A 143,858-nucleotide genomic window follows, 5' to 3' on the forward strand; every position below is an offset into this window, starting at 1 on the left:
CCACCCCCCGACCCACATCTTCACCTCCATATGCATCGTGTGTAGCGGTCAGATGCTTGCTTTGATCATTCTAGGACTGAAAACTCAGGCCCTTGGCTACATATTAGGACCGTTCTCTGTCCTTCCAAGGTTCAGTAATGCATGCTGCTAGAGCAGAGCCATCATAAAGGAAGGCTACCTCTCTGGACCAAACTGGGCAAAACTCCAGGGGCTGGGCGTGATGGCTCACACCTGTAATCCCTACACTTTGGAAGGCCAAGGTGGGTGGATCAACTTGAGGCCGAGTGTTGGAGACCAGCCTGGCCAACATGGTGAAACCCCATCTCTACTGAAAATACAAAAATTAGCCGGGCATGGTGGTGCACACCTGTAATCCCAACTACTCAGGAGGCTGAGGCAGGAGAATTGCTTGAACCTGGGAGGCGGAGGTTGCAGTGAGCTGAGATCACGCCACTGCCTGGGTGAGAGTGAGACTCCGTCTCAAAAAAAAAAATAAAAAGCTCCCATGGAGGCTGATGAGATGATGTATTGCATAGAGGAGATGAATTCTTTTGAAGGGAGCTGCATCCCAGGGCAGCTAACCTTGTTTCCAAGGTGAAGAGCTTAAGAGTCTGAAGGGCCAGGAAGGCAGAGTGGCCATGAAAAAATCATGAAGGCCCTATGGCACAATCTCAGCTCACTGCAACCTCCACCTACCAGATTCAACCAGTTCTCCTCCCTCAGTCTCCTGAGTAGCTGGGATTACAGGCATGCGCCACCATGCTGGGCTAATTTTTGTATTTTTAGTAGAGACCGGGTTTCACTATGTTGCCCACGCTGGTCTTGTACTCCTGGCCTCAAGTGATCCACCGGCCCCGGCCTCCCAAAGTGCTGAAATTACAGGCATAAGCCATCATGCCTGGCCTTAAAAAAACAACAACAACAACAAAAAAAAAAAAACAAAGACGGTTGCCTCTGTGTTGTCCAAGCTGCAGTGCAGTGGCCGTTCACAGCTGTGGTCATAGCACACTATAGCCTTAACCTCCTGGGCTCTAGCAATTCTCCCACCTCAGCCTCCAGAATATCTGGGACTACAGGTGTGAGCCATGGTGCCCAGCCTGCATTTCCTTTTGATGCCTCTGCAGCATTGTCCATTTCTCACTGCAGTTAGATCAAGTGACTCGTAATAAATGTCATTTTACTGTTTTCCTGATAGTCCTATCTGAGCTGAATGTGCTCAGCAGTTAATAGTGGCCTTTTTACATGGAGTTGCTATTTTTGGTTTTAAATATGTTTGATCCAGAAACCCTTGAAACAAAGTATAGAAACAATAACAGCTGATTCTAATGATTCATACTTACTGGGTCTATATGTACCAGTCCTCTTCAAAGCACTTATTTATTTATTTTGAGACCATTACAGTGCTGGGATTACAGGGGTGAGCCACCATGCCCAGCCTGTTCAAAGCACTTTAGATTGATTATCTCATTCTTCACAACATCCCAATGAGGTTGGCACCATCATAATAAGCACTTTATGAAGTCACAACCCAGATTTAACAGATGTTCACTTTTTGTCATATTTACCCTAGATCATTTTTTTTTTTTTTTTTGAGACAGAGTCTCACTCTGTCGCCCAGGCTGGAGTGCAGTAGTGTGATCTCAGCTCACTGCAACCTCCACCTCCCAGGTTCAAGCAATTATCTGCCTCAGCCGCCGGGGTAGCTGGGATTACAGGCACCCGCCACCACGCATGGCTAGTTTTTTGTTTTTGTTTTTTTGTGTGTGTGTGTATTTTTAGAGACGAGGTTTCATCATCTTGGCCAGGCTGGTCTTGACCTAGATCCTTTTTTTTAAAAAAGAAGGAAGAAAACATTGCAAACACGATTAGCATTCTCCCTATCCATTCCCCTTCTACCCTCCCCATTGGCAACCATTATCCTCAAGTTGGTAGTTGGTGAGGGTCCTTCCTATGGTATGTTTTCATATCTTTACTACATTGTATATATCCATAAGTATAATATTGATTTCTGAGATTTTTTTGGCATCCGTTATTTCTATTTTTTTCTTTCTTTTTTTTTTTTTTTTTTGAGACAAGGTCTCACTCTCACTCAGGCTGGAGTGCAGTGATGTGATCTCAGCTCACTGCAACCTCCACTTCCTGGGTTCAAGCGATTCTTGTGCCTCAGCCTCCAGGGTAGCTGGGACTACAGGAGTGCACCACCATGCCCAGCTAATTGTTGTATTTTTACTAAAGATAGTTTGGCTATGTTGACCAGGCTAGTCTCAAACCCCTGGCCTTAAATGATCCACCCGCTTTGGCCTCCCAAAGTGCTGGGATTACAGGCGTGAGCCACCACTCCTGGCCCAATTTCTGAAGTTTTAAAAATTTTATACAAATGGTGTTATAATGTACATTTTTTTTTAATACAGGGTCTGTCACCCAAGCTGGAGTACAATGATGTTGGCAGCTTCGACTTCCTGGGCTCAAGCGATCTGCCCCCTCAGCCTCCCAAGTATCTGAGACTACAGGTGCATGCCACCATGCCCAGCTAATTTTTGTATTTTTTGTAGAGACAGGGTTTCGCCATGTTGCCTAAGCTGGTGTCGAGCTCCTGAGCTCAAGCAATCTGCCCACCTTGGCCTCCCAAAGTGCTGGGATTACAGGTGTGCACCACTATACCCAGCCCTACATTTTCTTTTAAAACTTGAGTGATTAATTTTGTGCCTTGATACAGTGATGACCTCATTCACACAATTGGATTCCAGATCATAAAGTGTCAATAATTAGGCCCCATTCAGACTCATCTTCACCATAAAGCTCTTAATTCCCTCACAGCCTTGGGTCTCAAAAAGTCTTCCCACCTGCCTTTCATGGACTAGCTTTATGTCTTTAGGATAGAATAAAGCTAACTAGCTCCTATCAGGTCATCAGCCAGGAATTTCCTCAACTTTTAACCTGCTCCACCCAATTCTCTGTATTTTTCTTTCTTTTTTTTTTTGCACTTCTCACTCTGTCACCCAAGCTGAAGTGCAGTAGTATGATCACGGCTCACTGTTCATTGACCTCCCAGGCCCAAGCAATCCTCTCACGTCAGCCTCCCAAGTAGCTGGGACTACAGGCATGCACCACCACGCCGGGCTAGATTTTTTATTTTTTATAGAGGTAGAGTTTCCCTATGTTTCCCAGGCTGGTCTGGAACTCTTTGCCTCAAGCGGTCCTCCAGCCTTGGCCTCAAAAGTGCTGGGATTACAGGAATGAGCCACTGCACTTGGCTGCGTATCTTTATTAACCACCATAACTGTCTTCCTTCCAACTCATCAGATCACAGAGCTTCAGTGATTACCTATTCAATGACTGACTTGCCAATCTGTATCTACAAAGCCCCTGTTTTTCTCCCGTGCTTCAGGGCTGTATATCTATCTGCCTAACTGGACACTCTGTCTGGACGTCTTATAGGTATCTCAGATTCAACCTGCCTCAAACTGAACTTATTTCCACCCTCCTAAAACAAGACACAACTGTTAAAATAATTGTCTACACACATGGCTTCAATGTTTCACTTCCAATTTACTTTTTTTTTTTTTTTTTGCCTCAGCCTCTTGTGTAGCTGGACCCAGGCATGAGCCACCACACCTGGCTAATTTTTATTTTTATTTTTTATAGAGACTGGGGGTCTCGCTATATTGCCCAGGTTGGTTTTGAACTCCTGGCCTCAAGTGATCCTCTCACCTTGGCCTCCCAAAGCACCGGGATTATAGACATAAGCCACCATACCTGGCCACTCTTCTTTTTTAATCTGTTCATTTTCAACCCATTCCAATCTAGCTTCCATCCCCATCATTTCACAAAAGCTGTTCTTGTCAAGGTCCCTGATTTCCTCCAGTTTATCAATCCCAATGGTCAATTGTCTGTCAACTTACTATGCTTCTTAGCACCATTTGTTCCACTGATCACTCAGTCCTTCTTGAAACTCTTTTCTCACTGGGCTTTTGGGACTCCTTCACACTTGCCTGGATTTCCTACCTCACTGGCTGCTGTTCCTCACTCTTCTTTGCCAAGCCCTTCTAATCATTTGGCTCTCTAAACGTTGCAATGTCCCAAGACTTAGTCCCCAGATTCCTTCTTCTTCTCTACCTGCACTCAGTCCTCAGGCAGCCTCATTCAGTTTCATTGCTGATGAATCCCGATTCCCAGAACCACTCTACACCTCCTCTCTCAACTCCAGACTCATACAGCCAACCACTTACATGACATTTCCACTTGGATGTCTCACTGATATCCCAAACAAATCTAGCCAAAACTGAACTCAAGTTTTGCCCAAATCAGACTTCCCCACCTTAGGAAATGACACTCAACAAGTGGCCTTAAGCAGTAAACCTAGAAGTCATCCTTGACATCTTCTCCTTACCTCCTGCACCCCAGTCCATCACTGCATCCTGCCAATTCTACTTCAACATAGGCTTATTCCCATACTTCTCACTTCCACAGCTTTCACCCCAGTCTAAGCCACCTCATTTTCTTTCCTGGACTTCTCATTGGTTTCTCTGCCTTCAATCATGCCCTCTTATAATTCATTCTCCATATAACAGTCAGATACATATTTAAGTCAAATATGTCAACTCCCCTACTCCAAATTCTTTAACATATGCCCATTGTCCACAATAGAAATTTTTAAAACGTGTGTGGGTGGTGATTTTTTGAAACAATGGGACTTTTTAAAAAGTTAAAAAAAAGGCTGGGTTCAGGCCGGGCGTGGTGGCTCACACCTGTAATCCCAGCACTTTGGGAGGCTGAGGCGGGCGGATCACGAGGTCAGGAGATCAAGACCATCCTGGCTAACACAGTGAAACCCCGTCTCTACTAAAAACACAAAAAAATTAGCTGGGCGTCGTGGCAGGCACCTGTATTCCCAGCTACTTGGGAGGCTGAGGCAAGAGAATGGCGTGAACCTGGGAGGTGGTGTTTGCAGTAAGCCGAGATCACGCCACTGCGCTCCAGCCTGGGCAACAGAGCGAGACTCCGTCTCAAAAAAAAAAATAATAATAAAATAAAAATAAATAAATAAAAAGGATGGGTTCAGTGGCTCATGCCTGTAATCCCAGCACTTTTGGAGGCTGAGGCAGGGGGGTCGCTTTGAGACCAGCGTGGGAAACATAGGGAGACTCCACCTGTAAAAAAAATGTTTTTAAAAAGTAGCCGGACATGGTGGTACATGCCTATAGTCCCAGCTACTCATGAGGCTGAGGTGGGAGGATTGCTTGGGTTCAGGAGGTCAAGGCTGCAGTGAGCCGTGATGGTGCCACTGCACTCCAGCTTGGGTGACAGAGCGAGATCTTGTCTCAAAGTTTAAAAAAAAAAAGAAAACCTTTTGACATAGGTAAAAGTGGAGCTATTCTGTTAGGCTGGTGCAAAAGTAATTGTGGTTTTTTTGGAGTGGAGTGTTGATCCTGTAGCCCCATCTGCCCACTGCCCTCCTCGCTCCTGCCTCCACTCTCACCACCAGCAGCTACTGGGGTAGTTCCACAAAGCTGCCTCTGTGAAACTTTAGTGCTCTGGGAAGCTCAGCTGGAAAATCTGCAGGACAAAGTCCAAACTCTCACAAAACAAAGAAAACAATAAGAACAATAGAAAAAGACTTCCCCAGCCAGGCATGGTGGCTCATGCCTGTAACCCCAGCACTTAGGGAGGCCGAAGCAGGCAGATCACTTCAGGTCAGGAGTTCGAGACAAGCCTGGCCAACATGGCGAAACCCCATCTCTACTAAAAATACAAAAATTAGATGGGCGTGGTGGCACATGCCTGTAATCCCAGCTACTCAGGAGAATTGCTTGAACCTGGGAAATGGAGGTTGCAGTGAACGGAGATTGCGCCACTGCACTCCAGCCTGGACTACAGAGACTCTGTCTCAAAAAAAAAAAAGAAAAGAAAAAGAAAAAGATTTCCCCATGCTCTGGGTCCTGCCTCCCTGGCCTTCTTGCATTATGCTACCCCTGCCTTGCTCCTTACGTAAAGAAAAAACAGCGTATCCCATTCCTTTAAAAGCCAGGGTAAATTTCTGTCTACCCAGCCAAGGCATATTCTATTTATGTGGATCTTCAACCCATATCTGCCTCTCAGACAGTTTACAAGAAATAACGAAATCTATTCTTACTTTACAATCCCAAATAGACTCTTTAGCAGCAGTGACTCTCCAAAACCGCCGAGGCCTGGACCTCCTCACTGCTGAGAAAGGAGGACTCTGCACCTTCTTAGGGGAAGAGTGTTGTTTTTACACTAACCAGTCAGGGATAGTACGAGATGCCGCCCAGCATTTACAGGAAAAGGCTCCTGAAATCAGACAACACCTTTCAAATTCTTATACCAACCTCTGGAGTTGGGCAACATGGCTTCTCCCCTTTCTAGGTCCCATGGCAGCCATCTTGCTGTTACTCGCCTTTGGGCCCTGTATTTTTAACCTTCTTGTCAAACTTGTTTCCTCTAGAATCGAGGCCATCAAGCTACAGATGGTCTTACAAATGGAACCCCAAATGAGTTCAACTAACAACTTCTACCGAGGACCCCTGGACCGACCCGCTGGCACTTCCCCTGGCCTAGAGAGTTCCCCTCTGAAGGACACTACAACTGCAGGGCCCCTTCTTTGCCCCTATCCAGCAGGAAGTAGCTAGAGCGGTCATCGGCCAAATCTCCAACAGCAGTTGGGGTGTCCTGTTTAGAGGGGGGATTGAGAGGTGATAGCATGCTGGCAGTCCTCACAGCCCTCAGTCACTCTCGGTGCCTCCTCTGCCTGGGCTCCCACTTTGGTGGCACTTGGGGAGCCCTTCAGCCCACCACTGCACTGTGGGGCCCCTTTCTGGGCTGGCCAAGGCGGGAGCCGGCTCCCTCAGCTTGCAGGGAGGTGTGGAGGGAGAGGCGCAAGCAGGAGCCGGGGCTGCGTGCGGCGCTTGCGGGCCGGCTGGAGTTCTGGGTGGGCATAGGCTCGGCGGGCCCTGCGCTCGGAGCACCCGGCCGGCCCTGCCAGCCCCAGGCAATAAGGGACTTAGCACCCGGGCCCGTGGCTGCAGAGGGTGTACTGGTCCCCCAGCAGTGCCAGCCCACTGGCACTGCACTGGATTTCTGGCCGGGCCTTGGCTGCCTTCCTGCGGGGCAGGGCTCAGGACCTGCAGCCCACCATGCCTGAGCCTCCCACCCCTCCATGGGCTCCTGTGCCGCCGGAGCCTCCCCGACGAGCACTGCCCCCTGCTCCACGGCACCCAGTCCCATCGACCACCCAAGGGCTGAGGAATGCGAGCACACGGCAAGGGACTGGCAGGCAGCTCCTCCGCCTGCAGCCCCGGTGCAGGATCCACTGGGTGAAGCCAGCTGGGCTCCTGAGTCTGGTGGAGATGAGGGGAACCTTTATGTCTAGCTCACGGATTGTAAACACGCCAATCAGCACCCTGTGTCTAGCTCGAGTGCACCAATCGACACTCTGTATCTAGCTGCTCTGGTGGAGATGTGGGGAACCATTATGTCTAGCTCACGGATTGTAAACACACCAATCGGCACTCTGTATCTAGCTCAAGGTGCGTGAACACACCAATCAGCGCCCTGTCAAAATAGACCACTCGGCTCTACCAATCAGCAGGACGTGGGTGGGGCTAGATAAGAGAATAAAAGCAGGCTGCCCGAGCCAGCAGCGGCAACCCGCTCGGGTCCCCTTCCACACTGTGGAAGCTTTGTTCTTTCGCTCTTTGCAATAAATCTTGCTACTGCTCACTCTTTGGGTCCACACTGCTTTTAAGAGCTGTAACACTCACCGCAAGGGTCCGTGGCTTCATTCTTGAAGTCAGTGAGACCAAGAACCCACCAATTCCGGACACACTTATGCTTTAGCTACAGCCAATCCTTGGCATCTCCCTCAGCACCCTAGAAGTTTTGACCCTCAGCACACAAGCTTCCTGTTCCCTGGGGGCGTGCCCTATCCTGTCTGCCAGGTGTTGGTCCGACAAACTACTCTTTCAAGAGTTAAGACAAAAGTCACCTCAGAACTGTCTCTGGGAAGTAGTATTCCCTGACTCCTCTTGGAAGAATTGGTGGTGTGGTGGGAGGCAGCTGCTCCTCCTCCTTCCTCCTTCCTCCTCCTCCCCAATCCCCCTTCCCCCTCCTCCTCCTCCTTTTATTTTTTGAGATGGCGTTTTGCTCTTGCCACCCAGGCTGGAGTGCAATGGCGCCATCTCTGCTCACTGCAACCTCTACCTCCCGGGTTCAAGCGATTCTCCTGCCTCAGCCTCCTGAGTAGCTGGGATTAAAGGTGCCAGCAACCACACCCAGCTAATTTTTGTATTTTAGTAGAGATGGGATTTCACCATGTTGCCCAGGCTGGTCATGAACTCCTAACCTCAAGTGATCCACCCACCTTGGCCTCCCAAAGTGCTGGGATTACAGGTGTGAGCCGCTGCGCCTGGCCAGTGGGAGGCTTTTTCAAACTCAGAGTGCTCAGAGAATTGCATTATTTTGGCCTGGGTGCCTCGAGGACAGCTATCTTATTTTGTTTATCTCTGTATGCCACAGTGCTTGGTTTGTAACAGGTGCCCAGTCAACGTTTGGAGAATGGCCCAGTAGACTGAAGTGATGGACTTGACCCTATTAATAGACCCTGTTAATACGGTACTTTAACCAACAGGACAAACTAGATATGGCTATCTTTACTGATAAGAATGAAATACACTGAGCCTGGCTGCTTCTTTCTCACCCTGAAAAATATAAACAATGTATCCCTTCTGAACTTAGCAAGTTCCTGAAGGGAAAGACAGGCTGCTCAAAGCCAGCTGGTGTTGACAGCCTTCTTGAACCATATTTGGCCTGAGTGGGAGCACAACAGGACCTCCAGGTAATGAGCACACGATCGCTACAATGTCTGGAGCTGCAGAGTGAAGAAGACAAACATTATATTCTTTATATTGTTTACACTAACTTCATAAAAGCATTTCACACAGGTGGAGGGGCAATGACCCAAGAAGACTATCAACAGGGAGAAGGGGGGTAGTGGGGAGGGAAGTCTGCAAATTCATCAGCAATCCTCCCTGAAAAACATGCTGAGGTGGCTCCCACTATCTACCTCATGTTTTTTGTCAAAGAGGCAGCAAGGGAAAGAGGACTTAACAAATAACATCTGCCATTTATTTAGGCTATTAATTTTTTGAGACAAGGTCACTCTGTCACCCAGGCTGGAGTGCAGTGGTGCAATCTCGGCTCACTGCAGTCTCCGCCTCCTGGGTTCAAGTGATTCTCCTGCCTCAGCCACCCGAGTAGCTGGGATTACAGGTGCGCAGCACCACGCCCGGCTAATTTTTGTATTTTTAGTAGACACAGGGTTTCACCATGTTGGCCAGGCTGGTCTCGAACTCCTGACCTCAAGTGATCCACCTGCCTCGGCCTCCCAAAGTGCTGGGATTACAGGAATGAGCCACTGTGCCTGTGTCTGGCTATTTAGCCATTACTATGTACCAGGTACTGCACTGATGGCTTTGTGTGTATCAGTTAATTCCTAATAACCACTTGAGATAAATATTATTATTATCCCCATTTTACGGATGGAGACACAGGCATGGCAAGGTCAAGTAGCTTGCCTGGTGTTAGACAAGGCAGCATTCAAACCCTTGCAGTCTGGCTCCAGAGCCCCTGCCCTTAACTGCTGTACCACACTGTCTCCCAGTTTTTTGTTTTTTTGAGATGGAGTCTTGCTTTGACACCCAGGCTGGAGTGCAGTGGCACGATCTTGGCTTAGTGCAGCCTCTGCCTCCCAGGTTCCAGTGATTCTCCTGCCTCAGCCTCCCAGGTAGCTGTGATTATAGGCACATGCCACCACGCCCAGCTAATTTTTGTATATTTAGTAGAGACGGAGTTTCACCATGTTGGCCAGGCTGGTCAGCTCGCCTCGGCCTCCCAAAGTGCTAGGATTACAGGTGTGAGCCACAGTGCCCGGCCCTGTCTCCCACTTTTAAAAGTCCATTGCGGCTGTGGTCCTGGCTCTTGGGGAGCTGAAAAGAGGGCAACCAGAGACTGACATGGTCAAGGGGAGGGAATGTGACCGTAAGTACACTGGGTAGAAAAATAGAAAAGGAAGCCCAGAGATGCTCACCAGTCACCAGTCAGTTGGTGCTGGGACTCATTGGTGATGGGGGCGGGGGGGTAGGGTGGGGTGAAAGAGGGTGCTTTTCCAAGAGGTGCTGTTGTGTGTACAGAGACAAAGCAGAGCTGGGGCAGAAAGCTGGGAAGGCAACTTTCTTCTGAGGGGGGCCAGACCACTAGGCTGCCTCGGGAATGGGCAAACGGCCCCAACATCCACTCCTAGGTATATACCCCAAAGAATTGAAAGCAGAGACTCGGACAGATACTTGTACACCGATGTGTTTACAGCAGCATTCTTCACAATAGTCCAAAGGTAGAAACAACCCTTGTCTATCACTGGATGAATGGATAAACAAAATGTGGTATATCCATACAGTAGACAATTACTCAGCCTTAAAAGGAATGAAACTCCGGCACATGCTACAACATGAAGATTATGCTAACTGAATAAGCCAGACACAAAAGGACAAACATTGTATGATTCCGCTTATATTACGGACCTAGAATAGTCAAATTCATAAGAGACAGAACATAGAATGGTGATTACTAGGGGCTAGAGGGAGGGGAGAATGGGTATATTCTCTATCCTCACTCTGGGGGCGGGTTTGTCGGGGGGATTATTGTTTAATGGGTACGGAGTTTTGCAACATGAAAAGAGTTCTGGAGGTGGAGAGTGGTAATTGTTGCAGAATAATGTAAATGTACTTATTGCCACTGAATTATGCACTTAAAAATGATTTAAATGGCAAAAATGTTTAGGCCAGGCGCGGTGGCTCATGCCTGTAATCCTAGCACTTTGGGAGGCTGAGGGGGGTGAGGATCATGAGGTCAGGAGATTGAGACCATCCTGGCTAACATGGTGAAACCCCATCTCTACTAAAAATACAAAAAAAAAAAAAATTAGCTGGGCGTGGTGGCGGGCGCCTGTATTCCCAGCTAGTTGGGAGGCTGAGGCAGGAGAATGGCATGAACCTGGGAGGGGGAGCTTGCAGTGAGCCGAAATCGTGCCACTGCACTCCAGCCTGGGCGACAGAGCGAGACTCTGTCTCAAAAAAAAAAAAAAAAAAGCTAGGTGTGGTGGCATGCAGCTGTAGTCCCAGCTGCTTGGGAGGCTGAGGCAGGAGAATCACTTGAACTCGGAAGGTGGAGGTTGCAGTGAGCCGAGATTGTGCCACTGCATTGCAGCCTGGTGACTGAGCAAGACTCCATCTCAAAAAAAAAAAAAAGATTCAAATGGTAAAAAATTTTAAAACACCACGAAAACAAAAACAAAACAGCCCGTGCAGCAGCCTGGTCCACTGAGCTTGTACCTCAGACATTGGTGGTGGGTTTTGAGGTCTAAAAAATAGGGCCTCCTGTGGCAAAAATTGGTCACCTGGACATGAACAGCAGTGAGAGCTTATTGCCTGAAGAGGGTGCAAGAGAGCTCTGGGACGGTGAGTTTCCTCACCCACCCCATCTCCCTTTCTCCCCTCACTCCGTGTGTGCGTACGTGCGTGCGTGTGTGTGTGTGTGTGTGTGGTGTGCACTGCACCACCCACCCCACTCCAGAGCAGACAGACCGCCAGCCCAGCAGAAGCAACTGGGTGTGGCCTGACTCCCAGGGAGTCCTGGGGAATCCCTGCAACTGAGCAAAGGTCGCTCCTGCCTCTTCCAGATTCTTCAGGGAGCTGTCCTCTCCTCTGAGGTCCAAGTTAGCTAGCCTATTCTCCAGTGAAAAAACTGATAGAAGGTGTCCAGTTTTCAGGATTGCCCTGGGAGAAATGGAGGCAGTCCAGCAGAAAGATCATCAATTCAAGTGTAGCGGACTTGGGTTCAAATTCTGATTCTCCCACTTAGTAGAGTATGACCTTGGCCACAGTGTTTAACTTCTCTGTGCCTCAGTTTCCTTGGCTGTAAAACAGTACAGGGACCCATCTCAAAATTGCTGAGGATTAAATGAGATGTGCAAAGCACTTCCAATAGTAAGTGTGAGATAAGCATCAGCTAGGATTACCTCATGAAGTGATTATTAAATGGTGAAAGGGTGGAAGCACCCAGTACCGTACAGGCCCTCAATCAGTGGTAGCTGATATAATGATGCTAATAATAACGATCAAAGTGCAGAGGCCCGAGAACCTAGCAGTCAGAGCAATGGCCAGAGGAATGTGGAGATGCCTAGTGCTGGCAGAGAAAGGAAAGCCCTGTTTCGGGGGCTCTAGGGAAGACAGTGGCAGCAAGTCCCTAGAGAGCACTGCTTGGCATCTCCTCTAGGTTGTTGTCTGTGGCTCAGGCAGCCATTCAGGAAGGCATGGGAAGGGAAGGAAAGAATCAGCAGTAGACATCCAGTGACACTGTTGGCCTTCCACCCATGGGAAACCTTCAGAGGAAGGGGAAGGGGCGGGGCCCCCTTGGAGTCTCCAGGGACCAGCTGTACAGTAACAGCCTTTTTTTTTTTTTTTTTTTTTTCTCAATTCCTCCCCTCTTGGTGTCAAGCTTGTTTTTGTGGCTGGAGAGGAAAGGCATGGGCGGGGCTCGGCTGCACAGCACTTGGAACCACAAACCCGCCCCCAGAGTGAGGGTACAGAATGTACCCAGACTGCAAACCACACCCTTGTGGCTTGGGGAGGCCCCTGAGGTGGGCTGCGGAACTGTCACACTACATTGTTTGAGCCCTGCACCTAGCAACCGGCCTGGGAGCCTGCAGTGCTCAGACAACGGGGTGTACTCAGGGGCCAGGACTGAGTTAAAGGACCTTCTGCCAAATGGTCCCCCAGGACTAAGGATCCCTCTGATCGGAAAAAGAGGTCCATGGACCCCCTGACACCCTCCTGGGACCAGATTAAGTCTGGAGCTGGCCTAGGAGAGGTTCTACCCAAAGGCTACTGGCCGGGGACACTCCCAGTCACATCCAGATCCTCCTCCACCCCCAACCAATTTAGGGGAGCAGATTCTGCTTCCCTTTACCTGTCCTCCCCACCCCACTCCCTCCCCCACTCAGGGAGGCCTATGTAGGGTTTCCAGAGCAGTGAAGGGAGGAAGCCAGATGGGACCTTTTGGGAGGGTGGAGACAGTTTTCCGAAGCCTGAAGTGACTTGAAAATGACAGAAGGTTGGGAGGGGGGCCAAACCCACAGCAGAGAGGGGAGGGACTTCCAGTTGGACGGGTTAGAGGAAGAAGGTCCTGTGAAACCCGGGTGAAATTCAGCAGGGATGAGTGCAAGGGGTTCATTAGTGACAAAACCTAACAACATAATTTGGCTCGACACAAATAAACAAGGAAAACACCAAGTGAAGGAGGGAGTTGACCACAAGCTGAGTAATATTCAGCGTCAAAATAGAGCACAGTTCACTTCTGTGGACCACATTTTCCAAACCAAAGATCAGGACACATATTTGACAAGGATGAATGTACTTATGGGGAAACAAGCCTGAGTGTTTGAAGCTGAGACTCTCCCCAGCAAACATGGGTCCTAAGCTTGTTGAGACCATGCTCTGTGACAGTCTACAGTCTTCATCAGACAGCCATGTCCATCATCTGGGGAAAAGGGAAAAGGCTCAGAATAGGAAGAAAGAGATGAAAGATGGGGCCTCGGGGCAGAGATTGGTGAAGCAGAGGCAGTGTAGTGAGGCGGAAAGAGTTCAGGCTTTGTCACTTAGTGGCTGTGCAACATCAGGAAAGTTACTTAACCTCTCTGAGTTCCAGTTTCTGCGTCTTTAAAACTTGGGTAATAATCTCTGCCATAAAGGTGGTTGTGAAGATTTAAGTGATTCACAAAATATATAAAGCACTAAGCACATAGTAGGTCCTCAAGAAATGCTTGGCTGTCCATTTGGAGAAGGGAGAAATAAGATGAGAAGATTTTATAAGGAGGCTACTAAGCAGTAATTTTCCCACACTCATGGAAACTGGAACAAAAAGAAAGACTATCGCTGGAGTAGAAAGGATTTGGGTGGGTGTGGGTAAGAACCTGGTGACTGTCAGAAGTTGCAAACTGGTGGCTAACAGACTGAATCCAGCCCTCGGGCAGGTTTTGTTTGGCCGGAACAGTGTTTTCCATAAATTTGAATTAGTTGCCAACCTTTTAAAAAGTGGAAGATGTCACATAAAAATCCACATATTGGCTTCTTTTGCAAAAAAGCAGAGAATCTAGCAACTCTGGACCCTCATGGCTGCATGGCAATGATTGTGGGAAGGGAGTAAGGGCCGTTTGTTTTAGAGGGCTTTTCATGCCAGTGCTTTGCAAACCGTAATGTGTGTAATTGCAACATCCAGACGGAGCAAATCCTTAGAGACAGAAAGTACAGCGGCGGTTGCTCATGGCTGTGGGGAGGAAAATGGGGACTGACTGCTAAAGGGTCCGGGGTTTCTTTTTGGAGTGATGAAAATGGAACCAGATAGAGGTGGTGGTTACACAACGTTCTGAATATACTAACAACTGCTGAACTGTACACATTAAAAGGGTGAATTTTATGGCATGTGAATGATACTTTAATTGGGCTGTCATTTTTAAAATGCAAATGCTGATTCAGTAGATCCCAGTTGGGGCTCAAGATTCTGCATTTCTGACAAGCTCCCAGTTGTGGGCCATGCTGCCGGGCTTGGGACGAGCTCTGAGCAGCGAGCTCTCGCACTGCTGGTTTTCAGTCAGCTGCACATTGGAACCACCTGGGGAGTTTAGAAAAACACTCCTGCCTAGGTCTCACCCCCTGGGATTCTGATAACAATGGTGTAAGGTGAGACCCGGGTGTCCGGATTTTTAAAAGCTCCCCAGGTGATTATAATTTGCAGCCAATTTTGAGAACCACCCTCTTGTACCCTGGCCACTTTCCCCTTTCCTGCCTAGGCAGGCTCTCAGGCATTTGACCCCTGCTCTCCTCCAAACCCCAAAGCTTGGCTTCCAAGACTGTGCCAGGGCGGCCAGCCCTGCCTGCCTCCCCACCTCCTCCCTGCCCACTCCTCATTCCACTGTAGTTCTGGGATTCTGAGGCCAAACATTCATTGCCTCCCCCACTTTTTCCCGCCTCCCTAGTTAGTGGGGCTTGTTTTGTTTTCTTGGGCAGCTTTGAGTGAGGACATGTGTCAGAGGCGTTTGGAAAATCTAAAGAACTCACGTCCTTCCCTGGTGCCTCTTGTCCCCACTCCAGTCACCCGGAACTCACCAGGAGCCCCAGGCAGGGCGAAGCGTCCCGGTCCCGCCCTCGGCTGGCGGCCGCATGGAGGCCCACATGCCTTACGCTCCCCAAGCCGGGGCCGCGTGGGGAGACATGTGCTGCCGGTCACAGGGGAGGGTGGCCAGAGGCAAGTGATGCTGATCAGCATGGGCTTGGAAGCCGCCTAAGAACCAACCACAGCGACTTTTCCAGTGGGATGAGGAGGACGGGGAGGAGAAAAAAGTGGGCGGGGGCGGGGGAGGAGATCTTACACCAAGGCTTACTGGGTAATTTGTTATTGCGTGAGAGCGTCTTAGAGCAGCAGCCCTGATCAACATCCAGACACAGCAAGTCATTCCAAGTGAAAAGAGGTTATAACCACAAAAAGACAGAACATTTCGTTCTGAGTGGGAGGGAGACAGCTGGGCAAGGCCAATGGAAAGGCCCCCCAGCCAGGCTTGCTTTTAAAGCACTGCTACCATTTCCCAGATGTTTTAAGCATGACATCGCCAATTTTTTCCCCCACTGACTACCTGTTTTCTCTGTGAAGGCGGCTTGAATGCAGCTGTGTGTGTCCTCTTTTTCTCAGGTGCTTGCTTTTTTCCTAGAGATTGGAAAGGAGTTAATGAGATTCTACCTAGAAGGTACAGAAGAAGCTGGGAAATAAAGCTGACAAATCAAGGGCTTGATTGCCAAGGCGATCCTAATTGATTTAGCACCACGGACGTTTTCACAATTGCTCTCCATAACTTATCTGAGGTGGAGGGGAAGTAAGTGCCTTTGGAGAGACCTGGTGGGCACTTTGGAGAGCAAAAAACGCTGCCTCCGGTGGTGGGTCAACCTCAGGAACCCCCTCTCTTTTCAAGAATAGCTTTCCCGGCTGGGCATGCTGGCTCACGCCTGTAATCCCTACACTTTGGGAGGCCGCGGCGGGTGGATCACTTGAGGTCAGGAGTTCGAGACCAGCCTGGCCAACATGCTTGAAACTCCGTCTCTACTAAAAATACAAAAAATTAGTGGTGCATAATGGTGCATGCCTGTAATCCCAGCTACTCAGAAGGCTGAGGCAGGAGAATCACTTGAGCCCGGGAGGCAGAGATTGCAGTGAGCCAAGACCCTGCCACTGTACTCCAGCCTGAGCAACGGAGCCAGACTCCGTCTCAAAAAACAAAACAAAACAAAACAAAAAGAAAAGATTAGCTTCCCCCCTTGGGTTTTCAGTGTGTGGTGTGGATTGGGGCATGTGGGTGCCTGCAAGAGAGCAATCGAAGGTGGCAGTGCTGGGTTGGACTGAGGGGGCTGCCAGGAGGGCTATGTAGGAGGTGATCTTTTGAGCTTTTTAAGCTTCTTGTTCCTTCCTTCTGCCCAAGAGATCAGAAACTCAGCTGGGGTGGAGGCTGTGGCCCCGGGGAAGCCCAGCTTTGGACAGGATGGGAGCTGGACATTCTCAGAAAGCACAGTCCCTCAGTGGCTGCTTCCCCTCATGGAAAAAGCATTGACGGGACAGACTCTCAGCATCTCTTCTGCCCAGCCTGGCCTAGCCAGCTTGCTCTCTGTCCCTGTCCTTTGTTCCCTGTCTCTGGCTCCTTCTCCTACGATAGCACAAGACAGAAAAGGCAAAGTGCTGAGGTATAGAGGGCAAGTGGCTCCGAATTAGGGTGAAAGTCCCAGGGAGAACTGCCATCTGTGGAGCAAGGACTGAGACTGTCTGAGAAGGATCCATGAGGAAGCTCTGTGGCCAGGCAATGGTGGCCCGAAGGGTATGGTCCTGAGCTGTGGCCTTGGGGAAAAAAGTCTGATGAGGGATGAGGGAACCCAGAGGGGACGATGGGCATAAAATTGAAGGGGGATAATCATAATAACTAATGCTTATTAAATCCTTACTATGTGCCAGATGCAAGGCTAAATGCTTACCTGAATAATCTCATTTAATCCTAGCATGTACCCTTATTATCACAATTTTGCACTTTGGTAGCGGACATTCTGGCTCAGAGAGGTTGAGTAATTTGTCCAAGGTCTGCAGCTAGTGAGGGGAGAGTGAAGCCTAGAACTCAGATGCATCTGAGTTTAGAGCCACTCCCCTTAACCACCATACTAGGCAGCCTCCCCACTAACTACATAATGGCCTCAGAGGTTACCAAGGAAGGTGCTGGCAACTCCATCCCAAGCCCCGAGGGACCACTGCTTCCCAGATCCTAGAGAAAGACAGCAAGGATCTTGGGCAAATTCTAACCCAACCTTTGCATCCTATGGGAAAGAGCCCTTTCCTGCTATCAGCCTCCTCCTGTCCCTGATGAAGCCATGTGCAGATCCATGTGCGGCCATGAGGTCACAGGATGGGGGCGGGACTTGAGGTTAGCTCAAGCATCTGGGCCAGGGTGGAGCAAATCAACACACAGAAGCAGGCTCTGCCTTCCTGACTCTTGCATCCCCAAGGGGTACTAGGCTTGAGCTTAGGAGAGTGTTCTAGATACTCCTGGCCAGCAGCAGGGCTGAGATGGGGCATCTTTTTCATCAGTTGTGCTGAAAGTCACCCCCCAAAAAGGCCAGCATTGTTTTGGCACCTGTGTGAAGCTTTCTGAAAGAGTTTGCACAGGAGGCTGTTTGGAGTGTTCTTTGGGGTTGCCTGGCCCCTCCCCCCGCAGGCAGGACCTTCTATTCAGGGACAGTGATTCACCCAGCCCAGAATGCTCACATCTGCATGGGAGAACACTGTTTGCTCTGGACAGGCGCCGGGGCCGAGAGGGAAAGGGGAGTGTGCAGGACTGACTGGGGGAAAGCCTGGGAGAGGTTTCAGCTATGGCAGCTGCTTGGGCTCTTCTACCTAAGCCTCGCCTCCTTCCCTTGGGCAGCAGGAGGTAGTGAGGAAAATCACAGGATGCTCGATGCTCGCCTAGCCCCTACTTGGAGGCTGCTCCTTCTGCAAGCAACATCCCCATGCCTCACTCCCCCAGTGAGCACTTGTCATTAAGGTAGCACCCTCTGATTTGGGCTGAGTTGCTCCTGTATCCCACCTTCCTCTTTATGCCTGCTCCTCTGCCATGGCTCAGGGCTTAATCCTCTGTCCCTTGAATTGCTGTGACAGCCTCCGAACTTGCTCCACCCAGCAACCCATTCTCCTTGTTCTATCCAAACCGTCTTTCTAAAAGGCATATCTGATCCGGTCAGTCCTCAAGTTAAAACCCTTCAGGGCCTTCCTTTCCCCCAGGGCACAAAGTAAACACTGTAGCATGGCATTCAAGATTTTCACAGTTTGGCCCAAACTTGCTGTCAGAAAATGCAGGATAGATGCCAGAAAATGCAGGGATGCCCACTTAAATTTGCATTTTAGAAACACAACAATGTTTTAGTTCAAGTATGTCCATTGCATTGTGTCCTGTATTTTTATTCATTACATCTGGAAATCCTACTCTAGCTGCATATCCATTTCCACTGGTAGAGCTCTAGTTCAGGTCTTATCATTGCTCTTTTGGATGAAGTCACTCACTTCTAAGCTGATTTCCTGGCTCTCTGTCTTCCAAACCATCCTGCCCTGTGCCCCAAGATGTAGCTCAAGTCACTCTCTCACTGCCATCCAAGGATGCTCTGTACATTGCCCACTCCTGCCCAAATCCTCCTGTCCTTCCCCACCCTCAGGTTCCTCCTCCATGAGACTTTCTCAAAGTGTCCCGACAACAGTCACTACCCTCTTTTCCCTGGACTCTTGACACACCCCACTGTTGCACCTAGCATTTGACTGCATAATGTTTTGCACTGCAATCCGTCTATCTATGGAGTGTATCTTCTTGACTCAATTGCAAGCTCCAAGAGGGAAAGCACCATGCCTCACTCATCCTTTTTACTCTCCTCTCCTCCCACCATCGCACAGTGGGGACCTCAGTAAATGTAGATTGGCTGATGAATGGGCTATTTTCTCCCTCACAAGACTGTGAACTCCTCGAGGGCAGTTTCTGGACAGAGTCTTATGCTGTTCTGTTTGGCTTAACGAACATTTTTTGACCAGGATCTGTTCCAGGTGTGGGATTGCGGAGATGAAAAGCATAGTCCCCGCCCTCAAGGAACTTACCATGTAGCTGGGAAACCAATGTGTGTGAATATTTACAATGCAGTGTGAGATGTACAATGAATAAAGCATAGACAAGGTGAAAAATGCCTGAAGAGGTGAAAGTGGTAAGCAGAATTTGGGGAACGGGATGTTGAAGACATAGCAGAGGCAGTGCCTGCTTAGAGGGAAGGTAAGGACATTCCCGTCAGAGGAGCTGGAAGCATAAAGGCTTGGAAGCAGGAAAGAGTACACGGTGTGTGTTAGGGAACAATGGAAGTTCAAGAGCAGGGTCAGGTATGAAGGACCTTGAACAGCAGCGGGAAGTGTTCAGATGGAGAATGATGGGAAACTGTTCAAGGGTAACTGAGCAGACTTCTATATTGAGAGGCACTCAAAGACAAACACAGAAGACCCCATATCATATGCTTCTATTTATATGAAATACCCAGAAAGTGTAACTCCATGGATACAGAAAGTAAATTAGTAGTTGTCTGAGGCTAGGGTTGGGAACAAGGGAGTGACTTCTAATGGGCACGAGGGACCTTTCTGGGGTGATGGAAATGTTTTAGCATTGGAGTGTGGTGATGGTTACACAGCTCTGTGAATACACTCAAAGTAATTGAATTGTACACTTAAGAGGTATGAATTTTGTTTTGTTTTGTTTTGTTTTGAGACAGAGTCTCGCTCCGTCACTCAGGCTGGAGTTCAGTGGCGCGATCTCAGCTAACTGCAACCTCTGCCTCCCGGGTTCAAGCGATTCTTCTGCCTCAGCCTCCCGAGTAGCTGGGACTACAGGCGTGCACCACCATGCCCAGCTAATTTTTGTATTTTTAGTAGAGATGGGGTTTCACCATGTTGGCCAGGCTGGTCTCGAGCTACTGACCTCAGGTGATCCACCTGCCTCAGCCTCCCGAAGTGTAGGGATTACAGGCCCTACACCATGCCCGGCCAAGAGGTATGAATTTGAATTGGACGGTATGTAAACTATACCTCAGTAAATCTATTTAAAATTAAGAGTCTGCCAGGTGTTGTGGCTCACGCTTGTAATCCTAGTACTTTGGGAGGCCGAGGTGGGAGGATTGCTTGAGGCCAGGAGTTGGAGACCAGCCTGAACAACATAGCAAGACCCCATCTTAAAAAAAATAAAATAAAAATAAGAGACCATCAAATCAGTCTGGCTGCAGTATGGGGAATGGATTGGAGTGAGGCTAACCTCGGTGTGGGGAGAGCAGTGAAATGGCTTCTGCAATGGCCCAGGCAAGAGTTAGTGAGCTCTGGCACTAAGGTAGTGGCAGAGGGGCTGGAGAGGAGGGTTGAAAGTCAGAGGACATTTAGGAGGTTGAATCAATGAGAATAGATAAACGGATTGAGGGGAGGGAACAAGTTAGACAGATGGAAGAGTCTAGGATGCCACTCTGGTTTCTGGCTTTGACAGGTGGGCAGATGGTGGTACTACCAAACCCCACAGGGCTCAGTACAGTGTCTAGCCCTCAGCACAAGTCTGTGGAATGAACACAGGATTGAATGATTGAATGAAGTGTATTCATGTCCTCCCCTCCCTCTCTGTGGCTCCTTATCACCCATAGGGTAGACCTTTGAACCTCAGCATACTTGATTCCACCACTGCCCATTTAGAGGCATGGAGCAGCCTGGAGATTCTGCTGTTCCTGGGTTCAGCCCCAGGATACCATTATCTTATTTCTTTCCTTCTGGTCCAGAAACTGCCTGGTCACCCAAGAGATTCTTGGCCTTGGCGGAGGGATGGGAGGGAACTTGGGAGTGGATAGCCACCAAGGTTCTGAGTACCCTTGTCATGAGCTCAGGACCCTCTCTTGTATCATTAACCTGCATCCTCACCCAGATTCTGCCACTCATCCACAAACCCGCCTCATCCTACCCAGCTATGCCTCCCATCAATTAGTGATGCGACTGGAATCCTCATTCCTAGATTTCCCACTGTGGGCCTACGTTTCCTTTGAAGTTCCCGCTGGAATCAGCCACCTGCCAATCCACCAGGCCGGCAGTGGGCCTCTCAGCATTCTCTTTGGACCACCTGCCTCAGAACCACATGGGTAGGGAGATTTATTAAACACGCAGATGGCCACACTCCATGTCTGCTCCACTAAATCAGATTCTACGGGGCTGGGTAGAAGGAATGCATCAGTCCCGCATGTTTCAGAGGTTCCCTGGGTGGTCCTGACACCCAGTAATATGGGAGCTGCTGTGGTGGAGAGTGTGAGTGTGGATTAAGGGTGCATGTGCTCCTGCCACCGTGCACACAACCCCTGGGGGCCACTCAATGGACCCTTCCTTAGAATGCTCTCCCAACATGGGCATGCTCCCTCAATGCTCATCTTTCCACCAGGAAACACACTCCTGCTCTGCCACTAATCAGATCTTGCACAATCTTCTGCCCCTCCTCCTTCCCCCACTAAATTTCCACAGGACAATCAGTACTCAATTGCTTTTTCCTCTGTCCTCCCAGGCACTTATCACAGTCTGACTCGTGTGAGAATTGGTTGTTTACATGTGAGCTCGTGAAGAGCCTGGGCCAAGTCTGGGAAGACTAATGCTTTTAGACTAGCAGCGTCTAGGACAGGGCCAGGCATACAGTAGGTGCCTGATAGATACTTAGGGAATTGAATCACTCATGAGAGGAGCAAGAGGCCTGAATAACATAAATCAAAGTCTTGTGCATTTGGCTTTAGGAGTGACTGCATTCCGGGTCTTTTCCAAGAACAGATTTGCCTGACAGTGAGGTTAATAGGTCATCACCACTGCTTTATAAGCCCCAGAGAGGTGGGAACAGAGTGACCTGCCAAGGCCATAGCGAGGTCAAGAGCTGTGGGGCTGGCACTGTGGACAGGCCAAGCTGGCAGGGAGCTTCATGCATTCATTCTTTCAACAAATTTTTAGTGAGTTCCTCCTATGTGCTAGGCACTGCACAAGGTACCAAAGATAAAGCCGTGAATAAAACAGACAAGGTTCCTGCCCTTACAGTGTTTACAGTTTAGAAGGGGAGATGGATGTTATTAATTTCAGAAAGAATTATTGCTATGATAAGTGCTGTAAAGGAAAAGAACAATGTGCACTGAATGTGCATATAACAGGAGGACTCGATTTAGCCTGACACGAGGGCAGTGGAGCTATTCAAGGAGGGTTTACCCAAGGAAGTGGCCATAAACTGAGATCATAAGCATGCCCAGGAGTTAAACACAAAAACCCTGGAGGAGAGCATCCAGGCAGAGGGTGCAGCTATGGGAAGACCCAAGTCAGTCGCAAGTTTGGCATGTGTGAGGAACATGCAAGAGGCTGATGCGGCTAGAACAGAGGGACTGAGGGAGTGAGAGGCAGGAGGCGAGACTACACAACTAGCTGGGGTCCAGGTCACTAGGGCTTTTGTGGGCCATGGTAAGGAGCTTGCATTTTACTAAAAGTGGAATGGGAAGGTTTTAAGCTGGGGAGTGGTACAATTTAACTCTGTGTGTGTGTGCGTGTGTGTGTGTGTGTGTGTAGGTGTGTGTGAATAGAGAGGGGAGTCTCACCATCTTGCCCAGGTTGGTCTTGAACCCCTGGGCTCAACCGATCCTCCCACCTTGGCCTCCCAAAATGTTGGGATTACAGGCAGCGTGACCCACCACACCCGACCTCATTTGTGTTTTAAAGAGAGTCCCTTGGCTGCTGTGTTGTTGGTCATGGATTGAGGTGGGGACAAGAGTGGAAGCACAAAGACAAGTTTGGAGGTTATGATGGTGACCTGGCAGTGGGTGGTGGCTGTGGAGGCCTCCTGTGAAAGTTGAGCCCACACATTTTACAAATGAAAAAATTGAGGCCAGAGAAGGGGAGTGACTTTCCCAAGGTCACTCTGCTTCCTGGTCCTATTCTCCCATAAAAGGGAATTTAACAGAGAACCAAGCAGATAATTCTAAGTGAATTCTGGTAGGATGAATTTGTCGGTGCACTGTGGCAAATTTGGGGTTCTGGAAGCTGATGCAGATGCTTAGAGTGGGAAGTAAATGAAGAATTCTGGTATTTGGGGTACTCTGTTGTTCCAGTGCCTGGGGCTGCGGTGAGGCTGGCATCAGCCCCCAGTTACATATCCCCACCCTTTTTAGTCTGGCTATTGCTCAGACAAGAGCTAAGTGCTTGCAGGCCAGTTCCTTCCTGCCTCCATAGTATAAGGAAGTGTGAGCTGGGCAGAACTCCCAGTGCTGTCTTGGTCTCAGAACAAGCAAGCAGAAACTTCATGCGGGGCCATGTGAGGTCAGGAGGGAGGGGTCCAAATACCTGAACTTGGTTGAGATTGGCTCCTCTTTGACACACCACTTCTGTGGACGGCCAATCACAAGAGCCACAGTATCCTTGCTCACTTCTTCCCCCCCCTTCACTTGTCCTTGCAAAAGCCACAGAACTTCCCGCCACAAAGTGAGCAGGGGAGAGAAGTTCCTTCCCTCCTCCACTCCATAACCAGTCCAAAAGGCCTTGGGGAGAGGCGCCTTGCTTACAGCCAAAGGATGAATGCCCTGCTTCCCAAAGCTTGGAGAGAAGCATTTGCTCTTTGTAGGGGACCAGGGTGAGCACCAATTAGGGAGAAATGACACCAAATGGATTTTCAACCAAGGCTTTGCCGAAATAGCCTAGAGTGTAAACAATCGTGAAAATAAGCCTAGACAGGAAAATTCCCCTTCTCCCAAGGCCTTATCTTCTTCTTCTTTGTTTTTTTTTTTTTTTTCTCTGTTGCCTGGGCTGGAGTACAGTGGCATGATCTCAGTTCACTGCAACCTCCTTCTCCTGGGTTCAAGTGATTCTTCTGCCTCAGCCTCCAGGTAGATGGGATTACAGGCATGTGCCACCACGCCTGGATAGTTTTTGTATTTTTAGTAGAGACAGGGTTTCACTATGTTGGCTAGGCTGGTCTCGAACTCCTGACCTCAGGTGATCCATCTGCCTTGGCCTCCCAAAGTGCTGGGATTACAGGCATGAGCCGCTGCGCCCGGCCGAGGCCTTACCTTCTAGGCAGCACTGGTGCCGTTACACTGCACCAGTCAAAGGGGCATTTGCCATCTCCCCAACCTGACCTCTAGCAGGCTGGGCCTCAGTTCACTACCTACCCATCTGCTTTGGACAAGAGAAATACCATAGTGGAGTGAAATGGGTCAGGAAACCGTTTCTAATCCTGGTTCTTTTGTTGGTGAGTTGGATAACCTCCCCTCTAGACCCATTTCTCCAACTAGAAACTGAGGGAGTTGGAGTAAACACTCTCCAAGGTCACTTCCAGTTGTGACATGCAAAGGGTAAAATAGCTGCTATGCATTAGATACCAGGCTAAGCATTTTACATTTCTTATTTAATTTCATTCCCACAACAGCTCCTGTGAGTCAGATACTATTATGCCCCTCACCTCACATATAGACGTCGCAGATGAGGAAATCACGGTTCAGGGAGATTGAGTGACTTACCCCAAAACACACAACTAGCAAAGGGCACAGCTAGGATGTGGATTCAGGTCTGTCTGATCCTGATTCCACACTCCACACTCATAACTGCTTCCCTAAGCAGTTATGAGTGTTCTATGCCATCCAAATTGCCCTTAAAGCCCTGATAAGCTGGGACTGCCAAGGAGCGAAAATGACCCTTCCTCCCTGTTTCACACTTTGAAGGTAGGACTGACATGTTGGTAGAAGCAGGTGGGCACTTGGATCCTATGAGCTGAATTGCCAAGAGCAATCGCCTGGCGATAATCTACTGCCATGCTGGGGTGCCCTGGGCATCCGGGGAGAAGCAGGAGGGCACTGCCAGCTGGGAACGTTGGCAGGAAGAATGTCTCACAATCCCCTAACTTATGTTCTGAAATGTCTGACAAATCCTGTACAGGTTCTCAGTGCTATACTCTAATGAGATTAATGAGGGCAGGGGAGCCTAGTGAAAATTTAATAGACCAGTATAAAAAGTTGCACAGACTCTGTCTGCAGAAGTTCTTTCGAAGGTCCACACAAAGCCACAGAGCTGCTTGGAACTCTCCATCCAAGGAAATTATTAACCTTCCTCATTTCTGGAGGACGATGCAATCTGTTTATTAAATGCTTAAATTAAAGGGAAAGAACACAGTGCAGTTGGGGGTTTTCCACCATAATTCATCTGAGGCTCTCGGTCAGGGAAATTTGAGCCTGGGGCCCACTCAGCTTCCTGACCACTTCCTGCTCCCAGGCTTCCTCCAACCCTGTGTCTTTAATAAGTTCAGGTTGTTTAGAGTTCAGCTCTAGTTAACCCTTTGAAGTCTGAGTGGATAAATCACAGCTCAAGTCCACGAACCACTTAATGTGCATCAAAGATTGACCAATGAAGCAATGGTTCCAGCATGGAAACTTCTATTGTAAGGATCAAATGAGATAATGTATGAGTGTGAAAGCACTGTGTGATCTCTGAAGCACAGTAAATTACTTTTATTATTATTTTTCTCAATAGGATGGCTTGCTTATCTACAAGATAGATACCTGTTCTCATTGGAGGCCTTCAAACAAATCAAATTGGTACTTGTTGAGCCTGGAAGTACTAGATTTTCCTTGTACTTCCTCCTGTGTTCTTCAAGCTACTTGACACCTGTTTATGTAGCTTCTGATGGGCCTGTAGCCTTGTGTACTTGGAGTCAGTATAATTTGCTTATTGTTTCTCTTCAACAAAGAATGTGAAAGACGGATGATGCAGGAGCTTTTCCAGCAACATAAGGCTTGGTTTTGTTCATTGCTCCCCATACCCCAACCCTGGGATGTGAGTGCTCAAGGGGCAGGGTTGTGTTCTGAGTGCCTGAGGGGCCTTCGTGTGCACTGGGATGAATCAGTCACAGACAAAGACAGGTCAGCTAGGAAAGAGAGCTAGTTAATGTTCTGAAAACACCCTCTTTCAGAAACACCTGAAGTGACTCTCATATGTGGCTGGAAGGAAATAAAATTGATACAGCATCTCACAAAATTATATATGCATTTATCTTTTGACTCACCAATCCCATTTTTAGGAATTTACCCTGAAGATACACCTCCAACAATATGGAAATGCATATGTGCAAGAATTTTCATTGCAGTGTCGTTTATGATTACAAAATATTACAAACTACCTAAATGTCCATACATAGAAAAGTGGTTGAATAGATTATGGCATAGCGACAGAGTGAAGTATTATCCAGCTATGAAAAATAATGCAGATGCTGTCTATGCACTGATATGGAGTGATTTCCAGGATATATTGTTAAGTAAAAGAAAAGCCACGTGCAAAAACAAAAAACAGACAAACAACAACAACAAAACAAACATGTCTGTAGTATGCTTCCTTTTGTGTAAGAAGGAAGGGGAAGTAAAAAAAAAACATAGAGCGGCATCTGCTCATTTGTACAAAAAGAGACACAAGAGGAATAAACCAGAAACTGATGGAATTGGTTACCTACAGGAGTGGACAGGAATGGCTCATAATAGGTGCTTAATAAGCATTTCCTGATGGTGAATTACAGGACATAACAAAGGGAATGATTGACTTAGCCTGGGAGCATCAGGAAAGCTTTCTATTGCTGTCTTGAAAGATGAGTGTGTGGTCATCAGGTTTGCTGACCATAATGGGGAGATTGTTTCAGGCAGATGGAACAGTTATGAGCAAAGATCCACACGGGGAGAAGTAGCCTGGTATGTAAAGTGGCTGGAGCATTGGGTGGGATGGGGACTATTGTGAGAGAAGGCTGGACAGAGCAGGCAGGAACCAGAAGGTGGACTTCCTTCTATGCAATGGTAAGGAGTTTGCATTTTCATCTCAGTAAGATGAGAACCCATTGGAATATTTTCAGCAGGAGAGTGATATGGGCCAGTTTATGCTCCATCAGTCCCTCTGCTGTAGAGTGGGGTGTGGACTTAAGGGGATGAGAGTGGAAGCAGGGAGACCAGTTAGGAAGCTATTGTAGCCAGGTAACAGAGGATGGTGGGTTGGACCAGGAAGGTAGTACAGGTTGAGCGTCCTAAATCCAAAAATCTGAAATCTGAAATGCTCCCAAATATAAAACTTGTTGACATGGCGCTCAAAGGAAGTTCTCATTGGAGCATTTCAGATTTAAGATTTTTGGATTTGGGATGCTCAACCGGAAAATATAATGCAAATATTCCCAAATCCAAAGTCTGAAGCATTTCTGGTCCCAAGCATTTCAGATAAGGGATACTCAACCTGTAGTAGAAGTGGAAGGAGGTGGCCATGTCCTGGGTATATTTTGAAGGTAGAGTCAGCAGGAAAAATTGATGGTTTGGATATGGGGGAGGGTAAAGGAGAAAAAGAAGTACTGGATAATTCCCAGATTTCTGGCTTAAGTGATGGGTGTCTCTGATGGAGCCACTTGGCAAGATGGGTAACAGGGAACAAGGAGCAAAATTCGTGGCGTAAGGTGATGAGTTCAGTCTTGGATCTGTTGCGTGTGAGATGTCAGTGGGACACCCAGCAGTTGGACATATGGATCTGGGGCTCAGGGGAGAAGGCCTGGATCAGGCCACAGATGTGGTAGCATATAGATGGAGCGGGGAAAGATGAGATTGGATGGGGCCAGAATGGGAGAGTGTATGTACTGGAGTGAGAAGAGGTCTGAGGACAGAGTCCTGGGAACCACTGACATGTAAAAGGGGCAGAGGAGGATGACTTAGTAAAGGGGGCTACAAAAGAGTGGTAATAGCACAGTAGGAGGTCTAGGAGAGAAGAGAGTCGGAGAAGGCTGAGGAGAAGAGAGTTTCCAGGGAAGCATGTTCGGTATGCTCAGGGCCCAGGGCTGAGAGGCCCTCTAATATAGGAGCAGAAAAATGTCCACTGGGTCTGGTGTTTACATTGGATCTTTGAGCAGGTCCAGGAGAGTGTCAGGGGCAGAAGCTAAACTGCAAGACTGAGGAATGAAGGGAAGGAGTGAGGTGGGATGGTAGCCAGGGGAGGAGTGGAGGGTGACGGGTTGGAGGAGAGTCCTTATTATAAGGATAAGCGACAAGTAAGCCTGTTTTAGCCACAGAGAAAGAGTCACTAGACAGGCTAGGCTGAAAACCTAAAAGACAAAGGAATTAACTAGTGGAGCCAGATAGGGAGTGGAAGGTGGGGGCTTACAGCCCAAGAAGAGGGGCTAGAGTTGAGTAGGAGAAGGGATACCTCTCTCTGAAGGGTTATTTCTCATGAAATCATTTTCTATGTGAAGGAAGCAGCAAAGATTAAATTATCAATGCATGAATTGGGGCTTTTCTTTTTTCAAACTTGGATAGTGTGGCCTAATCATGTGCTGGTTCAGATAGAACCCTGAGCCTTGGTCATAGGCATCTGGAGAGGACAGTGCTGACAGAGACACTGCTTCCCTGCTGGAAAGTGCAAACAATGCTGCTTCAAATGTGCTTATACAGATTCAAACACATTTTAATGTATGCATGGGAGCCTACAGTATTAATCGGGGTTTAAAAGTCTCCCTTAAAACAAATTATGAGCCTTTAGAGTGAATAAATAGGACCTAATGAATAGGTGTGCTAATGGTTCTATCCTGCTCTGGACTTGGGCCAGGAGCAGAAGCACTAAAAACAGAACAGGGAGAAAGGCCTTGGGCTCTTTTCAAGTTTCTCCCCTCTGAGGCCTCCCCTAGCCCTGAAGATTCAGCAGAACTCATGGCAGAAGTGAGGCCTGGGCTTGGCAACAGCACTGATCTCTTATGAAGCAGAAGCCCACCAATCGCAGTGTTTGCCTTCTAGGGAGAAGAGCTTAGGGCTAAGATGTTCTGTCCCTTTGCAGACAATAGAACCTGTAAGCTACTTCAGAAGAGCTCATGCTAGTCATTGTCTAACTGAAAAACAATGTTCTGACTCTTGCTACATGGCAGGGTGACATATATTGGACAGAGAAGCAAGACATCTGGTTTTGACCCAGGCTGTGCTACAAGCCTGCTCTGTGACTTTGCGTAGGTACCTTCCACTTGCTGGGGCTCAGCTGTTCCATCAACCAAATAAATGGTGTGGACAGATTGATCCCTTGGGGACCTGAGACCCCAACTTTCTTTTTTTTTTTTTTTTTTGAGATGGACTCTCTCTCTGTTGCCCAGGCTGGAGTGCAGTGGCAGGATCTTGGCTCACTGCAAGCTCCGCCTCCCAGGTTCATGCCATTCTCCTGCCTTAGCCTCCCAAGTCGCTGGGACTACAGGCGCTTGCCACCAGGCCGGGCTAATTTTTTTGTATTTTTAGTAGAGACGGGGTTTCACCATGTTAGCCAGGATGGTCTCGATCTCCTGACCTTGGGATCCACCAGCCTCGGCCTCCCAAAGTGCTGGGATTATAGGCATGAGCCACCACGCCTGTCCTCTATTTTTTTTTAAATACACTTTATTTATTTATTTAGTTTTGGGACAGGGCTTCACTTGTTCACCCAGGCTGGAGTGCAGTGGCGTGATTTTGGCTCACTGGAGCCTCCACTTCCCGGGCTCAAGCGATTCTCCAGCCTCAGCCTCCTGAGTAGCTGGGACTACAGGTGCGAGCCACCATCACCTGGCTATTTTTTTTTTATTTTTTCGTAGAGACAGATTTCACCATCTTGCTCAGGCTGGTCTCGAACTCCTGAGCTCAAAGTGATCCACCTGCCTCAGCCTCTCAAAGTGCTGGGATTACTGGCATGAGCCACTATGCCCGGCTTAAGCTTTATGTTTTAGGGAAGTTTCAGGTTCACAGCAAGGCTTAACAGCAAGTACAGAGAGTTCCCATGTAACTGCTTTCCCCACCCACACACATGCTGCTCCACTATCAATATTCCCTACTGCAGTGGTACATTGGTTATAACTGATGTCCCTACACTGACACATCATTATCACCCAAAGACCATAGTTTACATTAGGATTCATTCTTGCAGTCATACCTTCTATGGGTTTTGACAAGTGTATGGTGACATGCATCTACCAGTACAGTATCATACAGAATAGTTTCACTGCTCTAAAAATCCCATTTTCCACCTATTCATCCCTCCCTCTCCATTAACCCCTGGCAAGCCCTGATCTTTTTACTCTCTCCAAGATTTTGCTTTTTCCAAATTTCATCTAGTTAGAATCATATCGTATGTAGTGTTTTCACATTGGCTCCTTTCACTTAGTAATGTGCATTTAAAGTTCCTCCACATATTTTCATAGCTTGAACACTCATTTCTTTTTAGCACTAAACAATATTTCATCGTCTAGATGTACCACAGTTTATGCATTCATCTACTGAAGGACAAGTTGGTTGCTTCCAGGTTTGGGCAATTATGAAAAAAGCTGCTATAAACACCCATGTGCAGATTTTTGTGTGGACATAGGTTTTCAAATCATTTGGGTAAACACCCAGGAGTGTGATCAATGGATTATATGGTAAGAGGATGTTTACTCTCGGAAGAAAACTGTCAAACTGTCTTCCAAAGTGACTGTACCATTTTGCATTCTCAACAGAAGTGAATGAGAGTTCCTATTGCTTCATATTTGGTGTTGTCAGTGTTCCAAATGTTGGCCATTCTAATAGGCGTCTCATTGTTACTTAAATTTGTAATTCTCTAATGACATGATGTTGAGCATTTTTTCTTATGCTTATTTTCCATCTGTATATTTTCTTTGTTGAGCTTTCTATTCAGATATTTTGCCTATGATAAAATCAAGTTGTTTGTTTTCTTATTGTTGAGTTTTAAGAGTTCTTGTGGCTTACGCCTATAATCCCAGCACTTTGGGAGGCTGAGGGAGGGGGATCACTTGAGCCCAGGAGCTGGAGACCAACCTGGGCAACATAGGAAGACTCAGCCTCTACAAAAAACAAAATTAGCTGGGCATGGTGGCACACGCCTGTAGTCCCAGCTGCTTGGGGGGCTGAGGCGGGAGGATTGCTTGAGCCCAGGCGGTCAAAGCTGCAGTGAGCCGTAATCGTGCCACTATACTCCAGCCTGGGTGACAGAGACCCTGTCTCAAAAAAAAAAGAATTCTTTATATAATTTTGGTTAACAATTTTTTATCAGATGTATCTTTTTTTTTTTTTTTTTGAGATAGGGCCTTGTTCTGTCACCCAGGCTGGAGTGCAGTGGCATGATCACAGCTCACTGCAGCCTCAACCTCCCAGGCCCAAGCGATCCTCCCACCACAGCCTCCCAAGTAGCTGGGAGTACAAGTGTGCACCACCATGCCTGGCTAGTTTTTCTTGTGTTTTTCGTAGACATGGGGTTTCACCCTGTTGCCCAGGCTGGTTTGGAACTCCACAGCTAAAGTGATCCACCTGCCTCGGCCTCCCAAACTGCTGGGATTACAGGTGTGAGCCACCACGCCCAGCTCAGACGTGTATTTTGCAAATCTTTTCTCCCGGTCTATGGCTTGTCTCTCTCTCTCGACAGTGTCTTTCATAAAGCAGAAGTTTTTAGTTTTAATGAAGTCTAGTTTATAAGTTATTTATTTCTTGGATTGTACATTTGGTGTTGAATCTAAAAAGTCATCACCATACTCAATGTCATCTAGGTTTTCTCCTATGTTATCTTCTGGGAGTTTTATAGTTTTGAATTCTACATTTAGGTTTGCAATCCATTTTGAGTTAATTTTTGGGAAGGGTGTAAAGTCTCTGCCTTGATTCATTTTTATGAGAGTCTTATGATAAAAACTCTCCTGAATAATTTGAATTTATTAGTTGAATGAATAGGCCTATGCCATTTCTTTTTGTGTGACTTTTGGCGGATTTATCTTTTAAAGAATCAGTCAATTTCAACTAGGTTATCAAATTTGTGAGCATAGAGTTGTTCATAAGATTCTTTTATTATCCTTTTAATGTCCTTGGGAATTGTAGTAATATTCCTCTTTCATTTCTGATGTTAGTAATTTGTGTCTTTTCTCTTTTCTTCTTAGTTTGCCTGGCTAGAAGTTTATCAATTTTATTGATCTTTTCAAAGAACCAGCTTTTAGTTTTGTTGACTTTTCTCTATTCATTTTCTGATTTCAATTTCACTGATTTCTGCTCTATTTTTTACTATTTATTTTCATCTGCTTACTTTGGGTTTAACTGGCTCTTCTTCCAGTTTCCTCAGGTGGAAGCTTAGATTATTGATTTTTCGACCTTTCTTCTTTTCTAAATACACACTCAATACTATAAAACTTCCTTCTAAGTGCACTGCTTTTGCTGCATTACATAAATTTTAATAAGTTGTATTTTCATTTTCTTTTATTTCCCTTTTTTGGGGAGATAGGATCTCTCTCTCTGTTGCCCAGGCTGGAGTGCAGTGGTGCAATCATAGCTCACTGCAACCTTGAATGTCTGGGCTCAAGTGATCCTCCCTCCTCAGCCTCCCAAGAAGCTAGGACTACAGGCACTATAGGCACATAGCTAGTCCTGTTGGCTAGGACTATAGGTATCATACCCAGTTAATTTTTTATTTTTATTTTCTTGTAGAGATGGGGTCTTGCTATGTTGCCCAGGGTGGTCTTAAACTCCTGGCCTCAAGCAATCTTCCCACCTCAGCCTCCTAAAGTGCTGGGATTACAGACATGAGCCAACACACCTGGCCTATATTTTCATTTTCGTTTAGTTCAAAATATTTTAAAATTTCTGTTGGGACTTCTTTGATCCATGTGTTACTTGGAAGTGTGTTGTTCAATCTCCAAGTATTTTCAGGATTTTCAACTATCTTCCTGTTATTGATTTCCAGTTTAATTCCATTGTGGTCTGAGAACAGACATTGAATTATTTATGTTCTTTTACATTTGTTAAAGGTATGTTTTATATTCCAGAATGTGGTCTATCTTGGGGAATGCTCCACGTGATCTTGACAGGAGTGTGCGTTCTGCTGTTGTTGGATGAGGTAGTCTAAAGATTTCTATTATATCAGTTGATTGATGGTGTTGTTGAGTTCGACTATGTCTTCACTGATTATTTGCCTGCTGTATCTGTCCATTTCTGATAGAGGGGTGTTGAAGTCTCCAACTACAATGGCGAATTTATCTATTTCTCCTTTCAGTTCTCTCAATTTTTACCTCACATATTTTGACCCTCTTTTGTTAGACATGTACACATTAAGGATTGTTCTGTCTTCTTGGAAAATTGACCCCTTTATCATTATGTAATTCCTTTCTTTATCCCTAATAACTTTCCTTGCTATGAAGTTTGTTCTGTCTGAAAATAATATAGGTACTCCCACTTTCTTTTGACTAGTGTTAGCACGGTACATCTTTCTCCATCCCTTTACTTTTAATATATATGTGTCTTTATAAGGTAAAGCGGGTTTCTTGTAGACAATATATATTTGGGTCTTGGTTTGTGATATACTCCAACAATCTCTCTCTTTTAATTGGTGTATTTAGACCAATGATGTTTAAAGTGATTATTGATATAGTTGGATTAATATTTACCACATTTGTTACTGTTTTCTATTTGTTGCCCTTTATCGTTGTTCCTATTTTTGTCTTCCATGCTTTTTCTGACTTTTATGGTTTTAATTAAGCATTTTTATGATTCCATTTTCTCTCCTTTCTTGGCACATCAGTTATACTTTTTTAAAAAAGTTTTTAGTGGTTGCCTTAGAGTATGCAATATTGGGTTAACGACTAATCAAGTCCATTTTCAAATAACACTGTACCACTTCAAAGTACTGCAAATATCTTATAATAACCGCATAATCCCAATTCTTCCCTCCTATTCCTTGTATTATTGCTGTTATCCATTTAACTTCTTATATGTATAACAGAAGTGAATAATAGAATATGTATATTCTATTAATGTCTTCATATATATAATAGAAGTTAAGGAACTTCTTTATATATACAATAGAACTTCTATTATATATAAAATAAAATACATTGTTAGTATTATTATTTTTAACAAACTATTAGATCACTTAAGAATAAGAAAAATAAGAGTATCATGCTCTATGGACTGAGCTAGCCAGACACTATGGAATACTACACGGTCATAAAAGAGTATGAAATGATGTCCTTTGCGGCAACATGGATGCAGCTGGAGGCCATTATCCTAAGTTAATTAATGCAGAAGCAAAAAATCAAATGCCACGTGTTCTCACTTATTAGTGGGAGCTAAACATTGGGTACACACAGACATAAAGAGGGAAATAATAGACACTAGAAACTCCAAAAGCAGGTTGGGAAGAAGAGGGACAAGGATTGAAAAACAAATTATTGGGTACTTTGTTCATTACTGGGGTGATAGGTTCAACAGAAGCTGTACTCCCTGAATCTAAAATACAATTTATTAAAAATAATAAGAAAAATGATTTTTAAAAATTTTACCTTCACTTATTACATTTCTGATCTATATTATTTTCTTGTCTCTGAGGAACTTATTTTAACATTTCTTGCAAGGCAGGTCTACTGGCTACAAATTCCCTCAATGTTTGTTTAAATCTTTATTTTTCTTTTATTTTTGAAAAAAATATTTCACAGGGTACACAATTCTAGGTTAGTTTTTTTTTTTTTGGTCCTCTCAACACTTTAAATATTTCACTCCACTCTCTTTTTGCTAGCTTGGTTTTTGGAAAGCCAGATGTAATTCTTTTTCTTTTTTTTTTTGAGACAGAGTCTCACTCCGTCGCCCAGGCTGGAGTGCAGTGGCACATCTAGGCTCACTGCAAGCTCTGCCTCCCAGGTTCACGCCATTCTCCTGCCTCAGCCTCCCGAGTAGCTGGGACTACAGGCGCCCACCACCACACCCTGCTAATTTTTTGTATTTTTAATAGAGATGGGGTTTCACTGTGTTAGCCAGGAAGGCCTCAATCTCCTGACCTCATGATCTGCCTGCCTTAGCCTCCCAAAGTGCTGGGATTACAGGCGTGAGCCACCGCGCCTGGCCCAGATGTAATTTTTATCTTTGCTTCTCTGTAGGTAAGGTGTTTTTTCCGCATCTGGCTTCTTTCAGATTTTTTTTCTCTAACTTTGATTTTCTGAAGTTTGAATAAGATATGCTCAGGTGTAGGTTTTTTGTGGGGGTTGGGGGTATTTATCCTGCTTGTTATTCTCTGAGGTTCCTGGATCTGTGGTTTGGTATCTGACATTAATTTGGGGAAATTCTCAGTCACTCCTTTCTTTCTTCTCATTCAGGTAGTTGCATTACATGTATGTTATATTTTTTGTAGTTATTCAACAGTTCTTGCATATTCTGTTCTCTTTTTTTGTTTTCAGTCTTTTTCTCTGCTTTTCAGATTTGGAAGTTTCTTTCTTTCTTTCTTTCCTTCCTTTCTTTCTTTCTTTTTCTTTCTTTCTTTTCTTTCTCTTTCTTTCTTTCCTTCTTTCTTTCTTCTCTTTTTTTTTATGAGATGGAGTTTTGCTCTTGTTGCCCAGGCTGGAGTGCAATGCCCCAATCTCGGCTCACCACAACCTCTGCCTCCCAAGTTCAAGCGATTCTCCCGCCTCAGCCTCCCGAGTAGCTGGGATTACAGACATGCACCACCACGCCCGGCTGACTTTGTATTTTTAGTAGAGACGGGGTTTCACCATGTTGGTCAGGCTGGTCTCGAACTCCCGACCTCAGGTGATCCACCTGCCTTGGCCTCCCAAAGTGCTAGGATTACAGCCATGAGCCACCTGGCACCCGGCCCAGATTTGGACATTTCTAATGACAATCTTCAACTTCAGGGACCCTTCCTCAGTTGGTCTAGTGCAGTGGTTCATGCCTATAATCTCAGCACTTTGGGAGGCTGAGATGGGTGGATCACTTGAGGCCAGGAGTTTGAGACCAGCCTGGGCAACATAGCAAGACCCCATCTCTACAAAAAAAATATATATGTAAAATAGCTGGGCATGCTGGTGTGTGCCTGTGGTCCCAGGTACTCCCAGGAGGTCCAGGCTGCAGTGAACCATAATCAAACCACTGCACTCCATCCTGGGCGACAGAGTGAGACTCTGTCTAAAAAAAAAAGTGATTTTTCCACAGCCATGTCTAGTCTACTAATGAGCCAATCAAAGGCATTCTTTATTTCTGTTACCATGTTTTTGATTTTTAGCATTTTTAAATTCTTTCTTAGAATTTTCATCTCTCTGCTTATGTTATCCATCTTTTTAAAAATTTTTTCTTTTTTCTTTTTTTTTTCCTTACCAGCAGCTAAACCAATATCCATCTATCTTTGCATGTTGTCTCCTTTTTCCATGAAATCCTTTAGCATATTGGTCATAGTTTTTAAACATTCCTAGTCTGATAATTCCAACATCCCTGCCATATCAGACTCTTTTTTGTTGTTGTTGTTTGTTGTTTGTTTTTGTTTTTGATACAAAGTCTCACTCTGTCACCCAGGCTGGAGTGCAGTGGTGCAATCTCGGCTCACTGCAACCTTTGCCTCCCGGGTTCAAGTGATTCTCCTGCCTCAGCCTCCTGAGTAGCTGGGATTATAGGCCCGTGCCACCACACCTGGCTAATTTTTGTATTTTTTAGTAGAGACGAGATTCACCATATTGACCAGGCTGGTCTCGAACTCCTGACCTCAAATGATCCACCCACCTTGGCCTCTGAAAGTGCTGGGATTACAGGCGTGAGCCACCGCACCCGGTCCAGACTCCCAGACTCTAGTTGTTATGCTTTTCAATCTCTTCAAACTATATATTTTTTGTCTTTAAGTATAGCTTGTAATTTTTTTTTTTTTGAGACAGAGTCTCGCTCTGTTGCCCAGGTTGGAGTGCAGTGGCCACAATCTCAGCTCATTGCAACCTCTGCCTCCCAGGTTCAAACGACTCTCCTGCCTCAGCCTCCCGAGCAGCTGGGATTACAGGTACACACCAGCATGCTCAGCAAATTTTTGTATTTTTAGTTGAAATAGGGTTTTACCATGTTGGCCAGGCTAGTCTCAAGCTCCTGACCTCAAGTGATCTGCCCACCTCGGCCTCCCAAAGTGTTGGGATTACAGGCGTGAGCCACTGCACCCGGCCATAATTTTTTGTTGATGAGTGGAAATGACGTACTGGGTAAAAGGAACTGCTGTAAATATTTAGGTTGGTGCAAAAGTAATTGCGGTTTTGGCCATTACTTTTAATGGGAAGAAACCACAATTACTTTTGCACCAGTTTAATAGTTCTCTAGTGATGTGGTGGTAAGGTGTGTGGGGAGGGGAAGTGCTCTCTAGTCCTATGATTAGTTCTTAGTCTTTTAGTTAGCCTGTGCCCCTGGGCAGTGAACTTCACCAATGCTTCTCAATCTCTATCCTCAGGTGGGACAAGATGGCTAGAGAGGGCTGAATTTGTGTATTCCCTTTCCTAACATGGAAGGCTAGAGGAAGCTGCAGTTGGAGATTTCCTTCCCCTGGGTTGGTTAGGCTCTGAGAAAACCCCAAGTTAGGCTTAGTTTTTCCTAAGAGCAGGATTTTTTTTTTTTTTTTTTGAGACGGAGTCTCGCTCTGTCGCCCAGGCTGGAGTGCAGTGGCGCAATCTCGGCTCACTGCAAGCTCCGCCTCCCAGGTTCACGCCATTCTCCTGCCTCAGCCTCTCCGAGTAGCTGGGACTACAGGCGCCCGCCACCATGCCCGGCTAATTTTTTTTTTTTTGTATTTTTAGTAGAGACAGGGTTTCACCGTGGTCTCGATCTCCTGACCTCGTGATCCGCCCGCCTCGGCCTCCCAAAGTGCTGGGATTACAAGCGTGAGCCACCGCGCCCGGCCTTTTTTTTTTTTTTTTTTTTTTTTAGACAGAGTCTTACTCCGTTGCCCAGCATGGAGTGCAGTGGCACCATCATGGCTCACTGCAGCCTTGACCTCCTGTGCTCAAGTGATCCTCCCATTTCTCAGCCTCCTGGGTAGCTGGGACTACAGGTGCACATCACCACATCTGGCTAATTTTTATTTATGTATTTATTTATTTGTATTTTTTGCAGAGATGAGGTTTCGCCCTGTTGCCCGGGCTGGTCTCGAACTCCTGAGCTCAAACTATCTACCTGCCTTGGCCGCCAAAAGTGCTGGGGCTACAGGCGTGAGCCACTGTGCCCAGCCTGGGCAGGCCTTTTAAGAACAGAATGCTCTGGCATATTCAAAATAGTTCCCTTTCCCCTCCCTCTGCAGGTAGCATGATATTTCTACCTGATATTCACTGTAAGGACACGTAGAGCTTATGGAAGTAAAACTCACAAAAGTGTGGCACCTCCCTTCTCCCCACCATAACTGGTTCCCCCTGGAGTTTTTAACTCTCAGGCTTGTTCACACTGGGCCTCCAGGAATTTGTCAATTATAATTCAAATTTTCTCCCTGGCAGTGGTTCCCACAGAGATTTCTGTTCTTGAAAGTTGTGATTCTCTATATCAGCCTTTCTCTCTAATTTTTGAGGTAGCAGTTTGCCCTGTGATTCCACTTCTCTGACAGATCTAAGAAGAGTTGTTAATCTTTCAGTTTGTTCCGCTTTTTACTTGTTGTTGGGATGGAGTGGCAACTGCTAACCTCCTTACATGCTGGGCCTGAAACCAGAAGTCTCTCTGTTTTTGGTTTTGTTTTGTTTTGTTTATTCACTTTGTCTCCCTAACTATACTATAAACTCTGCAGGAACAGGAACCTTGTTTGTCTTACTCATCTTATAAACTCAATGTCTAGTGCTGTGCCTGGCACATGGTAGGTGCTTAATATACGTTCAGAGAAAAAAGGAAGATACTGAGAGTCAGAAGACCTGGACTGTGATCTCACGCGGGTTCCTTCCTCTCTCCCAGGCTCAGCTTCCTTAATATCTGGTGTTATTCTTGTTTGTTTCTCTATTGTCTGTCTGCCTCCCTCCACTAGAATGCAACCTCCATGAGATTGGGAACCTCATCTGTCAAAGACCCTGCCATATAATAGGTTCTCTATAAATATTTGTTGAATAAACAAATGAATGACTGAATGACTTAATCTGCAAAAGGAAGGGGTTGACTTTGATAATTTGATGGCAGGGATTTCTGGTAACTTTCCCCTTCCCTACTCAAATGGGTTACCTGTCTGGGCTAGTTTTAAGTACTCCTAAGAGAGATTAATGCCTTTCTAGGAGAGGAACTCAAATAGGTCACATGGATTAGCATGATCAGAAGTATATGGAAAAACAACTTGCCAAACTTTGGAACTCAGCAGCTTTTCTTCGTGTTATCCAGGAGAGCACAGGCTGTGCTCCAACATGTGTGTGTGACAACAATTTGAATCTTAGTGTTCAGCCCTTTGAAACCACATAGACTTATGTAATGTGACCCAATTCCTTGGTTTTGCAAAGAAGGGGGGTGTACAACTGGGAGAAGAGAATGCAGTTATTTACCAGTTTCTTCCTAAGAGCAAAAAACAGAATGTTCAGCATTTGTGGGAGGGGCAAGAGTTGTGTTCTGCCTGAGTAATTCTTGCTCACTGGATGGGCAGGGTCAGGTGACAAACGTCCATATCTCTGCCTGGCACCAGCATGAGCCCTGCCCAGAGGCAGGAAAAAAATGTTTTAAGTCCTAGTTTTCCCCAGCGGTTTGTAACAATGCCCTGATGTCCCATTTCACAGGCTCAATGGGGAAGATTGAAAGTAATGAAGTTATAGGACCTTCAAAAACAACTGGAGGTAGAAGAGTTCAACTGGGAGCCCCCAAGACCAAAGGAGTTCTAAAGGGCCCCTTGCCTTTTGCTAAAGGCAAACAACAACAACAGCACCACCACCAACAACAAAGCATATGCTTTGACCTTCTGCAGAGCAGACACTGCCAAGATGATATTGATGCCTTTGGAGGGAGAAGGAGAAAGAACTTAGGGGGAATGATCTGGCCCTCAGTGATACTCAGCTGTCTATGTCATTCTCTATAAGGTTAGCAACTGCTCTTCAGCAAGGTTGAAGACTGTTGAAATGGATCCTGTAATCCTGCATTTGAGGAAATGGGTGTTACTGAATAATTTTTAACCACAAAAAAAATCTTTTAGCTCTGCAAAAAGCTACATTCCCATAAAAAATAATTCCCTCAAATTAACATCTTGTCAACACAGCCTGTCTGTCCTGAATGTGAGACTGCAGGGTGGAAGACAGTGTGATTGGTGGGAAGTGGCTCACTCCCCACCCAGTTCCAGTTCCACCCGCCCTCTCCCAGTTCCAAGATTTGAAGATTCTATGCTGATGTTCCTTTTATAGCCATTAAAAACTAAGAGGATCTTTTCTAGGATTTTGACTTTGGATATTAGGGCCCCAGATTTTGACCTGAGGCTGCCTATTTTAGGGATCACTATCCCCTTTGCCTCCATGAAGACATTTAAGAGGATAGTCTGGGCTCCCAGTTTCTGCAATTTCTTTAGTAAGAGGCCTCTTGGGTCATTTCCTGAGATCCCCCTTGCCTGGGCCATTCTGGCAAAACAGCTCTGCAGCAGCAGGGACACTCCCCCAACCCCCAGGGATTTGCTCTTTTCACTGTGTTCCCAAAGCATATGGCCACACCTGTCAGCCAGCTCTGACCTGCTTGAGTAGCCCTCTGTGTAGAAGTCAGTGGTCACAGAGCCTGAGAAGCTCTTTCCTGTGCTCTCTTCCTCATTTCTTCTTCTCCCTCCTTTTCGTCTCTCAATATATCCAAACACCTGAAGAAGAAATTGCTGGTTGCCTACTCCAATGTCTGTTCTTCCCTTCCTTAATAACAGAAACTTGAATCTGTTTGGGGCTAGCAGCATACTCAGTTCAGGAAAGCCCTTCTTTAAGTTAGGAGTGGGCAGACTAGATTCTGGCTAATGAGCTATAAGCAGAAGTGTTGTGCAGTATGTCTGGGAAGCTTTCTTAAAAGGGAGGAGCCATCTTTCTTCCCCTTCCTCCTTTCTGTGGCCTAGATTGTGGATACAATGACTGGAGCTTGAGCAGCCATCTCAGACAATGAGGCAATATGCTAAATACGGTGGGCAGCAACTAGGTAGAAGTTTGGGTCTGTGGTGACTTTATAGAGCTGCCCTATCAACCCTGGACTGTGTACCTTCAGACTTCTCTGATGGGAGACATGAATAAACTATCTTTTTAAAGCAACTGTTATTATTTTTTCTGTTATTACAGCCAGGGCTAATCCTAACTCATACTATACCACCCCCACCCCGAGAATGAGACTATGGCTTGACAAACAGATCCAGATAATGGTCTAGGGTTTTATGGGTTAAAATATGGATATAGGGAAAAGTAAGCATTTGGAATGTCTTAGGTATGGAGGGGGGGATCCCTAGTCAAGAGGCACAGGAATACTAGTAGACTGTAGGCAATTTCCCTTCATAGTACAATTTCCCTTCATAGTAAGCCCCACGAAGACCAGTACATGTCTCTCAGATTTACCACAGTATCCCCAGTGCTTAGCCTGGTGCCTGGCACATAGGACAGGCTAAATTAAAAATTATCAACAGAGGCTGAGTGTGGTGGCTCACACCTGTAATCCCAGCACTTTGGGAGGCCGAGGTGGGCAGATCACTTGAGGTCAGGAGTTTGAGACCAGTCTGGCCAACATGGTGAAACTCTGTCTCTACTAAAAATACAATAATTAGCCCAGCATGGTGGTGCACACCTGTAATCCCGGCTACTCAGGAGGCTGAGACACGAGAATCGCTTGAACCCAGGAGGCCAAGGTTGCAGTGAGCCAAGACTGCACCACTGCACTCCAGCCTGGGTGACAGAATGAGACTCTGTCTAATTGACAGAATAAACAGTTCAATGTTTTCATAATGGAAATAATCAACAGGCCACCAGTTTACTTACGTGATATGAAAGAATTTGGGAAAGCTTTCCCAGCCTACTGTCCCTACCCAAAAATGTCTTGCCCAATCCATGACTACTATAGCATGTGAACCTCCCAGAAATTTTTCTTTTCCTTCCTTCCTTCCTTCCTTCCTTCTTTCCTTCCTTCCTTTCTTCTTCCTTCCTTCCTACGTTTTTTTTTTTTTTTGAGACGGAGTCTTGCTCTATCACCCAGGCTGGAGTGCAGTGGCACGATCTTGGCTCACTGCAACCTCCACCTTCCAGGATCAAGCAATTCTCCTGCCTCAGTCTCCCAATTAGCTGGGATTACAGGCGTGTGCCACCATGCCAGGCTAATTTTTTGTATTTTTAATAGAGACAGGGTTTCACCATGTTAGTCAGGACAGTCTCGATCTCCTGACCTCGTGATTCGCCCGCCTTGGCCTCCTAAAGTGCTGGGATCACATGCATGAGCCACCGCACCCGGCCTATTTCTTTCTCTCTTTTTTTTTTTTTTTTTTTTTTTTGAGATGGAGTCTTACTCTGTCGCCCAGGCTGCAGTACAGTGGCACGATCTCAGCTCACTGCAAGCTCTGCCTCCCGGGTTCAAGCGATTCTTCTGCTCCAGCCTCCTGAGTAGCTGCGATTACAGGCGCCTGCCACCACGCCCGGCTGATTTTTGTATTTTTAGTAGAGACGAGGTTTCACCATCTTGGCCAGGCTGGTCTTGAACTCCTGATCTCGTGATCCACCCGCCTCAGCCTCCAAAAGTGCTGGAATTAAAAGTGTGAGCCACTGCGCCCTGCCTTATTTATTTCTTTATTTGGAGACAGAGTCTCACTCTGTCACCCAGGCTGGAGTGCAGTGGTGGGATCTCAGCTCACTGCAGCCACCTCTCCCGGGTTCAAGCAATTCTCCTGTCTCAGCCTCCTGAGTAGATGAGAATGCAGGTGTGCACCACCACGCCCAGCTAATTTTTGTATTTTTAGTAAAGATGCGTTTTCACAATGTTGGCCAGGCTGGTCTTGAACTCCTGACCTCAGGTGATTCACCCACCTCGGCCTCCCAATATGCTAGTGTTATAAGCGTGAGCCACCGCGCCTGGCCCCAGAAAATTATTTTTTGATCAGCAAATATCAGGCACTGTATTAAGCTCTGAGGATATAGTGTTGAGCAAAATTGGTATGGGTCCTGCCCACAGGGATATTCCAGAGCAGTGAGGCAGAAACAGCAAAAATTTGTGAACAAATCATTACAATCTGGGATAAATGCAACAAAACAAAGGTAATGGAGAAAACTTATTTAGACAGACAGGCAAAGATGTCTCAGAGGAAAGGAGAGCCCAGGGATTGGAATGAGCAGCCAAGCAAAGTCAGGGGAGGGTGCTGGTGGAAGGTTCTGGGCTGAGGGAACCAGACACATAAAGGCTCTGAGGAGTATTTCAGGAATGAAAGCAGCTCAGTGGGCTGGAACTTGGTAAGAGCAGGCGAGTGACACGGGAAAAGGCTGGAGAGGTCAGTGGAGGCCAGATCACGCAGGCACTTGTAGGTCATGGGAAGGAGTTTGGACTTTACTAAGTACAGTGATAAGCCACTGACAAGCCTAAAGCAAGGGAATGCCATGATCTGATTTTGCATTAAGAAGGAGGTCACTCTAGCTGCTATGTGGAATTGGACAGGGTCCAGTGTGGAGGTAGGGAGACCAACGAGGCTTTTGCCTTTGTGTGAAAGATGAGGGTGACTTAGATCAGGGAGTGGGAAGGGGGCTAGAGAGAAGTGGAGGGATTTGAGGTGTGTTGTGGAAGTTGAGTGCACCAGACTGGGCAATGGGTTGGATGTAGGAGCTAAGGGTTGGGGGAGGAATCAAGGTTTCTGGTTTGAGCAGCTATGTAGGTGGTGGTGCCAAACACCAAGGTGGGATACGGTGGGGGAGGTGGGAGTCAGGACTTTGATTTTGGTCATGCAGATATTGACATACTTGTGACACAAACAAATGGAGCTGTCAAGGAGACAGTTGAATATCGGAGTCTGGAGCTCAGGTGAATGCTTAGGACTGGAGATACAAATTTGGGAGTCATTAGCATGGCAAATGTTACTTAAGACCTTGGGAGTAAATGGAACTGACCAGGGAGACAGTACGGAGAGGACAGACCTGAGCTCGGAGACACTCCAAATAGGGGAAGAGAAGCCTGCAAAGGTGACTGAGAAGGGGCCTTAGGATTGTTTATATATTGCCCATCTCTGATAGAATGTTCTGGAGTTTGAGGATGCTGATAAATAGCACCTCTTTTCTTCTACCTGAAATCAGAATCAGTCAAGACACACACACACACACACACACACACACACACACGCCAGACAGGAAACAAGAATATTACCTTTAGCAATCATAAAGCTATTTGGAGAAAAAGGAGTAGGGGTGCAGCCTAACAGACTTGCTAATATGCACTTCAGTCCAGTTAGAGAGACTTAGCCATACTGTCCCTGCCATAGGTGGACAAGCACACGCCTCCCCAGCAGGGGATGAGCCTGCCCCACTAAAGTTACTGCAGGGCTGTAAGAGCAGACCAGAGCACAGAACACGTGTGCTCTGCAGGCCGAGAGAACCTACAAGGTCGGGAGAGAGCAGGGGGCAACTCTCAGTGTGCTCTGTTCTGCCTTGCCAACTCCCCATTCTGTCTTTCATCTGCTCTCACCATTGGAAAACATGAAATAAGCTCCAGGAGCACAGAGGCCACGTATGACCTGGTCATTGTTTCACCCCTGTGCCTCACAGGGTACCTGACACACAATAGGTGCCAATGTTTGTTGAATGAATGAATGAACAGATGTGGATGTCAAGACTAGAATAATCCTCACATATCATTCAGGAATCACCTATGCCCAGGCCTCAATCCCAGACCAATTTTTATCAACATTTCTGAGGCTGAGGTTCAGCATTCAGGATTGCTCTAAGCTCTCCCCAGGTGATTTCAATGTGCAGCTAAGGTGAAGAACTATTATCGCCCTGGTCCAACTCCTCATTTTACAGCAAAGTTATTTGTAGAGGGTGTAACGTCAGAGGGCTTGTCCTGGCCCTGCTGCTGACTGTGTGTGGGGCTGGGACTTGCCTATTTCTCTGTCTGGCCCTCATTGCTCCCATGTGGGTAGCGAGGGGGTGGGGACAGATGATCTCTAGAGCCCTGTCCAGCTCTAATGGTGTACTACTCTCTATTCTGATCCCAGATGTGAACTTAACTCACTAGGACATCAATTGTGCCTCAAGATGCCTTTGCACGGTGGTTAGGTTAGTTTTGCGCTTGACATAACAGAGTTCTGGATTGCAGTGGACAGCAAAGTAGAGATGTTTGGAAGAGTTCAGGACCTACAGACTCAGTCTTTGGTGGTTAATTCGTCCTGTTTTTCCCTTAGGTGGTGGCAGCAAGTTGACCAGTGGAACAGCAAAGAAACAACAGAAGAGCCCAGCTGAGGAAGCTGCAGTGAGCCAGGGCTGCCCTCCTTGCTCCTGCTCCTCCTCTTCTAGCTCTTGTCTTCCCCTGCCCACTCCCCTCCCAGTCATCTCTTTCTCTTTCCTTTCCTGCCCTCTCCATGTATCTGCATCAATCACAAGTCTTTCAAAGGCAAACCTATTATTTCTTCCTACCCATGGAATCCACCAACCTCCCTCCCGTTCTAGTTTGGCACCCCAGAGCTTGTAAGTGTGTTGTCACAATGTGAGCAATCAGAAGTGGCTCATGAAATGAAAAAGGGGGGAAGCCAGGTGCAGTGGCTCATGCCTATAATCCCAGCACTTTGGGAGACCAAGGCAGGTGGATCATCTGAGGTCAGGAGTTCAAGACCAGCCTGACCAACATGGTGAAGCCCTGTCTCTACTAAAAATATAAAAATTAGCTGGGCATGGTGGTGCAGGCCCGTAATCCCAGCTATTGGGGAGGCTGAGGGAAGAGAATGGCTTGAACCTGGGAGGCAGAGGTTGCAGTGAGCTGAGATTGTGCCACTGCACTCTAGTCTTGGTGACAGGATGAGACTGTGTTTCAAAGAAAGGAAGAAGGAAGGAAGGAAAGAAAGAAAGGAAGGAAGGAAGGAAGGAAAGGAAGGAAGGAAGGAAGGAAGGAAGGAAGGAAGGAAGGAAGGAAAGAAGGAAGGAAGGGGGAAATAAAAAGGGAAGAAATAAGGCTGTAGGTGATTCTCTTCCTCTCCAAAATTGCATGGAGTCTTGTGGGTGCTGGGCCATGTATCCATCTTTAAAAGTGGCTATTTCCTCAGCCTTCTTCAAACAGGGCAACTGGATAAGAGCTAGATATGAGGATGAATATAATTTGGGGGCTAGAAGCAGAGCTGAGGCCTAGAGCAAAGAGGTAACGTGTACGAGTCTCACTGCCAGAGGACTCCTCCTGGCCCCAGTACCCCCTAAGCACTTGACTTAGAAACGATCGTGTGTAGCCACCTTGTTTTGCAGATTGGAAAACCAAGGTCTGGAGATGCCAATGACTTGTCCAAGGTCATGTAGTTTGCTAGCCAAAGACTAGGACTACAGCCCAGAACTCCTGACTGCCTTTTCTGGAATACTTCTGCTCCCTCAGCCTTCCTCAAAGTGGCTGTCAGTTTAATTTTATAAGATGGCGGGGCTTGTGGTAAGGACTCTGAAGAGAAAATGTCAAAAGAATAGACCAAATGATGGAAACAGATTACCAAGCCTCAGCATTCTCTCCGACTTTCCCTAGCCCTTTTGCCACCTCCACAGCCTGCCTGTCTTCCTACTCCCTGGAACGTAAGGCCGCCCTGGGGACAGCCTCCCAGGGTCGGCTCTGGAGCTCCTGCTCGTCCTCCTCTGCAGCCACTTCTCTGGGGCATCTGTCCGCACACATGTCTTCAGCTCCCATGACACACAGACATGCCTGCATCTCGAGCTCTATCCTCGACTTCACCTTCACATTTGTATTTCTATAGGATATTTCCATATGTAAATATGCCTCACTCAGCCAGAAATCAAAATTGGAATTCATCTTCCCTATGCAAAGCTACAGCCTTTTCCTACCCCTCTGTTTCTTTCAGTGCTTCCATAGTCCACCAATCCTCCCGACTCAAAACTTCCATGTCACCAGAGGCTGGGGGAGAAGGAAATGGGGTTGGGAGGCAGTTAGTGTTTAATGAGTACACAGTGCCAGTTTGGGATGATGACAAAGTTCTTGAGAAGGATGGTGGTGATGGTTACACAACAATGTGACCATAATTAATGGCATTGGAGTGTACATTTGTAACGGGTGAAAATAGTAAATTCTATGTTATGTCTATTTCACCACAATTAGAAAAACAAAAACAAAAACCCAAACCCAAAACTCGTGTCATCCTTGACTTGTGGCTACCTTGCTGTTTTCTCCCCAGCTTACTTTGCCACCAAGTCATTCTGATTTTTCACTTAGAGGAGATTCCTCAAACTTTCCCATACTCCAGCACTGCTAGGGATTTGTTAGAGTTATCTGTTCCCCAGTCCTACTCGGCTCTTTGGTGTAGGGGTGGGGCATGGAATCTACATTTTAAACTTCCCAACAAACCTGATGTGGGTGGACTGCAGACTGCACTTGGAGAAATAAATACTGCCTTTCATTGTCTTTTGGCTTTGTCCCTTCCTCTTCCTTCTACTACCCCTATCCCTGCCCCAGCTGGCCCTCATCACCTCACACCTGGATTACAGCAACAGCTGGCCCATCACTAGCCTTTCCCTATTCCAGCCTCTCCAGCTGCCAGGACCCATCTTCTACAAATATCTTTTGCATCACATCACTTCCCTGCTCAGAAGCCTACCATGGCTCCCTGAGACCTCTTAGATTCTGTCTAAAGTCACCTGGCTGGGAGCCAGCCAAGTGAGCCTCCCACCCTGCCGCTTACCTTCTTCTCTGTTCACTGACACCCCTCCCGTGCTCGTTAGTCATTTATTTTCCTTATGTTAGTCTCTCTGCTGGTTTGCGGTGGTCTTTCTTCTACCTCCCCCTTCCCACCATGAGCCCTGGAACACTTCTGGTTACGTTGGAGAAATTATGAAAACTGTTCAGATTCTCTATCCTGCTTCTCAGTGCATTAATCTTGTCTCCCCCCAATGTGGGCTTTGCCATTCACCAGCTGTATGACTTTGGGCAAGTTGCTTAACCTCTCTGTGCCGTAGTGTTTTCATGTTCTCATGTGTAGCATGGTGATCTCAATAGGGCATACCTCATATGTCTGTGGACAGGATTAAGAGTCAACAGATGTAAAAAGTCTTATGACGGTTTCTAGCATAAAGTAAGTGCCATGTAAGTGTTAGCTATTATTAGTAATTAGTATGATCATCTCCTCTTTCAGCCAGCTCATCTCTGGAAACCATGTCTGCTTGGAATACCTAACTGATCGAGTTCTCTGTTAAACCTTGCCTGATCTTGTGGAGGTGGTTAAGTATTAAGTGTTTAGGTTTCAACAAGCTCCTGTACATGAGATAACCTGAGGAACTGGGCTGTCTACAAAGCTGTAATTATGTCCATTAATTTCTAACCAACTAGGAGGAGAGGTGCTGAGAGTTGAAAGCAAGATTTTCCAGAATAAATAGGATTGATGATGTGGATGATGTGAGGGCAACTTTGCAATAGTTTTTTTTTTTTTTTTTTTTTTTGAGATGGAGTTTCGCTCTTGTTGCCCAGGTTGGAGCGCAATGGCGTGATCTTGACTCACTGCAACCTCCGCCTCCTGGGTTCAAGCAATTCTCCTGCCTCAGCCTCCTGAGTAGCTGGGATTACAGGCATGCACCACCACGCTCAGCTAATTTTGTATTTTTAGTAGAGACGGGGTTTCACCATGTTGGCCAGGCTGGTCTCGAACTCACGACCTCAGGTGATCTGCCCGCCTTGGCCTTCCAAAGTGCTGGGATTGCAGGCGTGAGCCACCGCACCCAGCCAACTTCACAATATCTTAAGGGACAGTGCATCATGCACCTTTTTTCCTATGGTCTTTCTGGAGTCCTTCTGCTGATACTCCAAGTCCCAGAGGCCCTGCCCCTGGCTTCCTTGTCTGAGCCCTCCTGGAACATCCTCCTCTGTGGCCATCCCCAGGTTGAGAGCCTCACACTTTGTGTCCCAAGCAGTCCTTGTCTGGAAATAACCCATCACCCACATTTCTGTTCTAGTCTACTTTTTCTTTAAATTGACAGACACAACTAAAATTGTATGCATTTGTGATGTTTTGAAATATATACGCATTGTGGAATGGCTCAATCTAGCTAATTAATATATGCATTGTTGTTTTAGCTTTCAAATCCATGTTTTTGATTTTGTAGTGAATATAATTAATTCCTTTAAGGCCCACTGAATTCACAGTCAGTGTTTGTAATTATGTGTCCCGCCGCACCCCCCTCCCGCACCGCCCACCCGCGTCTCTCTCTCTCTCAATGAATACCAAAAGTTCAAGTACTATAGAGTTGGGGGGAGGTTTGAGAATATTTTCGACATAAAAAAAGGGCCCTTATTGTCACTAAGGTTAGGAACCACTGCCCCGTGGGACATGTGGGAGCCGTGGGAGTAGCACTAAGTTCTCTGGCTCTCAGTTTTCTCGTCTGTCAAATGGAGGTAAATCATAACTGCCTCTTTTTCTAAGGGCAGGAAACAGAATGTTCTGTACTCAAAAGCGGGGCCAGGGAGCAGTGCTCTTGTGACCCTTGCTGCTATGCTGGGAAGCCTCCATGAGGATGAGATGAGAGAATAGATGGGAGAGCACATGCAGAGGTGGCAAATGCAGGCAGGGGATGTGTACTGCTTCAAGCCTCATTATTATTTTCCTCGTTCTGGGTCCAGCCGGACTAGCTGAGCCCAGAAGCCCGAAACCCATGGAAGTCTTTCCAAGAGCAACGTGTTCTTTTGCCTTTCTCCACCCTTAGTTGCTTTTCTGTGGAGAAACAACAACAGAAAGCTGCTCCTGTATGTGACTAAGAAACATCTACAAACTTCCTCTTATCTAGCCTAGTAACTGCTGTGGCCTCAGAAGTTGCAGTGTTTGTCTCTGTTTAGTCAGCGTTGCCTAGGAAACAAAGTTGTTCTCTCTTTACCACTATGTGACTGTGGGGCCAGTTTTTTCCCGTTTCTTGTAGAGAAAGGCTTGATGGCCAGAGAGGTTTGGGGGGTTGTTGGGCTATTTTCTAGGTTTCCTTTTTTTCATCTGCTTTTTCTTGTTCAGCTGCAAGTCTGGCGTGGGAAGTCTACAGAAGATGAACCAAATAGCCACAAAGTCTCTGAGCTAATTTTGAAAGCGGGGGGGGGGATTTGGGAGTAAGTGGGGATTGGGAGAGCTGGTCAGGGTGAGGAATGGCTGCCAGGGGGCTTTGAATGCACTCGTTCGAAGTTTGTATCTGTACCAGCAGCTGTGGAATCTGCATGCCATGAACCAGTTGGCAGGTATAGACAATGAACCTGGCATTATGAATAGCAAGGTTGGGAGCAGGTGGGGAAATTGGGATTTGAGAGGCCAGCAAGCAGGAGTTTGCAATGTTCTGAAGGGTTTGGGTGATTAGAAAAGAACAGGTCAGCTGGGTGCAGTGGCTCATGCCTATAATCCCTGCACTCTGGAGGGCCAAGGCAGGCAGGTTGCTTGAGTCCAGGAGCTCAAGACCAGCCTGGGCAACATGGCGAAACCTCCATCTCTACTAAAAATACAAAAATATATATATATTCAGGAGTGGTGGTGCACACCTGTAGCCCCAGCTACTCAGGAGGCTGAGGTGAGGATCATCTGAGCCCACGGAGTTGAGACTGCAGTGAGCTTTGATGGCCCCACTGCATTCCAGCCTGGGCAACAAGAGTGAGACCTTGTCTCAAAAAAAAAAAAAAAAAAAAAAAAAAAAAAAAAAAAACAACCCAAAATGTCAATGTGTATGACCTTTACAGAGGAAGAAGCATATCATTTTGATTACATTTAGGCAGTGGTTGATGTAAGGGGCGGGGGGCAAGACATCTTGGTCACCTTGAGGTTTGCGGCTCAGGAAAATCAAGGAGTTCTGTTTCCCCAATTTCAAGTGGGAAAAGGATAGGTATATATGCTACCAGAAGCTGAGATGGAATGGAGTCACTTGAAGAGAGGTGACAGTTTCCCTTGGGAACATAGTGGGCTTAGAACACAGCTCAGGGTCCAGAGGAAGTTCAGGTTAGGGCGTGGTAAAGGAGACACTAAGCACTCATCAACAACCAATCAGAGAAATGCTAGGACTCTGGATGCTGGGGACGTGGAGCTGGGAAAGGGTGATGGGTGATAATGAACCCCAAAGAGAGGTGGAGGAAGCAATCTGGAGCCAGGAGCCTTAGACTTGGCCCTACCCACGTGGTTGGTGGGTTTGGTGAGAGAACTTTTAGCAGTGTCCCTGAGAACTTTCAGCAGGGACTGAGGACATCTTTCCTTGGCTGGAAGTAGAGGGAAGAGCAAAGGAAAGGGGGGTGGTTTTGCTACCTCATACATTCTCCCTCCTTCTCTTACTAGAGCCTTCTTAGCTCCTTTGCCAAGTCAAGTGTCACATGTGGACTAGTATTAAGGAGAATGCATTAAGTGACCCCAGTGATGTTTTCAGGAGAGAGAAGAGGCCCACACCTGTTGATTTGGTTCCGCTCTTCTCGCTCCCTCCTATGTATACCCTGCCTGTTTCTTTTGGGCCTTCCTGGGGGTATCTTTCCTCCCAAATCACCCCCTCAAGCTACAGTTGTGTGTTATGAGTCACCTTGCCACTCACTCCGAAGCTCTCATATGAAAGCGGAGGAGAGAGAGGAAGGATCTGGGCTTGAGTCCTAATTCCCAGAATAGCCATGTGACTTTGGGCAAGTCACTTAAACTCACTGAGTCTCAGTTTCTTTATCCAGACCGTGAGGGCAAAGAGCATGTCCTTCATATGAGTATTGTGCAGATGACACGAGATCATGGCTGCAGCATAGGCCTGGCACTGACAGGGTGCTCAAGGGATATTCAGGGGATCAGCAAAACAGCCCCTACTGGGTGAGGGGCCTCTCCCACCCAGTCCATTTATACTCAGTCAGACACCAAGTTTATTTTTAGAAAAACAGAGCAAAGTTTATTGAAATTTCAAGCTACATTTGAAAAATCAAAATCCAAATCCTGGAACCATACATCAGGATAAGGTGTCAAAAAGTGGAAAGTGTTCACTCTCACAAAACCCGCTACAGACAAGCTTTCTGGGCACACCTCCCAGGCTCTGTTGGATCAAAGCCATTCCCTTGTTCATCCTTCATCCACAGTAGGACACCATCCTTCTGTTCACTTGAAAGTTTTCCACAATAATTACAAAACAAAACAAAACAAAAAACGTTTTCAAATGACACTGTGAAGCCCAAACTGATCTTCTCTCAACCCCATTCTATGTAGTCAGCACCAGTGAATGGTGGGTTTGGCATTCAAAACAGGACTTCACGTTTCAGTGGACAGCTGGGGAAAGGGTTGCAGCAGCAAGGCATCTGTGGCCGCATTCAGAGGCTGGCCCCCCTCCTTGCCTTTACTCTCGAGTCTTACTTAACCTAAAGGACAAACTGGGTCAACTTGGTAAATGAACACAGTCAAAGACTTAGCCATAAGAGGTAAGGGACCAGTCAATACTCCCAAGGCTGGTTAGGCCCTTCAACATGTAGGTGGATGTGTATATGTATACATCGCTACACTAAGATACAGATCTAGCCCTATGGGTATATATACGCATTTATGGCTATATAGAAAAACTATGCCAATACTAACCAAACAGGACTTTGTAAGCGGTCATCCCAAAGCTGTAATCCCACACTGGGCTGTGCACAAAGCCATGCATTATACCATATTAACCAACAGAAGGCTGACTTGGCTCAATCTCTCCCATCTGTGTCCCCTGCCTTCACAAAACAGGGGAGAAGAGAGAGGTTGCCTCTGCTTAAAACACAAGTGGCTTCTTCATAGGAACAGTCGTTGTCAGGTGAAGCTGTTGAAGATGTCCATGGAGATGAGAAACAGACCCCTTAAACTTTCTGGAGCAAACTGGTGTCACACCTCAAACTACCCTTCTCCTTTGCCAGTTGCAGCTAAGTTGCCCAGGCCCTGGGAGCCCCCAGGGCGCAGTAGCATTAGAGGCTCACTGGCTTGGTGTTACTAGGCCCCATGCAACTCAGCCTCCAGAGACCTGCTCTTGTCAGGGGTCTGTCACTGGAGTGGACCCAGGTGGCCATGTCCTTAGGACATCTCTTGGCACCAGCTATGCTAGGTGTAAAGTTCTCCTCGTGAGATGACGCTTGGGGAGCCAAAAACAAACTGGAAAGAACTAGGTAAAACAAGTTTAGTGGCTCTGCCCACCCTGAGGACAGAGCCACTTACACCGCAGAACCACCAGGGGCCTCGGGCACTTGTGGGGATTCGGGAGCTGGCTCTTCAGAACTCAGACAGGACTGGAACTTCTCCAGCTGCTCTGGGCTCGCCAGGGTCTTCAACAGGGTGTTCTCACGCTCTAGCTGGGAGTTCTTTTCCACCAGCTCTCGGATCTGCTCCTTCAGGATCTCCACCTCCTCTCTCACAGCATACATCAGATGATTCTTCACCAGATCCTGCCAATGAGGGAATCATAACAAAGCCATTACTTAGCCATCGTGGCCCCTCTGCAGCACCTTTGCTCTGTCACTGGTGTGCCTGTGCTGTCCTTAATGCCAGGGCCCTCCAGCCTTCCCTCAGTGAACTGGTCTGGCAAGTCCAATTCCTCGTTCACCTTTCTCTGAAGCACTTAAACCCTCATTCAGGAGAGCTACATGATTTGGCTCACGCTGGAGTTGACAGCCCAGATTTGAACTAGATAGGTTCTCCCCTGCAAGTTTCTAATGACTTTCAAAGCTGGCTGCTGAGGGGCCTTTGGGGTGACACTTCTGCTGTTTGCCAGTAGTTTGCTATGTCCCCCTTTTTACATAAGCCCCTGCTGCTGCTGATCCAGATCTGGGGGAAGGGGAGACCTGCAATGCATCCCATACTGTTTGTCTGCTGTACAAATCTTAACCAAGAGAATAAAATTGGCTATTTTGGAGTCTCCTCCCCTCCATATGACCCAGCACATTGAATTGTAGCTGTCCTGCAGCCGGCCAGTTAGCACACAGGACATTGGCCTTGGGGAAAGGTACAGAACTGCCGCATCCTCTCTGAATTTGATGATTGCACTGGGGGCAGGGAAGGTGTCCTTAAGCTCCAGGGCACAATTAAGTGGCTCCCAACAGCTGAAGCCCTAACCCTCTGCAGCCATTGTGGCTGCTCCTTGGAGTATGACCTCTACCTGGTAAGGAGAGGGACGGGGTGGGGTGCTTCGCTTCCTGTTTCCACCCAACTCCTGACCCCAGTCCAGGCTCTGCAGAGGCACTGCAGTGCTGTTGCATCCAATGAGCTCTGCCCCTTGCCAGCTGCACGATGCACACAAATGCAAGAGTCTGAGCTCCCTGCCCAACAACAGGCCCAGGAGAGAGTCAGAGCCTGTGGCAAAGACCTGAGATGGAGGAGGGAGGAAGAAAGGAGGGAGCCCAGGAAGGGAAGACTGGAAATGCCCTAAAAGGTGCCACTCTAATCAGACTCCACCTCCAATGGGGATAGGAGGCAGGCTGTCGGCTTCCTCAGGGTTTTGGCTAAGGGCTTTTTCACCCATTCCCTCAATCCTGCCCAGAGTTACATAAGCAGCAGCTAAGTCAGGGGATGAGAATGACGCAGTGATGCCACTCACCATGGCCTGTTCGATCTTGTTGTCTATGGCCACCACGCTGGCTCCGGAGGCACTGCCAAGACAAAAAGCAAAGCGACCCGTTACCCACTTGGTTCTACTCTTGAGTACATGGCAGTCGTGGCCAAAGTCCTCCATCTGCCTGGGCTCTTCCTCTCTCTCTCTTTCTCGCCTCCCTGGCCCAGAGTTCCGCACAGTTTGTCCCCAGATCCTTCCTTGGCCCCTGCAGGAAGCTGCATCTCCTCATCCAGGCCCGCTCAGCGCTGCTGCCGCCGCCCCGAGTTCCAACCGATCGGAGCTGCGTGCGAGTCCTGGGGCGCGCAGGCCACCGTGGCCTGCTCGGGCAATATGCAAACAATGAGGTTGTGCGACCCGGGGAGTCCCCCACTGCCGGCCTACAAGGTCCTAGGCAAACCTACCCGGCTCTGAAGCTAGCTAGGAGTTCCTTCTCGGCTGGTAAGCTTCCGGCCTTCTCCCAAGCGGCGCACGGCGATCCGCCAGCCCCCTGCCCAGCCCTGTCTGGCCCTGCCCGCCGCCCCTCTGCCTCCGGCTGCCTCTTCGGCTGCAGCAGCTGGTTTTCACGGCGCAGCGGCCGCAGGGACGCTTCGACGACGGATCCCAGAGCGGCGGTGACCCCCCACTTCCTGCGTCCCCTCCTCCCCGCCCCTTCCCAGGATGCTGCACCGCGGGGAACGGGGACCGGCGGCACACAGCTCGCTCAGAGATCCGGCTCCTAGCCCAGCTCTGGCCGGCGCCCCGGCTCGGTAGGCGCCGGAGCTGGGGTCAGCGGTTACCTGTTGTCCAGCTTAACGGAAACCACATCCCCTCCAAGCAGAGAAGAGAAGAAGGAGATGGAGAAATTGTGCAGCTGGTAGACCGCCACCTCCATGGGGGTCTGATACATTTCGGTGTTCATGGCTCGGGCTGCTGGGAAGCTCTGGCGGGATTTCGTGCGGGGCTGGGCGGCTGGGCGGCTGCTGGCAGGCTGCGCTGGGCTGGGCTCTGCGCTGGAGTCCGGCCCTGAGTCTAGGAGCGGGGCGAAGGCTGCAGAACGAACTCAAAGCCAAGCAGGCGCTCCAGCTGTAGTTGAAGGGAAGTGACTCGAGGGGTGTCACCTCGTATGTCACAAACTCCACGGCCGCCAGTCCAACCCAGACTCGGAGATATTTTGGCTCCTGCTTCTTTATATAGGAGGAGCCGGCTGCGTCACATGGCGTCAGGGGCCATGCAAATGAGTCCTGTACCGGGCTTTGTGGCCCAGTTAAACCACATCCCCTCCCTGAACCTTAGGCTGGGACTGTAAACAGTTCAGCGCTTTCTTGTACCAACTGGCATCTCCAAAGAAGGCTCTGGAGATTGACAAAAACCAAACTGGAGCTGATTTCTAGAGAAATAAGAAATACAAATGCCCTAACAAGTGGCAGAGGGCATTCAGTAGAGAACAGCGCTAGTTTGAAAAGCTCTTCTTCAGGTGGCAGCCAGCATGCCCCCATGGCTTTGCATGCTCTCCTATGTCATACTCCCTGGACACCCGCCCTCACCATCACGGCCTCACCTTCTTCCCAGTCACTGCCTTCTCAGTCTCTCCCCTGCACACGTACTTTGTCACCTGCATATTCACTCTCTAATCAACCCAGCTGTCCCCTCACCAGCCAGCTGGCCTGCCGACCTGCCTTGAATCCCAGCACTCATCCACTTGCCCCTTCCTCTGAATGATCAGGTGTGGGCGTACTTGTCTGTGAACTGGCACATGTACAGATCTGTGACATGCATGTAATGCATGCACAGGTCCACGCTAATCTACAGATGCATATGTATGGAGGAGAGGGTGTCCGGGAGCTGAGGTGAGTGGGTGAACATGTATGGGAGAGCAGCTAGGTGGGTGACAGAGGAGGTGAGGAGGAGACAGGGTATTGGAGTGAGCACTGGAGTGACCACAAGATGCCAGCCCTTTTCTCTTTAGTCTCCACATTCTACTCTTTGAAGAAAATACATTCAACATTATCCAGGATCCCCTGTCTCTATTTTTTAAAAACACAACTTTGTTACTTTTCTTTAAAACAGCGAATGACAATAACACTCCAAACCAAAGGTATAAATTTATATAAACGATCCCAGGAAAACACCTGCCCTGTGATGGGCCCAGCCATGCACAGCATTAGAGGGTACTTCAGGAAAAACAGACTCCAAACCATAAACAAGATGAGGTGATTGTTCCATAATAAAAGTTACATGTTTCCATTAAAATGTGTTTTCTTCATATTCAGCCTCAAGCTGAGGGGGAAAAAAAGGCACCAGAGACTTGAGGTCCTTTTCTTCTGCTCCTTCCTAAGTGAGGCCACCTGGTGGACAAAAGCAGAATTGCCACCAGAAGGAGCAAGAGGGGCAGGGACAGGTGATGCAACCGGGAATATTATTTACACCAACTCAGGACCAAAGGAGAACATTGGGTTCCACCACATATACAATAGTTTGGATGAAGTTAAGGCCAGTACCCATGAATCAGTGCTCCACAGGCTGTGGTCCAAAGAAAGATCCTAATGCAATCATGCTATTGGAAAAGTACTGGGGCCTCTTATCAGCAAAGAAGGTAATTATTATTTGCTTCAGGACATTTATCTTAACCAGGTGCCTGGCACTAACACCCTGGCCAAGGCCCCAGCCAAACGCAGTCTGAAGGCCTTGATTTCCTCCCGGCTTCCAGGGCAGTTATGCCACTGAACAGCCAACATTTTTGGCTATGGTGTGGTGCTCTATTGGTGGATTCCAGTGGTGATAATATGTGTACAAGAGCCATTATATTGCAAAGCACTGACCAACAGAACTAAGTAAACCTGCTGCACTAGCCAGGGATGGTGTTTTTCTTCATCTCACTTTAGGTGGGAGACAATAATGATCTCAGGACATTCTGTTAACTTTAAGACACAACCTCTCTGAACACGGCGTTTGCACTAAGACATGTGTAGTAGACAGAACAAAGTGCAGACTATACTTATGGGTCATCAAGAACATTCACTAAAAAAAAGCCCTCTTAAATCAGGAGCTTAACTGGTATCAGAATTCCCTGATATATTAATATTAATTTGCCCTCCGCACCACATAGAGTTTTCTTGATCCAGAAAGTCTCCGAGCTGACCTTTCATTGGCTTGTTAATTTTTCCTCAACTATTGCTTTCCCCTCCCCCCAAGATTCCAAGGAAGATGAGAAGAAAAGGGGACACAGAAATAAGCTGGGCTGGCAGGGGAAAAACACCACCAGGAAAACAGGGCACAGGACAGAAGTAAAAACAGCTCCTTCAACAGGGACTCCCTTATGTGGAGACAGAGGCAGAGAAATCCAGGTGGCATGGGAAGGGAAGGCAAAAGGGTTAAGCTTCCCAGCAAAGCTGCATTTGAATTGATCATTAATTTGTCTACGGCCATACCACCCTGAACACACCTGATCTCGTCTGAGTTGTTCATTAGTTATACTTCAATTATAAAAGCAAACTGAGTCTGAGACTCACTGAAAATAATAGTTACTATTAATAGAGCATCAGCTATGGGCAGACACTGTGCTGGCTGCACCACCAACCCCAAGGTGTAGGCACTGTCACTATATTTTACAGATGAAGAAACCAAGGGTCAGAGAGGCTACCTTGCCCAAGGCGGCAAAGGTAATAAATTACAGAGCTAGAACTGCAGCCCAGGGTCTTCCTGACCCAGAGATCAAATTTGTTCCTACTGCACTGATCAGTGGGGCAGGGAATAGGTTTGTTGAATGGGTAGAGGCTTGAATGAGTGAGTTGAGGAAGTTGGTAGGGGGTTTGGAGGTGCCAGAGAGTGGTAAGGAGGAAGAAAGGGTGAGAAGCAGCAGCCCTACTATTAGAGAGGTCTAGAGACTGCCTTTGAGTTCTGCGAGCCTTGGTTTTTCTGACACGTGAGGCAGAGGAGAGCTGCAATGGGTGACTGGAACAATATCCAACTGTCCAAATGAGCTTTATGAGACGGCCATGCTCACCCACATCATTCCAAAAGGCAGCCAAGCAATCCTCAAAGAAAGCTATCTGTTTGGGAAATAGGAGACATTAATCTAACAGGGTGGCTTCCTGAATGGAACATGTAGGAGAGTGTACAATATTCCAAATCAAGTATGGAGTCTTGGCTGCACAATCACAATCCAGTCAAACTTTGAGTTCCTGGAGCCCCACTCACTGGCACCCTTAATTAACTCCTTTTTCCCCCATTCCAGCTGTGCTCAGCTTTTAGGAAAATGAGGTCAATAAGAAAACAAGTTCATAGCAAAGATTTAGTTAAAAAAAAAAAAAAAAAGACTTGGAAAGGAGGTCCCAGGTTCAGCCCAGACTGAGACAAGCTCTCATCCTCTCTACATCTCTGGTTCTGCTGAGTGAGATGTGATCACCCTGAGACCTTATGATCCTCCATTAGGAAAGAATGAATGGATTCCAGGGTCCACTGGCTCCCTAAGGGAAGAATATGGACTTAAATGTCTCTGTAGAAAGATTTTCTGGCCGGGTGCAGCGGCTCACGCTTGTAATCTCAGCACTTTGGGAGGCTGAGGTGGGCAGATCACCTGAGGTCAGGAGATCGAGACCAGCCTGGCCAACATGGTGAAACCCTGTTTCTATTAAAAATACAAAAAATTAGCCAGGCATGGTGGCGCACGCCTGTAATCCCAGCTACTCGGGAGGCTGAGGCAGAAGAATCGCTTGAACATGCGAGGCGGAGGTTGCAGTGAGCCGAGATCGTGGCACTGCACTCCAGCTTGGGCGACAAGAGTGAAACTCTGTCTAAAGAAAAAAAAGAAAAGAAAAGAAAAAAGATTTTCCAACAACAAGGGCAGGGGAGATAAGGGTGGGTAGGAAGGGTGGGCGTGGGGGAAGGAGGAGGAACCCAAAGAGTTTTCTGCTTAACCCTCAGCACACCAGAAAATTTCTCCACCCAGAATAGCTATGCCAAACCTTGCAGTGAGTGGAAGTTTGTGCTGTACCTATCCATGATCTGATCCAATATTGAGACTCTCAGGGTCCTTGTGTCCCGTGGAAGTGGGCCCCAAATAGGAAACAGTGGCCTAGGCATTCAATGGCCCAGCTACCCCAACATTCATAAATGTTGCCAAATTCTCTTTCTGACATCCCATAACTCACAATATAGGCTGGACCCAGAGCCAACACGGCAACAGCGCCTCACTGAGGAGCCAGGCCCTTTGCTGGCTCTCAGTTGTAGTCTTAAAGGGACATAGTAACAAAACAGACATGGCTGACCCTACCTTTCTCAGGGGCGACCTTCTAGACGGAGGGTGGCATAATGAGGACAGGGCCAATTCCCTTCATTTCAGGAGGCTTTGGAAACCAGCATATTCCCTTTGAGCTGAAAGAAGTGCTCAGCATTTCCCACTCATCTTTTCCCCTTCAAAAGCCAGACTGGACTCTCTAGGACAAGAGCCCTTCCTACGTCAGGTTCCCATGGGACAGTAGAACAGAGACTGGGCAAAGTCTGGGCGGCATAACCCTGGGCAGGATCTCAGAGCCCTGACGGCAGTTGGACAGCAGATTCAGGGTGGGTGCGGTAGGTTGGGGGTGGTGATGAGGGGGAACATCTCACTTCCCTTTTTGTCACACTTGAAGCACTGTGTACCACACAGCCAGAAGGAAACTATTTATAGGCAAGTCTTCCTTATTTTCTACAGGGAATGTTCCACCCAAAGATTCGGCAATGTTGCCAGCAAAACACAGGGTCCTGTGTCAGGAGAAGCGGAAAAAGACATGATGCGAGAGGTGCGGGAGAAGCCACAAAGCAAACACTGGGTTAGGAGCTGGAAAAGGAAATACAAAAAGGATATTGAGCGCTAGAGCGTTAACACAGTGTTAATGGGATGGTTGAAAAACATGCCTCCCCACTTACTCCTCCACTGTGGGCCCCTTCCATCTGAAGCACTGTCTAGTTCTAATTACTTACTTGTCCCTTTTTCTGAAGAGGCTGGGGGAATAAGGAGGCTGAAATGCCATGGTTTAATTTGTCCTTGCTTCTCACTTACCTTCTCTCTTCCCTTCTGGTTCCGCTCCAGTGTGGGAGACTATAGACAGGAAGGACACTGCCACTTACACAGTTACTTTGGTTTCATGGAAAATCCCCAGAGTCCAGAAGGAGGGAAGCAAGAAGGAAAGACAGAGAAAGAGAAAGTGCCTTGTTCTCTGTGGATCATGTGAACTGCCCTGCATGGCCAGGGCCCAGAGCTCCGAATTTCAGGGGCAGGAAAATGGGGAGGAGGATGCAGATGCAGATGCAGAAGGCGATGATGAGTGGGAGGGAGCCCAAGGAGAATCTTGGTGGAGAGATGGACACTGTCTTGGAAAAGCAGCTCTAGCAATTGATTTGGGGCAAACTCTGGCACCGAATGATGGCAGGAGCAATGAATTGCCCCTTTCAGCTTCCTCCCGTCCAAGGTCCCATGTGAGCATCACAAACAATCTCTGAGTGACACTAGGGATGACGGGTGCAACCAAACCTTGTTTTAACAAGGCATTCTACCCCTCCTGCCCTCACTCAGAGAAGTAAAAAACTGCTCTCGTCAAATCACCTTCATCACCCTAACTTTGGTGGCTCACCATGCTGGGGGTGGTTTGTTCTGCCATGTCAGCAGGACTGGAAGTATTGGCGACTTATCCAGGAATGCAGTTTAGCTCAGTGGATCTTAAATTTCATGAACCTTGTGTCAATATTTATGCTTGTCTCCCTTCCCCTTATGCCTTGCAGCTGGGAAAATTTACCTCCATAATTTTTCCAAGCCCTCCTCTTATTTTCCACCCTCCCCATTGTCCATCTACAAGTAGGAAATAGATATCCCTGAAAAAGGCGGTTGGTAAAACTAACCTTAGTAAATGGAGTCACTGTCCTCCTTTCCCCTGCCCATGCTAGTTGCCATTATCATTTAATTCAATTCAAATCAGTTCAATTCAAAGTTGAATGCTTATTCAAAGCACAAGGCACATTTCAAGGAAATTTAAAAAAGTAAATTGGCAGTACAAATCCAAAATTGTGCTTCCTTCCAGAATATTCTAGGTCTGTGACCAATTCAGAAGTCTCCCTACTGGTTAGACCTTAGTGAAATGTTTGCTTCAGGAAAAAGCCTCGGGCTAGGGGGTGCTTGGGTTGGGGGGTGGCCTGGGGTTGGGAAGGACCATGCCACTACCATCTGGGGCATCATTTCATGGGGCAGAATGAGGCGTGCTTTTCTTCTCCCCACCCTGCCCCTCAACTGGTGCCCACCTAGACAGGATAATGCAGCAGCACGAAACTTGGGGTTTCTGTGGGATCTACCATTCCTTTAACATTGTGGCTGACAGTGCCAGGAAAGGTCTCTCACCCTGATTCCCTTCCTTAACTGCAGGGCTTTGTAAAGCAAGGGAACAAGGCACAGGTATTTGCTTTCTGAGTTGCCAGTCCCTTTCTTCCAAGAAGGGGGTCTTTGTTTAGCGTGGGCTCACCTCTCCCTGCCAACTTCTTGATCTTCGTCCTTTAGCCAGCTCCTCTCAGCCTTACACTTGTCCCACCTCTTTCAGAGGCAGGTGCTAAGGTTCCTTGCCCTCTCCTACAGACCGGCAAGCATCCTCAGGTAGACAAACAGGCTCCCTCGTCACAGCTCACCCTCTGGAAATCCCAGTGTCCTGCAGCCTTCCTAGGGGCTGAGAAAGAAAGCAGCAAGACTATGGCCACTCTCCACATTTATGTGTCTGCACCAGCCCTCCACCAGCCTATCCAGGCCAGCGGGACACTGGCAAGGCCTCTCTCCATCCACTCTGCTCTGTGGAACAGTTCCAAGAGCCGAAATTCCAAGCCATTTTCTCTGGCAGTTGCCAGGGTTACTTTGAGTAGCATGTGAAGGACTTGGGGGCTATTGGCAATGCTTGGAAGACAGCAACCAGGAGGATCTTGTTGGGGATGGGGGTGCAGCAGACGAGGGGCTTGTGAAGAGGGCAGGAGCACCTGCCTCCATTGTGGGCCTCACTATAGAATGGGTGATCTTTGAAGTGGCACAGGTTCTCTAGGGAACAAAAGGATGGTTAATAATGCTGGGCTCTTTAGTTCCTTGGCTGTGATGGGTAAGCACTGTGAGCCTCCTAGGGCCCTCGCTTGCCTCATAGCAGAGCTATTCACCATGAGCTCATTTGAGGTAGCTCCTTGATTCTCAGTTGTGGGACTCTATCACATGTGAAGAGGGGCTCTGCAGATTGCAAAGGGCTTCTGGCTCTCCAGCCATCACCACCCGCTGCCTCCCACCTTCTAGGATGAATAGAAGGCAACCTAGCTGGGGTGGGGGCAGTGGCAGGAGGAGGCAGGGGGCACACTATTGCCAGAACAGAAAGAAAAGGAGAAACAGGGCCAGCTTCTGCCTGGGGAGGGCCCCCTAACCATGGGAACAGCACCAGGGATCTCAAAGGAGTGTTGGAAGGGCTTAAGGAAGGTCTCCTGGCCTGGTTTGAGAATCACTGACAAGGAGCAACTTCTCAGGAAGAAAGAGCAGCGTGGAAGCACATGCATTTGTGCAAACACCCTCTCCAGCCTTTCACACAGTCTAATAATTCACAGATAGCCAGGCAGAGAGGGGCATCCGCCCCCCTTCCCCGATGTTGTCACCTTCCCCATGACCCCAAAGGGGCAGTAAGGCCACAAGACATAGCAAGATAGCAAGGCAGGACACTCTAGCCCATGCCAGAATGTCAAAAGTCATGGCCTCTGCGCTCTCTGACATCCAGAGCTAGCTGTGTGCTGTGCAAGGGTGACAGGTGACAGGGTCTTAGGGGAAGCTTGAGGTGGTATTCAGGTGGACACGGGGGAACCACTTTGAAGCCTCATACTGCATACTGGGAACAGGAAGTCCTGGCACTGCCAGAAGCACAGTTTTCAAAGATACCAATCATGCATTATAATGGGCTCTTTTAAATGAAGGAGAAATAAAAACAAGTACTATTTGTGCACAATCAATCATATGGATGCCTAAGAAATGATTCCCACAGGCTCCTCTTCAGGACAGTTCTAACTAGAGCCAGTCCTGGCATAGAGGCCCTCTGTGACCTGAGAAGTGTGATCTGAAGGGCGGTGAGAAAAAAAAAATCCCTCTCAGTCAGAGCTGTTTTCCAGACTGCTACTGTGGTCCTTACAAATGCCACCATGAGAATCATGCCTTTGGGTTCCAATGATCTCTCCTGGAGTTCTTCATTTATACTTTGAGGAATGAGAACAGCTTCTTTTCCAATGCAAAAAGCCCTGGGAAGGTGCCACATTCGACACTATCAGTTCAAATACTTCAGTATGAACTAAATTATAGCATTACTTTCAACAGAGTAGTCAGTAGCCAATCAGCGTCAGCAGACAATTGGACACACAGCAGGTAAACCTTGATGGTGGGCTGCAGTGGGCCTAAGGGAGATTGTGGAAAATGCAGGCGTCCTGGGCTGCAGCCCTAGCATGTCTAGTGCAATAGGCGTGGGGCGGGAGAAGGGTATTTCTCAGGTGTTTTGGACGCAGCTCTTTTGACACCAGTCCATAGAACTGCTTTTAGGAACTGCTGGCCTAAAGGTAAGAACCAAGAAAGGGTCTATCTGAAGAGTCCCTATGGTGCCAGGGGCACTGAGACCCATTTCGTGTGACACATTCGGACGAGGCTTGGCATATTATAGGCCTGCTGTCTGTCCTGCCCTTTCTTTCTCTCTCACTCCTGAAAGTTTGACCAAAATGTGAGTGAGATCTACTATTAGAGAGATGATCCTGAACATGCTCTGATTTATATTCAAATCTTTGGCAATTTTTGCCTCTCTGTTAAGAGGAACAGATGCCTTTTAAGATACTTCACAGCGGTCAGTGGAAACTCTCAGCCTGGCAGGTCAGGGACATGCGGCGGGGGAGGGGTGGGCATCGTTGTGGGAAAGAGAGAACCCAGCATAGAGAAGGGGAAGGGGCTGGTTTTTCTCTAACAGCGCAGTTTTGTCAATGAACCGGCCCAACCTCCCTTCTACAGGAACCAGCTCTTCTCCAGCCCTGTGGCTGTCACTGCCCGGTCAAACCTGGGTCAATTCCCAGGTGAGCTGAAGGGGTGTGACTCATTCCCCCCTCAAGAACCTGCTGGGGCTGACTATAAAGACTTGCCAGGATCTCTGCAAACATGCCTGTCCCCACCCTGATCCAAGCCTGGAACTCACCCCTGCCTACCATCCTCACCCCATCCCATTGCTTGTGAGCCCCTCCCTGGCAACAAGGCCATCTCCCCTGCTCACTGACTCCCCTCTCCAAGGGGGAGCAGGAGGGGAATTTACTGTTGTCTGTGGTATGCATCCGGCCTGTCTTTTGGCCTTATTTTATTTTATTTTATTTTTATGTTTAATTTACATTGTTTGCTAGGTTTGGGGCTTAAATAAACAAAAGCTATGCTTCTCCCCAAGGCCTAGACTTCCTGGTTGCCTGCCAGCAACAGAGTGACCCTTTTAACCTCTTCTCTTGCTCCTTGAGACATTCAGTGTTGGGGGTGGGGTTGAAAGGAAAATATATTTAGGGTCAAAAACCTGGAAATTCTTAGTGCCAGCCTAAAATACCATCCCCGGCCCTTGCTGGCAATATGAATGTTAAGCACTGAAGCCACCTTACCAAGGACAGGCTTCTTTTAAAGCCCACAGCAAGATTTTAAAAATAAAGCACAAAAATGGAAAATTCTAAGTATTGGCATTGATTTCTTTTCTTTCTTTCGTCTTCTTTTATTAATCTACTCTACAGATGTCTTTGTACCACCAAGCAAAGACAGAAGTGCCCGGGTCTCTGTGGGTGGGGCCTCTGTGGCACGAGCAACCTTAAAGACCTATAGACACCAGAGCATGGTGGGCCTGACCAAGAAGGCTTCTCGCCAAAGCTCATACACCTTAAAAAATAAAAGGAACACTAGCCCCTATGTCCTAGGGATAGAGCTCTAACAGCAAACTAACGAATCCTGGTCAACAGTTCTGACATCCTGTTATTTGCTAAAACTAATAATACCATGGAGTTTGTTGACAGAGTTGCAGAAGAGCTAAAGTAAATATGGAAACCGAGGAACAGCCAAGTATAGACAGTTACTAGCTCAGCAGTTGAGAGGACGAGAGTTTCACAGATACTCCTTGGACATCTTGGGGCACCGGGGACTCAGCACGATTGGGAGATAACCCAGAAGGCATCTGTCATGTCACTGGGTGATTTATCTCCAACAATAGGCTGCTGCAATGATGGGTTTGGCCTACAGAGCTGGTACTGAGCTCTCAGACAGACAGTAATGAGATGAAAAATTGAGAGGGACTCCCTTGATGCATTTGTGAAGGGAGTTATGCCCCAAGAAACATCACTTTAGCTCCCATTTTAAACGAACGTGTCCAAGTGGGAAGAAAATATGTCAGAAGGCCAGAGTTCTTTTTCCACCTTGGCCACTAGCCAGCTGGGGACTTCACGGAAGACCTCTAAACTCTCTATGCTGCTAGATCCGCATCCCTGAAATGGGAGTAATGCCACACAAGGTATGTATGTTTTATGGATACCCTAATGTCTGGAAACATAAATATATCATTTTATTTTATTTTTTACAGATCAAAGATGTCTTTGATGACTTTATAAATATTTACCTATGGACTTTATGGACACCCTGTAGGTAGCATAGCTGAGCTCTTTGGAGAACGAAAAAAAGGGCTGTGTGAATGTGATAAACTCTATGATAAATAAAAACTCTGGTTCCCAAACACTGCTGGCAAAATGGCTCCCCAAGTGAACAGCCCTTTTCACACTGTTTCAAATTCGTCTTTCTAACCTTCTGTCCAATTTCAATGTTTGTTCTCATGGTTTCACATATACTGCTATGGGGAGGGGGTAGTTCGAGAAGTTGTTGTTAAAATGGAGTCTATATTTAAATTATTCTCCTGAAGGTCCTAGCAATGTTTCCCTGCATGTAGAACTTCTAACTTGCACAACGTTTTGACCCGAAGAACCACTTTGATAGTACAAACAATCAGTAATCAGTAAGACCTCTATTCTTTCTAGCACGACTGAAGGCACGGTCAGAAAGGACTACGACTGAAAACGGGCCGTGCAAGGTCTCAAGTGAACACCGATTGGCTTTCTAGACTAGAATATAAACCTTGTGAGGGCACGGGTTTATCTTATTTACTACTGTACACCTAAGGCTTGGACCGGTGCCTGGCACGCAGTACAAATGCAGTAAATACATGCTTAGTAAGAAAAAAAATAAAAAGATTGTCTATGTGTTAGGACTTTGCTAATGGCCTCGTGGAGAACTATAGGCACATTCATGAATTAGTCTTCTGTTAACACTTTAATTTGGGGACAATCATTGTCTGAGAGAAACTGTGCAGTTACAAACACAAAAGACCTGTGAAAATCAAACATACTTGGGAAACCCAAACATAGTTTAATTGAGTAAGTGGCCGCTAATGACCTGGAAGCACGGCTCAACCACTTAAATAAAAGGGATAATTCACCCATGTGTGTGCTCCTGGTTCTCCACTAATGCTACGACTTTGGTCAGTTTCCATCTTTAGCTAAAGGGGCTGGGTCAGTTGGGAATAGGTCACCCACAGTGAGCAGTAGAGGGTGATAAAGCCCAGGAGCAGGGTGGCCAAGTCTCAGCTGGCACCAATATCAAAGAGGGATTTAGGGCTAGCAGGCCTGACGCTCTGAGTGAGTGGCAGCCATATAGCTGGAATGATGGGAGTCGGGGGAGGACAAAAACCATCTGGACTAAAAATACTCACTAAGATAAAGGAAATTCTCACCATTAATGTCACCCTTGGGTTTGAAGTCTTGAGGTGCCCTGTTAAAATGGAAAATCTTTCTCAGAAGGGGAATTGTTTAGTTTTTCTCAGGGAAGGGATGTGATGACCTGCCTCAGCTTGGTCAGAATAGTGGGAGGGGCTTCTGGGAGAAGTAACCCAGGCTGGCTAAGTATAGACTGGTGGGGTGCTGCCTAGGGTGGGGCATCACAATGGGTCCTGGTTATCTGGTGGCCTTGGGATTTCAGGGGACAGGCAAATGTGTCCAAATATTGAAGACTCGCTGGCAAGACACCAAACTGCCTCTGAGTGGGCAGCTTTAAGAGGAGTAGAGTTTAGGGCAAAGGAGATTGTTTTCTCCTTCTGTTCTTGGTAAATGAAAGCAAGCTGTTATGAAGATGTCGTGAGGAGCAGCAAGGCTGCCTTGGGCATATTGGGGATGTTAATCTTCAGCACTCCCTGCCTGGGAGACCCCGTTTGCTTGCTCATCAAAACATCCTCCCTGGGTGCATCCTCCTCCAGCTCTACTGCCTCATTTATACGGTGGCATAGCTGAGAAATTAACCCCCAGAAGAGTCTGTGGCTGCTGGGGGTTGATGGATTCTCCTTCCCTGGGGTAATTTCTTTTTACCAAGAGCCTGTTGCGAACCCAAAGGAATGAGTCTAGTGGGAGAAATTCCAGGCAGAAGGGCAGGATGCTGGAGGAGCCTTCTTTGACCATTTTCTGCTACTTTCTGCTGGCAGTGGCCTTCTCTGCCTGTGAACCAGGCAGCCCTGGCAGCAGACACAATACTGACACTAGAGCTGGCCAGGGAAGCCCTTGCCCCTCATCACCACTCCTTCTTGCCCTTGTAAAATTCTGGAAAAACCTCAGCCCTGGAGCTCCCTCTAGTTTGACCAGGTGATAGCCAACTGCCTGACACCAGGCAGAGCTGGGCCGATAGAGGGAGGCAGGGGAGTGGGGCTGGGCATCCCCCACTCCACCCCCGGGGCCCTGTTGTGAGGTGTTGACAGCTGGAAGAGGACCTGAAACCAGTTAGCCTGGGGCTCCCAGCCAGCAGTGTATTTTCATCTTGTTTTGACTGGGACCGTCCTCCCCTGTGTAAACACATCCATGTCAGGGGGAAGAAAATGTAGAACAGCTTAAAATAAGTGGGCGGAATGCCTCCCACTCATGAATCACCAGTGCAGGGAATGGCCCGCAGGTGGGCTTTGCTTTAAGCAAACCTGACATTATGAAAATTGTAACTTAAACAAGAGGGCAGGGATGGACAGCTGTTAGGACTTGACCTACCTCTGGGAGATCTCAAAGCCTCATTGGGTCCAAATAATATCAGCAGCTCCCATGTACTGATTGCTTAGTGGGCACTGCACTAAAGACATTAGATACATTAACGTTTTGAATCTTGTCAACGCTGTTAGGAGTTGGGTATTATCTTATCATTAGACCCATTTTGTGGATGAGGAAACTGCGGCTCAGAGAGGTTAAATAACTTGCCTGGGGTTACACAGCAAGCAAATGGCAGAGATCAGATGAAACTCCCTGGTGTGTGATTTTAAAGCACTGGGCTGTCTCTAGCTGGAGTTGTGCTTTGTTTTGAGGAGGGTTCCAGGCCCAGCTGCACTCCAGGCAGCAACTGGAACCTGCACTAGTGTTCCTTCCCACTGAACTCCCTTCATACAGCTGCAGAGGAATTTGAAAAGGGTCCTTATCAGGGTCAGGGTGGGGAAGGCCTTAGGTGGGGGCTGTTTCTTTCAATTGACTAAAGGATTCCCAAGGCAATTAATTCCCTGGAAGAGTAAGCCCCCCTGGAATGCCAGGATAGGATGGGTCATCTCCATTTCAGTTCAGGGACTGGCAGATTATTTATGGGCAGCTGCTTGACCATTCTCAGGACAGGCCACTCAGTAACTGCAAATAAGTACAAACTACCAGACACCAGGCTGGGGAGGGGACAAAAGACCAGTATAATCCAGTATAAGCAAAAACCAAATGTAAACACGTATTTTGAAACAAAATGTCACCAATCACGGTCTGTGCAGGGCTGGCCCCCAGGGTAAACTGTGAAGTAGGAGTCTGTCTTCAGAACCTTCCTGCTTCCTTTTCGGGTACCTTCCTCCTGCTTGTTCCTTTATGCCACCCGTGCCCTCCTGCTGCCTGGAGTTTCATGGGGCCCATAGCTTCAGGGGTACAGCAGGGGACCTGCCTTCCTTAGCAATGCCCTCTTTAAGAGAGACTCCCAGTCTCCTTCACAAAAATCAAACGTAAATGGCCTTCGGGCCAGCCCTAAAGGACAAATCGAAGAAATTTGTTTGTGTAAATTGTAGGTAATGGCTTAACAGGTTTTTCTCAGTCAGATCACAAGGGCTTTAATCCAAAGATTTCAGTCAATGCTATAATTTTAGTCATACGTTGCAGGTGGTGGGGAAAGAACAAGCTGGAGAGATGCAGCATTGAGGGAAAGATTGCTTATCAGTGATGTTCAAATCTTGCCAAGTTGGCCACAATTGACAGTGACTCTAGGTAAGGTTGGCTGCATGAATGTACAGGGATAAATACTACGCTCTTATGCTTGTGCCGTATTCTTTCCAGAGCACGGTGGAAAGAGCACTGGATAGTAGTCAGGAAACCTGGGTTCTGGCCTGAGTTTGCCCCTGACTACCAGAAGAAAACAACCTTGAAAAGTTCCAGAACCATTCTGGGCCCATTTCCCCTCACTGTAAAATGAGAGGGTTGAGGCTGCAAAATTTATTTAGGTGCTTTTTTGATGAATGAGACCTCTATTTAGACTGGGAGCTATATCCAAAGTTTCCTACAACAGTGTCTGGCATATAGTATTTGCTCAATAAATGGATTATGTTGAGTGAAATGAATGAATGAATGGCAAGAGTGACTTCTAAGGTGGCTGCTCAGCTCTGATAGTCTCAGTCTCTATCTCCTCAGATGCAGCTATTTGCAACCATGCTTCTTGAGTCAAGAGGCATTGGCCAAGAGCTGGGTGAGGTCTTCAGGCCCTTGCCCTCAGGACCAGATCATGTCTGCCCCCATGGTGTACAGGGGCAGCCTGCGCTGGGGATAAGCAGATCTGAGACAAAGGCAGCAAGCAAGAGCTTCCAAGAGGTGCAGAAGGCTTGCAGGATGCTAGATGGGGGTGCGGGGAGGGAGAGGGCTGTAGGAAGGGCAGGGTAGGTCAGGAGGAGGAGCCATGGGAGTAACTTTTACAACATTTTCTGTAAAACGGGAAACCTAGATAACAGAGACCTGACGGGTGTCTGGGCTGAGGTAGGGAAAAGTGCCGAGTCGCATGGTGACTCAAGGTCAGGAGCTGGAATGGGGCCCAGAGCTCTCAAGCCTCTGCTCACCCCCTTGGGACTGGCCCTTGGCTCCAGGCCAGCTCCCTGAATAGTTCCCCCAACCCCCACCCTGCCCCTCCAGGATTTCAGCTTCTTAAGCCAATCTTGCTTCCTTGTTCAGCCACTGCCTCCACTGCCCTCCCCTTCCCTCCCCTCCCTCTGCCAAGGCTACATGGAAGCCCTCCCCCAAGCTCCCTCCAAGGACTCAGCAATGGGGCCCAGTGCAGTCACCCATTAGAGTTCTCCAAGGCCAGGCCAGCTTCTGGGCAGACTGGCCTCCCTTCCCAGTGTTGCCCACATTCACACTCTGACATAACTCCTCCCCTCCTTATGCAAAAGGAAGGAGGCTTTGCCAGCGCTACCTTCCTCCCCTCCAAACACACTCCCTCCCTACTCCAGCCTCCTCCATCACCCAGGCCTCTAGGGACACTCCCAGACATTATTCTCAGGTGCCAAGATGTTCTCCCTTTCCCTCCTTACTCTTTCCTTCAGCAGCACCCTTTCACATTATAATAGGGGCTGCAGTTCCAATCCAAACCAGTGAATCTTCAGGGGTGAAATTTTAAGTATTAGTGAGTTGGGAGAGAGAGAGATTTATGGGGCAGAATTCCTTCCCAGTATTCTTGACATAGCACTATGGAGATAGTTACCTACTCTAGATACTCATTAGGCCAATTCTGGACTTTGCTGCCCTGGGAGTTAGAAGGCTAAAGTTCTGGTCCCATCTCTGCCATTAAAATAGTCCGTGTAGACTGAGTGCAGTGGCTCACACCTGTAATCTCACAACTTTGGGAAGTCAAGGCGGGAGGATCGCTTGAGGCCAGGAGTTTGAGACCAGCCTGGGCAGCATGACGAAACCCCATCTGTACAAAAGAATTTTTAAAAATTAGCCAGGCGTGGTGATGCACACCTGTAGTCCCAGCTACTCCCGGCCGAGGTGGGAGGATTCCTCGAGCCCAGGAAGTCGAGGCTGCAGTGAGCTGTGATTGCACCACTGCACTCTAGCCTGGGTGATAGAGTGAGACCCTGTCTCCAAAAAAAAAAAAAAAATTCTTTGTGTAACCTTGAGCAAATCACTGCATCTCTCTGCGTCTGAATTTCATCTGTGAAGTGGGGGTAATTACCCCTGCCCTACCCACCTTGGCAGGGCTGTTACGAAAATTAGAGACAATGTGTGCATGCATGCCTGTGCACAAGTGCACAGGCATGCATAACACAGAGAGAGAGCATGCGCACTTTCTACATGGCAAGACCCTGGACAAATATTAGGGATTATTATCCCCACTCCCACCTCCACTGCAATGTGCTTGAAGTACTCATTCAGGTTACTTGGTAGAGCTCTCTTCATAAAAAAAAAAAATGCCAGTGTACCTTAGGCCTGCCCCTTTCTTCTCTCCCAATTTCTGTCCCTCCCCCAAGGCTTGGCCCTTAGCTACTTTTGGCCTCCTGCACACCTCCACCCTGCTTTAAGAACATCTCCCGCCCCACCCTCATCCCCCTCACCACCCATCCTGTCCCCTCAAGGCTTCCTCCACCAGCTGAGGGCTTCTTGCCATGCTCTCTCCTTCTCTTGCTGCTGTGCCAAATGACCCCGTTTTCCCAGCCCTGACCTCGGGCCCTCTCCATCAAAGCTTTAAAGAGGAAGGGACTCTGGGGGGTAATGACTGAACCTGACAATTTTCTACAGAGGCTGAGCACAATGCGGAACACCCAGCATGTGCTCCAAAAACACACCATTGTTTGGTTACTTGCGCTGGGGAAGATGTTTGGGGTGGAGTCTGCTTTGGGGCCCCTGAAATCTTGCCAGATAGACAATTGCCTGCCCCACCTCTAGGTTCGGCAGGCACTGCCCGTCTGCTCTTCCCACTGATTTTTCCCTTCACCTTTCAACCCGGAGTATGGGCTGGGCTGTTTCATCTCTAGGACCTGCACATCAGAATGTGATTTCAGTTCTCCCTGGCCTAGTGCCACTGAGTTTCTCTGTTCTCACCACCTTTCCCCCAGGGATGAGAAGCTAAGGAGCAGTCTGGGGCACCCTCTAAATTTCCCAGCACAAACAATCAGCTCCCTCTGCAGGGCCACACCCAAGAGTCCTCTCACCTGAGGAAACCTGGGCTTCCCTTCCCGGAATTGAGGGTTTTTGGGCTTTGACCTAGGGGCTGGAAAATCAGGCCCACCATAGTATAGTGTGTATCTAATAGCTCTGCCCCTATACACAGTGATGACATTCTCCTTGGCTGGAACGTCTCTTGCTCTGAAAAATACTGGCGAGAGTGTGTCTCCCAAATTGTGGGGGCAAAGCCCTTGCTTTCATCCAAATATTCCCTCCAGGCTGCATTTCAACCCTCCTCTTTGCAAAGAAGGAAATCACAAGCAAAAGGTGACCTTGCTAGATCTTGCCAGGGAACTAGTGACAGGGTGGCAACGCATGGCCTCATTTTTTTGGCCCCTGCCACCTGTCTGTCTCCATCCCTCTGTCTGCTGCTGGGGTCCCATGTTGGCAGGCAAGTTGGGAGGAGGTGGGACTCTCTGGAGAGGCCATCTGGGGAAGCTGGTCCTGTAATGGAGGTGAAAATGGTGATCTTGGGGGACCAAGTCTCAGGCAGGTGAACGTGAAGACTCTGAAGCAAGTGAGGGAAGAGGGAAGTAAGAGGTTGGCAAGAAAGATCATAAATTGTCACATTTTTTTTTTACCAGTAATGGTAAGAGCAATAACAATAATAATAGCTACTACTTATTGAGAGTTTATTATATACCAGGCACTGTGCCAAGCACTTTTCACGCATTATTTTATCTATTGTTCACAACTCTACGTTAAAAAAAAAAAAATTGCAGATGACAGACGAGGAAGCAGAACCTCATAGAGGTTGTAACCAGCCCAAGGTCACACAGCTAGAGCTGGGATTTGAGGATCTTCCCCCTTACCGGACCCTCACTGTCCTTGCCACAAGCGTGGGTCCTGTTGCTGAAGGGCTCACCAGGCACCATCCACCACAGTTTGGCCTCTCAAGGCCCTTGGAGCCTCGGTTACTTGAAATTGTTGTTTTGTTTTTTTTTTCACTCCATTTTTTCTCCCCAAGAGGCCAACATTCCAATGAGGGATTTGCTTAATAGCATCCAACGGATGGGGCAGGAGCCACACAAGAGTACTGGGCTCTGAATCAGGAGAAACACCAACTTTGCCCCTGGTCCTGCCATAAAATTGTCATGTGACCCAAGGCAGGTTGAATCCCCTCTCAGGGCCTTGGTTTCCACACCTGTTCAGATGCTATTCTTGGTCCTGGGCAGGGATCAGTGATGTATAAAATTCAAGAGTATCAAAGACTTAGTGATGGGCCCTTGACCTCACTCTCCCCAGTGGAAGAAGGCCTGGCAATTTGAAAGCATTTCAGCTCCCCACCTTCCACTTGGACATCATGAGTCTGCTGTAGCATTCACCACCACCCTTAGCATTTGATTCCAGGACCAAGTAAGACCTCCATGTCAGGCGACGGCTCCTCACTGGCATGCCCTCCAAACAAGCCCTCTCTCACTGAACATGCGTTAATGTCCTTTCCAATCACCCCTCTGAGATGACCTTGCCTTTCTTTTTCCTTCCCCTTCTCCTTCTTCCCCTCAGCACCCGCCACTCCAGCTGACTATTGCTCTCAGAATACCATTCTTCTTCACTCCTGACATAAGTAGCTGACCCATACCAACCAGCTGGCTTCTTCCCTGAATGCACAATTCTCCCCTTTAGCTTACTTGGCATCCTCTGGCTTCTTTTTGTTGTGTTTTGTTTTTTTACATATTCAAAGAGATGAAAGGAACTCTGAAGATGAACTAGTTCAATTCCCTCCTTTTCTGGGGTGAGGAAACTGAAATTTGGGTAGAGCCAATGACTTGCCCAAGGTCACACAGACAGGTAGGGACAGAGCCAATACTCCAACCAGGCCTGTGTAATTCCAGAGCCTCTGCACTTTTACTCTGCTCCCTTGCCCTTTAGGCCTTGGCTCGCCAGCCACCATCACCATCCCCTTCTCCAAGTGTACCTCTTTTCCATGACACACCTCTGAGCGCTGATTCTATTCTCTAATTGCTTGCTATGTGTATATCTAGTTTTCCCAACAACAAAGAAGCCTGAGTGGTAAGGGGCTAACTCATTCCTCTCACTTGAATGAGGTACAGAGGAGGGAAGTGACCTGCCTAAGGTCACACAGCTCATTAGTGATAGAATTGGTAACAGGATCTTGGTCTCCAAGCCTCCACTTGGGGCCACTCCCACTACACCACAATGCAGCACACCTCTCTTTCTCTCCCCATTTTCAGCTTCTGTGCTGTCGCGGAGTTTTACAATCTTGTCCCTTTCTCTCTTCTTTATATTCTTCTCCTCATTCCTAACGTCTGCATTTTTCATAACAAGCCTGCTGGATTTTAGAACTGGAAGGGACTTCTACCTATCACTTAACAGACAAGAAAACTGAGACCGGGAGAGGGAAAACAGAGTGCCTGAAATCACACAGCTAATTAGTGGCACACCTGGGATGCAAGGCCAAGTCACCAGCTCCTAGTTCAGAGCTCTTCCAACCATCCTCTTTTGGTCTGTGCTCGACTTTTATGGCCGTTCTTGCTTGAAAAGCCCCCTTCCAGGCATGACCAGATCCAGCAAGATCTGAGAGTGCTTGGGCCCAGGGGGTCACACAATGTCCCTGGGGAAAAGTAGAAGGAGCTGAGAGGCCCGGAACCACCCACATCCTCTCACATCCCACCCCGGGAAGCCCAATTTGGCCTTGCTGAAGGCAGTGACTATCAAGTATATGTTGAGATAAACTCATAGCCTCTCCAATTCTCAGTTCATGGCCTAGACAGTGGCGTCAAAGCCCAAATGGGCTGCAAAACGAGGTCAGTTAACTGTCCTCTCAATGGAAAAATCTTGTAAAATCAATAGCACTTATAACGTCAACAGACCCAGAGACCTTTCCTTTGTTTGTTTTTTCCTCCTGGGCTGGTCTCTCTCACCCACCCTGCTGTGAAGGCACAGACAACACAGGAATCCAGCAAGGGAAGTTGCAAAGGCCAGACCACGGCTCCCAGGGCCCCTGGACCAATGGGGGACAAGGGGCATGCTGAGGTATAAATGACTTGTGAAGATCCTGGCCAAGTCCCTCCTTATTCCCCCAGGCAGTGTTATTCAAATTCAAGGCCCTCCCTGGCAACTGGCACCTGGCACCTGGTTGGAAATAACCAGGAGCTACTCAAAACTCCAGTAGAGATTCTGGAAGCTCAACCCTGTCCCAGCTTTGCAACACAGGGGTTTCGCTAAGTAAGAGAACAACCAGAAAGCCAATTAGACACCACCATGGGGCCTTCCTGCACTGGGAAGTGTCTGAGGCTCTCAGACTGGAGTGGATGTTGGCCCTTTTCCCAGACATCCTCCCCACTACACACCATGGGTGTATTCTACCTTCCCTCCACGCACAAAGAGGGTGGCTGCCTCCATGCTGTTCTTTTTCTTTTTTCAAACAGGCTTCTTCCTGCTCCCAAACTGGTCCTACTGCACAGCCTGTACTTTCTCCCATTAAATGAAGTCCTTCGTATGAAAGTATTGTGAGTTGATTCCAACCTGGATTCATTTGACAAAAATGTATTGAGCCCCTACTTTGTGTCAGACACTGGTAGCTTCTCTCAACAGCGTTTTGTGCTATCAAAGACCATTGCACCCCATGAGTTCCCATTGAGAAAACGGGGCCAGATCAATGGCAGATTTGTTGCTACCAGGCAGAGAAAGCTCAGCAAAGAGACGTGAATTTAGGTCCTGGGAGTAAGTGTGTGCCATGGTATGGGTCCCTGGACACTGGGATATTGATGCATGAGTGCCTGGGGTGGTGAGCCGGGAGATGCCCTTTCCATATGAACTCCTAAGACCAGGGACAAACACTACATCCCAGATAAGTTGTCCCGGCTGGCTGCAAGGGGCAGAAGTGAGGACAATTCCAGGGCTTTCCATAGCTAAGAAACAACTGTGTCCTCTGTTCTTGGTCCTAGCAGTGGGGATCACTGCCTGTTGGCCTCCCAAGCAAGTCAAGGGACAGGCATTTTGGGAGAAGCAGCCCCCTCTTTTCTGATGTGTCCCCTGGGCACCTGAGTTTGGTTCCGTTGCTGGTCAACACGCATCTAAAGCATTTAAAGGCAATTAGGTAGCTCTTCAGCGGAAAGTTTTCCTGGTTAAACACCCCATCCCTACCTCTTGAATGCATGAACAAAATTTTGCAGCTCATCTTCTCCTAGGCAAGGTCTTGGCCCTGTGCCTGCTCCCCCAACACTGCCCTCTGGATGATCTTGCTCAAGGACGCCAAGGGAGTTGGTGGCAGAGGCTGGGAGCACAGCCCAGGTTTCCTGGATCCTGGCCTGGCACTCTCGCCACCAGATCCCGCTGCCGCTCCCTCTCCTCTCTTGCCCGTTGTGCCCAGTCTGCACCCCCTGGAAGCGTATGCCCCACACCCCACTAGTTTTCATGGGCGAGATGTTTCTATTCAACACCAGTTGGCAGTTCAGCCATATGGGGCATAGGGAGTCTGGCCTTCTGCTGCCCATGGGGCCAGACCTGGGTGAAGGGAGGGGGAGAACAGGCTACTCTGCTGGTCTGGGACCAGCAGAGCTGGGTCCTTAAGGCAGTAATTTTTACCAGGGGCTCTAAGTGTGGCCCATGAGATTGACTTCCCAGAGCTAGGGCCAGGTCACTGTGGGGTCCCCCCACCCCCAGCCTTGTTGCCATGACACATGGTTCTACAAGTGCTGAGTGGCATTGTCAGAGCCGGATGCAAATGGCACGCAGCAGGGGCTAGCTGTGAGCCAGTTGGCCAGCTGACATTTCAGGGTCCAAAGAGCTTGTGTGTACTGGACAAGCTGTTTATTGTGGTCTTGGCACTGCCCGGCCCTTCAGACAGCAACAAATGCTCCCAAACTGGGAAAGGAGAGGAAATAAGGAATCAGTCGTAGCCAAAGAAGACCTGGACTCTCTTCCCTTACACCATTTGCTCCCTGCAGCTGACATGCTGCTGGTGCCAACCATCGGAAGTGCCCTAGCGAGGGAACTGGAGGGGGCAAGCCCCACAAACCTCCATTCGTGAAGACCTACATCACAAATCGCGGAAATGCCCACGTCAGCATCCTTCTAACTGCCCAGCGCTCAGAAGCTGCTGCTGAGGGAAGGTGGAGCAATGGGTATATGGACTAGGAATGAGGAATCTTGATGTCAAGAGGTTAACTGGCACCTCAATGCTGCAGGCTTCACACACACACACATGCACACACACATGCACACACAGGCATGTGCACACACACACATGCACCCTTTCAGGGAGATGGTCATAAACGGGCTGTGATAAAAATGGTCCTTTCCAGTCCTGGCCTGGTCCTTCCAGATATACTCAAGGTTGACCACACACAGGCTGGGGAAAATGTGGCAAGGGCATGCGTGTTGGAGCATAGGTGAGGTGCACAGGTGAGAAAAAGAAGACCCCACATGAGGGAAGCCAGGAAGCCAGAGTCTGGAGAAGTTGTGGAGTAGGTGGAGCTTCCCAAAAGACATTCATTTAGGCCCATGCCCAAGGGCCAGTCTAGTCTGTCCCATGGCCTGAGGGGAAGCCCTACCTGGGAGGGACAAAATCAGGGATAATGGGTTCAGCTCTGCCTCAGGCTCTTGACTTCTGCACCTGTTCCACCCAGGTTTGTAACTGCCAGGGCTGGACACACATAATTACTGAAGTGTCTTCTTAGTGTCCTGCTCGGGGTCTTTGATCTCTCTATGGTTGATCACATAGTCAGTCCTATCAGCCCAGTGGTGTGTGATTGACACTCTTGATCATCACACATACACTGGGCAATGGGCATGAACACCAGCAGCTAACAGTCATTGAGCACCTGCTTTGTGCCAAACGTGGCTCAAAGCACTTCATATACAGTATATATGTTATCTCAATCAACTTTCTCCAGACTCAGGAGGTCAGTATTGTTTATATCACTTCCAGTTTGCAGAGGGGAAATCCGAGGCTCAGAGACGCAAAGTAACTTACCCAAAGTCATACCGGGTGGAGAAAGTGGCTGACTAGGGATTCAAATTGAGGTCTGGCTGGCTCCAAAGCCTGAGCTCATTACACTTCAGGGCCACTTGTGACTAAGCATATGAGCGTTCCCATTTGTAGAAAAAGCCTCAGGGAAGGAAAGAACAGTAAGAGCGATCAGGCTGGGCGTGGTGGCTCATGCCTATAATCCCAGTACTTTGGGAGGCCAAGGCGGGCAGATCATGAGGTCAAGAGATCGAGACCATCATGGCCAACATGGTGAAACCCTGTCTCTACTAACAATACAAAAATTAGCTGGGCCTGGTGGCACAAGCCTGTAGTCCCAGCTGCTCAGGAGGCTGAGGCAGGAGAATCGCTTGAACCTGGAAGGCAGAGGTTGCAGTGAGCCGAGATCGTGCCACTGCACTCCAGCCTGGCGACAGAGCAAGACTCAGTCTAAAAAAAAAAGAGAGAGAGAGAGAGAAGATCCAAGAGCTTGGCTGAGGTTGAAGAACCATGATGGTGAAAGAGTGGGTGTACAACAGAGGGAGGATGGGCAGCAGAGTGCCCAGCAGATGCCAGAAGCTAAGATTATCTAAGTTTGTGGCCTTGTCCCTCTTGGTAACCCCCATAGCAACCAAAACTGGTGTCTGCCATTTCACTGGTACTCATTCAGTCAAACTCTGCTAAAGAATGAATAAGCTCAATATGGCAACATTGGGAAATACACACAGACCAAGTTACTGCCTCCCACTTGGTAAGACCCAAGTTTTAAAGTGAGTTTCCCCGGAGTCCGGGTCACCAGACATTACTTAAGCCCTAAGCACATGACAGGCATTGGGAGTAGGGAGATGAACATCACAAGGATCCTGCCCTTGAGGTGTGGCCAGGCTGGCAGGGGAGATGTTAGGTTTGCCTAAGCCATCTCCAGGGGTCTACTGAGGTGTGGGCTATGGTTAGGGAAGAGAATGAAGCCCCTAGACCTCCTCAGGGATGGGGCTGTTGCCTTCAGCTCCCAGAACTCAGCACTGCCACTCACAGAACTAGGCAGCCCCACTGGCATCTTTCTCCATGGGATTGCTTCTACAAACACAGCTCAGAGCTGCTTTTTGGGGCTATGCTGGCCACTTTAGCTGGCAAATTGGGAGCTTGAAATGAGTGAGGACTGGGAGAAGGGGTGAAGCCACCATAAATCCCCCTTTCCCTTTCTTTCTTAGTGTCTGGCAGTGAAGACCCCTCAACCACACCCCAGCAAGGGGAGAACAACTTTCCTCAGAGCTCTTCCCCACTCCCACATTGTCTCCTCCCACTCTGGGAAGCCCAAGGCTTAGAGAAATGAATCCAAGTAATTAACTAATTAATGAATATGGAAGGCAAAGTTGCTGAGGTTGCTGGAAAACACCCTGTTGCTGCCAACACACACAGCCCAGCCAGGCAACCGCCTCCCACCATGGGCGAAAGGAGGCTAAGCAGAAACTATTGGACTGTATCTCCCTAAGGCTCTAGCTGCAGCAGAAGTGCCCACAACGCAGCAGCCCCTTGCTCAGTGCCTGGAGACCAGCTCATGGGTAACACATCCTTTTGCAAGAACGGCCTCCTCCAATCCAGCTGGGGCAGCAATCTGTTCAGTTGCTCAGCATTGAGGGTACTCTCTGTGGTCCAAGGAAGTCTGTCTGCAGGGCTAGCCCAGTGCAAAGTGCAAGGCTCCAGGAGATGGATGGATGGAGATAGGAAAAGGGGAGAGAAAAGGAGAAGGAGAGACTGAGAGGCACACACAGCTGGCAAGAGCCCATCTCCAGCTGTTGGGCGGGCTGTTTCCTTTGATAAAGCACTTGGCAGTACTCCCAGTTCTGTAGTTTCTGGCCTGCGAAAGCACACCCGGAGCACGAGCCTGCCTGTGGGAGGACTTCAGCCTTGCTTTGTTTTCTTTCTTTCCTTTTTTTAAGCTTTAGAAAAGGCCCCTCCCCTCCCAAGGAACCTTGTCCCTCCCCCAACACCTCGGCAAAGTGAAGTTGCACCAGCAGGTGATGTGGGCTGGGCTTCCGGGTGCCTTCACAGAAAGTCAGTGCCACAGAGCCATGTTAAAGGGCCTGGGACGGGTGTGCAGTTAAGTCTCAGCATATACTTTCAGGCACATGTATTTAAGAATGCGCGTGTGTGTGTGTGTGTGTGTGTGTGTGTGCGCGCGCGCGCGCGCGCATGCGCGTGTGTGGTGTTTAGGAAGGGGGGAGGAAGCGGGGGAGGGAGGGAAAGAGAGAGAGAGAGAGAAAGAGAGGGAGAGAGACTGAGTTGTGTGTGTCTGAGAGGCTCTGCTTGTTTGTTGTGGCTGATGCTGCCTTCTGTGTGGCACATCACCACTGTTCTCCCCGCTGAGGCTCCTTTCAGCTCACTAATGCTTCCCTGGAAGGCCTGGGAAATAGAGGGAGTCCCCGTGTCACATGATCATGCAGAACAAGAAGCCTCTCTGCCCCCTGGTCTTCTGGCTTTGTGGAAGTCCGTCTCTTCCCCTTCCCCCTCCTTCATAAAAGGAGCAAGGGGACTTGAAGGCATCCAAGGTCCCTTGCAGGGACCAGAGCCTGCAATGTGGCAAGTCCGCCTGCCCCCTCCCTGCATTTACAGTCCAATGACCCAACGCCCCCAGACCCCAGACAGTTTAACCAGCCCCCGCAGGGCCTCCCTGCGAGTTTCCCAGATTCCTGAGGGGAACCTGATCCCGCCCTGGGATCAGCACAGGCTCTTCACATCATCCCCGAGAGATCCCTGCTCCTCGGGAGCCCCGAGAGCAGCGCCCGTTCCCACAGGCAGCCAGCCCCACAGCACCTGTGGTTGGGAGGCGACCTCCCAGAGTCAGTGGTGAGGCCGCCCAGGGAGAGGGCCCTGTGGCCGGGTGGGAAACACGAGCAGAAGCGACAGAACTTCCCCCTGCCAGTCCAGGCTGCCAGGATAGCCCTGGACACTGCTCCGTCTGACCCGCTGCCCCACCACGCCCATCCAAGGCTGAAGCCAGAGCGGCCCTTGGCCCTGAGCGACGGGAGAAGCCAGTTCAGAAGAAGCAAATGCGGCACAACGACAAACACAGCCTGGGAACTTTGCACCAGCTTCCACACTGGAAGGCCTCAAACGTCCCTTGTTCCAAACAACCCCCCGTACCCCCAACAAAAGTATTTACCTCATGAAGAAAGGGAGGGCGCTAGACTCACAGAACAGACAGCAGAGCCAGAAGGGCGATCATCTAGTCTGACCCTTTCATCTTACATATGGGGAAACTGAGGCCCACAGTGAGGAAGAGACTTTTGCTGACTAGCAGAAGAACTGGCAGTAGAAGTAAAGGTACTTCCCCAAACACTTCCAGGTCCTAGCCATGGTTGAAAGAAGATATACCAACCTGAGGCCCAAGCACGTATTTCGGGCCCCAGAAGCAGTAGTCCTGGCTCCAGAGTTGGATTTGTGAGCTGAGGATGGCCAGGATGCTTGTGTGGTGCAGGGAGCACTCTAGACCCCTTTACTTGTCAATAGACATGCCTGTTGAAACTGCTGGGCCAGGTGGGCATCACATGTATTGATGTCAAGCCTGAGCTGGATTGAAGACCTTTGCTCTTCCCTGCCCTCATTCTTTCTAGAGTGCTCTTCCTACCCAGGGCTCAAGCTCTGGAAGGGAGGAGAAGTATGGCCCTAGTTTTTCCACTGGTTGTGGGTCAGGGGGGGAATCAACAGGGGAACAAACCCAGGTCTGTAGCCTTTGCCACTCCTTTGGGATTCAGATCCCACCTTGCTCCTTCCCAGTCCAGATGTAGTAATACTCCAGTTGAGGCCCAAGTGTGTAGTCTGAAATGAGCGCAAGAGAAGTGGGTGGGTGGGAGTGCCCACCAGCTTTGAGAAGGTGATAAGCCACGGGAAATTTTCTTAACATTTAAGCCTGCTCCGTGGCCAGACTGTAGGTAGATGGCAAGGTTCACTAAGCTGACCCAGGTATGCCCAGGCCAAAATTAAATCAATCAGGTCGATCGATTTAATACATGCTCAAGCCATGGGCCAGGGCTGAAGCTGAAGCCACTGGTACTGCTGCCCTGCCCTCTCTGACATGGCCAACCTTCCAATACTGCCAGCTGCTAACCCTTCACTATAGCCAGTGTGGAAATAGCACACTATGTTCTGAGATAGGGTGACCTGGATATCTGGGATAAAATCCATTAAAATAAAGAGCTCAGGCTGGGTGCGGTGGCTCACACCTGTAATCCCAGCATTTTGGGATGTTGAGGCTGGTGGATCGCTTGAGCCCAGGAGGCAGAGGTTGCAGTGAGCTGAGACCATGCCACTACACTCCAGCCTGGGTGATACAGTGAGACTCCATTTCAAAAAAAATTTAAAAAAATAAAATTAAAATTAAAAAAAAGCTCAGCATCAAAGAAAACCGTGCCTTCTACTTTCCATACTTACCCACGTGCTGTGAAACCTATTCTAACCACTTTTATTCTTGTTCTTGTTGATGACTGTGATACACATGAAACACTTAGAACAAGGTCTTCTTTGGCCTTCCACACATTAAATTCTGCACCAACATTCCAGACAGTTGCAACTGCCACCTAATTCCTCCTAAAGCCAGAGCCCATCATTTTATACGATATTTTGGTTTGTGCTATTTTGCTCCTGTGGATGTATTCCTTTATAATTGTTCTTGAGTGACTTTTTCCATGTATATCCCATCTCTTTAACTAGACCCAAAGCTTCTGAAGGGTGGGAAGCAGGCTTTTGGTGTTCTTTTTTTGCTCCCTTCCTCCCTTCTCCTGTGGCACCCAGTACAGTTGTGTGGGCAAGAAGATGGTCTCAATGGTGCTTTTTCAACTCAGTAATAACAATTGGGGAGGCCAGTATAATTTCTGAATTCATCTGCAAAGTGCATCCAGTGATGACGGAAATCTGCAGCTGGATGTATCCGCTGCAGCAAAGAAAGAGCTATTCTTGAAGGGAGGGCCACCCAAAGCCAGCATGTGAGTTGACTTAACCACCCCCTCCCTGTCCCATCTTGATGAAATAACAAATAAGTAGTTGGGACAAGGGTGGGGTGCCTCACATCAAGCAGCCATTAGGCCTAGGAGCTGGACATTCCATTCTATCCCAGCATCCTCTCCTCTGTTTCATCCATCTCTTTGGCAACAGGATTTTAGGCTGATTTCTAGGTTCCTTTCCGGAAGTGGCAGTCTCCCTGAATCTGGCCACTTGACTGCAGCAGATCCAAAGAGAGTTACTGATAGGAAATCATTTGAAACGAGATATCATGTTTGTTCATTAATGTGTATTAGCATATACCTTGTTTATGGGTTTACCTATGAGAAGATACAAGGGACTGGTTTTGGTGGTGGACACACATTTATGGATGGGAGCCGTGAATAATTAAGAATATTTTACCTAAAATACCCTTCAAATCAGAACTGTCTCTAGTTTGTACTTCTCTCCTGCTTTGCAAGTAGCTTTACAGACTGAGTAGCTTGAAATTTTAAATTTCTAACATGAAGAATACAAAAGTAGCCTGCGACCTATATTATAGCTAAAGACTGAGAATTTAGCTAATATCTTGGAAGAGAGAACCACTTACCATTAACCAAGTCATTAATTAGGGTCATGTTTGCACTTCAATTGTCAGCTCCAAACATCTGTTTGTTTAAACCAAGGTCACTTTAGTTTATTACAGTTATAGCCACTGGTGAGATAATCTGCTTAGATTTCACAAGTATGTGTGAATTGCCTACCTCAGCCCTTATTTTCACAGAATAAGAGTTCTCTTGAAGGCACAGGGTCAGACTAAAGATAATAAATGATTTTCCTTCTCAATAGAACTAAAAACAAGGCTTTAATTAATTCACCAAAATTCTAGGATTGAATATCTATATTACATTTCTTGATGATGTTAATCTGTCCAAGGGTGACCCACAGGATTCCCATTGATCCAAGAACAATCTTTAGGCAGACATTTCATTGGCTTAGAGATTGTTTCCCAATCATCGAGCCCTGCAATTCTCACTGGCGGAGTCACCCCCGCTTTGTTGGAAGAGACTGCAGGTGGCCTGGGAGAGGGGGCACCTCTCTCTGTATCTTAACACAGAAAGGAGGGACACATGGTACAAAATATCTCCCTAAGAAGGAAGAAGCAGAGGCAAAGAACTAAGGAGGTCTGGGAGTGCAGAAAAGGGAAGAGGGCCCAAGACAGTTCTCTCAGGCAGGCCCAAGACTGAGGACAGTCCAGACCTATACACTCTCACTAGACAGACGGACAAGACAGACAGACACACACACACAGACATACACACACACTCATGCATGCACAGACAGGCAGGCGCACATACCTCCTTCACATATGCCTTGGTCATCCTGACTCTCCAGGAGTACTACTTCCATATACAGGATTTGACTCAGATGGAGTCACACACAGAAGAACACCAACCCTCCCAGATGCTATACTTCCAGCTGTCCCTTCACAAACACAGGTAGGCCCCCATAAGTATATTTACCATATATTTTTCCATACCTTTTTTGCATACAGCATAACAGATGTTTTTTTACGTACACCCTCATCACTCCTCAAGTCCCTTCCACCCACTCAAGTCCTGACATATGTATGGAGTTACACATACACATATTCATGTGTGTCCTCCTTCCCAACAAAGGCAAAAGGAGTCTGCGCTCAATACATTCTTTGTTCTTTCTTACTCGGTGGATTACATTTGGAGGAGTGACTGGACAGCTAGGTGAACTGGATAAATACTTTTTCCAATGGTTCTTAGCATGATGGAAAAGTCCATCAAGGACATTTGAAATCCCTCACAGAGTTCACTCCCTTGGCCTATAGACAAGACACCAGTGGTAACCTTTAGTGACTGCCAAAAGCTTCTGAGATTCTCTTAGTCCTGCTATGCTAGCTGACCTTTGCAAGGAATCTTGGGTATTCCAAACTAAGAACATTTCGTATAAGAAACAAAACAAAAACAAAATCTTTCCCTGATGGTTAAGAACAATATGAAAGTATCTGTCCAAATTAGCAGGCCTGGCCTGCGGCAAGATGGTGAAGAAAGAAAAGTTGATGTGAAAGCCCACTCAGCTGTGTGTCCTCTTGCAGCTTGCTCAGTCCCCCTTATCACACACGCCCTGGGACCGCATCTTGTCCCCTGCCAGACTTACTCTGTTCTGGCCAAAGATGCCTAGAACTGGGAAAAGGACTTTTGGATTTGACTAGAAGGAAGTCATGGGGAAGCTTGGAAAGAGAAGTGGGTCTGTCAGATCTAAGCAGAATGTAGTGTGACATCTAAGTGGTGGGCACTGTGATCTACGCAGTGCAGTGTGCACAGAAAACCTAGCGACCAATGAGTTTTTACCCAGTCCCGCCAGCCTGCCCATTAAAAAGTTCAAATGTGGCTCGGCTGAAAAGCAATCAGATCTGTTATTGACACTGTTTCATTCTGAATAGCACAGAGGACTAAAGGCTTTCTTTACTTAGTTCATTAGTTAGCTAACAAGCATTTTTCAAGCACCTACTGTGCATGGAGCACTGTCCCAGACACTCGGCTGTTGCCATTGCTGCTCTGCTATTGAATTTCTAAATACAGGCTGTTGCCAGACATCCAATTTTCTGAGTGCTTGCTCTGACAGGGAACAATGACTAATGAACCAAACATCAGGGAGGGCCCTCTGATCTCCAGCACAGAACATGCCCATAAAGGCAGATTCTAATTTGTTCAGCAAGCAGCTGCCAATTCTTCTGGGATCTTAATTACCTGGAGCAGTTTATGTGGGTGAATCCCCTTGGGAGAGAAACCCTGAACCCTGTCTTTCTCATACCCTATCATACCCCAGGCCCTATAAGTGGCTTTAACTCCCAGCCACTGCATATGGGTCCAAGGTCCAGGCCACAGCAGTTCACCAGACAGGCATTCCAGGCACTGCCCACGGCCTTCTTCACACCCCTGCACACACCCCTTCACACATATGCACACACATGGAGGGAGCAGTATGTAAATAGTGGAAAACTCAATGGACTGCAAGTCAGGAGACAGGGGTTTCAATCCAACTCTGCTTCTCCTTCTCTGTGTGACCTTGGGCAAGACTTTTTCTATCTCTGGGCTTCTATTTCCACTTCTGGAAAATGAGGGGCTGGACTAGATAATCTCTATGAGCCTTTCCAATTCTAGCACTCGAAATTCTGCTCCTCAGAATGAAATGAGACTCAAGTGAGCTGTGTGACAAGATCAGATTTGTGGAGTGGGGATAAGATAAGGTAGGGCCAGTGGTCATCTCAGAAGCCCCAGAAGTCACCATCATGGAGAAGGAAAATCGCTGCCTCCTTGGGTCAGCCTTTCCCAAAGTTCCATACTGCTTCTGAAATGGTTCACAAATAAGGCCGGTGGATTTGGGGCACGGTGGGATCTTCCTCCCTTCTGCCTCATCTCCCTTCCCTTTCATTCCTTTTATAACCCTTGTTCCAACTCTTGTTCCCTTTAACCAGCCCATCAGCTCACACCGACTAGTTCTCTTAGCAAACTCTTCAGAAAGGCCAGCGATTAAATGGTCTCAAGAGTCTCCCTAGTCTGTAAAATGTAAATAGCAGCCCCTGCCCTGGCGGCCTTCACAGGCGTTCCAGAGGATCAAATAAGATAGAGTCTGTGAAAGTGCTTTAGAAATTGTCAAGTGCTATGCAAATGCGAGGGATTATTATTAATGATGGGTGGGGAGGCAGCCACATGATGTGAGAAGCAGAGTGCCAACCTGCCTGCTTTGCTTACCATCTTAACTGGGTAAAGGCATTAGCATTGCCAGCCTATAGCCAGCTTGTAGTAGGGACAGTTATTTGCTTAGCATCCTCCCCCACTGGACCCCGTCTGCTAGCAGAGGGCAGAGCCAGAGGGAACAGGAGAAAAGGACAAGACAGCTCAGGTGCGGTGGCTCACGCCTGTGATCCCAGCACTTTGGGAGGCCGAAGCAGGTGTATCACCTGAGGTCAGGAGTTCAAGACCAGCCTGGCCAACATGGTGAAACCCCGTCTCTACTAAAAATACACACACAGACACACACACACACACACACACACACACACACAAATTAGCCGGGCACAGTGGTAGGCACCTGTAATCCCAGCCACTCGGGAGCTGAGGCAGGAGATTGCTTGAACCTGGGAGGCAGATGTTGCAGTGAGCTGAGATCACACCATTGCACTCCAGCCTGGGTGACAGAGCGAGACTCCGTCTCAAAAAAAGAAAAGGACAGGAGGACAGGAGGTGGTTAATTTTGATATGGAGAGAGAAAGGCCCAGAGTAGTGATTTTTTTTTTTTTTTTTTTCGAAACAGGGTCTTGCTAAGTTGCTCAAACTGATCTTGAACTTCTGGCTTCAAGTGACCCTCCCACTTTGGCCTCCCAAAGCACTGGGATTACAGGCATGAGCCACCATGCTTGGCAGATTTAAAATAGAATCTCACATAGAAAACCCAATTTATAAAACAGACAAAAGCAGAGCTACTCAGGGTGAACTTGGGGTGATGGGCATGGGGTCCCACTGGCTGAATCCTCCACTTGTCCTTGAGATCACTCCAGTGGCACACACTGTAATTGGGAGTGTTGAGCAGGAGCCCTTGCTTAACACCTGGTGCTCCCAAGCATCTCCAGGGGGCAGCCACAGCCTGGACACTGGAGGAGTTGGGGTGCAGGGCACAGAGAAGGAGGGAGAGAATGCTATAGAAAGGCAGACAGAGTTACCTACTCAGCAGCTTCATCGAGTCTCCCCACACCAGGCCTACATCCTCCGGTTACCCTAGAATGGGGTTGCAGCTTTAGCAATCGGTACTGGAAGGCCTATTAAAAATGTGGATCCAAGAGGGGCATGGTGGCATGCGCCTGTAGTCCCAGCTATTTGGCAGGCTAAGGCAGGAGGATTGCTTGAGCCCAGGAGTTCGATGCTATTGTATGCTATGACTGCACCTGTGAATAGCCACTGTACTCCAGCCTGGGCAAGATAGCAACATAATAATAAAAATGTGGATTCAGAAACGGGTTAAACAAAGCTGTGGGCCAAGTGGATGTGAGCAATACTTCTGCTTTCTTGCTTAGTTTTTTTTTTTTGGTGGTGTGGCGGAGTGGGGAGCAGTTGCTCCCTAGGGTGAGTCTGCTGAAGCAGCACCTTCCACCTGTGGTCCCACCATGAATAAGCATCCCTGGCATGGTGAGAAGGCAGAGACTAAAAGGAATTGGCCAGACATCTTCAGGTGGGCTCAGTGGCCAGGCAGGTAGAAACCTGACACCAGCTCAGAAGCTGAGCAGAGGAGGAATGCTGGAAGTGGCGGGCAAGACGGCGAAGTGAGGACGGCGAGCAAAACTGCAGACCCAGCATCACAGGTAAGGGGCATTGGGCCTGACCAGGATTAGAGCCCAGAAACAGGAGACAGAACAAGGAGAGAGAGCTGGGGAGTTGGGAGAGGGAGCGGCTGAGAACAGCTCCCTCATGAAGCGCTTGCCCCATTTTCCCATCCTCCCCACCCAAGCAGGCTCAGCAACAGGGCACATCTGACTAGGCAGAAACTGATCAGATACTGCAAGTAGGTACTCATTGGAGGATCCAAGCTGGATAGGGGTATGTATGCCCAAGACTTTCACATAGCCAGGAGATGGGTAGTAGCTGACTCCCTGAGGCAGACGGCACAGTGTCAGGGATTTTGTTAAAGTCATGGAAACTGGGAGGATAGCATCCTAATTCTAAGGTCACCTTAGAGCAAATTATGTTGGCATTCTAGAAACATCTGCTGCTGGTATTTCTATATTATTAAAGCCGTTTACAAAAGCCCAGCATCTTTCTCTAGGAGATTCTTATTCCACATGTATCTTCCCCTGATTCCTTTTCCACATGTGATGGCCTAGAGCTACTTCTCAAATTACCCTGAGGTAGCTGCTCCAGAGACATGTTTGCTGTGCCAAGGCTGAGCAGGAAATGGGTAACCCAGAGCAGAGGATCAGCAGCAAAAGCCATTTGTGCTCGAAGGAAACGAGAGCATTTGGAATTCCGGTGTGCTTGGGTGGAGGGGAAGAGGTCGTTATGTTGACCCAGACAGTCTTTGTCCCCGTTCTTTTGCAAAGGAGCAATGGGACTATCTCGGAAAATGTGTTGGATGAGAGAATCACTTGGCGAGGGGTTACTTCCCCTGCGTAAGCTGTGTGAGTACAGACACCGGGAAGGAGGTGGGGAGAGAGGCTCCTGAGGGGCCTAGAGGGGAACAGAACTCAAGGAGGAAAGAAGAGCAAATGAGCCAAAAATAGCTTTTCAACAGACCATTCGGAAGGACTGTAACCCTTACTCTGTAAGTGGTTGGAGTTCCTCCCTTTAACCGAGAATGGTTTTGCTATTACAAGTAATTGCCTCATGCTTGTGTTCTCAGATATTTAAAAAGTCAACTGAGTCAGGTACGCACGAGGGAGGATTTCCAGTTTCTTCCCTACATCTTCCATAAGTGCCTGCCTGGCTGGTCAGGGGAGGGACCAGAGGCCTAGGTAGAATTCAGCTACTGCTCTGCAGGCTAAACTGGGGACTTCACCTAGACGAGATTTTCTCAGTTCCCTCTACTTAAGTCAACCACATTTTCAGGGATGGCCTTACACATAGATGGACAGGGTGGCTGCCTGCGTGGTATGATTTGAGGGGATAAAGGTCAAAGGCACCATGCCCCAAAAGCTCAACTCTACTTGCCCTGGGCTGAGCCTGAAATCCTCACTTTGCTTACTCCTTTTGAAGGCCCAGGTTTAAATAAAATTGCAACTTGGGAAGGGGAGCACATTCAGCTACTACAAGCTGTTTACACCTCAGCTGGATTCATCATATCACATTCACATTAGCAGAAAGTAAGGCCTCAAGGCCATGGTTAACAGGCAGGAGATCAGGAAAGTTTTGGAACATGAGCTATCATCCTATAGTTGAGAGTCGTAAGCAGCAGCGGGGGGTAGCATGAAGAGCTTGTGCTAGAAGGGAGAAGGAGTGAGAAAAGGGAGTATCAAAAACAAAGCCTCACTGTTCACCATCTGTTTTCTGAGGGATGAGCTTGATTCCTCTATCCAAGCTGAAAGTGGTTCTGATTTGGCAGCTGGGTTTACAACAAGGGAGACACAATCTCCTTTCCAGACTGAGGCATTTACCCAGAATTCATACTAACCTCTTCCCACGTAATACAGGGACCTTGTGCTGGTGAGGAGGAACTAGGTCTGGAGCCTGGGTGGGATTCACTTTCCCTACTCAACTTCAAGGCCTGGCATGACCCACCCCTTGCTTCCAGAGGAGGGGAATGGTGAAAACAGTCATTAGTTCTTTGTTATGGGTGGTGAGTTGGGGGGTGATCTGCCTCCTTGGCCAAGCTTCCTGCCCTGGAGACAAAGAACAAGGAAGGGAAGCGCAAAGAGCTATGCCTGGAGGTGTGGACTTTCTCATAGCCTGTCTCAAACAATGAGTGGGTGCTCCCAAAGAAGGCTGGCTTTGATTTTTCAGCTGGAGTCCCTTTGCATTGGAGAGGTTAGGAGCCACTTGGATGGATGAGAGCCCTAAAGATGGAGCACTGCTGCCCAGTTTAGATTCCCCACGGACACCACTGGAGCCTAATGAGGTTGCCAAGGGAGCTGGTCCGGCAGCCTTGCAGAGGAGAAGGGGCATGAAGAAAAGACTCCGTCCCAGGCTCAGTAAGAGATCCCATAGCCAAGATACGCACAGCAGGCCAGAATGTAAAAATCAATTCACAAAGACAGCAAGAATTAAGTCTAGACAGAACCCAACTGAGTGAACTTGTTGGTCTCTGTGGGCTGCAGGAACCAGAGAAGCCCCATCCACTTAGGTTGCCACTAGCTTCAGCCATGGTGACATGGCATCAGCTGCAAGCCTACTGTGGCTGGCTCAAGGGCCTGGGACTTGTCCCCCGGGCCTCTAACTGCCAGGCCAGGAGCAGTACAAGCCTCTCTTATCCTTCCCTTTACCTACTGCTTGGCCACTGGCAGGGTGCACCTGGCTAGCTCAGCTCTGTTTTCTTAAGTGCTTGCTGAGCCAGAGAGAAGAGAGGAGGGAGGATGGATTCAGGGAAGGGAGGAAGGGCCAGGATGCTGGCCTCCTGAGGTAGCATAGATTCCCCATGAATACACTGCTGACTATGATAGGTAGCAGTGCTGCCTCTTCCAATTCTAGCACTTCTGGGAGTCATTTCTCAGCTCACACTTCCCTCCTGTGACAGATACATAAATCCTTGGCTGAAGAGGCTGCCGTGCCCCTTCCTGTCTCAGATGTGATTTTCCTCAGATGAATTGCGCCACCTCTTTCAGACTCACATGGGTCAGAAGATCAGACCAGGCATTGTGATACAGCCATCAGGTTATAGTTAGGAAGAAGAAGAGAACTATCGATTTCCTGGTAATTCCTTGGATCTATCTCCCCAGGTCAAACTAGGTACCATTACGTAGGCCCCTTAGGTCTTCATGGACAAATCCACAGCATCCACAACCATATGACATATTCCAAAGACACACAGAAATGACTTCGGTATGCTTGAAAATCAACTCCCAAGTATTTCTAGGTGGCTTTTCCAGTTTGTGAAATAGCAGTGGCAATGCTTGGTCTCAGCTTAGCTTCTCCCTACATCCAGTTTCTTCTAGTTTCTGTATACTCCAGGGGTACAAGCTTATTTTCATATCAGCCCAAATAATTAAGAAGGCAGAGCTACTGAAAAAAGTTAGACCGATGGTGCAATTTCTTTCTTCTTTTTTTTTTTTTTTTTTTTTTTTTTTGAGACGGAGTCTCACTCTTGCCCAAGCTGGAGTGCAGTAGTGCGATCTTGGCTCACTGCAACCTCCGCCTCCCAGGTTCAAGTGATTCTCCTGTCTCAGCCTCCCGAGTAGCTGGGATTACAGAAGCATGCCACCACGCCTAGCTAATTTTTTTTTTGTATTTTTAGTAGAGACGGGGGTTTCACTATGTTGGCCGTGCTGGTCTCAAACTCTTGACCTCATGATCCACCCGCCTCAGCCTCTCAAATGCTGGGATTACAAGCATGAGCCACCATGCCTGGCCCACAATGGTGCAATTTCAAAGCTAGTTAGACATGATGTTTCTCCTACATTACCTCTTATTTTGGATTATCCATGCCACATGTCCTATGTTACCCTAGCCATGTGAAACTCAGCCATACTTGGATTTGGAATCCATTTGTGAGTGGGTAATTTATTTTTGAAAAAACTTTCTTTATGCCCTACTTGGGCTGGTATCAAAGTGATCCTGCACCCCAGAGTTCCCAGAAACTAGCTAGAAGGTCGGTGGGGGGCAGCCTGGAATTTTGTGATTGCTATAGATAATCCACAAAATGGATAATAAATATACGAATAATCAAAACTCCACCCAGATACAAGAATGGGGCTATGTGGGTAGGCAGCTAAGAGCAGAGGCTGCAATAAGTCGCTAGCACACAATTTAGTATCATTAAGGAACAAGCATGATCCTGGATGCTCTAAATAGGAAAGAAGCTTGTAGGAACTATGAGGTCATCTTCCTTCTCTATTCCATGGTCACTGGCCACTAATGAAATCTTACACAGCTACAGTTTCCTATAAAACAGCTAGCTCAGGGGGTTAGGGCAGGTGATTGCGTCCTCTGCAGTTCAGTTAACTCATTTATGACAGAGATTGCAAAATTTTTTTGTGTGAAAAATCAGACCTTGGCGATAACCTTGAGCAGTAGGATATAAATAACTCCCACAAGCTTAGCGTTCCAATAACGGAACACCAGGCATAAATGGGTTAATTTTGCTCCTTTCCTAACCTGCTATCTTGCAAATGTGTGTCACTGATCAGAGGATGGATTTGGGTGACTGGCTAAGGGCAAAGGTTTTCATGCCACAATCTCAACTGTTACAGAGGACAGAATGAAATCTCTGGTGGATAACTTGGACATTATCTAAAAGATGGAGAAATGAAAGTTAGTTCAAAGTTTTTCTTTAAAAAAATGGATTTAGCTGATTTGGAAAGTAAGACCAACAAGGGATGGGATAACTACAGTTTAAGCATATTAAATTTATTAAGCATAGGAAAGCTGGAGGACAGAATTAAGAGGAATAATGTCAGAGAGCAGAAGTTGTTAAACACTGGAATGTATGACCAAAGGACTTTGTGGTATTTCCTTTCTTGGAGGTGTTTGAAGATCAACTGTCTCTGCTTGAGGCTTTTGCTAAAAACTGTTCAAGGGACTGGCCAACATAGGAAAGACACACGAGGCCCCTGAGGTGTAACCCAGACAGAAGGCAGGAGACCAGACCCAGAACCTTCATCGTCTTTCTGCTTCTCTCCAGGGCTCACCTTCGTGAAATCCACAAGGTGAGCCCTGGGAGGAAGCAGGACTAATAATCATGTTTTGTATCACAGGGAATGGAAAGAAGTGGACCAAACATATTTACACACAGCCTATCATAAACTCCTGGTAGAAGTGGGAACTCTCTTGTATAGTCTGATTTTGAACACATTTCCCACCGAATCTTATCCGAATCTGTCAGGAAATCAGAGCAAGTCCATGTGAAATTGCCACAGTGACATATTTCCTGTGCTTCTACTGTGACTTTGTGCATTCAGAGAAATATTGTAACTTCTTGACTTGCTTCCTGGAAATACCTCCCTTAATTTGGGTTGAATAAAGCCTGTGAACAATGCCAAGAAGAAATCAATGGAGGCTGGTGAGGACAGACCCACCGATTCTCCGGTGCCTATTTCCCCAAGTCTTCCAGGAACGTGGTAGAGACAGTGCCTTCAACCAAGGGAAAGGCCTGCTGCTAATCTGGAGTGTTGAGTGTCATGGGGCAGAGCAGGACACTGGGGATATAAAAATAGCAGGTTGCTCTTACACTTGGAAGAAGGCTGTCAGAGGGGGACTTCAAGCTAGGTATACATGGAAAAGACCATCTCAAACCATACTGTATGGCTCCTGCTACATATCCTCTGGCCCCTCTTGTCACATGTCACACATCTGCTAACACACAGTGTAGTAGCATGTTCTTGACTCCGGTTACTTGTCTACCACTATCAAGATTTTTGCCATATCTGAGTATTGTTATTTACTTAATATTTACTGTAAATTAACTTTAAGCAGATTCCCTTTTTAAGAAATTGCTTCATCCTTAGAAATAATATTTTTTGAGATCATGGAGTGTATGTGTTAGCTGTATATTCCCCCAACACATGTTAAATAAATAAATGGCTATAAAAATAGAAAAACAAAGTTAGTCCACGTACCACCTAAAATCATCTTGCACACCACCAGCGTATGTTTACCACATTTGGGGAAACAGTGGTCTCTGTATAGTGCACACAGATGGTCCCCACCGCCAACAAGCACGGCTTTATTTCCTTCCCCAATGTAAAGCCGCCCGGGCTTTAGACTGCTGCAAATGGCCAGGATACGGTCCTGAGCCTCCCTCCCTCCCTCCTTCCTCTCAGGGCCAGGGCACCGGCCGTTATTATTTTTCTCCTTTCAGGTGACAGCCCCAGCCAAGGCTGGGGTTTGCAACAGAACACAGGGCCCTTATTCCTGGTCAAGTGTTCCTTCCCTCGAGCTATTTCCCTTGCTGAGAATTCCACACTAGACTTCACTCAAGTCAGCCAGTGCCCTCTGTGGAGTGGACTTCCTCTGCTTTAGCCCCAGGGGCTGCATCAGCTGGAGTGCCCCATGCCCACATCAGTAACCTGCCTGTCTACGCGGAGCTCACATAGGCCCCTTGGAGCACGTGGTGCCCCCAGCTGGGAACTCTTCCTGTCTTCCTGGGGAAGCCAGGGGCCACTCCCCTTCTCCTAGCGTCTGCTCCCCGATGTTCAGGAGACAAAAGAGGCCTTCAGTGGGAACAGGAGAGGAGGGACCAGAGCATTCTGTGGGCAAGATGTGTGCTGATTTTGACTAAACAGATGGACAGTCTAACAATCAGGGCCAACCAACAAGGGAAGTGGCTTATATGTAGATTGCCTTTGAGCTGAGGCAGAGTGTCCACCCTCCGGGAGTGCTTTAGAAGACATTCCTGTAGCAGCTGGGAAGTTAACATCCTTCTGTGGCTTACAACTTATTTTGTTGTTGTTTAACAGATAATCATCCCTAATCCCTACCCCACTCCCCCATCTAATGTGGGAAGTCACAGGGTCTCTGGATACAGAGTCCTTAAAGGAGTGGAACTGCTCTGAGGGAGGCAGGGCTGAGGCCAGGAGCTCCATCCACCCAGCCCACAGGTCTCCCCTGAACATCCATCACCCACTTGGAGATGCCTTCTAGTTAGGAGGAGCTTAGCTTGAAAATTCTCTGGTGAGGAATTACAAGCCAGGTGATAAACAAAATCCTACAAACTTTAAAAGAAACATACAGATTCTTATTTGCAACCTTGTTTCCAGATGTAGCCCATATTTGGTGAGGGCTGTGGCACAATCTACCTCTCCTCTTTCTTTTTGTCCTCCATACACTCTCCCCCTCCCCTTCCCTCCCTCATATTCACCCTTGCCACTGCTCTCCTACCCCAAACTCTCTTCCCTTTCCCCCTTTCCCCTCCCCTTCCCACAGCCCCTAAGGTGCCAAGGAGACCCTAAGGGTTCTTTGAAAACCATTGTCCTGAGGGAATTCTAAGAGCCCCTCCCTTAGGAATCTATAATTGATTAAGATTAACTTCCAGCCTGGGCAACATGGTGAAACTCTTTCTCTACAAAAAATACACACAAAAATATTAGCCAGATGTTGTGATGCACAGTCCCAGCTACTGGGGAGGCTGCTTGAGCCCGGGAGGTGGAGGCTGCAGTGATCTAAGATTGCACCACTGCGCTCCAGCCTGGGCGACAAAGCAAGACCCTGTCTCAAACAAACAAAACAACAACAAAAGATTAACTGAGTGGCCAGAAGTCACCCAAGAAATTATTGTTGAAAGAATGAACAGAGCCAAGAAGAAGGAGGGCTAGCAGGGAGGGAGGAGACTGTGCAGGAGTGAGCACACTAGGGCTGTGGGCAGGTGTCTGGACAGGTGGAGGGAGGTTCTTCGTCTACTCACTCTCACCATCACACTTTGCCCAGCAGTGTAGATACTGGTGGTTATGTGGTTGGTGGAGCACATTGTAGATGATCTGTGATATAGGGAGCCCTGAGATATCATGCCTGGCTTGGAAAGGCACTCTCTGGTTAGTGGAACGTCACCTGCTATGGCTTAAAAGACTCTCACCGTGTAATCCAGAGAGGGATGACTGATTTTGATGGAATTTTAATGCAGTGAAATGTACCAGATATCAACACCCACCAAGCAGATTGGCTTTTGGTAGCTCATCTGTGCATTATTTGGGGGAGAGTAGCTGTATATAGCAGCAGTCAGATTCTCAAAGGGACCTGCACTGAGTCATGCAACAGTGGGCCTGGTGAGAGTGGGGATTTACCAAGAAAGGAGGTTTTCAGAAAGAGGGCCAGACCAGTCTCTCTTTGTAGATTCGCTTTTTAGATCTGGACATCACTATCTGAAAATCCCTCACAATTAGAGAATTTCTGCAAAGACGCACGTAAAGAACTCAGGAAATGCATTGTGCGTTCAGCGCTTGCATTTTGGGGCACATGGGATCACTGGGAGACATGTGGTTAGGGAGCTTATTAACAACTGCACATTAATGACACCTCCAAACACCCAGATTCTCATTACTAATCCGTTCCAAGCCCATCATCCTCGATTTTTTTTTCTTTTTTTGAGATGGAGTCTCGCTCTGTCACACAGGCTGGAGTGCAGTGGCAGAATCTCGGTTCACTGCAACCTCTGCCTCCGGGGTTCAAGTGATTCTCCTGCCTCAGCCTCCTGAGTAGCTGGGATTACAGGTACAGGCCACCACGCCTGGCTAGTTGTTGCATTTTCTTTTTTAGTAGAGACAGGTTTCATCAAACTCCTTACCTCAGGTGGTCCACCTGCCTTTGCCTCCTAAAGTGCTGGGATTACAGGCGTGAGCAACTGTGCCCGGCCCATCCTTGAGTTTTGAAAATCGACCTTAATATTCTATTCAGCCGGGACCCCCTCTTGGGGTCATGACTCTTACCCAGGGACTACCTTCTCATTTTCTTTTTTTTGTCTTATGTGAACTCCCTCTCCCTGCACAATACCATTCTGACATTCTGGGGTTCAGTGACTTATTCATTCAAGTTTCCATGCATCCCATTCTCACATATCAAGACTTTAGAAACATAGTCTTCCAGAATATCTGCGTTGAAAGAGACCCTAGAGACCATCCGGTCTCTCCCCTCCCCCATTTTGTAAGTAGGCAAAGCAGCCCACAGAAGGGCAGGAGTTACTTACTCAAGCTCAAGCATCAGATTGGTGGCAAAGTCTGGACTCGAACCCAAATCTTCTGGATCCAAATCTGACCCACTTTCTACCACCTCGAGCTGTAGCTCCTCCAGGAACTGTGCCTCCTCCCCAAGCTCTGGGTCCTCCCCGAGTTGGGGTTCCTCCACGAGCTGGGGCTCCTCCAGCCTTTCCACCTTCATCTCACAGCTGCCCAAGCCTTGATTACCTGGCTAGGGTTACTTCTCTCCTCTCTTTTAGTAGAGTGCGCTTTCACGCTCTGGCTCTCTCCTCTCTTGCTTGCGTTCTCTCCCTTTCTCTGTAGCTGCCGGGCTAGGGCGGGACAACTGGAAACTCTAGGCTTAGAAGAAAAAGTGCTCAAGGAGCCTCAGGGCCAGCCTGGGCTGGCTCGGCTGTGGGGGCGGGAGGAAATTCACGGTCCTCAGTGTCTTCAGGAGCTCCCAGGCCCTGAGGGAAGGCTGGAGCTCCTGGGGCAAGCGCTGCCCTCGGGATCTTCTGCCGAGACCGGGCCAGCTTCCTAAACTAACTCCCAGACTGAAGGGGAGGGCCGGATCCTCCGGGAGAGCCCAGACGGCGGCTCTGCCAGCCAGCCCCTGTGGTTGGAACTTTCAAAAAGACCAATGTTTCAGCAACTGATTTCTTTTCCAACCCGAACAGCAGGCCTTTCTGTCCCCCTTGCATGACTGTGGCTGTGGCATGCAGCCCCAGCCTGAGCAGAAGCAAGATTCCAGGGCTGGGGCTTCATAACACCCAAACCATTGGTCAATTCTATTAAACAAAATCAAATTTTAAAAAATCACCATTTTTGGCATCAGGTGTACCCAAAGCTGGTCTCCTGGCATGGAGATGTTGTGTACCTACTGGGATGGGATGCTGCACAGCCATCTAGAGACGAGAAGTTGGAAGATCATTGGATCAGAAAATCAGGAGACATGGTTCCCCTTTGCAGCTGGTCACTAATTGGCTGTTTGGTTTGGGGCAAGTACCCACCCCACATTGGGCCTCAGTTTCCTCATCTGTAATGGGAAAGGGTCAGGCAGATGGCTGAGAAAACTCCTCCCAGTTCTGAGCCTCTGCGTCTCCATCTAAGGTGCCTGTGGGGGTACAAGGTGTGGTCACCAACCCTGAAAAGGGAGAGGCTCAGGAGCTTGAAGAGAACGTCCCCAGGCCCATTGTCCTCTGAGATCTTCCCCAGTTGCTGGCAATGCCAGTAGGGCAACTTCGTGCTTTCTGTAGGTTTTGATCTCTGGTAAAAATTTCAAAGTTCTCCACAGCTCCCTGCTCTCCCCTCCCTGAAGAAGGGAAACCAGAAGTGTTCTCCGTCATTTATACCTGCGTGTGAATGAAGAAAGTCGAGAGAGCGAGACTTGACAGGGAGAAAGCTTGCCAGGCTGGGTTTTAGGTGTCATCTGGCTCTGAGCAGAAGAGGGTATGTGAGTGACAGATCAAGAAGAGGACTGGTGACAGAAGGATTTCGTGAGAGAGGGAGGCAAGGCCAGCCAGATAAGGTTTTGTTCTGGTACCACATTTGACTTGGCTAATGCTAATAAAGAGACACTCAGTGCTTTCTAGGAGCATCCTCTCACTTCACTTTCCCAACCACATCACCACCAATTTCTAGTGGTGGAAACTGAGGTCTAGAGAGATTGTCACTTGCCAAGGTCACAGTCTGTCAGTGGTTATCTATTAGATGCAAAGCACCTGTGCTTCATGATCACATACTGGCTAATGTCCTCTGCTCCTTGGTGGCCTCTCCAGGGCCTTGTGAGGGCAGAGAAGCCCATCCTAGCTCCCCACAAGGGCTAGAACTTCCTGCCCCTCTGAAAGAGGGACAGGGAAAAACAGAGTGGGACCCCATCTCTCTAGGATCCTGGCTCCCCAGGACTGGGCTCCTGCTCAAAGGCCCTGGGGCACACCTTGCACCTAATACTAGAATATACCAGGAAAGCCTCCCACATTTAAAGAGGAGACAGAGGACATAGAATTTTGGAGACATGGCCACTGCTGGGGGTCAATTTCAAGTGCAATTTTCACGCATTAGTTCTTTCTTCTCTTCACTGACCTCCATCCTATACACCTGGCAAGTGATGAGCTCTTCACAGTCTTCCTGATCCTGATTTTCAGCTGATGAGCCATTATGACCTTTAGAGAGTCACTCGCCTAAATCAAGGCTGCCTGATCTTGGCAGTGAGAAAATTTCCCTGCTCCTAACCTGACAGGACTTCAGTGAGCCAGAGGAGCTTCAAAATCCACATCTTAGGGCATTAGCAGTGACTGGGTTCATTTTGCCTTTCTGCTATTGATTTTTGGGCAAGAACCACTCACAGCGGGGCACTTGCAGTGCCCCATGTCTTTACATAATGAATTTTCTTTTGTGGATTTTCTAATTCAGGGTGAAGTCCCCTTAGCCTGTATTCTCCTGACTTCCTGCATTTTTCCTTCATTACCATCAATTGTAATGATGTTATTTGTGTAATTACTATTCGATGTCTGTCTCCACCACCAAATTGTAAGTTTCCTGTGGCAGGGAACCTGCATGGTTTGTTGTTTGCCACTGTACCCCTTGTATTCAATTTGTATACCCTATGTCTAATCTTGTTTGTGTGCATGAAGAGGAAAACATTCTCCTCTGCAACAAGTACTTGCGGTGGGTGGCCTTACTCCAATGCCCCCAGCAGAGGAGTGTGCTCTAAAATTGTTAAAATGTAGAAGATGGGGGGCCCCCTTGAGACTAATTTATCCAGGAGACAAGAAAGCTGAAGGATGATAGAAGGGGCCCTACCAGCTCCTCAGTCCATTCTCCCATACTATTCCAGTTACAGGAGAATGTATGCTAGTTTTACTGACTTATCTCCAGTGGAAATTTCATTGACATTTTTATTATAAAAGTATTTTCATGAAAACACCTTCACCTTTCACACATACACTTTCTTTTTTCTTATAAGCACCTGGTCCTGACCCCTTTGCTTTCCCCACCTGTCTGTCCACTTCTGACCATGGTCCTTATAAAACCAGGACTCTCACACTTTTATCCAATTCTTTATCGCTACTGTCATCAGCTTCCCCATATGTATAAATTACATACAACATCCCTTGGTAATTTTGCCAAGCTCCTCTGAATGCTTGTCGTCAGGAAGTTCTTTCTGCTATCTAATCTCAATTCTTTATGCTACAATGTAGGCCTGTTTCCTCTTGTTCTCTTCCCAGTGTGGTTGGGAAACAGCTAGTCACCATCTCTGAGTTGTGACTTTTCTTATATTAGCTTTTAAAAAAAAAAAAAAAAACAAAACAAAAAAAACCTGCACATGTACTTTTTTTTTTTTTTTTTTTTTTTTTTTCTGAGACGGAGTCTTGCTCTTGTTGCCCAGGCTGGAGTGCAATGGCGTGATCTCGGATCACTGCAACCTCTGCCTCCCCAGTTCAAGCGATTCTCCTGCCTCAGCCTCCTGAGCATCTGGGATTACAAGTGCCCACCACCACACCCAGCTAATTTTTGTATTTTTAGTAGAGACGGGGTTTCTCCATGTTGGCCAGGCTGGTCTCGAACTCCTGACCTCATGATCCATCCGCCTTGGCCTCCCAAAGTGCTGTGATTACAGGCGTGAGCCACTGCACCCGACCCGTACTTTTCTTATATTTGAAGACTGATCTCTCTTCTTGCTCTCTACCACCTTCCACCTCACCCTTAAACTTCTTGTAGATCAATAATCTTAGTTCCTTTTGCTTTGCACCACAGGTCCCTAGAGTCTCATGTTTGCCTCCTGTTGGCTAAACAAGTCCTGTTGGCCTTTTCCTGACACTTCACAATCAGATTCCTTTGGATCACGCTGGGCTGTTAGCTATCACCTGCCTTGCCACTGTGGAGGGCAGGTGATACCCACCATTTGAGAGACGGGCTACCTCTCTCAAATGAACACTCTTTGGGGCCCCTTGATCAATTTATTTGTCCTTCCCAGAAGAAAGTCTAGCCTACCTCCCCTTCTGCATTCAGGCTGTTTTTCAGCCTGGACAAATATCTGATATTTGCAGCCCAGAAAATTTACACCTTGGGCCCCAGAAAGGAGTGCAGCCTGAAGCTCTGTGCCTCACTGCCTCTGTACAATGAGAAGCATTCATAACTCAGAAGGAAGCCCGCAAAGGGAGAAGAAAACCCAGACAACCCCCCATTTCTTTTTCCTTTATAGTAAATAATTTACAAAAACAAATTTTCCTTCCCACAGGCTATACCCACTTTATCACTGGTCCCCAGGGCCAGCCTTTACACATTTCCATACTGTCATAGACTATTTTTAGCAAAGGATGACATTAAATACTAGTTACCCCATGAGCTTCAAACTCATCTCTTCCTCTTGTCAGAAAATTGTCAGTCCTCCCCTTTGGGACCTGCTGGCTACTCATGGCCTAGAGATATTTCCAGGGGTGTGAAAACTACCTACATGGTATGGCTTCAGTGGTTCCTCAGAAAGTCTTCTATCTGAAAATATCACCTTTGGCCTGGGTCTGATTATTAGAATTTCAGTGCTAAAGACTCATTTCTTTAGCTCAAATATAACTTCTCCAGGAAGGCTTTTCTGACCTTTTGTTATACTGTTTGACAGAAGGCTATTCCTTTTCTCTCTTGGCATCTAGTTTGTAACTATACTTCATTAGCGTGACTGTCTGGCTAATGCCTGTCTCCCCCACTCTGTTGACTGTTCTATGACAGCTTTCATGTGTTTCCCATTATATCCCCAGTACCTGCCACCGAGTCTAGTACATGAAAGTGTGCAATGAATATTTGTTATTGATTGATGCTATTCATGAACTTAAACATGAGTTTAAGTAAAGATAAGAAGCCTCAAGCTGACAGGAAGAGAGACAGAACCAGGGTGGCAAAAGAAAGCAGTCTCAGGTAAACTGGGGAAGAAAGTGTTGTTCATGGTCAACGTTCCATCCTCACTCTCTGGGACCCTCTCCCCAGTTTACTGCTTTATCTTTACCCTGAGGCTTTCATTTATAGGGTGTCTGGGAAACGGGTTTGACCAAGGTGCAAACAAGGTTAAAATGCCACCCTGCAGGGCCATCAGCAACTTTTTTTTCCAGAGATACTTGGGTGGATTATCTATATATTCTCGTGGTAGCACCTTGACACACCCCTGCTTCTGTTACCCACCTCAGAAGGGACCTCGTGGAGACCAAAGCCAGAGATGCACAGATAGGAAGCCACAGCCCCCAGGCTCCTCTGGTGCCCACCCTCGACTGCACCCCTTGGTTCTACCCTGCTCAACTCTTCTTGTTCTGCTGGGCTTTCTCCAGGATAAGGGGGAGGTGCCTCCCTACTCCCAGGCCCTGAAGGCCTCTGTCTCCCCAGGGCTAGCCTAGGTTCCCAAGGAGAGGGTGCTAGGGTCCAGCTTGCCCTGTGTCAGAGACGGGCAATGAGGGGAGGGCCAGAGTGGGCCTTTCTCTCTTGTTCCTGAATCAATGGTGACTCTGGGTTCTAGCCCGGAAGGAATCAAAAGTGTCCCCACCCCAGGCCATCCCCTTCCTACTCAAGAGCCCTGCTGGACTAGCGAGGTTCTCCTCCCCTCTCCCAATCTGAAAGCCCTGCTGCTTTCCATCGTGCCAAAGCCAACCCATTCTTTCAGGCCCTGCTGGAAGCTGCCGCCATAAAGAGACTCTCCCTTCCTAGTTTGCTTTGGCACCATCCAAGCTCCAGACCTGCAGACCCCAGGAGCAGTAAGCTTAAGGCCTTTCCCTTAAGGAGCAGGAGGCTGGACCAGATTTGCAAAGGCCTGCGGTCACGCCAGTGCTTTGTTCCCCACTGGCCTTGGGTGCAGCTGCTCCACTCCTTCCTGCTATACCCTCAGCTCCTCAGGGCCCTGGTCCTGGCCTCTGACGTCTCCTGTGTCCTCTACAGTGATTAGCAGGATATGCATTCAATAAACCCTCAGTCGGTACTCAATACATAGCAGGCCCTTGGTCAATAAATGATGGATTGATTAATTGAAGTGCTTGGTCGCTTTGGTACAAGGCCGAATGAGGTGCTGCCATCATTCATTTCTCTGTGCACCTGGGCAGGCAGATTATGTTGCCTTAAAACTGAGCAGTTCTTTTTCTTATTATTTATTATTTTTTGTTTTGTTTTCTTTGTTTCTTTTTCTTTTTTACTGCTACAGCCTATGAACCAAAAAGGCAGAGGGGATAGGGAGAAGAAAGGGGCTGGAAGCCTGGGAGGAGTCCCACAAAGGAAAATTCTGCATCTCCAACTCAGGTCCTCTAATTTTCACTGGATTCTGTGATCTGGGGGACTAGGGGTGCCAAGCTCTTCTGAGCCCTGAGGTGGTAGTCTTGAGCTTGTCCAAGAACTTATGAGTCAGCTTTGGGTACAAATCATGCCTGCTGGTAATTCCCACACCACCTTTTTGACTTTGTTTCCCTGTTTCTCCTCTCTTTCTTGGAGTGGAGAGCAGTGTCCCCACCTACTCACGGCCTGTGAGCCACTTACCTGATGGCAACACATGTGAGACAGGCTGGGGAAAAGACAAAGGAGGAGAAGAAGAGGAGCTATTGGTTTAGTCACAAACCTTGAGCTGGTGGAATATTAGATTGATGGGGGTATTCTGTGCTGTAGATAGTCACATTTGTTATTAGAGAAATCTGTCATAGAATCTGGCAATACTGACTTCACTGGGGGCTCAGTTCCACTAAGCCGGTAATGTAATTTTCTGAATAGGCCAGGCAGAGAGCTAAGAATCATTGTGAATTCAGGTCAACCTGGGGACTTTGAGACTTCATGGAGCGTGGACTGGGAATTGGCTCTTGAAAGGCCTTCCTTTAAACAGCTCCTCCACCTTCCAGTAAACCCCCTCCAGCTTCCGGTAAACCCTTTCACCTGGTGTCAGTCAGCCTGGAGTTTCTGCGCCCCCCCAACAACTCCCCCCACCCCAACCCACCCAATAGTTTCTGAACCAACAAGGAGATACAAAAGGAAGACGGACTTCTGCAACTTGTTCTGGGGCCTCTCCATGCACCACGCAGTTTCTTTAGCAGTGCATTATCAGGTGATGGTAGGTTCCTCCCTGCCACCTCCAAAATGCCTCAAGCCAGACTAAGTCCACTCCAGCTTGCCTGTCTGCTTACATTTACTGCTGAGTGTCGGACCGGGTCAGGCTTTGCGGCCTGGCATTTGCCTCTGAGCAGACTGCTTGCCTGACACTGGGGAGAGTAGGCTTTTCCTTGGGAAGTATGATGAGCTTGACTTGGACCCCCCAGGAGGCTTCCAAATGCCTGCCCCCAGGGAAGCCTACCACTGAGCAAGCAGAAGTGTGATGCCTCAGTAACCTGGCTCTGTTACATAAGACATGCTAGTTATGAGTCAGGGCCCTCAGGCTGGCCTAGGCCCAGCCTAGTCTGGGAGTGAGGCTAAACGGCAGCGCTGAAGGAGGGGTGTCTTGGGAGTGGGGTAAGCCAGGAAGGAGCTGCTGGAGTCGCTTCCTTTCCTCTCACTTCTCACCCCCTTCTTCCTTAGGGATAGCTCTAGCCAATCACCAGCCTAAATAGCACGGAGCGGGAATCCTGGCCAGACCCCTAAGCTGTGAACAGCTGCTCTCCATCTCCCCTGAAGAGAAGATTAGAGGAAGTGGGTTGAATACTCAAGCCTATTCTGTGAGTAAAGTCTTCCTTCAAGGAAGGATGGGGAAGGTCCCTGTGGTGCTCTGTCCATAGGCAGGGGCCTGATTTCTGACTGGACCTATTTGAGGAAAGTGGCTCCCAGGAGAGGAAGGCCAATGGTGAGCCTGGATCATCAGTGATCCAGCCTGCTTCCAGCTCTTGTTTTCCCCTGGGCTAGTGTCTGCACAATGGGAAGCTTCCCATTCAGTCTTCTGTGCTGGCTGGGATCTTAATGCCTCTTTACACAGTTTCCAGAAGGGCCACAGCTACTTTGGGGCAGGAATTTTCAGCTAGAAGGTACAAGTGAACTTGCCTTGCCTACTGATAAAATTCCCTCCTGCCTGTAATAGAATTGAGAAAAGCTTGCTTTCTGCTCTCACAGATCGCATCTTAGCCCACTCCAACTCTAGTTAAGCTGGATTTCAGCATGGTAGACAGTGGCCTCCAAAAGACATTTTCCCTGACCTGACTCTTCATCAAACCTAGGTTGCCCTGAAACTGGGATCTAGCCTTCTGGCCTTCATGGGGCTCCTCCTAGCCCATGGGGTTCTATGGAGGGCCTTCTCTGCCAAAGCTGTGGTGCTACAGCAATGCCCTAACCCTTGTCCCATTATTGCAGACTTTGGGACAGCACAGTATGTTCTGGGCCATTATTGCTCTCTTCATTTAAAAGGAAATTTCATCTTTCTGACCCCTGTGGTCATGGACTGCTCTCTCTTGAGTTCACTGAGCACACAAAATACCCCATCAAATGAACCCATGTTTTAGTCTCAACTTAGCACATTGGTTTCTCCAGGGCTCAAGAAGCTATTGCACGACACCAACCAATTTGTTATATAAACCCAGCCAGCCATGGCAGATTATGGCTTTACAGTTATCTTTAGGGATGGCTTACATAAGAAGAAGAGAAAGTTCAGGTAGGAGCAGAATCACGATGAGCAAACAGCGCAACAGTCACCACCAGGTGCAGACATGGCCAAAGTCATTCCTCCCAACCAACCCACCCACCAGGTGGGGGCAAGAACTCTGCAGGGTTCCATCACCCAGGATGCCTAGAGATCTTGGCAGTCTTGGCCAGATACATCCATCTCCATTTTACCCAGACTCCCTGGCCTTCAGGACCTGATCTGGAAAGGAGCCAACCCTCTACCTGGAATGGAGAGCTTGTTGGATTATCTGCAAGTGCAAATATAAACAGGAGTGTTAACCTTCTCTTCAGTCAGGGAAGAAAACTAAGGTCACCCTGGAAAGCATTACTTACTGAGGTGTGGACTCAGTAAATAATAGTCCACTCCTGGCAAAAACTGAGGAGTAGATGAAATTCAAGCTCTGTGCTTCCCACCTTTCTTTAAGAGCATGAACTTTCCAAACAGATCTTTTGAACTCTCATGCTGTCCAGGCCCCGTGCTGTAACAGCCCAAGCTAAGCCTTCCATGGACTCCAGCCCCATCTCTCTACCTCTCTCCTCCAAAGTTGGCTTTGCCACATTCCAGTCCCATAGGACCCTATTCCCAGTGGGCTGTCACCATGACCGGAGGTCTGATAAACAAATCCATACAAAGTAGTTAATGGCAAGTAATGGTGTCACATGTTAGTCTTTAAAAAGGTACGCTAGACCTTGGCCATTCATGAGAGATACACACTAAAACTTTTGCCAGTCTCCAACTCATGGATGCAATCTCTAAAGCATGTCATTTCCCCCATAAAAGGTCTATTTCCAGGCAGCACCATCACTTTGCCAAACTTTGTAGCTTTCTCTTCATTGTAATCACTAGCACCAGCAGCTGGCTTAGAGAGGGAGCATTCTCCTCAAGGAATGCCCTGAGACATTTGCTCATTTTATGACAGGTTCCTACATATGTGTGGACTACGAGCAGTAGACCACAAAATTATGTTGAAAAGTAGGCGCTGGGCAATGCCACTCCTAGGTATATACCCCAAAGAATTAAAAGCAGGGACTTGAACAGATACTTGTACACCAGTGTTCATAGCAGCATTCTTCATAATAGCCAAAAGAGGGCAACAACCTAAGTGTCCACTGACAGATGAATGGACACTTAGGTTGTTTGCTTAGGAAGCAGAAGAGTTATATCCATACAATGGAATTTTATTCAGCCATAAAAAGAATGAAGTACTGATAGGTGCTACAACATGGATGAACTTTAAAACATGTTGAGTGAAAGAAGCCAGACACAAAATATTGTACGATTCCATTTATATGAAATATCTAAATAGGCAAATCCATAGAGACAGAAAGTAGAATAGAGGTTACCAGGGGGTAGTGGGAGGGGAAAATGGGGAAATGGGGAGTTATTGTTTAATGGGTACAGAGTTTTTGTTTGGGATGATGACAAAATTTTGGGAATGATAATGGTTGCACAACATTGTTCATGTACCTAATGCCACTGAATCGTACACTTAGAAATGGTTAAAATGGCAAATTTTATGTTATATCTATTTTACCACTATATACATATGTACAATGTACAATATATACATATAATACATCTCTCTCTTTCACACACACACACACACACACACACACACACACTGGTAGATGTGGGGTAGGGCACCAGGCTCACTCATTGGTGAAAGGACTGGTCCCCACATACTAGCCTCCTTACACATGTGATTCACATCTGTGCCTCAGCAAAAAGACAGTTTCTTACCAGTCTGAGCTCTCATGAAGTATCCAAACCATGAATGTTAAGTTTGCAAATGTATTTGTGCTTTTAATGGAGAATGTCCCTTAATCCAAGAATGCCTATTCTTTGTCAGACCACTAGGCACTCAGGAAATAGTTATTTTAAATTACTTTGGGCTATGAAAGGACTTTTGAAGCTTGATACCAAAAGCAAAAATCACAAAGGCAAAGAATGACAGGCTTAACCACACAGAAACCCAAAACCGCTCTACAGCAAGTAACTCCATCCTCAAAATCAAATGGTAAATTAGTTGACAATGGGTTGCAATCTCTAATACAGGGTTTCTCACAGTGTGGTCTACATACCAGCGGTGCTCTGGGAGAGGAATTTTAGATGGTACATGGACAGAGAACTGAATCTTAAATAGTATGAACTTAGGCACTGCAGCAGGCAGCCACTCAAATCACGCCGTGTGAGTGGCCACCACCTCAGAAGCCAGGTCCAGGAACATACATTATGAAATTACTTTTTCTGAGACTCACTTAGAGAAGCACAAATAATTTTTTGCACAAATTTTTCTTGAAAACCTGATCTCTGAATCTATATCCTTCCCCTTTGTTACTACATTAATAGGGGATATTAAATGAATTAGCACACATAAAGCAATTAGAGATGTTTGCTATTTTTATCATTTTCTGAGCATTTACATATGGGAACCAGTTGGGGCCAGGTCAGAAGCTTAAAGGTAGAATCCTAGGGTTTTTAGAGCCGGAAGGGAAATCAGATTCAGAGTATTTCAGACCACACTAGCCAGGTATGCTCTGGGGTCAAAGGTAGAATAGAGCTGATTAAGAGGTTTTGGGTAAAATCTTAGAAAAAAATCTGAGGTTACAGCAACAACAATCACAACAAATACTGCCAAAGCTCCCGTTACACGTTGTTATCCCTTACAGGTCAGAAAAATTAAGGAAGGCTCTTCAAATGTCAACTTGGGAAGCTTTTTCATATGCTACGTTTAAACTGGAAACTTCTGCTGTTTGCCCAGAATATTCTATCTCCCTCCTAAGTTTTCCAGTATTAGAAGCATATTCAAATGACAAGGGGGAAGTCCCCTAACAACAGGGTGACCAACCATTCCAGTTTCCCTAGGACTGTTCCAGTTTGAGCACAGGCAGTCCTATGTCCCAGGACTGGGATGGTTGGTCTCCCTACCTCATAAGGACATTTTGACCATTTGGAAAGGTTCTGAGCTCACATTTACCTCTGCTTCATAGACAATTCTTAAGTGTTCCAAGAATTTCTTTAGCATTAGTTTAGTTACTGAGTGTTCTTAACAATTCTTTCTTCATAGACAATTCAGGCTCTGCTATTCATTGTGAGGCATTGGGCGAGATACTTAGTTTTTTCCAAGCCTCAATTTCCTTCTTTATAAAATGAAAATGGGTGATAATAGTACCCATTTGGTCAGGCACAGTGGCTCACGCCTGTAATCCCAGCACTTTGGGAGGCCGAGGCTGGTGGATCATTCGAGATCACGAGTTTGAGACCAGCCTGACTAATACGGTGAAACCCCGTCTCTACGAAAAATACAAAAATTAGCCGAGTGTGGTGGCGTGTGCCTGTAGTCCCAGCTACTGAGGAGGCTGAGACAGGAGAATTGCTTGAACCCAGGAGGTGGAGACTGCAGTGAGCTGAGATCGTGCCACTGCACTCCAGCCTGGGTGACAAAGCAAGACTCCGTCTCTAAATAAATAAATAAATAAATAAATGTACCCATTCCGAAGAGTTGATGTAAATATTAAATGAGATTATGCAGATACATTGTGAATGTTCAAGAAGTGTTAGTTATTAATCTATTATGGTTATTAGTTACATAATACAAGATTGAAGGGATGGTGTTTAAAATACACTTCTTCCCCAACCCAATTGTTTACAGATACCATTTACATACCAACAGGCTGCATGCCCATTCTCACTGATTCGTATGTATATACACAGCACTATCAGGACTTCCATCAGGCTATGAGAGTTACTGCATGTGGTTAAAACGGAAGGAAAACAACTTTTAAACATTAATAAGGATTTTCTAGCACAGTATAAAGTTGTAAAATCTTTACAAGGGACCACGTCAATATTTAAGTAGTCATCCAACTAAAGAAACCTTTATTGAATATTGGCTGTATAACTAAAAGCCAAGGGAAAACCAAGCAAGTAAAACACAGCCCTGCCCTCAAATTGCTTATACTCTTGTGTTCCAAGGAAACCAAGAACGAAGCTGGGAGCCAGGGACAGGTCAAAGCAGTCAAACCAGATATAAATCAAGAATGTGCCCTGCCCTTCTTCCTAAAAACATAGGAGCCCTCTTGGCAGAGGAATGGACTGCAGGAGGAGGGGTGGGAGACCAGCTTCTCCAGCAGGAGAGGCCTTGAAAGTTGACAAAGGAAAAAAGCACCCAACAGGAACCTGAAATGTCAAATCATTAAATTGAATAGAAGTAAAAACGATGGCTGAAGTATGATGATAGAAACCCAGAGAATTTAATGAAGTAACAAGGGAAATGTTCACTTAGGAGAAGGCTGTCTACCCCAGATATTGGAGAAGCCCCATGACCAGCAATAATGGTCTTCTAGTTTGCTCATGAGCATGTAATAGTGGGCATAACCTAAACTGAATTCAGAATCCCCAGTCTCTAAGGTTCCAGTTGTCAAGGAAAACAAGAGGGGATCAGTGGCTCACGCCTGTGATCCTGGCACTTTGGGAGACTGAGGTGGGCGGATCGCTTGAGCCCAGGAGTTCGAGACAAGCCTGCGCAACATGGCAAGATCCTGTCTCTATAAAAAAAAAAAAAAAGCAAAAATTAGCTGGGCATGGTGGTATGTGCCTGTAGTCCCAGCTACTTGGGAAGCTGAAGTGGGAGGATCAATGGAGCCCAGGAGTTTGAGGCTGCAGTGAGCTGTGATCATGCGACTGCACTCCAGGCTGGGTGACAGTGAGACAATGTCTCAGGAAAAAAATAAAAATAAAAATAAAAAAAAGCAAGAGAATGCTTTGTCCTCTTAGAACTATAAGACTGTTACCACAGGACCCTGCTACTCCCCAGCCTTAGCAAAGCCTGAGAGCTTGCTGGTTAGCTCCTCACTGGTTTTGAACGCTGAGTGAGTTGCTCTGATCCAAGGAGGCAGGGTGCTCACATAAACTTTTCCTACAATTTGCGTTTCTCCCTCAACCAATACCTATAACGCCACCCCCCTACATCTCCACCCTGTAGCATTTCCAGGCTTTGCCGAAAACCAAGAGTCAATAAACTCATATTAGTGGAGTAGATGACAAAGGAGGTATTCCCTTTCCACAAACCCAAACAACCAAGATGCTCCCGAGGTGTGGCAGAAGTAAACACTTTGATCTCAGGCTTTTAGCCTCACATTTCCCTCACCCAGGTTTGACCCTCCTAGGCCCAGAACCAGGGGAAGCGCCCCCTCTCACACTTTCCTAAAGCCTGGAGTGGCAGTTTCTCTTCCAGTCAAACAAATGCAAGTGCTACAAGCACTCTTTCCAGGTTTTTCTACTACCCCTCCCCCACTGCCACTCTCCAACAGAGACAGGCGGGATCCTTAGGAGCCTGTTAGGGCTTTCGCTCGGCAGGATTTCAGCGTCTGTGGGCTGAATACACTTGTAGTAATCTTTCGATAGAAATGAAGATTCCTTCGAAACCTTTCTGCCCGCAGCCTGGTTTATTTTATTTTATTATTTTTAAAAATTCAGCCTGGTTTATTTTAGACAATGAGATAATTTGATGCCTAAAGTGAAATAATAGATGAGAAAGGGCTTCAATGGTGTCGAAAATGCCCGAGGAATACGACTTGTTATAATAACACTAACGAGGTTAGCAGCACTGCTTGTCTTGCCCAGAATCACTGGGGCTGGGCTGAGGGGGAGGCGATGGTGGATTTGTCTTGGGGCAAGGGAGGCAAACCTGCTCTTAGCATTAAGTGAGAATAGCGCCTGCCTTTCTCGATTGCTTTTAAAATTTCCTATTTGAGCCTGCTTGCATTCCAAATATTTTGCAGGTGCTCAGAATTTCTTATCACTTTGTCTGGGCACATCATCTGCCTACAACCTAGAATCTCAGAGCTAAAAGGAACCTTAGAGAGACTAGAGAGGTCAGGCGACTTGCTCAGGCTCATACAAACAGGTGAAGCCATAACTTGTACTACAATCCAGGTCTCCCACAGTGGCGATGTCTTTCTCTTACATAATCTGTGTTGTTGAGCAAGAATAAATCCTCGCTTATACACTCACACACACATGCTGGTGCCCTATCCTGATGGCGCTAAGGACACTAAATCCATGGCTGGGTTTCCTGATGTTGTCTGCCCTGCCTCTAAATTGCCTCAGTTGTTCCCAGAGACTGGTTCTTGCCAGAGTGTCTCAAACTGAAGGACAGCAGCCGCCTTGGGTCTTCCCATTGTGTTTTTTCCCTCCCTTGTCCTCTCCTTGCCTCCCCAGCAGGATTTCTAGAAAGCTTGACTGGTAGTCCAATACACGCCTTCAACGACATGGATTCATCCGCCCTCCTGCCACACATAGTTCTTGAGGCACTCAAGATGTCCTAGGGTGCTCTCTGGGGTTGCGCTTAGCTTACATTTGAAATTTAAGGCTGTGATCCATGGAGGAGGAATCCCTCCCATCCAGAGGCTCAAGAAATTCTCACAAGTCTCTGATTTTAAAAAATTTCCCCCTCCCCATCTCCCTTTCCCACCACCAGCAGTTTAATTTGTCTTGACATTTTGCTTGCCCTCACTGTCGGTCAGGGGCACTCAGTAATTTTAAAGCCCTTGTAGTTTCAATCTGATTTTGCACATTTGAGACGGGCTTTTGAGAAGGGTAGAACTTGAAACTCAAGAAGACCCCATGGCAGAATCTCCAAAGGGGCTATGGAAATGTATGCATTTGAGGAGAGGGTACTTTCAGCTACCTCCAAACCATCTGGGGTCTGCCCACCTTCTAGGCCCCAGCGTCCCCATCAGAAAGCCTTTGCAGGCACCTTTCAGAATAGGGCTTGCACCTGCCAGGCCTCCCCTCAGCTCCGCGGTACTCCAGGCAACCTCAAGGTCCAGTCACTGCAGCCTGAGTCAGACCTCCCCAGTACCCCTCCTGAACTTCCTAGTTGCCCCTTTTTTCAGAGGTGAGGGTGCAGCAGAGGTTGGTGGGAGCAAGGACCGAGTTGCCGCCGTGCGCCGAGCCACCCACCTGTGGAAGAAGAGCAGGATGGAGAGCATGGTCTGGTCGATGTTGCGGTTGCAGATGCCCTCGTTGATCAGGTAGCAGGGGTCCCGCAGCACCGGCTCTAGCGAATCCTGCCGCATTATGCTGTTGAGCTTGTCGGTATTGAGGTTCTCAAAGACCAGCTTTTCCTGCAGCTGCCGAAAGTTGCTCACTGTAGGGCTGCCCGGGTTGTTGTTCTCCCCGCCGCTGCCTCGCTGGAGCCCGCTCCGATGGGCCAGGTCCAGGCAGCAGTTGCAGCAGTCGAGGCCGACAGGTGAGCGGCAGTCGAGCTTGGACTGGGCCATCTTCTCAGGCTTGGAGGTCGCCTGGCCTGCGAGGTCAGGGGCGGCTGGCAGGTGCGCGCCCACCGGGCTGGCCTGAGGGGACTCCAGGGTGCCTGGAAAAGACAAGCTGTGAGGAAAAGAGTTGGAAATTAGCGCCTAAAGCCAGCCACCCTCGGCTCGGCCCCCTTCTGGCTGTACTGCTCCGGGTGCGAATAGAAACAGCTGGACAAACAGCTCCGAGCGGATCCTTCGGGCTCACTTCCTCCTCTTCCTCCTTCTCCTCCCCCTCCTCTTGAGGCCGGGGCCGCCCCCCTGAGGTGCCACACGCGGCCCCAGCTCAGTCCCAAGTTTCCCAAGTGTGAGCGGGGATTGGGGCGGACCTGTGGAGGCAGGAAGGGCGGGCAGCAGGGCAGAGGGAGAGCCGGGGCGCGCCCTTGCTCCCTCCCTCCTTTGCTCCCTCCCTCCCCGGTTTGCAGGCTCTCAGGCTCTCGGGCTCCCCTGGGCTGTGACGGCTGAGCGGTGGCAGGAGCTGAGAGCGAGTGAGCTAGTGAGCGATCTGCACGCCCGGGAGTCAGCACTGGGATATGACAGCATGTAAATTACCCTAGAGGGGACGGCGGAGGACGCTCCTCCGCCGCTTCTCCGGCTGGCGGGGGGGGGCGCCCGAGCGGGCTGGATCCTGCCTCTCCACCCCTCGCCCCGCCCCGCCCGCACCCTTGTGCCCTGGCGTCCACGCTGCCGCTCGCACACTCGCCCGCGCTCCTGGGAGCCGGCCCAGCTCTCACTCTCTCGGCGAGCCGGGACGCTTCGGTTCAGGCTCTTCCAAGCGCTCATGGCGCATCCTCCGCCAGAAATCGCACGCGGCCCACCCGGGCTGCCGTGCCCCCTTAGTGGCCGGGTCTCGCGGGGCTCGAGCTCGGCGTGAGGGCAAATGTCTCTAGTCTCACCTCGAATGGGTCCCCCTACAGAAGAGACGACGCCCTCGAGAGCCCCAAGTGTTGTAGCCTTAAAGTGCCGCCCTCCAAAATCCCCCCTTTTTTTGGGAGGGGGCGTGCAAGGAGAGCGGTTGCCTCTGCAGAGAGTCAGAGAGTGCCAGGCACACATTAGGAGTGCGCAATAAATGCCGTAAGCAAAACTCACAGAAGCACGCTCAAACTCTCCTGAGTTTCTGTCTCTTTCTGCTTAACGATATCGTCACCTCCTTTCCCCAGCTCGCTGTGTCCTCTCTTGCCTGAACCCCTCAGAGGCAGTCTCTGTCCCGGCTTCCCTCTGCCCCTTCGCCGTCTGTCCTCAATCCTCCCCTTCCTTCTCTCTGCTCTTCTGCTTCCACTCATTCCACTATTTCCCTTATTTTTTCTCTTTTCTTTTTTTCTTTACCCATTTCCTCTACTTTCTCCCCCATTTCCATTCTTTTACCTTTCTTTCCTTATTTCTTTTCTCCTTTTCTCTATTTCCTCATTTCCCCTTTCTCCCCTTTCCTCTTTTTCTCTCATTTTTCTTCCCCCTCCCGCCATTTCCCTTGTTTTCCCCTCATTTCTTACTTCAGCACCCCCTCTTTTTCCTCACTTCACTTACCTTCTCCTATTTCTCCAGATTTGTTCTCCTTCTCCTTTTCTGAACCTCACCTGCCACCTTAGTTGATCTCCGTCTGTCGTTACCTTTTTAACAGACGTAGCGATTGCATGTTCACAGGCCTGAGGGGCGTACCCCAGCTCTGTAAGATGGAGGGATGTTCTGGGTGGGCAAGTGGTGGGTTTCCAGGGTGTTTCACGACTCAGAGACTTGGAATACTTTAAATGTATAGGATTAAATAATTATTAGTGTCTGAAAAAACAACTTTTCGTGACGTTCAGTTTTCACGTAAAACTGACTTATATTTCAGTCAGTATTCCCCACCCCCCATCGGCTCCTTCATTCAAAGGTCCGGCCTTTGAAATAGAGCGGCATATACTGCCATCTTGTGTCCAAAACATTGAACGTTCTCTGCCTGCGTCACAGAAGCTCGGAGAGGCACCAGAGGTGCCTCCTGGTGGAATCCACAGTGCGTTGATTCTAAGAGTAGCAGGAAAGAAGTGTAGGAGGCGGAGCTGCTACACTGAGAGCTCTGTGGCCGAGCTAGTAGGCAGGAACACGCTCCTACACTAAGAGAGCTCCAGCTAATAGGCAGGAACACCAATCAGGGCCAGAGCCGCCCTTTTTTTAGTGGAGCTTCACTTGGCCTGAGTCGCTGCAGATTGGACTTCCATAGATTTGAAACTTCCTCCAGGTACCACAAGCATCAGCCCTGTGATTAAGAGCAAAGAGCGGCCAACTATTGTAACTCTTATTCCCAAGGCCCCGTGGGTCCTATATGTGCCCTGCAATTTGGGGAAAATGGAGGTGGGGTTGTGGTCTCTATGCTGTAGCAGCCGGAAAGCCAAAAACAAGCCGTACCTCTCGCTCTTGACAGGATCCCAAGGTCAGAGGTGAAAGAGCTGCTGGGGGGTCGCTGATCATACCTGCAAAACTGAGAGTATGGTGTTTTGTTCTAACAGACTGCTGAGGAGTCTCTATTTCTCCTCTCAAAAGCAAACCCTTTAGATGTATTAATTTCCCTTTTTCTTCTTCTTCGCTGTCTTTTTTTTTTTTTAATGTTCTTGGGTAAAAGCCAGAGGAGGTAGTAGAATATGAAATTTTATCTGCATTGTGTAGACTTATAGTCTACTAAATTGTTTTTTAATTACAGTGTTTATGTTTTTTCCTCTTGTTTATAATTATTTCATGTTAAACGTTATAGCAAAATATATTAGACCCATAAATGTTTATTTAAGTTGTGTTTTGTGAACTGCTGGGACTTTTGTTTCTCTATTTGCCTGAGTCCTCTTATCTTTGTGCATAACCTTGGGATGAGGCCCTGGTAGAAGTATTTCCTTCTTGGCATTTGGCACCATTAAACTCAAGATTCTGTCCCCTTGACATTTCCCTTGTTGTAGTCCTTGCTCTCAAGCAGTATTGTTAATAATTCAGTACAGCTTTCCATACTATATCCAGGCTGATCAAGAGTAAATATAATTGAGATACAAAAAAACTACATAGTTCAGAGATAGAGTTCAGGAGCTGGTATGTATTTGCATACAAGTCCAGCTTATATTGACATATTGCACACCTCCTCGGGAGAAGGCTGACTGGACAGGGCCACCTTGGCTCCCTTCTGTGAAGCCTTGCTTTGCTGACATATATTGCGTTGGATGGAGAGACTCCAAGCAGCAAAATGTTTTGCATAAACTCAGAAAGCAGAGGGGGGGCCCCCACTTTCAGACAGAGCTGGTAGCTTTCTGGGTGGAGCAGAAAGAGGGTATAAGGGGCATCTCTTTCTCAGATGAACTCATTCAACAGTCACTGTGTGCTTGTCCTGTGTCAGGTATAGTGTAAGTGGGGATTCAGAGGTAAACAAAACAGGCCAAGCTCCCAAAGACTTCATGGTCTAGCTGCAGAAACAGAGTTGCAGACAGACAAAAACGGTACAAATACTAAGTGGTAATGGAGGCCTGATGTGTGTGGGGGGAATGGGGGGTGGCATGTCTTGGGAGGGTGTGGAGGAGGGGTTAGCTCTGGCAGAAGAGAAGGACAATCCAGGTAGAGAGACTAGAGAGACTAGTGAACAGAGGCTTGGGGCTGAGAACAGTGTGTATGCTGATGCCCAGGTGTGGATTACAAAGCAGTTCAGTGTTACTGGAGAATAAAATGTGAGACATGGAAGCTGGTATAGTTATAGATGTGCTTGCTATTAATGTAATAAATAACAATATATAAAAGCAACTCTCCTAACCATGGCAACTTGAAAGTAATGATAATTGTAAACATATTTAAAGATACCTGTAGTAACAGTAATGTGACATAAAATTGTGATTTCTATTGGGGACAAAGTCACAGGTACTGCTAACACTATCGTGATCTGTTCTCTGCATTTGTAATTGAAGGAAATCTAAATTTTAGTTAGAGGTTGGTGAAAACAAAGATGTAATATTTTCCCATCTAAGTTAATTTATCCCCTGAATATTTATTTATTTGTTTTTTTAGAACGAGTCTTGCTTTTGTTGCCCAGGCCAGGCAATGGTGCAATTTTAACTCACTGCAACCTCCGCCTCCCAGGTTCAAGTGATTCTCCTGCCTCAGCCTCCCAAGTAGCTTGGATTACGGGCATGTGCCACCACACAGGGATAATTTTGTATTTTTAGTAGAGACAGGGTTTCACCACATTGGCCAGGCTGGTTTGGAACCCCTGACCTCAGGTGATCCACCCGCCTCTGTCTCCTAAAGTGCTGGGATTACAGGCATGAGCCACCATGCCCAGCCTATCCCCTGAATTTTTTTTTTTTTTTTTTTTTTGAGACGGAGTCTTGCTCTGTCGCCCAGGCTGGAGTGCAGTGGTGCGATCTTGGCTCACTGCAAGCTCCACCTCCCGGGTTCACGCCATTCTCCTGCCTCAGCCTCCCGAGTAGCTGGGACTACAGCTGCCCACCACCACGCCCAGCTAATTTTTTTGTATTTTTAGTAGAGACGGGGTTTCACCATGTTAGCCAGGATGGTCTTGATCTCCTGACCTTGTGATCTGCCCATCTCGGTCTCCCAAAGTGCTGGGATTACAGGTGTGAGCCACCGTGTCCAGCATCCCTTGAATTTTTAGGGGTCCCTGTTCTAAGGCCAGGTGCTGTGGCCCATGCCTATAATCCCAGCACTTTGAGAGGCTGGGGTGGGCGGATCCCTTGAGGCCAGGATTTCAGGACCAGCCTGGGCCACACGCAAAACACTATCTCTACAAAAATTACAAAAATTCCCTGGGCATGCTAGTCTGCATCTGTAGTCCCAGCTACGCAGGGAGGATCACCTGAGCCCGGGTAGGTTGAGGCTGCGGTGAGCCATTATTGCTCCACTGCACTCCAGCCTGGGAGAAGAGTTCTAGACCAACCTCCTTATAATATTAATAACAGTATTAGATGAATGAGTCTTTATCATACGCCAAGCACTGTGCTAAAAGCTTTATAGCCATTTTCTACTGATTCATCATCACAAGGCTCTGAGGCAGCCTTGTTTTCATAGCTCTCAGAGACATGGAATTGTTTTCTAAGGTTACACAGCTGGCAAGGGGCAGAGATGGGACTTGACCCTGAGTCAGTGTCACTTAAGCCCCACTCAAACTTCAGGCCTTGGATCTGCACCAGTATGGCTACATTAGAATCACCTGGGAAGTTCACTTTTTTTTTTTTTTTGACAGAGTCTCGCTTGGTCACCAAGGCTGGAGTGCAGTGGCATAATCTCGGCTCACTGCAACCTCTGCCTCCCGGGTTCAAGCGATTCTTGTGCTTCAGCCTCCCGAGTAGCTGGGATTACAGACACACGCCACCACACAGGGCTCATTTTTGTATTTTTAGTAGAGACGGGGTTGCTCCATGTTGCCCAGGCTGGTCTTGAACTCCTGAGCTTAAGATCCACCCATCTTGGCCTCCCGATGTTCTGGGATTACAGGAGCCACCAAGCCCAGCCTTATTATTATTATAATTATTGAGACAGGGTCTTGCTCTGTTACCCAGAGCTGGAGTGCAGTGGTACAATCTCAGCTCACTGCAGTCTCGACCTCCTGGGCTCCAGGGGTCCTCCCGCCTCAGCCCTCTGAGTAGCTGGGACTACAAGGGTGTGCTACCACACCCAGCTAATTTTTGTAGAGACGAGGTCTCGCCATTTTGCCCAGGCTGATCTCAAACTCCTGGCTCAAGCAATCTGCCTGCCTTGGGCTTCCCATAGTGCTGGGATTACACGCATGAGCCATGAAGGCCTGCTTTTTTTTTTTTTTTGGACAGGGTTTGGCTCTGCCTCCCAGGCTGGGGTGCAGTGGCACGATCTCGGCTCACTGCAGCCTCGGCCTCCCTGCCTTCTGAGTAGCTAGGACTACAGGCGTGCAATCTCTCCTCACTGCTACCTCTGCCTCCCGGGTTCAAGAGATCCTCTCATCTTAGTGTCCCGAGTAGCTGGGACTGCAGGTGAGTACCACCACGCCCGGCTAATTTATTTTTTTTATTTTTATTTTTGTAGAGATGGGACTTTAACCATGTTGCTCACGCAGGTTTTGAACTCCTGAGCTCAAGCAATCCGCCTGCCTCGGCCTCCCAAGGTGGTGGGATTACTGGCGTGAGCCACCACGCCCAGCCTGGGATCCATCTATCATTCTATCTATCTATCTATCTATCTATCTATCTATCTATCTATCTATCATCTATCATCATCTATCTATATCTATCTATCATCTATCATCTCTCTATATACATAGATATATATATATATATCTATCTATATATATATATATTTTTTTTTTCTTTGAGATGGAGTCTCGGTCTGTCTAATTTGGTATTTTTAGTAGAGACGGGGTTTCACCATGTTGGCCAGGCTGGTCTCAAACTCCTGACCTGAGGTGATCTGCCCACCTCAGCTTCCCAAAGTGCTGGGATTACAGGTGTGAGTCACTGCACTGGGCAGAGGTCTATATTTTTAAAAGGTCCCCAGATGATTCTTAAAGGTAGCCAGATTTGGGAGCTTTAATGTTCTCAGCCACAAACTTTTTGTTTTTATTTTACATTTTAATCTAAATTGTATATATTTAAGGTGTACATCATGGCTATATATATATATATATATATATACGCACACATATATACACACATAGGCTACAGTCAAGCTAACATATCCATCTCTTCACATAGTTATCTTTGTGTGTGTGTGCGTCTGTGTGCAGTGAGATCTACGCTATTAGCAAATTTCAAGTGAACAATACAGTACTGTTAACTATAGTCCCCATGCTGTACATTATATCTCTAGAACTTATTCATCCTATATAACTGAAGCTTTGAACCCTTTGACCAACATCTCCCCACGTGTTCCCCACCTTACCCCTGGTAACCACTATCTACTCTCTGCTTTGATGAATTCAGTTTTTTTAGATTCCACATATAAGTGAGATCATGTAGTGTTTTTCTTTCTGTGTTTGGCTTATTTCACTTAGCAAAATATCCTCCAGGATCATTCATATTATCACAAATGGCAGGATTTCCTTCTAAGGCTAAATAATATTTTATTATATATATACACATACATATACATATATACACACATACATATACATATATACACATAATATACACACATATATACACATAATATACATATATACACATATACATATACACTCATATACACATACATATACACATATGCACACACATACATGTATATATATATATACACACACCACAATTTCTATATTTAGAAATTGAATTTTTTAGAAAAAATTAGAAATTAATTTAGAAATTGAAATGAATGGATAAAAAGTCATTTTAATCCATCAATGGACACTTAGGTTGTTTCCACAAGCTTTCTTAGCACAGTGCTTGGGCATGGTAGATACCTAATAAATATCTGATTAACCAAGGGGAAATAAAATATGGAGATGGGGAACTGAGGGAAATTGAAAAGCTGTCCTTGAGGGCCAAGCACAGTGGCTCACGCCTGTAATTCTAGCACTTTGGGAGGCCGAGGCGGTGGGATCACTTGATGTCAGGAATTTGAGACAAGCCTGGCCAACAGGATGAAACCCTGTCTCTACTACAAATATAAAAAATTAGCCTGGCATGGTGGCACTTGCCTTTTTTTTTTTTTTTTTTTTTTTTAGAGGGAGTCTCACTCTGTCGCCCAGGCTGGAATGCAGTGGCGCGATCTTGGCTCACTGCAACTTCTGCCTCCCGGGTTCAGGCGATTCTCCTGCCTCAGCCTCCTGAGTAGCTGAAATTACAGGCACCCGCCACCATGCCCAGCTAGTTTTTGTATTTTTAGTAGAGACAGGGTTTCACCATGTTGGCCAGGCTGGTCTTGAACTCCTGACTTCAAGTGATCCATCTACCTCGGCCTCCCAAAGTGCTGGGATTACAGACATGAGCCACTGCACCCAGCCAAGAATTGTATATATTTAAGGTGTACACCATGATGTTTTGATATACATTGTGAAATGACTACCACAATCAAGCTAATTAATGTATACATCAACATGTCTTTGTAGAACTGTTTCATGGAGGCCATATATTATTACATCCTAATATCTACAGTGTTTTCTTCTGGAGCTCACAGTCTGGTGTGCGTATGTATGTGTGTGTGTGTGTGTGTCCAGGGTGGGAGCACAGGCAAGTAAAGAGACAATCACAGTATATACGATAAGGATTGTCATGGAATTAAGCACAGAATGGTGATGGAAGGAACAAAGAGTGGGCATACCAAACACAGATTGGAAGGGTAAAGGAAGGCTTCCTAGAGGAGATGATGGCTTGAAGGATGAATTGAGAAGGATAAAGTACTTATACAAGCCCATTTTTAGTGCCTAATAGGCATTCATCTAATGAGATGGTGGATGTATAACACTTAGTACCTACCACATAGTCACAGCTCAATATGTGGTAGATGTCGTTATTGTTACCTGACCTTTTCAAACAAACTTGAATGGCAAGTTATGTTTACTATGAGGAATACGTAAGATAATGCATGGCATGTTAAGTACTTAATATAGTGTCTGGCATATAATAATTGCCCAGCAAATGGTGGCAGTTGATAGTGTTATCGTTGCTGCTATCATTATTTTTAGGTTTGGCTGGACTGAGATAGATGGAATCTTCCATCTCTGATCTTTTGGGTCATTCAACTCTGCAATTTGTTACATGTTACATTATTTCATATTACATGAAATTACATATTACATATTTATATATGTAATATGTAATTACATGTTACACATTACATTTTTTCAGATATAATGTCTGCAAGCATGCTTATGTTCAGAACTTTTCCTGATAACAATCTCTGGCCCCAGCCATAACAATCTCTGGCGCCAACCACCACTACCATCATCACCAGCCACATGGTGTTCTCAAGTTGTGGTCTCCACAAAGCATATAGAAAATAGAGGAGCTGGGCAGATGCGGTGGCTCACACCTGTAATTCCAACACTTTGGGAAGCTGAGGCGGGTGGATCACTTAAGCTCAGGAGTTCAAGACCAGCCTGGGCAACATGGCAAAACCCCATCTCCACCAAAAAAAAAAAAAATTAGCCAGGTGTGGTGGCATCCACCTGTGGTTTCAGCTACTCAGGAGGCTGAGGTGGGAAGATTGCTTGAGCCTGGGAGGTTGAGTCTGTAGTGAGCTGTGATTGTGCCACTGCACTCCAGCCTGGGCCACAGAGCGAGACCTTGTCTCAAAAACAAACAAAAGAAAGAAGGAAAGAAAGAAGAAGGAAGGAAGGAAGGAAGGAAGGGAGGAGGAGGAAAGAGAAAAGAAATAAAATAAAATAGAGGAACTGATGGTAGAAGAAGTGGAACAGAGGTGTTATTGCCTCTGAAAATATTTTCTTTATAGTAAAGGGATGACATTGGTTTTCTGATCAGCCTCTGTATTTCCAATCTGAGGACGGTTGGTAGAAGTGAATCAAAAGCTTTCCCCAGCTTTGTTGGGCACTTTTGTTGTTCTGGATAGGAGGGTAGAGGGTAGGTAGGTTATAAATATGTTCCTCAGTCCAACCCCATCTCCCCACAACAGCTAGCAGAAATTCCTTCTCCATTAGCAATTAACAGTCCCTTTTCCCCTATTTTCCGTAGCTAGTGCAAGTTTTAGTCTTTTGTTGCAGAGCTTCATGGATATTTTAATGGGCATTCCTAGATGGTGGGTATCAGACTGTGTTATCTTGCTGCCATGTTAACCCAGAGTTCCCCCAGATACAATTGGTTTTCTTGCTAATGACTTCAGGGAGAAGGCACAAAAGTCCTTTGCTTTTTCATGGTCCTTTGTTACTGTCTTTCCAGCCCTCTCCATCCTGGGGGCCCTGTTTTCACCAGTCATCTCATTTTACCCAATACAGGAGTCCTCATCCTTTTTGTAAGGAAAAACTGTGTTGTATATTCCTGATGCCTTGATCTCCCCGGGAAGAGGGAAATTAAAGGTAAAGGGAAGTTGACTGAATCTGGGGGCTGGCTACCAGGGTGTGGAAGTGAAGAGGATTGGGGAGATGCTGCTTACTGTCTTCCTGTCTGAGCTGAGAATCCACGCAAACTGCAGAGAGCAGGGCAGGAGAAGGGCGATCATGTTGGAGAGTTAGCTTGCAAGGCCTTGATATTGTCTGTAGATCCCAAGCTACCGATTAGGGGCCCCTGACCTAATATAGTAAAAAAAAAAAATGGTTTGTGTTGTCACTGTGGCTATTTTTTAATATCCTTCCAGAGGTATATCTCCCTTCCTGTATTAGCTTTCTAAATCTTGATACTGTGCACTCAGATTGATCCATTTGCCCTACTTTCCAATCCTTGTAGCATTCTCAGTTGTCTTTCAGCCACCTCTGGAATTCTGGACTTGGTTTACCTAGCCTTTGTGACCACTCCATATATTGACATACAGGGAGCCTCCAAGTTGCAGACAGGCTGAGCTCTCAAAGTTCACTCTCAAGTCAATTGTTTGGAAGGTGGCATGCATTTTTCCATAGGAGAAAAAATTTGTTATAAATTGAACTACATTTCCAGACCAGCCCACAAAAGATGTTTTTAGCTTTAATGTACTAAAAATGTGGGCCATTTGCAATGAAAAAGTAGGAAATCTTGGTAATTCAGCAAAAACAAGAAGACAATCCAAGGGAATAAGAAATACTTTTGCTTGACTGCTTGTACTGGTGTCAAGAAAGCTGAACTGGGTGAGGTACAAAGGGCTTTCCGGAGGCTCTCCAGAAAGACTCACGGGGACTTTGAAAGTCTGTGTAATCATAACATAGTTCTAAGTTTACTTCAAAACTGATGGCTTTCAATAATAATGACTACCATATACTGAGCACTTACTGTGTGTCAGGCGCTGTGCTAGGCAGTTTACATACCTTCCCCTCATTTCATTTCATTCTCACAACAACCCTATGAGGTAAATACTATAATGACCCTTATTTTACAGACTGAGGCTCAGAAAGGTCAATGAACTTGACAAAGCTTATACAGACAGCACAATTAGAGGCCAAGTCAATGGTTTCCTACTGGCCAAACCTGTGCTTTACAATATATATGTGACCACTCTTTTCTTTTCTTTTCTTTTCTTTATCTGGGTATATCGGGAACACTACTTTGGGGGCTATCAGCCATTATTAGAGTTATTTGCCAGATCACAAAGAAACTAAGATTGGGAAACTAGGCAAGGTGGTACAAGGGAGAGAAGGAAGGGGGAAGCGACAGAGAATTTTGTTAGGCAAAAGTTCAACTAAGAAACTACATACCTCAGTGCTTCTCAAACGGCACTGTGCACTCAAATCACCCAAAACTCGTTAAAATGAAGATTATTATTCAGCAGATCTAGGGAGGGGCCTGAGATCCTGCATTTCTAAAAAGCTCCCAGGTGTGCTGCTCCTGCTGGCCCATGGACAACACTTTCAACAGTAAGGCCATATAGTGCAAATGATAAACAAAAACATTCAAGCAACCATTAACACCTGCTTCCTAATTTAATCCAGATCAGCTTCTACACTAGACAGTCACTTATTATCCTCTTTTCTCCTATAGGCTGTCTCAGGCCATTGTCTCCGCTTTAGTTCTGCCAGTCTGTTTCAGCTTATGTTTATTTATTTATTTATTTGTACAAACTTAAGGGGTTCTAGTGCGGTTTTGGTACATAGATATATTGCAGAGTGGTGAAGTCTAGGCTTTTAATGTAACCGTCACCCAAACAGTATAGATTGTACCCATTAAGTAATTTCTTATGTCTCACCTCCATGACATGTTTATGTTTAACTACTCACTTAAATACAGGCGTTAAATACATATGAACGTCTTCTGTCACTCTGAGCACTAGGCAGTCTCAATCAGACATGAGTTTCTCTTGGCACAAAGTAGATATTTGGCCACAGGGTTCCAGTCCTCAACAATGGCTCTCAGCTCTCTCACCCGTTAGGAACAGTCTTATAAAGGTAAGGCATGTAGTAACGCTACTGTCCCAGCGCTTTCTAATTTCCTTTCTTAGAGCTACTGCCTTCATCTGGAGCAGGAAGTAGCCTGGCTTTTTAAAGAGTCCAGATTCTTGTTCCTTTCACATAGTTGAAACAATCCCAGCATTAATTTAAGGCAACCATTGAAAAGATTCTTTGCAGAGTCCTGCCAACTCCAAAAGCCCAGTGAAATTTGTTTCCTGGAAGATAATTTACTTTATTTTGCCACCTCCTCTCTTCCATCCCCTTAGGATTTTGACTGATCATTTTGAGCCATTCTTCACGTTTTTCTTCTATTTTTAGTCTCTCTGACTAATTTTCCCCAATAGCAAGAGTCAAGGAAAGCTTTCCACTCCAACCAAGCTCTACTTTTTAGGTAGAAAATATTCTCTCACAGTGTTTACAGATCAACTTGATGATCTGTGGTCCCTGGCAACTGGATTGCTTTTCTATCTTCTCTTTAACCTTTGGGGATGTTAACCTTGGGGGTGACCCTTCTAACACCTTTAGCAGGTAGGAGTTCATTGCAGCCTCCACATGAATAGATTAGGTAAGTTCACATTCTATCACTGGATGAATTAAAAACTCTGCTAAAAAAGAATTGTAATCTTCTGTTTTTAACTTCTATCCATTAATTTTACTTTTATCATATGAAGCAGAAATAGCACTTTCAATGTTTCATGACATTTGTCATATCCTCCTTTAACCATCTCTTTGCTAGACTAAACATCCTCAATTTCTAATCAGTCCTCAGTTACTTCTTGACCCTTCATTCATTCAATAAACATTAGATGCACTATGATTTGTAAATGTTCACTTTAAAATACGGTACCTCAAAATAGAACGTACTGCTCGCTGTGTAGTTTGACCAGCATGGAGCACATTGGGACTGCCACTCCTTGTGATGGTCTGATGCAATTTTATGATCATGCTAGCTTAAAAAAGAGTAACTCACTTCTTCACATCTAGTGAGTACCTACTTTGGGTCAGGTACCTAACATCTACTAGAAACCTCTGTTTTCAGTGGTAGAGGTTCTCTGTTCTTTCTTACCCCATGGGTCCTGGAGATGGTACAGCCACCCTCTTCCAATCCTTCCTACTGTTATCTGCTGTACTTTAGTTCTCTCACTTAGTGAGGACTTCACCTCCTCACTGATAGTCTTCCTTTCCACCCCAACTCTAGCCACCATCCTGAGTGATCTTAATGCCCTCATAGATGACCCATTTATAAGCTTCATCCTTTCAATCATTTTACCTCCACTCTGCTTCACCAACTATTTTCCATGATCCACTTTATTCTCAGCAGATGATCTCACCTCTTATTCCATTATGAAAATCTAGGTCATTGGATGCTAACACTCATTTTCCTGTCCTCACCCCACCCTGCCACATAGTTGTGTCCCTACATGTCCTAACCTCTTTTTTTTTTTTTTTTTTTTGGTCTTGCAGAAATAGACATAGCTTCTCCAGTTCAAGGCTAATTTCTCTACGTGTGCTTTGGAGCCCATTCTTTCTCACCTCCTTGAGGACTTACTTCATCAGTTATCTCTCCTCTCATCTGTGTCTTCAACAACTTCTCTACTTACTGGCTGCTTCCCATCAACCTTCAGACATGATCAACTTTCACTCTAAAAAAAGAAACAAACAAATTTTCTTTCGCCTCTATCCCCAACTGGCATTTGCCCTATTTCTCTTCTTTTATTGTTATGGAATCTCTTCTAAAGTGTAGACACTCTCCATTTCCTCACCTCCTGTTAAAAACTCAGCTCCCACTATGGCTTTTCTGTTCCCAGAACACCACTGTTATCTCTCTTTTTAAGTAAACCAATGACATCCTAATTGCAAAATCTAATGAACAATGTTAAGTCTTTATTTTACTGGACCTCTCTCTGATGTATTTAACATAATTGATTGCTCTCACCCTACTTCTGTCCTCATGACTCTCTTGAAAGTGCCTACTCCTTGGCTTTGGTGATGTTGCACATCTTCTGACTGTCCTCATTCCTCTCTGATTACTCCTTCTTATGCTGTTTTGTGGACTTTTCATCTGCCACCCCATAAATGCCAGTCTTTCCCAGGTTTTTTCATTCCTCACCTTTCCCCTAGATCATCTCATCCATACCCATGGTTTTATCTACCATCCTATTGAGCCCCAAATCTGTGTCTGTAGTCCCAGACACAGACCTCTCTTGAGAGCTTCAAACCCATATACTAGTTGACACTTGACAGGTATAATATGGCACATCCTACAGGTACCTCAAGACCAAACTCAGTATGTTCCAAATTCATCTTTTTTACTCTAATCTGCCCTTCCTCCTCTATCTGCCCAACTGACACCATTTTGGTGACTCAGACCTCTATCTACACAGTTGACCTCTATCTACACAGTGCTGAAACTTGGTAGTCATCCTGAATTTCTCATTCAACCAGTCACCAAGACCTGTTCAGTCTGTCTTCTAAGTATCTATCTGATATATCTTTCGTTTATGTTACTACAGCATATTATTAGTCCAGGCTTTCCATCATCTTTTCGTTTTTTAACTATTCAAAGAGCTCCTTAACTGGTCTTCCTGCCTCTTGGCCTGCTCCCCCTTAGTCTATCCTTCACACTGTGATAGAATGCATTTTCTCTAATGCAAATCAGATCACATCACTCCTCTGTTTAAAGCCCTATCATGGTTCCCACTGCTTACTGGTACAGTCCAAGATGCTCCACAAGGCTTACAAGGCCCCTCACAATCTGGCCTTGCCTACCCTTCCAATCTTATCTCCTATCATCTTTTCCTTATTTTCTTTGCCCAAATAACGTCAGACTGAATACCCCCCACCATGCCTTCATGCCTTCATACACACTGTTCTCTCTGCCTAGAATGACCCCTTGGTCTTCCAGTCAAATCATTCAGCTTTCAAAATTGGACTCAGAGTATGTCTGGGTAGATACACAAGAAACTAGTGACAATGATTGGGTGGTTGGGGCACAGGAGTGGGAAGAAGACTTCTTTTTTCCACCTATTTGTACATTCTGCACTTTGTAACACAAATCTGAATTCACTATTCAAAAAAGTAAATACTTGTAAATTTTTTGTTAAAAAAGCTCAGGAATCAGGTCCTTTAGAAAGTTGTTTTCCCCTCCTCATCCTCCTCTGTAGTTTTGTACTCCCTTCTTTGTGCTACCTCTGGGCCTACTGTGTGCTCCTGTGATTAGAATAATTACATTGCATTTCAATTTATATGTTAAGTTGTCCGTCTCCCCAGATTGTGAGTTACCTGAGGGAAAGGGCTGCATCTTACTTTTTATTGTTTCCCCAGAATTTAACATAGTGCTCTATAAATGTTGATTGAATGAATGGAGAAACAAGTGAAGAGAGGAATAAAGTAGAGGATGCCCCAAATTATAAAACAAAGCTCCCAAGCCAGTTATGTTTCCCAATATCCATCAATCTGTCCTTTTGCCATGTGTTGAGCTTGAAAGTAATACTTTACATTTATACTTTTTTTTTTCTGAGACAGGGTCTCACTCTGTCACCCAGGCTAGAGTTTATGGCTCACTTCAGCCTCAATCTCCTGGGCTCTAGATCCTCCCACCTCAGCTTTCCAAGTAGCTGGGACTATAGGCATCTGCCACCATGCCCTGCTAATATTTGTATTTTTTTTTTTTGTAAAGATGAGGTTTCACCATGTTGCCCAGGCTGGTCTTGAACTCCTGGGATCAAGCAATCCACCTGCCTCGGCCTCCCAAAGTGCTGGGATTGCAGGCGTGGGCCACTGCACCTGGCCTTACATTTATTCTTAAGTACTATCCATCAATCACCTTGTCAATTTGGGCTCAGCATCGTGTAAGACTGCCAAGATCATTTCAAAATCTCTCTTATTTTTGTGTTATGGGTAGATTTGATATGTATTTGTATATCCCGTTCTGAATCACTTGATCAGAATATTGATACAATACCTATTGCTTATTGAACACCTACAGTGTGTCAAACACTGTGCTGGGTGTTTTTACATATGACATTCTCACAGTATTTGTTGCAAGGTAGGTATTTTGCTCTCCAGCTTACAGGTGAGAAGATTGAAATCAGTATTGCTAAGTGCCCTGCCCAGGGTCATATTGCTAGTAAATGGTGAAGTTGAGACTTGAACCAAGGTCTTTTGACTTCAAAATTCATGCTTGAGTCATAACACTACATTGATTCAAAGGGGCATCTCCACTGCTTGACGACTGGGTGCCTAGCTCAAGGCAGCCCATTGTCTTCGGACTGCTCTGACCATTTTAAAAGCTCTTGTTTGTAGTGAGCCAAGTTATAAATGAGCCAAACAAGACATGGCCAATAACAGGGCCTTTTGGCTCTCTACTAGAACCTTCCTTCCAGTCTGACACCAAACCATTTGTTCGCTTCTTTGGCTATAGTTGGTCAACTAGTTATAGGCTCATCTCAACAAATGCCTGAAGCATCCAGCTTATATTTTGCCATCTCGTCTACAAGGAAATTATGGCAAACTTTGTCCAATGCCTGGATGAAATGAAATCCACTACAGCTATCACATTCTCTGATAGCTTATCTAGTAACCAGATGAAAAAAAAAAAAAAAAGGAAATGAAGTCTAGGAGGGATATTTGTTTTTTAATGGGGCAATTTGTCAATGACTTAAAGTAATGAGTTTCCAGTGGTATACTTTCAGACATCCTTGACAGGCTGTCAGGAAGATGATTTTTGGCCAGTGGGCTTCCTACTTCTCTTCAAATGACATCTAAATAGGGACTCCCATTTTCATTGCTTTGAATTGCACAGCACTGTTGTTTACATCTGGTTTTATTTAATCTTCCATTTCAGTTTTTTGGGCTTTTATTTTTTCTTTGTGTTCTGCCCTTGCAGCTGTTCCCTCTGCCTGGTTCATTCCCTAAACTCCTACACCCCCCAGCCCCGCAACAGACACATACACATACCTTCCTTGTCCTTTGAGAATCAGTGCATGCAGTCCCTTCTCCAGAAGCCTTCTCTGTTGTCCCCAGGCTGAGGTAACTGCTTCTCTTGGGTGTTGTAGTGGCAAGTGAGCACAGTGCCTGTCACAAAGTAGATCCCCAACAAATGTTAACTCCCTTCTCCCCTTCCTCCATGAATATCTCTAAAATAGTATTGATTACACCATTTGTATTTTCTTGTTTACTTGTCTGCCTTCATCACTCAGTTATGAGCTCTTCATTCATGCAGTCATTAACAAATATTTATTGTGTGTCTAAGGTGTACAAGGCATTGTTCATGTAGGTACTTGGGGACACAGTGATTTCTGAAAATTGTATTTTCACTGTGTCTTTTCATTGTTGTACTTATAGCACCTGTCACAGTGTCTGGCAAGTAGAGTGCTTATTAAATGTTTGTTAAGGGAATGCACTTCCTTAGCAGAGTTTCTCAAAGTGTGATCCTTGGACCATTTGCATCTGGATCACTGAGGGGTGTAGGTTAAAATGTTAATTCTTGGGTCTCTCTCCAAACCTACTGAGTCAGAATATCTTAAGAGTGGGCTGCAAGAATCTGTATTTTAATCTCGTTTTGTGGTATTTCTTTCATGCTAAAATTTGAGAACCACTGCGAAACAGAATAGAAATAGGGAGACCTAATGCCTATTATTGAAAAGTGTAGCTAAAACCAAGTCGTGTTTAATGCCTCTGAATGCTGTAGTAAATTTTAGTAAAAGAGAAAAAGGAATTAATTAGAATTGTCTAGAAAGGTTAATTACTATTTACCTTTTGAACAAGTGGAATTATTGCTAATAAAATCTAATCTTAATTTAGGTCGAATTTATGATACCAGAGAGTTTTCATTTTTAAAGTGCTACTTGTATATTTCATGGTATATAGGGACCCATTGTGTAACCCAACAATACAATATCTTGATTCCATGTTATAGACTTGAATTGCAAATTAAGAAAGAGTATGTCCAAACTGTACCTGTGCTTTAACATTGATTATATATGTGATTTATCTGATGCTTAGTCCTTAATCAGAATTGTTAGTGCTCATTCTCTGTGCAAATTTGATCCATTTAACTGTTTTATGCCATATTTTCCAAGAACATGCTGTTATTAAAAGTGCTCTTTGGTAATAGATTAGGTATATAAGATCTAAGTCTCAACCAAAGACAGCACAACTTCCCTTTCAGGAAGACTTGACAAGTTGGATTTTATGACCGTGTTTTGGGGACTGGAGCTGTCTATTTTTAGTGTGCCTTGACATGATCCTTATGGTCAGGAGCTGAAGTGTTCTTGTATCTGAACACAAATACGTTCAATATTCACAGGTTTATACTTCTGTTTCCCTCCTTTTGACTTCCCTCTTTTTTTCAGCTCAACTTAGGTTTTCAGTGGTGGTGTCACTGCTGCCAAGCTGGACCAAAAATGGCCATCTGCACGCTGCCCAACCAGCACCATGTCCAAAGACCTGAAAATTCTGTGTAAAGACCCTGCTTTGGAGCTGAGCTGCTACCGGGATCATCAGTTCAGTGGCAGTAAATTTCAGCAAGAAAAATTACTGAAGGAAAGCTCCACACTGAATATGGGGAATCTTTCCTTTTATACAACCGAAGAGAAAATACATGAGCTCTTTAGTAGATCTGATATCAGGAATATCTTTATGGGCCTGGATAAAATAAAGAAAACAGCATGTGGTTTTTGCTTTGTGGAATGCCATAACAGAGCTGATGCTGAAAATGCCATGCAGTTTCTAACTGGGACCTGCCTAGATGAATGGATTATCCACACTGATTGGGATGTAGGTTTTAGAGAGGGTCAACAGTATGTCGTGGTAAATCTGGGCGTCAGGTAAGTGATGAGTTTCATGAAGATTTTTATTCTGGTAGAGGAGGCTTTGGAAGACAGACTCAGATCTGGAACAATCCATAGAGAAAAAGTTTTAACTCTAACCCCTTGAAAAGTGTGTTATAGACCAACCTCAAGTCTGCAAATAGCCAATTTCAAGTTTAAATTACCTTACTTGTTGATGTATTTTTTCTCTGAAAATTTATTAAATAGCAGAAACAAAAAAAATCCATTTGTTTTTTGTCTGAATTTTGAAGATGCTTTTCAGATTACCAGTTTGACTGTTAGGTGGTCCAAAGTGAAGTGTTCTTCGGGAACAAATTAGGTATGTAAGACCAGAGTCAACCAAAGCACAACTTCCCTTTTAAGAAGATTTCTGTTGGATTCTATGGCCATGTTCCTGCAGCCCGAAGTTATAATTTTTTTCAGAGCTTGCATAAAATACAGTCAAATAAGTGGAAATTTTTAAAAATTATCAAGAGAAGCACAAGCACTATTATTTGAAACCATAGAAAAGTCTGGAAGAATTTGTAATAAAAACAAAAATCCTCCTGCCCCACCTCTTCCTATCCTACGCCTATTCTCTGGACGATAATGCTTAATTATTTTTATTAGTTTTTGGTTTGTTTGTTTCTTGGTAGTTTCCTCCATATCTCCAAGTAACATGACTACTTACTTTCTTTTTAAACCCTACCTACTGACTTCCTACTTTCAGAGATGAGGATTTAGCTCACTTACACCCCCATTTGCGCTTCTCTACTCTCCATCCTCTCAATATAGTTCACGACACTTTACAGAGGGTTCCTGAGTTACAATGGCTTGGCTTACAATGTTTGGACTTTACAATGTTATAAAAGTGATATGCATTCAGTAGAAACCATACTTCAGGTACCCCTACAACTATTTCCTTTTTGACTTTCAGTATAGTATTCAACAAATTGCATGAGATACTTAACACTTTGTTATAAAATAGGCTTTGGGTTAGATGATTTTGCCTAAGTGTAGGCTAATGTAAAATGTTCTGAGCACATTTAAGATAGGTTATGCTATGCTATATTTGAGAGGTTAGATGTATTAAATGCATTTTCAACTTAACAATATATTCAGTTTACAATGAGCTTATCGGGATGTAACCCCATCATAAGTCAATGAGCATCTGTACTTACTTTCTTTATTGTTACATAGCATAACTTAGGTTATACTGCAGTAATAAACAATCAAAAAATTTTAGTGCTTAAAATTACTAAGTTCTGTTCCTCCCACTACATTCCCATTGCTGATTACATGGTGCGGGGGTCTGCTCCATGCCATGATTGTCCTCCTTCTGGGGCCCAGGCTAATAGTATACCCACTATCTGGAATGATGGTGACAGAGCGAAAAACAGAGTGACAAATCATGTCCTGGCTCCTCAAGCTTCCACCCAGAAATGATATCCGCCACTTTTGCTCACATTTCCATTCTCAAAACATGTTATCAAAACTTATTCTGAGGGAGTGGAGAAGGATCTGTAGGAAGAGATCCTGAATATTAGTGATGAGTTATACAGTTTACTACAGGTTCTCCTATAACTTTAATATATACAAATATAACCCCATTTTTGTTTTGCTCCACCATATAGTACTCCCCACTTTGTAAGATGAAGATGTTAATGTCCTTTTGCCTTTTCTACATCTTTCTTCCTCCCCCTTCTACTTTCTAGCTTTTTTCATCTATATTTCTGTTTTTACATTGCCAAACTTGATAAAGTTGTCCGTGCTCTGTCTTTCAGTTAATTCCAAAAGTTTACAATTAGTAAAGAGTATTTTATTACTGTGACTATATAAATATTGTTCCCTGGCCAGGCGCAGTGGCTCATGTTTGTAATCCCAGAATTTTGGGAGACTGAGGTAGGCAGATCACTTGAGGTCAGGAGTTCAAGACCAGCCAGGGCAACTTGGTGAAACCCTGTCTTTACCAAAAATACAAAAATTGCTGGGCATAGTGGCATGTGCCCATGGTCCTAGCTACTCAGGAGGCTGAGGTGGTAGGATAGTGATCCCTCCTAAGCCCAGGAGGCAGAGGTCGCAGTGAACTGAGATTGTTCCACTGCACTCCAGCCTGGGTGGCAGAGTAAGACCCTATCTCAAAAATAAGTAAGTAAGTAAGTAAGTAAATAAATACATAAATAAATAAGTAAAGTTCCCTGCAAAGCCAGGGAGAGTCCAACAACTATATCTTTTCTTCTGGAATTTTTATTTACCATTCTCTCTTTCTTATATTTGCCTTTATTGCACTCCTTAATTTCCTTCAAACTCTGTAAAAATTAAGCTTTCCATGGATATTCTCCTACTTTTTTCTTTTTTGAAGTCTCACTCTGTCACCCAGGCTGGAGTTCGGTGGCACAATCTCGGCTCACTGCAACCTCCGCCTCCTGGGTTCAAGCGATTCTCCTGCCTCAGCCTCCCGAGTAGCTGAGACTACAGGTGTGTGCCACCACATGCAGCTCGTTTTTGTATTTTTTTTAGTAGAGACGGGGTTTCACCATATTGGCCAGGCTGGTCTCAAACTCCTGACCTCCTGATCCACCCACCTTGGCCTCCCAAAGTGCTGGGATTACAGGCGTGAGCCACTGCGCCCGACAATTCTTCTACTTTCCTCTCCATGGTCTGTCTGTCCTCCTATTCCAGTCTGGATTTGTTACTCTGTAGACCAGGATTTCTCAGTCTCAGCCCTACTGATGTTTTGGACCAGAGAATTATTTGTTGTGGAAGGCTGTATTGTGCATTGTAGAATTCAGTATCCTTGGCCTCATATACCCATTAAATACAGTAGCATGCATTTGTGCGCGCACACACACTCCAATTTGTGACAACCAAAAATGTCTCCAGACATTACCAGTTGTTTCTGGCAGGCCAGTGGGGAGGCAAAATCACAACTGGCTGCAAACCACTGCCCTAGACAATAGTTTCCGTCCAGAGATTTTTCTTCACTATAGTCCTGAATTGGACTATTTCATGGATCCTGTGTTTATCCCTTTTGTGATTTACTCCTATATTACTCCATTTTCACACTGCTGTAAAGAACTACCTGAGACTGGGTAATTTATGAAGCAAAAAGGTTTAATTGACTCACAGTTCTATAGGTTTAACAGGAGGCATGACTGAGAGTCCTCAGGAAACTTACAATCATGGCAGAAGGTGAAGGGGAAGTAAGCACGTCTTACCATGGTGGGGCAGGAGAGAGAGTGAGAGAGCAAAGGGGGAAGTGCCACACACTTTTAAACCATCAGATCTCATGATAGCTCACTATCACAAGAACAGCAAGGGAGAAATCCACCCCCATGATTCAGTCACCTCCAACCAGTCCTCTCCTCCAATTAGACATGAGATTTGGACAGGACACAAATCCAAACCATGTCATTCCACCCCTGGCTCCTCCCAAATCTCATGTCCTTCTCACATTGCAAAATACAATCATCCTTTCTGAATAGTCCCCCAGTCTTAACTCACTTCAGTATTAACTCGAAAGTCCACAGTCCAAAATCTCATCTGAGACAAGATAAGTCCCTTCTACCTATGAGCCTGTAAAATAAAAAAAAAAAAAAGTTAATTACCTCCAAGATACAATGTGGGTACAGGCATCGGATAAATGCTCCCATTCAAAATGGAAGAAATTGGCCAAAACAAAGGGCCTATCAGACCCATGCAAGCCTGAAGCCCAGTAAGACAGTCATTAAATCTTAAAGCCTTGTATCACTTATTTGTAGTTTCTTCCCTTCCATTTCCTCTGCTGTTTCTGTAGCCCCTATTAGCTGGATACTGGGCATTTTGTATTTATTCCCTAATTTTCATGGCCCTGGTTAGTGTAAATCAGTTATGATAATCCTCTCCTTCTTGCTAGTGATTGGTTTAGGAACCTAGGCTTAAGCCAATCAGAAGTGGACAATCCTAAAGTTATATTAATAAGCTGAGGGATGGACAGCGACCAATAGAGACCCCAGTGAGATCGAATGAAAGATTTTTAGTTTTAGCTTAAAGGAGAGGCTGTATCTCTCCTTCCTATTGGATATGAATAAGCACACATATGGTGATTACTGCAGATAGCTTTCTTAAAACTACAAAATAAACTAGCCCTAGGATGAATAGGACATTTTAGATGGCAGAGAGAGGGACCAAAGAACCTGTGTTGTTCATGAGATTATCTAGTTGCTGAGTCAACTAACCTTGCAGCATGCACTATGTCTGGATGTTCTGTATGTGACATAATACATTATATTTTATTGTTTAAGCCAGCTTGTGCAGGATTTTCTGTTAACATACAGTCAAAAGCACTCTGAGGAATCAACCCAATGCCCATCAATGATAGACCGGATAAAGAAAATGTGGTACATATACATCATAGAATACTACGTAGCTATAAAAAAAGAACGAGATTATGTCCTTTGCAGGGACATGGATGGAGCTGGAAGCGATTATCCTCAGCAAACTAATGCAGGAAGAGAAAAACCAAAAACTGTATGTTCTCACTTATAAGTGGGAGCTGAGCAATAAGAAAACATGGACTCAAGGAGGGGAACAACATACACTGGGACCTGTTGGTGGGGGTGAGGAGAGGGCATAGGATAAATAGCTAATGCATGTGGGGCTTAATCTGTGCAGCAAACCACCATGGCACACATTTATTTATGTAACAAACCTGCATGTCCTGCACATGTATCCTGGAACTTAAAATTAAATTAAATTAAATTTTAAAAAAGCACTCTGATACCAAGACTTACACAGTTTCCCGTTAGTTTAATCCTTGTATAAAGAAATTAATTAAATTGATACCTCATGAAACCAAGCATGTATCTCTGGGGTTCATGACCTTTTGTCTGGAAAGTTTGAAAAAATAAATGTCTCGCTCCTGAATCCTTTACCCTATGACTTGAATTAATTCTCTCTGGTCAGTAATGTTTTTTTGTTTTTGTTTTTGTTTTTGTATTTTCTGAATCAAGGAGGAACTGGAATGTCCATTTTTATGGAGTGACTATTATGTGCTAGGCATTTTGCCAGAGGCTTTAAAACACAATATCTTATTCTTAACCACTCTGTGCCTATTATACAGGTGAGGAAACTGAGGATTGAAGAGGTAAAGTAATTTGCTCAAAGTCACTAACTAGGAAGTGGCAGAGTTGGGATTCAAACCAAAGGAGTCTGTGTCAAAGCTGGTGCCCTTAATCGGGGTACTATATTGTCTCTTTCCCTTTCCTTCACTCACGCCATAGGTGCAAACCTCTCTTTGAGCTTCCTTTTTCTCAGGGAATTATCCCACTGACTATATCACATCTGAGCTTTGTCTCCTTCAAGCAAACTTCTTAACTGTGCTCTCCTTTCTGCCTTGACATCCAGAATCACTCAGACTCCACAATCTAATGGGGAAGGAAGAACATCCAACATGTATTTCTGGCCAATATAGCTTATTCTGCATATAGCAATGGAGTTTACTAATGTTTGAGTATCTCTCCTCTGCAACTTTCCCAAAATAAAAAAAAGGGATTTGCAAAGTCATACAACTAACATCTGTTGTTATCACAGGGTGTTTCTTGAGGGGTATTTTGGAGTATCTTTCAACCACTCCTAGTGGCTGTCCACTTGGATTGCTCCCGAATAGCAATTGTTTTCCTAGGCCCAGAAAATGCTTTTAACAATGTCTTGTGAAACATATTTTTGGTCAAGTAAAGGGACTTTCCTGCTGTGTGGCTAGAAGACTCCTCCAGTAGTCCTTACAATATGTTCTTCAAAATCGTGCTGAGTGCATCAATAGAATAAAGGATAAAAACCACACAGTCATCTCAAAAGACCCAGAAAAATTATTTGAAAAAATTCAATACCCTTTTCATGATAAAAACACTCAACAAACTAGGAATAGAACAGAAATTCCTCACCCTGATAAAGGGCATCTGAAAACCCCACAGCTAACATCATCAATTGTGAAAGACTGATAGCTTTCCTAGGATCAGGAACAAGACATTTCTATTCAACATTGTACTGAAGGTTCTAGTTAGGACAATTAGGCAAGAAAATGAAATAAAAGGCATCTAGATTGGAAAAAGTAAGCAAAATTATCTTTATTTACAGGTGGCATGATCTTGTACATAGAAAATCTTAAGGCATCCACAAAAAGGTCTATTAGAGCTAATAGTTCAGCAATGTAGCATACAAGATTAATATACAAAAATCAACTGTATTTCTATACACTAGCAATAAATCCAAAATCAAATTAAGAAATCAATTTCATTTACAATAGCATCAAAAGAACAAAATACTTAAAAACAGGTTTAACAAAAGAAGCGCCAAACATATACTCTGAAAACTACAAAACATTGTCAAAAGTAATTAAAGAAGATCTAAATAAATGGAAAGATATTCCATATTCATGGATGGAAGACTTAATATTGTTAAGAGGACAGTAACCCACAAATTAATCCACAGATTCAATGCAATTCCTATCAAAAATTTCAGCTGGCTTTTTTTGTAGAAATTGATAAGCTCTTAAGTGTTTTTTCAAACTACTAGGAAAAAAACAAAAAAGTTTGACAAGTGGATCCTGAAAATCGTATGAAATGCAATAGTCAGCATAGCCAAAACAATCTTGAAAGAGAAGAACAAAGTTGGAGGACTCACACTTCCTGATTTCAAAACTTACTACAAAGCTACAATACATAAGACAGCATGGTACTGGCATAAGAATAGACATGTAGATCGATGGGATAGAATTGACAGTCCAGAGGTAACTCTCACATTTACAGTCAATTGATTTTTGATAACAGTGTTAAAGACCATTAAATGGGAGAAAGAAGAGCCTTTTAAGCAAATGGTGCACAACTGGGTATACACATCATGGACAATGGACACACATGTGCAAAAGAATAAATTTGGGTCTATACCTCACACCATATACTAAAATTAAACCAAAATGGATCAATGAGCTAAATGTAAGAGCTAATACAATAAAATTCTTGGAAGAAAACATAGATATAAATTTTCAAGACCTTGGGCCGGGTGCAGCGACTCATGCCTATAATCCCAGCACTTTGGGAGGCCAAGGTGGTGGACTGCTTGAACTCACGAATTCAAGACCAGCCTGGGCAACATGGCAAAACCTGTCTCTACAAAAAATACGAAAATTAGCCGGCCGTGGTGGCACATGCCTGTAGTCCCAGCTACTCAGGAGCTGAGGTGGGAGGATGGCTTGAACTTGGGAGGCAGAGGTTGTAGTGAGCCGAGATCATGGCACTGCACTCCAGCCTGGGAGACAGAGGTTGTAGTGAACCGAGATCATGGCACTGCACTCCAGCCTGGGTGACAGAACAAGACTCAATCTCAGAAAAAAAAAAAAAGTAGAAAGACAACCCACATAATGGGAGAAACTGTTTGCAAATCATATGTGTGATAAGGGACTTGTATCTAGAATATGAAAAGAACTCTTACGACTCAACAATAAAAAGACAAATGGGCAAAGGGTCTGAACAGACATTTCTTCAAAAAAGAGATACACATAGCCAATAAGCACGTAGAAAGATCTTCAACATCATTAACCATCAGGGTAATGCAAATCAAAATCACAATGAGATACTAGTTCACACCCACATGATAAATGTAACTAAAAAGTCAGATAATAATAAGTGTCGATGAGAATGTAGAGAAATTAGAACTCTCATATACTGCTGATGGAAATGTAAAGTGGTGCAGCCATTTTGAAAACAGCCTGGCAGTTTCTTGAAATGTTAAACATGGAGGACCACATTACCCAGCAATTCTACTTCTAGTTATATACTCAAGAGAAATGAAAAAAAAAAGTCCACACAAAAACTTTTTATTTCATTTTTATTTTTTATTTTTATTTTTATAACATCAACTTTTATTTTAGATTTGGGGGTTACATGTACAGGTTTGTTACTTGGGTATATTACATGATGCTGGGGTTTGGGGTATAACTGGTCCTGTCACCCAGGTACTGAGCATAGTTTCTAAGAGTTTTTCAACCCTTCCCCCCATTGAGAAGCCACCAGTGTCTATTTTTGCCATCTTCATGTCCTTGAGCACCAAACGTTTAGCTCCCACTTATAAGTGAGAACATGTGATGTTTGTTTTACTGTTTTTGCATTAGTTATATTAGGGTAATGTTCTCTAGCTGCATCCATGTTGGTGCAAAGGACATAACTTCACTTTTTTAAAGGCTGTGTAGTATTCCATGACCACACAAAAACTTGTACATGAATGTTCATAGTACCATTATCCATAATAGCCAAAAAGTGGAAACAGCCCAGATGCCCATCTACTGATTAATGGATAAATAAATGTGGTATATCAATACAATAGAATATTATTCAGTCATAAAAAGGAATTAAATACTGATACATACCATAAAATGGATAAACTTTTAAAATATTACCTTAAATGAAAGAAAGTAGTCAAAAAGGACCACAGATTGTATGATTCCACTTACGTGAAATTTCCAGAGTAGGTAAATCTGTAGACAGAAAGCAGGTTAATAGTTGCCAGGAGCCAGGGGTGGGGATGGGGGAGAGAGTGACCACTAATGAGTATAAGGCTTCCTTTTTTTTTTTTTTGAGATGGAGTCTCACTCTGTCACCCAGGCTGGAGTCTGCAGTGATGCGATCTCGGCTCAATGCAATCTCTGCCTCCTGGGTTCAAGTAATTCACCTGCCTTAGCCTCCCTGGTAGCTGGGACTACAGGTGCCCGCCACCACACCAACCTAATTTTTATTTTAGTAGAGAGGGAGTTTCACCATGTTGACCAGGGTGGCCTCAAACTCTTGACCTCAAGTGATCCACCCGCCTTGGCCTCCCAAAGTGGTGGGATTACAGGTGTGAGCCACCGTGCCGAGGCTTCCTTTTAGAGTGGCAAAAATGGCATTTAAATCCATGAGAATGGGCTGGGCATGATGGCTCAGGTTTGTAATCCTAGCACTATGGGAGGCTGAGGCGGGCAAATAGCTTGAGCCCAGGAGTTCGAGACCAGCCTGGACAACACGGTGAGACCCCATCTCTACAAAAAAATACAAAATCTAGCTGGATGTGGTGGCATGTGCCTGTAGACTTAGCTACTCGGGAGGCTGGGGTGGGAGAATCTCTTGAGCCCAGGGGGCAGAGGTTGCAGGGAGGTGGGATGGTGCCACTGCACTCCAGCCTGAAAGATAGAGTAAGATCCTGTCACAAAAATAAATAAATAAATAAATAAATAAATAAATAAATAAATGCATTACATTTGTGAGAATGGAAGTGATCACCCAATGAAAGAATGTATAGTGAAAAGAGGAGGGTATAGGGCAAATCACTGAAGAATACTAATATTTAAACATAAAGTAAAGGAAGAACAGGTAGCAAAGGAGAGTGAGGAGTGGCTAAGAAGTTAGGAGGAAAACCAAAACATTATGGTGTCAGGAAAGGCAAAAGGAAAGTGTATTTCAAAATGAAAGGAGTGGTCAACAGTGCTGAATGCTGCTAAGAGTGTGAGTAAAATGAGGACAGATAAGTGCCCATTCGATTTGGCAACATGTAGGTCATTGGTGACAATAACTGTTTTGCTGAAATGGTAGGGGGTGAAGGTCTGACTGAAATGGATTGAGGACTTAATGGGACAGCAGGAAGTGGAGACAACATATGTTGACAACTTTATATATGAGAAGTTGGTAATATAGAGGAACAAATAAATGGGATAGAAGTTGGAGGTAGATTTATCTTGGTCAAGGGAGACTGTTTATTTTTTAAGATTAGCAGTACTGGAGCTTGCTTGAACTCTGATGGAAATGATCCAAAGGAGAGGGAGAGATTGCTATTGCAGAAGAGAAGAAGATAACTGAAGGAACAGATTCCTTGAGGAGAAAAAGAGGGATGGGATTCAGAGCACAATGGAGGAACTCTTGAGCTTTGTGTTTAATGGACTGTAAGGGACACTCTAAGATCCATTCTCATGGATCTAACTTAAAGTGAAACCAATCAGCTCATTTGTGTGATATTCTCCTGCACTATTCAGCAGTTTGGGTGCAGGCTCCAAAAAGACAAATTACAAAGTTCATGTAGGGTTGGAGCTTTGCCAGTAGAGTAAAATGGAGAAGTGGGCAAGGGAGTTGAGTGTGTATTTGCAAAGATGAAACATGGATTCAGAATGGTTAAGTAAACAGACAATCTACTGAATGGGAGAAAATATTTGCAAACTAGGCATCCAACAAAGGTCTAATAACCAGAATCTATTATATAAACCAGTTAAACAATTCAACATGCCCAGAGCAGTGGCTCCCGCCTGTAATCCCAGCACTTTGGGAGGCTGAGGCAGGCATTCGAGAGCCCAGAAGTTTGAGACCAGTCTGAACAACATGGTGAAAACCCGTCTCTACAAGAAATGCAAAAAATTAGCTGGGCGTGGTGGCGCACACCTGTATTCCCAGTTACTCAGAAGGCTGAGGTGAGAGGATCACTTGAGCCTGGGAGGCTGAAGCTGCAGTGAGCCATGATTATGCCGCTGCACTCCAGCCTGGGCAACAGAGTGAGACCCTGTCTCAAAAAACAAAAAAATTCAACAAGCAAAAACCAAGTCACTCCATTTAAAAATGATCAAAGGGCATGAACAGACACTCACTCTCATCACCAACAGTGAGAAACCTGACTCCCGTTATCCACAACACATCATATACACTTCTATGGGGTATTGTTATGTTGCCCCAGCAGGTCTTGAACTCCTGGGCTCAAGCTATCCTCACACCTCTGCCTCCCTAAATGCTGGGATTACAGGCCTGAGCCACTGCACCTGGCTGCAGTCTCTTCTTAGGTGAATTTATCTGCTCTTGTAATTCCAGTGCTCATGCTCATGACATCCACATCTATGTCTTTAGTTCTTATCTCTCTTCTGAGCAACTCATTCAAATATCCATTTGTCTTCTCAACAATTCTACTTAGTTGTTCCATAGACTACTCAAATGCGACATGTCCAAAACTGATCTCATTATCCATCCCCACCCCCATTTCTTTTTAAAATTCTATTTATTTTA

General features: G+C 46.5%; 2 protein-coding genes across 7 annotated transcripts; one reads left to right on the forward strand and one right to left on the reverse strand.

Moving 5' to 3' along the window:
- Positions 1–51,937: 51,937 nt before the first annotated feature.
- TSC22D3 (TSC22 domain family member 3) lies at positions 51,938–115,677 on the reverse strand. 6 transcript variants are annotated; one of them, XM_030806591.1, is made up of 4 exons: positions 115,573–115,677; positions 113,699–114,110; positions 54,620–54,671; positions 51,938–53,471 (listed from the first exon to the last, which is right to left on the reverse strand). In XM_030806591.1, the coding sequence occupies exons 2-4, from the start codon at positions 114,016–114,018 to the stop codon at positions 53,241–53,243; spliced, it is 603 nt and encodes a 200-aa protein (XP_030662451.1). In that variant the 5' UTR covers positions 114,019–114,110; positions 115,573–115,677; the 3' UTR covers positions 51,938–53,240. The 6 variants fall into 6 exon arrangements, with proteins under 6 accessions (XP_030662451.1, XP_030662449.1, XP_012354487.1 ...); XM_030806589.1 differs by lacking the exon at positions 115,573–115,677 and adding an exon at positions 114,601–114,709 and having other exon boundaries at positions 113,699–114,124; XM_012499033.2 differs by lacking the exon at positions 115,573–115,677 and adding an exon at positions 114,378–114,586.
- A 16,759-nt stretch (positions 115,678–132,436) lies between these two features.
- NCBP2L (nuclear cap binding protein subunit 2 like) lies at positions 132,437–132,832 on the forward strand. The gene has a single exon (XM_030806592.1). It carries the CDS (start codon positions 132,437–132,439, stop codon positions 132,830–132,832), a length of 396 nt encoding a protein of 131 aa, XP_030662452.1.
- The last annotated feature ends 11,026 nt before the right edge of the window (positions 132,833–143,858 follow it).

The sequence above is a fragment of the Nomascus leucogenys genome, chromosome X (assembly GCF_006542625.1).
Source record: "Nomascus leucogenys isolate Asia chromosome X, Asia_NLE_v1, whole genome shotgun sequence".
NCBI lineage: Eukaryota > Metazoa > Chordata > Mammalia > Primates > Hylobatidae > Nomascus > Nomascus leucogenys.

What these genes read in the sequence shown, in the direction of transcription:
- TSC22D3 (XM_030806591.1), bottom strand. Translation starts at nt 114,018, where the DNA reads ATGGCCCAGTCCAAGCTCGACTGCCGCTCACCTGTCGGCCTCGACTGC. An exon ending in ATCCTGCTCTTCTTCCACAG is followed by an intron (nt 54,672 to 113,698) that starts GTGGGTGGCTCG and finishes TTGTCTTGGCAG; the next exon opens with TGCCTCCGGAGCCAGCGTGG. An exon ending in ACAAGATCGAACAGGCCATG is followed by an intron (nt 53,472 to 54,619) that starts GTGAGTGGCATC and finishes CCTCATTGGCAG; the next exon opens with GATCTGGTGAAGAATCATCT.
- NCBP2L (XM_030806592.1), top strand. Translation starts at nt 132,437, where the DNA reads ATGTCCAAAGACCTGAAAATTCTGTGTAAAGACCCTGCTTTGGAGCTG.